Source organism: Eretmochelys imbricata, chromosome 1, assembly GCF_965152235.1.
Source record: "Eretmochelys imbricata isolate rEreImb1 chromosome 1, rEreImb1.hap1, whole genome shotgun sequence".
In the NCBI taxonomy this organism is placed as follows: Eukaryota; Metazoa; Chordata; order Testudines; family Cheloniidae; genus Eretmochelys; species Eretmochelys imbricata.
Window position 1 is genome coordinate 182779163 of NC_135572.1, and position 144179 is coordinate 182923341.

Here is a 144179-nt window from a genome sequence, read left to right on the forward strand (position 1 = left end):
TGATTTCTATTCTTTTATTTCAAGTCTCCTCAACAAAAGATCAAAACTTTCCCAGTCTGTCCCTCATCCTGTATGTGTCTCTAGCTATTAGTTCAGAGCCTTTATGATAATATGACTTCCCACAGTCTCCCTTCTGTCCATTTTGTTTTTAGGAGCAGTTCCTCCCAGCAGCAGCTCTAGCCTCTGGCAGATATTGAAGCTTTCTCTCTTTATTTCCTGCTCCTCTTTTTATGAGGATCAGCCTGTTAAGCTGAAGATCTTTTTCCAGGTGCAGTGGGTGGGACTAATCAGTCAGCCAGCTGCTGGCCTTTGCCCCAGGGGAATGGTACCCTTTATACCTTCACACCATCTAATTTGCAGAACAAGTTCATATTCAATAATACCATCAGAAATACATTATTTTTATTGCATTTAGAACAAAACACAATGCTCAGGCAAGTCCACAATTCTGCAGTGTGAGTTCACATATGTATGTATGCATGCAATATTTCATAATATGCAGAAGCAGATAGGAAAAAAAGCAGGGACAGGTAGATGTTGGGGGATAGTAATGGAAATACCAATAAAACACTCCCTGTAGCAATCGCATGAAACACGGTTATAACTGACAGACCACTATCAGTTGTAGAAACATTTAGGCTGTCATTTCGAAGGGACACTATCAACGAGTATACAGCTAGTGAAGCACAATCATGGCATTCTTTGGTGATCTGCAGAGTTGAGAGAAATGATCATTTTTGCAAAAGCAATGTGATATTCCCCTATATAAGCGTGCTCCACTAATTAAAGTATTTCTATATGGGTCTCTTTGACTAGTAAAGAGGTTTTTTTTAAAAAAAAAATCCATATTAATTACAATACAAATAAAGAGAAATAGCAGCAAGAAGGATAAGAACTACTCTTTGAGGGATTTGTTTTTAGGAGAAGGAAACGGAAAGATGAGGTTGTGAATGGATTTCTTGAGCTCAGTTTGGGTTTGAACTCATGCCCATTGTGGTCAATGGCAAAGTTCCCATGGATTTCAGTGGGGCAGGATCAGATAGTTAGAAGCCAACTGGGGTGAAAGTAAGGGAACCAGAATTTGATCCCTTGAAACTGAAGTGATACTAGGAGCAAAATTATCTGAGTAAAACCCAACAGCTTTCCCCAAGTTATTATATACAACCTATTAGTCTCTCACCCTCTATTTAATTAGGAAGCTTTATGGATAATCCAGAGCCAGGAAATTGTGTTGATATACTTAAATCTTTATTTTTCTATGGAGCACAAAAACGACAATGATGCACTCAAGCAAACTCCATTCTGAGCCTGTCTATATCAAGTGAACTATTAATTATGGTGAGTGGCTTAAGGGAAAAGAAAATTTCTATTCTAAAGCGACCAAATATTTTCTGTAAACTCAAAAAATCTCTTCCTTTCTGTCATATGTCGGGTAGAAATTTCAATATTCTTAGGGAATCTGCTAAGATAGAACAGCAAAATGAAGAAAGCATAGTATGACTATAAATTAGTCTGCAATTTCTCATGTGAAAAGGTTGACTCACCGCTGGTGCCTCTTTGTTGTGGGGCATAGCATAGTTGCCCTCGCCTCACTAGCTATCTCCAGCCAACAGCTGCTCCACTTCTGCGGTGACCTGCCTTTTCCTGTGACTTGGCCCTCCAGCCAGGTCACTTTAAAGTTTCTCCCTTTCCAGGGTAGGCCATGAACAAAAAGCAAGGGGAATTAATGCAAATAAACTGAGCTCATAATAAAGCTCCTGCTTTCAGTCAGCCCTTTCCACAGGAGCTGAAAGTCTGTTCTCTTCCATGGTCTGCTCACAAGTGAGCTGCTCTGCTCCTCCTCCATCCTGTGTATGCCTTGCAGGTGTGGTGAGGCTGCCTGAGTCTAGAGCAGCTCCTTGTTATCCAGTGTAGCATTTGTAATCCCCCCGCAGTCATCTATTAGCAGAATTAGAGAAGAGTTCTCATCTGTGTAGTTTTACATCTGATTTGACACAACTATATTGGTAAGATGAATAATTATTATAATAGCTTTTACTATCCTGGATCCCATTCCTGCTTTTTGAGGAGTCAGCAGTAGAAGACCTACTGACAACAAAGGGAGCAGGATCAAGCCCTTATATACAATAGCAAATAGTATCTTTTGTTAATAATGCGCTATGGAAACTGTGTTCCCATAACTAACTTTTTTGTGTGTACACTCAGATCCCGAACCTGCAAAGATTTACATACCTGCTTAGCCTTATGCTCTGTTAGTAGTTCCACTGAAGCCATCAGAGACTTACGATTTTCAGCAAAGCATTGTGCATCATATTTATGGCAGCAGCTTATCTCAGTGACAAATGCGTCACCTTTGATATGTTGCCAACAACTGAGGTAAAGCCTTAGGTCAAACAGGGATAGGGCTCAGCTCTTAAAACAGCTCAGAACTCAGTTTCCCCTTCCCCCCATGCCCATCTTTTGGGGAATTTGCATGCAAATTTTGCAAGATGAGTCTCATTGACCAAGTGGCTAAAATTCCTGTTGAACTTCTCAAATTTAGATCTCATAAGGCAACACTGTGGAATTTGTATTTAGTGGAGGAAGTGATGGTAATAATTTAATGCTAAATGTTTCTCACAGCCTGACCAAAGTAGCTCTACAAACTAAAAATAAAATAGTTATAAAAATGTAGCACAGTAAGAAGTACTCATTAGGACATACAAAAAGCAAGGAACATTATAGGCACTCTATTGAGGGTCATTTTTGTCCCTCATATAACTGTGAAACATTGACTATTAATTAAATAAAATCTTACTCTGCATGCATAGAGACCCACGCAGATAGGCATTTGGGGTACCGCTGTACACACACGATAGTCTTTTATGGGAAAAACACTTGAGCAAAATAAAGGACAAAACTCACAGCATTTGTCTGGTAGCCCTCTCTTATTGGTGCTGGTCAAACTTCAGTATGCTTATCCAGGCTATGCCGATTACAGATGAGCTGAGACTAAAGTTCCCAACTCACCTGGATAACAACAACGAAATATATGAAAATAAAATAATGCCCCCCCCACCCCATAAATGAATAAATCCATGAGCCTTGTACCTGAAAGAGTCAGCTAGCTGCACCTGCTCCCTAGGTTTGGACCAATATATGTTTAATCAGGAGTCAGCAACTGTGCCATGGCTTTAATGAGAACACCACCTACTCAGAGACAAAGAAGTGCACCTGGAAGAGAATATGCTGTTTCTTAACTAACTGAAAAAGAAAGCTGTTTCATATCCTGCAGATTTCTGTGTATGAGATCATTTTTCCTGTGCATTAGAGTAGTGGCTCTCAAATTTTCCAGACTACTGTATCCCTTTCAGGAATCTGATTTGTCTTGAATACCCCAAGTTTCAGCTCACATAAGAACTACTTGTTTACAAAAACAGACATAAAAATACAAAAGTTTCACAGCACACTATTACTGAAAAATCGCTTACTTTCTCATTTTTACCATATAATTATAAAATAAATCAATTGGAACATAAATATTGTACTTACATTTCAGTGTATAGAGCAGTATAAACGAGTCATTGTCAGGATGACATTTTAATTTGTACCGACTTCACTCATGATTTTTATGTTGCCGGTTGTAAAACTAGGCAAATATATAGATGAGTTGATGTACCCCGAGGGGTACATGTACTACTGGTTGAGAACCACTGCTCTTGGGGACTAATCTTGAAGAATTTACCTGTGCAGAAATCCTGCTGAAATAAAAGGGAGCTTGGAAAGAATAAGGTCTACAAAATGACACCCTCTAGGCCTAATTCTTTACTGGCTTTCATCTTGTATAGTCATTTACACCTGTGCAAAGAAAGTAACAAATGGCAGCCGGTCAGAATGCTCCACTCAGTTACAATTACAATGGTGATAGCATTTTACACTCATTTTGTATTGCGGTAAATGACCATTGACAGTGTGGGACAGGGGAGAATCTTTTGACACTTACGATTATACCGTGTACATGGAAAATGGAACAAAACTTCTGGGTATCTTTCCATGAAATGTTTGGAAAGATGTAATAGTATTTTTCTTATTCAGTGGGAAAAAAAGCCAACATTAAATCACTGCCCTGTGCTTTAGTCTACTAAATCACACACTGAGACCCTGAGCCATCTTTAGCTGAATCATTTACCACTGATCAATGTAACTATGGTACCACTAGAAAAATATATAACTTTTTATATTGGCAAATCAAAAGGAGGATTTTGGACTAATGAGTGGGTAAAAGAATAATCCCCAAGAACACTGCAGCATAAGGAGCATCTCTTAAGAGATGTGTTCATGGTTGTTTTTAATACTGATAAAGAAAAACCTTTCCCCAACAACTGCATTTTACATTAATATAGAGCGAAACTTGTGGAAAGAAAGTCTACACAGAGTCCCATTGTGCATAAGAGTGATGATTAGCTGATTGAGGGCAGGACAACACTATTTTTCTTCCAAGATTAAAAAAAAAAAGTTAAAAATAAATGCACAGTTAATACAAGAGCAACAAAGGAAGCAGTCAAGTAGACCAGTCAATGTTATAGAAGTGAGTATAACAGTAATCATAACAAAGAAAGTTAAAAATTAGAGAAAGAAATAGGAAATGCAGTTTTCTTTTTGAAAATGGGTTCGATTTCAAGTACTTATGAAGGAGATGGTCTTTAAACATGAGCTAAAGTCTTGTGTAAACTTTTCCACTCACCTTTCACAACACACAGCATATCATTCTTGCCCTACAGCAAGTGTAAGGCTTACCTTGAGCAGAGGGTATGGTTTTTGATATAGACCACTCAGCACTTAATAGTAACCAGGCTGAGACCATCAAACTCATTTCACTGGTAACCAAAGTAAGTTCTAAAAGTGAATTAAGTGAAGCTTGTTAACATGTCTCCAAATGTGAACACGCTGTACTTGTGTGTGAAAGACCAAAAACAAGGTGGACAGAGAGGAGCACCTGTATATTTCCTATACACATATACATTTGGGAATTTTGTATTTCAGAGTTTCATACATGCAATCATTTAAATTAAGACTTTCCATTTACACTGCGTTAGTAGCTGGCACTATAAGGGAAAGTTTTGCAGCATACTTACCCTAAATAAAAGAGCATTACAAACAGTATACCAATAGTATGAGAACTTTTATAAAGTTGATTCATTGGAAATCTTTGTGTGAGAAAAAATATTCTCCTGAGTTAAGTTTTCAGGAATTGGCCTTTTATTTTAGCTCAGAAAATTGGGTCCAGAGCATGCAAAGGAGCTGGACCCGAGGTGGATCTTCCCAGCTGAGAATTCCCCTAGCTTGGATGTGTCTATAGCTGGTTCTTCTGCCACCACGTTCCCAACTTCAGCATATGGGGGGGGACTAGCACTCTGGCTTTTCTCAGATTGCAGCAGAGAATGTAGGACATTGGTTTTTAGGTGTGCTAGATTTAAAGTATAGAACATCCAGTTTCCACTTTTTTGTAGATATGGAAACAAATCAGAACCTCACATGTGAACATCCTCCATACTGAGATTTAAAATCTGAACCCAGTTCCAGAATCAGATTTTGCCAGTGGTTCCTTTTTTTATAACTGTCCAATCAAACACCTCTATATTCAAACAGTGCTGCACTTTTCAGGGTGTCAATAGGCCTGGGTTATCTAATCATCTGTACATACTATCCTTTTCCTGTACTTATTGATAAGTTGATAAGTCAGGCAATTAGATTCTAGCTCAGCTTTGTTATAAACTCATTATTTAAAAGTGGAATGTTGCTATACTACCCTTCCATCCTGCATTCCACCTTATTCTGCTCCCTGCCTTTTTTTTGCTTCTCAGAAATAAATGTAACATTTGGCAGATTTCAGGTAAAGTACCTAAATGACACTGCTGATCTTTCCTCTCTAACTGAATAATATGTGTTCATGATAAAGAAGAGAATTAACATATCGTTCAATTGCATTTAATACATGATACATTAAACACACTAATAACAGTTCTACTGAACAGGAAGGGGCTAGAGAAGAAAGCTGGTGATATATGGTAGCTGTTGAATAATATGTTCAAATGTAACCAGATTATTTAGGGTTACTTAAGGAAGTATTTATATATCCATGGGAGTGATTATATACAATGCCTGTATCATGTATGTCTGAGAGTATTTTTACCCCTCCAATAATTTATTCTGATTTCAAAGACAATAGCTTTTCCTTGGATATTTCCCCTTTTTCAACATATACCCCTCTCTCCCATTTTCTTTATGTTATCATTGCTCAGTGTCATAATAGGCTGTAACAAGTAGACGGCAATTACATGATTTTATGTTTTGTTAAGGCTTAACAATGATACAGCTCTCCACTCAAAGGTTTCTCACATTATTGTGCAATTATCTATCAAACTTTAATTGAAATATGGGGCAACAATTCATTAAGACACGTTGAGGGATATCTTAACTTCAGGAAATTTATTCTCAAATAGTCAGAGCACTGCACAATAAGTAAGACTAAGTGAGTAGCTACAATATCAAACTCGTACACAGTTCCCAAAGACAATTTTGTTTTCATTCTGATAATTAGGAGTTTTATAAATTAATCACCTTCTGATTAGTTTACCAAAATTTAAAGCAAATAACTTGGCAAGATAGAAAAAAGACCTTGGTACCACTGAACAATAAAGTAGCATTTACATTACCTAGTATAACAATTAGAACATATTAATGTTAAGGGGCCAGACTGCATGAGGGCTACTCACCTGAGTAAGGGACTGAAAGCTCAATCTCCACGCTTTAAGGCATAATATGATCACTAGCTATAATCAGGAAGAATACTCTCTCTCTCTCACACACACACACACACCCCTGGGATAGTACTATACAATCTTGTATGAGCATTATAGAGAATGCTTATTATTTTTGTTTTCCTAATATTTGTTGCAGGCTGCAGCTTGAAATAGTTCACCAGGGCCCCAATTCAGCAGTCCACTCATACTCATCAAAGCACTTAAGTACATGATTGACTTCAATGGGACTTAAGTACATGCTTAAAAATTGTGATGAATAAGGATGAATTTAATCACCTTGCTTTGCTGATTTGAGGTCCAGATTAGACATTAGGGACAAAATTGCATGAGTTAAATTAGCAGTCCCTAGCTCTATCTGATCTGCTATAAAAACAATTCGTACAGCCCTTTGTGAGAGAGAAACAGAATCACATCTCACTATCTGCTAATGAATAAGTGGTATGTGTTTGGTGAAGATTAATCAAACTTTGCTACAGATTTCTTTTATTGTCTATAACCTCAATCTAAATAATGTGCAATCTGATAAGTAATCAAGATCCACCTTGAGTAATGTGACCTCTGGATCAGCGTGTTTTTGTGCAGCTAACTTATTCCTCATTTAATACAAAAAACACCTGAAACTGAATAAAAAATAACCCCTGATTAAACAATGTGCAGTACTTTCTTAGTTATCATGCATATACCTTACTGTACCAAAATAAATTACTTTCATATTTTAAGATATAGACTGTGTTAAAAGGTTCCACACCCTATTTTTTTTACAGCGTACTTGTCATGGTTGTTATAGACTCCTTTACATCGTGGCAAAAGACAATTTTTAGATAGCTTAGCGTCGTTGTCCTGCAGCATTATCACCATTTCTTCCTTTCATAGAATTCCGCTAATCCTTCCTGTCTATTTATCCAAGTTGCTGCTTCTGACAGATCTAATGAATGTCATATCTTGTAGCATGTCAACTGGGTAAAATATTAAAAAAAAAACAAAAGCAAGATTAACTTGGGTCAGTAAAAATAAATAGCTTATCTAGGCTCTGCATCACTTTTCCCCTTATATATTTTGCTTCTCAAAGATATCAATAATGTTCCATTTTCTGAGTCACCATTTAGAATGGTTGAGGATTTAAATGTCATACTTCATTATTGTTTGATGTGATAAAGGTTTAATCCATGGACCATCTTAGTAATGGTAACTGTTTCGCCAATTCCTTTTAGGAAATGCATTAATTTTGTTTCTAAAACCTGTCCTTTATCACAAAGTCTTTTGTTCTCCACTAGATACAGTATTAAATAGATCTTACTTAAAGTTAATCTAGAAATGTATTTTATGAAATATATTATGTGTTTCACATTAAAATTCTACCAGGTAAAGGCTCAATAGCTTTTCCCAATAGGAGAGATGGAGGTTAGGTGACACAGTGAATTAACTTTAAAACATTCAGAGCCATATGCTCCCACAGTCTGCATGTCAAAGAGTGTAGTAAATCACTACAAAAACCTGCCTCCCCAAACCTACCTCCAAATTCAATGCACAAGTTACAAATCCCTACTTGATATTCTACCAGGCCAGAAAACAACCTATATTTTCAGAAGTAAGGAATGGATTTTGGATTCCCAACTTCAGATGCCTTAAAGGGTCTTGATTTTCTGATGATGAGAGCTCAGCACTTTCTGAGAATCAAGCGTCTGTATGGTACCTTAATTTAGCCACCCAAAAATGGAGGGACCCAATACCACTGGCCACTTAAATGTAGGACAACAGCATGACAGCTGCCAATACGCTGGAGGGTAGGGATAGGATACAGAGGGACCAAGACAAATTGGAGGATTGGGCCAAAAGAAATCTGATGAAGTTCAACAAGGACAAGTGCAGAGTCCTGCACTTAGGACGGAAGAATCCCATGCACTGCTACAGACTAGGTATCGAATGGCTCGGCAGCAGTTCTGCAGAAAAGGACCTAGGGGTGACAGTAGATGAGAAGCTGGATATAAGTCAACAGTGTGCCCTAGTTGCCAAGAAGGACAATGGCATTTTGGGATGTATAAGTAGGGGCATTGCAAGCAGATTGAGGGACGTGATCGTTCCCCTCTATTCAACACTGGTGAGGCCTCATCTGGAGTACTGTGTCCAGTTTTGGGCCCCACGCCAGAAGAAGGATGTGGAAAAATTGGAAAGAGTCCAGTGGAGGGCAACAAAAATTATTAGGGCACTGGAACACATGACTTATGAGGAGAGGCTGTGGGAACTGGGATTGTTTAATCTGCGGAAGAGAAGAATGAGGGGGTATTTGATAGCTGCTTTCAACTACCTGAAAGGGGGTTCCAAAGAGAATGGATCTAGACTGTTCTCAGTGGTAGCAGATGGCAGAACAAGGAGTAATGGTCTCAAGTTGCAGTGGAGGAAGTTTAGATTGGATATTAGGAAAAACTTTTTCACTAGGAGGGTGGTGAAACACTGGAATGCGTTACCTAGGGAGGCGATGGAATCTCCTTCCTTTGAAGTTTTTAAGGTCAGGCTTGACAAAGCCTTGGCTGGTATGATTTAATTGGGGATCGGTCCTGCTTTGAGCAAAGGGTTGGACTAGATGACCTCCTGAAGTCCATTCCAACCCTGATATTCTATGATTCTATGAATTCCAGAAAGGGGATGCAGATAGAAGAAACACAGGAAGAATCAGAGCTAACCCAAAATCCTATGTGTTTGATTCTTTTCTTTATACTTTTTAATTTATACTGGTGTAAATCAGGAATATTTCCAATGAAGCCAATTGAGTTACAATGATGTAAGATTTTTGTAAGCAGGAAGAAATCCACATGCTTTCCTACCTCATAAATGAAAGCATTGTACATACCTGCTTAAATCTGTCAGGAATTTAATATTACTCCAATCAGTATTATCTTGATAGAGGCAAAAGTTTGCACTTTACAAATTAGCAGAGTATAAATATTTAAGCGGACACTGATGGAAATCAGGTCACCTGCAAATGGTGAAGATATATCAGCTTTGTTATGGATTGCAAGTGACTTGGAAAAGTTGTCCACATATTTCCACATATCATTGCCCCTTACTACAGAGCTCATATCATACAATGTCTCATATACTCCATACTTGTTTCTGTATTTATCTTACTCTTTGCTTTCATGTTCGTAATCAACAGTGGAATGACATTATAGCTCTTACTGTCCATGCTTTACAGTATTAATTATTACTAATTTAACTCCCCTTTTTCTTACCAACTTACCTTCCTAACAAAAAAGAAAAAAACAATAATATTCCCCAATTCTTTATGGAATTCTAAGGTAATACCATTCTTACCTGGGGACCTTAATTTTCAGAATGCTTTTCAATGTTTTACATAGCTTTTCTGGGATAATTGGCTCCTCTAGCTTAGCCTCTCCTGACTTCATTCAGTTTAAGTTCTCCAAACAGGATCCTCTGCCTTTTCAGTGTTCCTAGACCTTGAGATGTGTATTCTCTCTTAGAATTCCCCCATTTCTGACTTGATGCCTTTTGTTTTTTTTTAACTATTCTGTGTAATCCATTTTGAACTCTTAAGAATATGATTACAGCTGAAGCAGCATTTTGCTTTAACCAATATGCAATACTGTAATTTGCTACCTTTTTTTTTCCTGCATATATTTATAGTTCTCACAACTTAAAAAAAATTGAATAATTTCTTTGATTTTTGCATGAATAAGTAAGGACATTTACATATGTATTCTAGTAAATTCCTCCTGTAAAACTGTTGACAGTTTGCATTAATTGCCCTTCACATTATGCTTCCTTTGTTTATAGGAGATTAGAAAGAGCCTCCAACAGAGGTCCTTCCCAGCTCTCAGCATTGTTCAAGATAGTTTCTAAGCAGCATTATTAGCCTTATGAAGTCTTCCATTTCTGCACTTCTATTTCTATGAAATTTTCATAATGAGGTGTGTGTAATTAAGATTTTCATTAGATTCTCTTAATTCCCCTTGTACCAGTAAAAATGACAGACAAATACCTTGAGACTTTTTAATGCCTTAATTGTTCCCCAAGAGTTAGATTACAGAGTTAGGACCTGATTCATACAAATTTTATGCACCATTTCCCCAGTAATCCTTTTTTTTTAACATTTTGTTCAGAAATTCGATTTTGCTGAGGAAAGTACAAAAAATTCTGATTTACTTTAATCCCTTGAGATGAGTTACCATTTCTTCACTCTGCACCTTATTATGCATTATATGAACTCCAAAGAAGAGGAAAGAATCAGCTAATAATAGCACATGCCATGGCCCAATTAATCAGATATATACAGGGTTTGTTGTTGTTTATTTTAAATAAGGCTAAATTCTGTTCTTGGTTGCAACAGTGCACATATGATATGTTGCAATGAAGGTTATTCTGATTCATGGCAGTGTAACTGAGAACAGATTTTTATTTTGAAACACAAAATGCCATGGCAAGTGATGATCAAGCATCTTCAGACACAGATTTGTCAATCTAGAGATTGGGCTTTAAACTAGGCTCCAAGGGGACAAGTGAAAAAAAGCTCACAGGTAAGTAGGAAAAAAGGTGACCTTGCCAGAGGGCTGGAAGTTTTGGCTTGGGAGGGAATGGAAAATTACAACAGGGTCATAAAATCAACAAGATGGAAATAGTGGGGGAAACTGTGCACATGGCTGGCTCTAGGCTTTTTGCCGCCCCAAGCAAAAAATTTGCCAAGCTCCGAGAATGCAACAGCGCAAGGGAGGAAGTGTTGCACTGTACATCCAGAACCTATACACTTATTCTGAAGTTTAGAAGAAGGTGAAAGGCAGACCAAATCAAAGTTATTTAGTGAATATAAAAGGGGAAAATAATAGAGCAACATCCTGGGATGGATCTGCTATACATCACTAAATCAGGAAGAAGAGGTCGGTCAGGCATTTCTAGCAAACAAACAGGAAAGACACAACAGAAATATCCCAAATAAAAGACCTTGCAATAATGTGGGATTTTTAATGCCCAGACATCTGTTGGGAAAGAAATAGGACAAAACACAAACTCTCTAATAAGTTATTGGAATGTGTTGGGGACAATATCTTATTTCAGATGATGGAGGAAGTAACCAGATGGGGCAGTCGTTTTAGATTTGATTCTGACCCACAGGGACAAATTGGTTGTGACTCTTGAAGGTGGAAGGCAATTTGGGTAAAAACAATCATGAAATGATAGTGTAAAAACAGTGTCTCTGGGGTGCCTTCCTAACTGAGCTGGGCCCCACACCAAACCCATTTCCCACCACAGGTTTGGCCCAGTACAGGCCATAGCCTCTTACTGCTTTCAGTGGGCCCTGCCATTGTGGGCCTGTTTAATTTGTTTATGGGTGGGAGAAAAGCAAAGTTCAGGTTCAACACAAAAGAAGCCCCCCCCTGGAGTCAATCCAAAGGCAAATATGTCCAAGGCACCAGCCTCAAATATGTTTAGGGGTGTTGGACAGCAATTTTGTTGGAGTCCTTAAGGTTGGGTAGCCAGGTTAGTCTGTTCCTATTGGGCTTGCCCCTGGGGTTTCTTGGGCTCCTCACAGAGCTGAGGGATTGCTAGCACAAGGGTCCTTCATGATCTTTCAGAAGACACTCCCTTCTCAGGGCTTTCCCCCTTGCAGGCTGCCGCTTCCTCCTTTTAAAACCATCCTCCCTACTATGCATGACTGACGGGGTTGGAGGCGCAGAGCTACCTTAGCCCACAGAGCCTCCCAAGACCCTTCCCTGTCAGTGAGGGGTTTATACACCCCATCACAGATAGATTTCATTATTCAAAGGAAATGAAGGAGTGAAAGCAGCACAATAAGGATAAAAGACTTCAAAAAAGCAGACTTTAAAAAAATATAGAACTATTAGATTCGTTCCCTGGGAAGAAAATCTATAGGAAAAAGGAGTTCAGGAGAACCTGCACTGTTCAGGAGATCTGGCAGTTTCTCAAAAAAGACAATATTAAACATATAACAGAAAACTATCCTGACATGAAGGAAAGATAGCAAGAATAATATGAGGACAATATGGCTCTATCAGGAGCTCTTTAGTGACCTGAAAATCAAAAAGGAAACCCACCAAAAGTGGAAACATGGACAAATTTCTAAGGATGAGTACAAAAGAATAGCATAAGCATATAAGGACAAAATCAGCAAGGCTAAAGGCACAAACTGAGTTACAGCGATTAAGGGACACAAAAGGCAGTAAGAAGGGGTTCTATAAATACATTAAGAGCAAGAGAAGAGCAAGGAAAAGTGTAAGTCCACTACTTAGCAGGCAGAGAGGACTAATAACACCAATAAGGCTCAAGAGTTTAATTACTATTTTGCTTCAGTCATCACTATGCAGGCTAATTGGGACCAGATGCTTAACACAATTAATATTAATAACAAGGAGGAAGGAATGCAAGCCAGAATAGGGAAATCAAGGTTAAAGAGTAATTAGATAAATCTGTTGCATTCCGGTTGGCAAGGCCCAATGCACTTCACCATAGGGTACTTAAGGAAGTAGCTGAAACAATCTCGTAACCATTAGTGAATAACTTTGAGAACAGATGGAGAAGACTAGAGAAGGACAAACATAGAACCTATCTTTAAAAAGAGGAACAAAGAGGACCCAAGGAATTATAGATCAGTCAGCCTAATTTTAATACCTGGAAAGATAGTGAAACAAATTTTTAAATAATCACCCAGAGGATAATAGAGCAATAAGTAATAGCCAATATGGACTTATCAGAAACAAATCACCCAAACCTAATGAATAGGCACAAAATAGCAGATGTAATATAGCGTGATTTTAGTAAGGATTTTGACACAGGTCCATATGACATTCTCATAAACAACCTAAGGAAATATGTTCTAGATGAAATTAATATAAGGTGGATGTGACGGGTTGGATCACAGAAACCCCCTTGGGGCTGCCACCTGATGTGCCAAGATCACTTCAGCCCCTGCCTTTGTTTCCAGCTTGGGACTCCAGAACCCTGCCTGGCTGTGCCAGACATGCTTGCCGGCCACAAACACAGACCCAGGTCTGAACCACATCCCACAAACTGCAAGCTTAACTGAGAGCAGCTTACAGAAGTGTTCCTGTCTTTAACACTCAGATGCCCAACTCCCAGTGGGGTCCAAACCCCAAATAAATCCATTTTACCTTGTATAAAGCTTATACAGGGTAAAACTTATAAATTGTTCGCCCTCTATAACACTGATAGAGAGATATGCACAGCTGTTTCCCCCACCCCCAGGTATTAATACATACTCTGGGTTAATTAATAAGTAAAAAGTAATTTTATTAAATACAGAAAGTAGGATTTAAGTGGTTCCAAATAGTAACAGACAGAACAAAGTGTATTACCAAGCAAAATAAAGTAAAACATGCAAGTCTAAGTCTAGTACAGTAATAAAACTGAATACAGATAAAATCCTCACGCAGTAAACTTCCTTTTACAGACTAGTCTCCTTCTAGTCTGGGTCCAGCAATCACTCACAACCCCTGTAGTTACTGTCCTTTGTTCCAGTTTCTTTCATGTATCCATGGGGGAGGAGAGACTCTCTCTCTAGCCAGCTGAAGACAAAATGGAGGGTCTCCCACGGGCTTAAATAGACTTTCTCTTGTGAGTGGATACCCCTCCCTCCCCCTATGGATATGCCTCCCTCCCCCTGTGTAGAATCCCAGCTACAATATGGAGTTTTGGAGTCACATGGGCCAGTCACATGTCTCTGCATGACTCCGAACTACAGGTAGCAGCCATGGTTCACATGCTACCTGGAACGTCCTCAAGTAGACTTCCAATGTGGATTGGAGCATTCCAAGATCCATTGTTCCTTAAGCGCTTCTTGACTGGGCACTTAATTTGCATGTTCCTTTCTCAAGAAACTGACCAAATGCTTTACAAAGATTATTGAAAAATCAAGCCAGTACACAGCCAATATTCATAACTTTGAATACAAAAATGATACATGCATACAAATAGGATTAATAGATTCAGTAGATCCTAACCTTTACTTAGATAGGTTACTTGGCATATGTAGCATAAAACATATTCCAGTTCTGTTATATATATTCATAAGCCTATTTCCATAACACCTTATGGGGGGCACCGTCACAGTGGATACACAACTGGTTGAAATACTGTATTCAAAGAGTAGCTATCTATGTTTTGCTGTGAAACTGGAAGGATGTATCGGGTGGGGTCCCACAGTAGTGTATCCTGGGTCTGCTACTATTCAATATTTTAATTTTGACTACTTGGATAATGGAGTGGAGAGTGTGCTTATAAAATATGCAAAAGTACCAAGTTGGGAGGGGTTTCAAGCACTTTGGAGGACAGGATTAGAAATCCAAATGACCTTGATAAGTGGGGGAATTGGTCGGAAAGCAATAAGATGAAATTCAAAAAAGATAAAGTGCAAGTATTGCACTTAAAAAGGAAAAATCTAATGAACAAATACAAAATGGGGAATAACTGGCAAGGCAGTAGTACTATAAAAAAAGGATTGGGGGTCAGAGTGGATCACAAATTGAATATGACCCAAGCATGTGATAAAGTTGTGAAATAGGCTAATATCATTTTGTGAAGTATTAACAGTAGTATCATATATAAGACATGGGACTTGGGAGGTAATTGTTACATTGTATTTGGCACAGGCAAGGTGCTATTATTGAAAAAAAGTGTGGATAAATTGGAAAGAGTCCAGAGGAAAGCAATAAAAATGATAAAAGGTTTAAAGAACTTGATTGATGAGGAAAGGTTTAAAAAAGGGGCATATTGAGTCTTGAGAAAAGAAGACTGAGAAGGGACCTGATTACAGTCATCAAATATGTTAAGGGCTGTTTCAGAAATGACAATTGTTGTCTATTTCCGCTGACACTAAGAGAAGTAGTCGTGTGTTTAATCTGCAGCAAGGATGAATTGATTTAGATATCAGTACAAGGATAATAAAGTACTGGAATACATTACCAAGGGAGGTTAGACATACACCAGTCAAAGATGGCCTAGATTACTTGGTCCAGACTCAGCATGGGGGGATGAACTAGATCAGTGTTTCTAAACCAGAAGTATGCATACCTCTGGGCATATCCAGAGGTCTTCCAGATGGTATGGCAACTCATTTTTGCCTAAATATTTGCCTAGTTTTACAACAGGCTACAACCCCTCCCCACGCACCAAAAGAAACAAAGAACAACAAACCTCTCCCTCCAGACCCTAGTAAAGTCAGTACAAACTAAAATTTCATACAGACAGTGACTTGCTTGTACTGCTCTATATACTATAAATCAGGGGTTCTCAACCCCTAGGGTGATCGCAAGGGCAGGACTGCCATTAGGTGTGGAAATCAGGGCAATTGCCTAGGGCTCTGCACCGCAGGGAGCCCTGTGAAGTTTAGTTACATGCTTCAGCCCCGCCACCCATGTAGGTCTCAGCTTTTGTATCTAGAGGGATTCACATCCTTGCCCATAGATAGTCTATGATTTCATACATTATTGCAGTAAATTCAACTCTCTCTCTCTCCATAGGTTAAATAAAGCTCTTTCATGTGGCAGATAACTTCAGAAGTTGCTTCTTTAACATTTATGGCTGGGCTTTCACTATGCCCATGCAGCCCTCGGCATTTCATGTGTGTTTAACCAGACTTTTCAGAAGAGATGGAATTCCTGCCACCTACTCTTCTAAGAATCTCTTTATTTCTTGCCTGTATTCTCACTGATTGAAGTAGGAGAGGGAGAAAAAGTGTAAGCTGCCTCTTGTGGTGGTGTTCAAGAGGCTGGTATTTAGGATTTGAAGAAATCTACCATTTTCTCCTTCAGTCAGATGCACACTCAGAAGTAAACTGCTTGATACATATATGCATATATTAGAATTTTTGCCACAGCATTCAGAACTTTTCTAACATGTGTCTTGCATAGCATTACTCCTTATGCAGATGTCTCTAATCTACTAGTAAGTGTGGAAAAGAGGACAGATTAATATTACCTGGAGACAGTTGCAAGTATTTATAATTGTGATTATAACAGTTACATGGGAATCTTCTGCAATAATTAACCTACTTCTCAAAATCAGGCAATTAAATCCTTCTCTCCCTCCTCTACACACACACACACACACACAGAGACAGTCACATATATGCTACTTTTTTCAAACCAATACTTCACGAAGATCAACTAAATAATTTATTCAGGGAAACATTATGTTTCCTGTCTTCATTTTCAAAGGGAGGTAGGGAAGTGTTGAACAGGGTGGAGGGGAAGATCTGAGTCCCTCAGCCACATGAACCCGTTGCAAAATCAGGATGAAAAACCTTACCATGATAAAGCAAACTCTTCTATATGGGGATACCTTGGCAGCCACACAGGGTATCTACACTACAATGTAAGCCCAGGGTTCAAACGCATCTTCAAGCCTAACCCCTCTTCCATCTACACACAAATCATGCTAATCCAAGGCAGGGTCCCAGGACCACATGAATATTGAGGGTCTGAGATTGAGTCAATCTGGGACCAGGGTTAAATCCCTATTGCTTCGTAATGTAGATGCAGTCCCACTGGACTAGTGCTCGAGCACAGTGGTTCTCAAAGCCGGTCCACCACTTGTTCAGGGAAAGCCCCTGGCGGGCCGGACCGGTTTGTTTACCTGCCGCGTCCGCAGGTTCGGCCAATCACGGCTCCCACTGGCCATGGTTCGCCGCTCCCTTGGCCCATGCCGCTTCCCGCAGCCCCCATTGCCCTGGAGCGGCGAACCGCGGCCAGTGGGAGCTGCGATTGGCCGAACCTGTGGATGTGACAGGTAAACAAACCGGTCCGGCCCACCAGGGGCTTTCCCTGAACAAGCGGCGGACCGGCTTTGAGAACCACTGCTCTAGCAGTCCACCAAAAGTATTTCACAATCTCACAGGCTGACTTTCTTCCTCCTCCAGCCAGTCAAAAGTTTGCTGGATGGTCAAGTTTTCTCACATGGCACCATGAATAAAGGGCCATACTTTGGGAGGGAGCTAGGAAGTCTGGGATATGGATGCTTAGACTTGGGCCTGTATGATACAGTGTAGATACTGGAGACCCAGTATTCAACAATTCCTAACCTGGGTTTACGGATGAGTATAGATTCCTAGGTTTCAAGTCCTAGGTTAACAAATCCAGGGTCTGCTAACTTGAGTTCTACTAACTCAATTACTTCAGTTGGGTTCTGTGCAGGTACAGAGATCCTGTGCAGAGTGAGCAACTTGCAAGATCAGAGACTGTGTCTTTTCCTTTTCCCCATCAGTCACCTGTATCTTTCCCTGGTGAGAAATTCTTAATGCAAATCAAATAATATTTTCTTCACTTAAAAAAACCTACACTTTTTAACAGCTCTCTTGAAAAATATAACTGTTAGTTTATTTGATTGTGCATATACCATCAGTCTCATCGTGCCACTGATTTTTACATAGGACAACCCATTGTCTTAGCTTCCTGTGAATTTAGGCATCAAAACCCACAGTCTTTGAATACATAACCTACATATTCATCTCTCTCTTTTGGTGGTCAAGGTAGAGCCTCTTTACCCCTCCTCCATTTCACTTTTTATGGTTCTGTGAGTCAAGAAGAAAGATAGAACTATAAGGTTTATATTCTAAATTCATAATTAATCCAGAACCTAATAAAGGGGGAAGGGTTTTTAAACATTTGCTTATATAGTCTCTGTTCATTTTGATGTTGACGTTAAAGTATTGAGCCTAGATTTTCAAGACTGACTAAGATGTCTCCAACTGGGTTCTTGAAATCACTAAAGTAGCCTGATTTTCAGAGAATGGGAGCTCAACATTTTCTAAAAAAACAGGGTCCCATTAGGTGTTTCTAATTGAGTTCCTAAAAATGGAGGTACTTTTGAAAATGTAGGCCTTTCTAAAGGCCTCCTCTTCCTAAACTAGACAGTCTTTTTGGTTATGCTTTCTACAGAAATTCAAGATCATGTATCTGTTCTATATTACATTAAAGAGTGTCCAGTATCCTTAAGAAAATTAGTCAGCTTGAATGTGTTAATTAAACAATGGGGTTCACATGGGAAACGACGGGTATGGAAGTTTTAAAGTAGCTACTTATTCACCATGGCTGCAGTACTCAAATGAGTGTAAGGGAGTTTGACACCCAACTCCCACTGATTCTGAATAGGATTCAGGTGCCCAATTCTTCTAAGTTCCTTTGAAAATTTCAGTCTATATGGTATTTTCCCCTCCAAACTCCCCCAGATTGCTATCTGTGGTTAGAATTAAGCAAGACTTTAATGGTTGTAGAATGTATCTTTTCTGTCCCATTGAATTGAATCATGGGGCCAGATAAACAGTGTCACAATTTTACCCTTTTGCTTGAATGTCCTGTAGTTTTGATTCACTGCCAAAATGTTGGTATTTGTGAGCAACTGCTTCTCTGCCTCAAAGACCTTCTCATGATGCATTGGAGCCTAGGACTGGGCCATACACCTTCTATTTTCAACAAGTGCACAACTTGTGGACTTTATTAGATCTTGGTGGGCCAGGCTGGGTCTGCTGCCAATGATACGCTCTTCCTCCCACACCTGGCAAGCTGAGGACAACTTTGTCTCTTTGATGTGGATTGTGCCACGCTAAAACATGACAGCATCACCTTGAGAATTGATTAATGGTACTGTGCTTCACTTCGAGCAACATATTGAGATGATATAGAAACTAAAACTTATCTCATGCTAGCAGCACACTGCACCAGTGCTCCAAAATCAGCATTGCCTGGTACATTTCTGGATGGAAGTTGAAGTAACTGGTTTTAAGCTAAGAGTCCTAAATGTATGGTACATGATTACCTGAGAAATCACCTCTCCCTCTGTGTCTTGCGCCTCAGTAGAGATCAGCAGAGGGATTTGGGCTGGAGCCTTACTATAGTGAGTTGCTTGAGGATCTAGATTTGTTTACCTTCCAGGCATGCTGTAGAGGTCCAACTATTTCCCTAGGCATCTGGGGAAGAGGTGGGTTCTGAGGTGCAAGAGCTTAATTATTAGAACTGTGTATGGTGAAAAGTATCTTATTTTCTCAGGTCTGGTGTACATTTAGGCTTGGCAGATTTTTAGGTGTTAATTTCAATGATTAATACTGATTTTATTTTTAAGATTTGTCATTTCTAACTATTTTAATTTGCACAGTTGTAAAAAATTACGGGGCGTATGGTTGGGGCTAGGGCTGGAGAAGTGATGACAGCAGGGCTGCAGGGGGGTCCCAGCATGGACCAGTAAAACACTCTCTCTGCAGGCCCAAGATGTGGGGAAGGTTGTGGTACGGGTGTGGCAGAGCAGAGAACCCCAGCCAAGGCCACAAGGAATAGGTTTAGCCTCTGGCCACTTGGGAGTCCATCCTGCTGCTGGATATCTCCTTTCTGGGGCTGGCTCCCCATACTTCCAGCCAGGAGTGAGTAAGTGGGGCTGTGACAGTGGGGCTGCAAGGGGCTCCCTGCACAACTGTGGGGCAGTAACAATGGATCCCTAAAGGCTCAAGGTGTGAGGGGAAAGCAGTGCCTGCTGACTTAGCAATGGATATAGAAATATAGAGAAATATAGCCTAGACTAACCTTTTATAAGGTGCGTGCACAACTAGCTAGAACTGCATACTCAGAGAATAGTTATCAAAGGTTCACAATTGACGTGGAATGGCATATCAAGTGGGGTCCTTCAGGGATCAGTTCTGAGTCTGGTTCTAGTCAATAGCTTCATCAATTATTTGGATAATGACAGAGAATACAGGTATAAAGTTTGTGGATGATACCAGCCAGGAAGGGGCTGCAAGTGCTTTGGAGGTTGGGATTAGAATTAAAAATTATCTTGACAAACTGGAGAAATGGTCTGAAATAAATATGATGAAATTCAATATAAGCAAATGTAAAGTACTGCATTTGGGAAGGAATAATCAATTGCAAAAATACAAAATGGGACATGACTGCCCAGGAAGGAGTATTGCAGAAAAGGATCTGGGGGGTTATAATGGATCACAATGTAATACTGTTGCAAAAAAAAAAAAAAAAAAAAAGCGCAAACCTCATATATTAGAAGGAGTATTGTAAACAAGACAGGAGAATTAATTCTTCCACTCTATTCAGCACTGATAATGCCTCTGCTGGAGTATGGTGTCCAGTTCTGGGCACCAAAATTTGGGAAAGATGGGGACAAATTAGAGAAAGTCCAGAGGAGCACAACAAAAATGATTAAAGGTCTAGAAGACATGCCCCACAAGGAAAGATTGAAAATATTGGGGATTTTGTAGTCTTGAGAAGAGAAGACCAAGGGGGGACATGATAGCAGTTTTCAAGTACATAAATGGTTGTTATAAAGAGGCGGGTGATGAATTGTTATTATTAACCACCAAGGACTGGACAATAATTAATTGCAGCAAGCGAGATATAGGTTAGAAAAAGGAAAACTTCCTACCTGTGAGGGTAGTTAAGCACTGAAACAAATTGCTTAGATAGGTTGTGGAATCTCCATCACTGGAGGTTTTTAACAACAGGCTAGACAGACACCTGTCAGGGATGGTCCAAACAATACTTAGTCTTGACTCAGTCCAGGGCATTGGACTAGATGACCTATCTAGGTCCATTCCAGTCCTACATTTCTATGATTCTCACATTTTTTTCTCATCAATTTCCATGTCAGGTGAAATCAACATTTACCAGCAACTAACAATTTACTTAGAATTCTGCCAAACCTATGTATATTCATTTGTTAGAATAGGAGCAGCAGTCCTTTTGGACATTGTTGTGGAGATTAATTATATAAGGGCAACCAGAGCATGAGATGGATGTGATTCTATATTTTATTCATCTAAATGAATACTAACCACTTTCTGTTACACCAGATAATTAACTTTTTCCTCAGCCACCTGACCAGAATATCTCAGTATATTCAGACTTCTTGGAGCCCACTTTTAAATGTCCAAAGCACCGTTTTGATATGTGACCTCTGACTCCAGAGAAACACCACAGTAGGATTCTAGGCAACAGTTACATAAAGAAATACTTATCTGATTAACAACATCATCAAAAATTCATTTTGCAAGAGATTCTTTAGAGTTCATATTTAACTTAAGATTCTTTAGATGACTTTCCTTTCTTCAGCTAGCTGTGCTAATGTTCTTGGATTTCTTTGAATGTTGGAAAGGTTTATTTTCCCCTCCCACTTTTAATTAAAAATGAGCTTTTAATTCAAAGCTCACTTTACTAACAAACCATCTTTTTCCTCTTTCAGGTCCACATTGTTCACAATCTTTAACATCCAACTACTTCTAATATATTACTTAATACAACATGGATGTGAAGTACAGTTGTGCGTGCACACATACACACACACACAATTTGTGCTATGAGGAATCAGCCAGTTTACCTCTAGTTAATAGAATATAGAATGTGTTCACAACTACAGTAAGTACATTGGTACTTTGGTAGGCTGAATATCAACTTAAATTAAAGAACTTGAAAAACTCCTTTTCTTCTTTCTCAAAATTAGACCCTCTGCTAATTTCCAATTTGACAGCACAGAGTTGATCCAAAGCCTTCACAAAACTGGGGCAGAATGAAATGGGGCAGAAGGGAAAAGGCCCTATGTTAGGTAAAATTCTCCCCCTGGTACCTTCCCAAACCTGTGTGGTTGAAAGGTCACACTGGAAAGTTAACAGAGGCAGGGAACTGGGGACGACCTCTGGGAATAGGTCCCATTGTGCCACATAGCCCCTGCCTCTGTGATTAAAATCCAGTGTAACAAATCATGATTAGTTCATGGCAATTAGAGCAGCATTATTTAATCCTCCATGATCTCTGAGTTCTGTTACTGGAATCACAGTGTGCAGCCTGTGGCCTGGTAGTGAATGAAACTTGGCATAGGACCAGCTGGACTTCAATTATTGGTACTCAGATGGAAGGGAGCAGAATGGAGAGACGACAAAGTCCCAATAAGATGCTGACTGAAATCCAAGGAGTTGGGATCTTGGTTTCCTGTGGATCCCAGGCCCTCAGCTACTTATTCATGCCCTGAACTCCCTGCATCATACATGCTATGCCAATACTATCTTCCAGGGTGGTACATGCTCCTGACCCATGAATTCCTTAACAATACTCTGGTCATTTCTGCAATCTTTTCACAGAAGCAGAACACATGTCCTATATGCATTTCTTATCTTAAACCAAAACAAACAAACTATGCAGGCAAAATATAAAAAATTCACTCAAAAAAAATCTCAGTCATAGACAAGGATTTGAACCGAGTAATTGGCTCAGAAAATGTCTTGTCATTTCTCCTCCATTCTAAGAGCAAACCTACCTGATCTAGTATTGGTGCTTGAATTTTTCTCTTGATCATGAATTTTCTGGCAAGAATGAGTTGGAAAAGCAAATGAAGTTGAAAGTCATACGCTGATACACTCGGCATGCTGTTAATAGCAACATGGTAGCTGCAGATCTCCAATGTATGCTGAAACGGCAATGCCTCTTCACAGGTAAAGTGCTCTCTACCCTAGGATGCTGTGATCTGGATGTCTTAGGCCATCAATGAAATATTCTCCTTCAACATAAGTCCTTCTCTATCTTTCTCTTGCCTCATATCTACTGGTTTATCTGCTGGGTACTGTCTGATAAACTATTCATTCTCCACTGCTCATGTTTTTACTGTTCCTCTGTAATAACATTTATTCGCCAAAATGGTTTGCATTAACAGTGTCTTAGGTTCCCCCTCCCAGCTCCCCAAATTTAAAGTTATTTATTCCCACAAAAGTGTTTTTTTTAGATGGTACTGTAATAAGTCTCAAGAGTAATTATATGTATTTTAGTTTTCTTGGGTGACAACACTTTACGTTCTGTATCACTGGAATGTAAGGATCCAGATCCTTTCTTCTGAATCATGTTTCTTCTCCTCTGTGTTATGTCTCCCACTGCCAAATAAGCCTCAAGCACCTTCAATAAATTGAATCAAGTTATTAGGAAGGGGAGTACATGTGAGGAAATATAGTGTCTCTTGACTATTCCCTGGTTGTTGTCACAACTCCCATAGCCTATCCTCAGTGCGTTTCTCAGCAGCAGTTTCATCATGTACTGATGGGTTCTAATTACATTTTAGCTCCATGCTGGAACTTTCTCTCGTTTGAAATGTCAAGAGCATTCAGTATGATTTAGGTGCCTATGTGGATTAAGCCTTTGTGAAAAAGAATTGCCATATAATGAATTATCAGGCGTAATGCAACTTCTGTTGGCAAGTCACTGGGCCAGACTCCTGAAAGAGATAATGGATAGATATATTTCATTTTGATGTTTTAATGAATATATGTCATTCCTACTTGTAAACATTTAAAAGTAACTATTAATAAATAGCTGTAGTGAAAATTAGCAAGTTGTTATGTTTATAGGAAAATGGATCATCAGGAATAACAGATTGTGCTATTATCTACTCATTGTATTTGGTGTTTAAAAATTATATTTATTTTGATTTATAAAAATGGCACCTTCCATATTCCTTAGGTATCCTTGACATAACTTAAAAATGCATCTGAAGTGCAACAAATTAAGATAACCCAGCAAAAATCCCCCCCTTGAACAATCGCTTCCTTCCTTTGCCCATGCTTGGAAGAAAAGATGAGAAAAGATGCAATGCATTTAGTGCCACATTCCTGTGATACAAACTTTTGCTAATTATTACCACCAGTTTTTGTAATTTTGTAAACATTTTATTATTAAATATAGTGGGACAGATGCTTGGCCCTGTTCTAGAAGTGCAAAGTAGCCATACAGGCAGTGGATCCAGTCTCCTGAGGAATCCTCATAGGCAGCAGAAACTTTGAGTGCCAGATACTGGGGGGCAGGGATGGCGGTGCCTTCTGCAGGGATTGGTACTAGGCTCAGAGCTATCCAAAGTTTTAATCAATTATCTGGAAGTAGTATAGAATGACTGAATGAATAGAATTTGCAGATGGTGCAAAGATTGGCAGAGTAATAAATAATGATGTGGACAACGGCAGTCAATCAAATCTGGATCGCTGGGTTAACTGGGCCCATTCAAACTGAATGTATTTTAACTCAGCCACATGAAAAATTATACATCTAGGAGTAAGGAATACAGGCCCTTCCTACACACTGGGGAACTGCATCCTGGAAAGCAGTGACTCTGAAAAGGATCAAGGGGTCATAGTGCACAAGCAAGTGAACATCCCCAATATGATGTTGCAGCAAAAAGGGCTAACACAATCTTTGGATGTATAAAGAGGGCAGTATTGAATACAAGTAGGGAGGTGATTTTACCTCTCTATACTGCAATGGTGTGACTGACATTGGACTACTGTGTCCAGTTCTCGGATTCACATTTTAAAAATAATGTTGAAAAATTGGAGATGGTGCAGAAAAGGGACACGTACACACACTAAAGGGATTCAAGCACTGGAGAAAATACCTAAAAGTGAGAGACTTAAACAGCATAATTTGTGTATCTTATCAAAAAAAGTTTGAGCATTTACTTGATTACAGTGTATAAGTACCGTCATGGGGAGAAAATACCAGGTATTAAAGAACTCTTTAATCTAGCAGAGAAAGACATAACAAGAACCCACGGTTGGAAGCTGAAACCAGACAAATGCATAGAATCACAGAATATCAGGGTTGGAAGGGACCTCAGGTGGTCATCTAGTCCAACCCCTTGCTCAAAGCAGGACCAATCCCCAACTAAATCATCCCAGCAAGGGCTTTGTCAAGCCTGACCTTAAAAACTTCAAAGGAAGGAGATTCCATCACCTCCCTAGGTAACGCATTCCAGTGCCTCACCACCCTTCTAGTGAAAAAAGTTTTTCCTAATATCCAACCTAAACCTCCCCCACTGCAACTTGAGACCATTGCTTCTTGTTCTGTCATCTGCTACCACTGAGAACAGTCTAGATCCATTCTCTTTGGAATCCCCTTTCAGGTAGTTGAAAGCAGCTATCAATTCCCCCCTCATTCTTCTCTTCCGCAGATTAAACAATCCCAGTTCCCTCAGCTTCTCCTCATAAGTCATGTGTTACAGTGCCCTAATCATTTTTGTTGCCCTCCGCTGGACTCTTTCCAATTTTTCCACATCCTTCTTGTAGTGTGGGGCCCAAAACTGGACACAGTACTCCAGATGAGGCCTCACCAATGTCGAATAGAGGGGAACGATCACGTCCCTCGATCTGCTGGCAATGCCCCTACTTATACATCCCAAAATGTCATTGGCCTTCTTGGCAACAAGGGCACACTGTTGACTCATATCCAGCTTCTCGTCTACTGTAACCCCTAGGTTCTTTTCTGCAGAACTGCTGCCAAGCCATTCGGTCCCTAGTCTGTAGCAGTGCATGAGATTCTTCTGTCTTAAGTGCAGGACTCTGCACTTGTCCTTGTTGAACCTCATCAGATTTCTTTTGGCCAATCCTCTAATTTGTCTAGATCCCTCTGTATCCTATCCCTACCCTCCAGAGTATCTACCTCTCCTCCCAGTTTAGCATCATCTGCAAACTTGCTGAGGGTGAAATCCACACCATCCTCCAGATCATTAATGAAGATATTGAACAAAACCGGCCCCAGGACTGACCCTTGGGGCACTCCACTTGATACCGGCTACCAACTAGACATGGAGCCATTGATCACTATCTGTTGGGCCCAACAATCTAGCCAGCTTTCTATCCACCTTATAGTCCATTCATCCAGCCCATACTTCTTTAGCTTGCTGGCAAGAATACTGTGGGAGACCATGTCAAAAGCTTTGCTAAAGTCAAGGAACAACATGTCCACTGCTTTCCTCTCATCCACAGAGCCAGTTTTCTCATCATAGAAGTCAATTAGGCATGACTTGCCCTTGGTGAATCCATGCTGACTGTTCCTGATCATTTTCCTCTCCTCTAAGTGTTTCAGAATTGATTCCTTGAGGACCTGCTCCATGATTTTTCCAGGGACTGAGGTGAGGCTGACTGGCCTGTAGTTCCCAGGATCCTCCTTCTTCCCTTTTTTAAAGATGTGCACTACATTAGCCTTTTTCCAGTTGTCCTGGACCTGAAATTCAAATTAGAAATTAGGCACACATTTTTAACAGTAAGATAATTAAACATTGGGGTGGGGGGGATAGCAAGGGAAGTGGTAGATTCTCCATCTCCTGAGGACTTTAAAATCAAGTCTGGATAAAATCAAGTTCAGGAAGATATGCTGTAGTTAAACACAAGTTATTAGGCTTAATAAAGGGGAAACTGGGTAAAAATACAATGGCTTGTGGTTTACTTAAGGTCAAACTAGAAGACCGAATGGTCTCTTCTGGCTTTAACTCTATGAATAGATGCTATCACAGCACCTACGCCATTCTGCTACTAAACCAGAGGGTATGGTCAAGGGTTGTATGGCCAAGGCATCCTTAAAGCCCTGAGCTCCCCTGCTGCCAAAAATATGACCCTGTGGCTGTTGAAAGCTGGGTATAAATTATTCTTCAGGCTCCTCTAAATCATGCCAAGGACAGTCTGGCTTCCAAATTAGGGAGCTTAAACCTTGGTCTTCTCCCTGATCTTTTGTCAACACAGCTTGGGTGAATGAGGGATCTGGACAAAAATCTGCAGCATGTTTTTGCTTCAAATTGTCAATAAAGAAGGTTGGAAAAAAAGACAAAAACATGTTCATTTGCATCTTTAATAAATTTAGACTATTTTCTTATAGACCAGACACCATAAGGCTATTTTTCCAAACTATTTTTCTGTTCAATAAAAAGCTACAGGACAAGGCAGCTCCTTTAACATTTTGATAAGTATGTATTATCTCCCATTTTGTGAAACAAGATCAGAACTTTAATTTGGGTTGGGTTTTAGCTACAAAGTATGGCTCTGGGTCTAGAATAGTATCTGAATGTCCTCTGAACTTCTAGCAGTTTTTGGACCAGGGTTTTGATTAAGGTCCAAGTGTTTTTTTTAATCTAACTATACATTTAGTCAATCTCAAAACTAGCCATGTGATGTACTGTGACATGTCTAAGAGATACTGGATTTTTTTCATGTTGACTATGCAGGTATGTCTACACTGCAATGTAAGCCTGGGCTTAACCTCAACCCCCCTGCCCCCCTCCCCCCCCCCCGCCATCCCTTCTGTCTACATACAAAATCTCTCAAAATCAAGCTCAGAGCTGGGGTCCTAGGACCCATGGGTATTGAGAGTCCAAGTCAAGCCAGGAACCAGGGTTTGAGCCCTGTTGCTTTGCAGCATAAATATAGCCCCCGCTCCCTAACCCACCTCACAACTTGGGTCCTGAGAGTCCACCAAAAGTATTCCACAGTCCCATGGGACAACTTCCTTTGTCCTCTCTATCCCAAGAACCTCCAATTGACCGCACCAGTGAAAACAGAACCAACCCCGACTTGGTGTAGTGCAGAAACTCAGTCAGTCAGTGTTTAACCCTACTGTTGTCTTCTGACCACCAGTCTGCAAACTCACCAGAGAACATTTTGTGTTTGCAACAGAGACTGATCAGAACAAACCAAGCACATTATTTCATGGTCAGGGGAAGACAGTCAGAATCTGGTTAATCTGTGGTGTGAAGCCAGAAAAACAGTGGACTTTAGTAAGAGTACTGGAATGATCATGAATACGAGCAAATAGCAGAGAAGCTGGCAGCTTTGCAAATATACTGGAGTGGTGACCAGTATGGGGAGTAGATTAAGTGGCTCAAGACTGAGTACAGGAAAACCAGGGATCAGAACTGCACCCTGTTGACATCACGTCAATTTTATGAGGAGTTTGACTGGGTGCTGAGTACTGTGCCCAGCAGAGAGCCAGTAACCTGCTCAGCTGAGATGGCATCCTGCTGGTCCAAGAATCCAGCATGGGGATTGATGGGAGCCACCAGCGGGTGCAGATTACGGCCAGAGAAGGGACTCTGTTGCTGAAACTGATCTCACAGGAGGCTCTGCAGCAGGACCAGCAGCAGCAAATCTTGGGACCATACTCAGAGGAGCTGTTTGATGCCCTGTAAGGGTCAGGGCAGGCAGCAAACAAACATTCAGAAGCTCAGGCCCTCTGGCAGGGATTGAGCAAATAGTTCAATATCAAACCTCAGGCTCCTGGCTTTGAGTGACCAGTGAGAGGGGGAGATTGCCACCCGCAAGGTGGGTGGCAGGGGGGACACAGGCCCGCCCACCAACTCCACTACATCCAAGACCGGAGCCCTAGCAGCAACAGAAGACCAGCTGCTGTGTCAGTGGGGATCCTGGCTGCAACACACTAACATGGGCTCGGTCAGTACATCAACCAGACTAGGCTACTTCCGGACTCCCCCTCATAGGGTACCTGGATGAGGGTGGTGTCCTCAGAGGGTTCCAGCACCATGAGTTCCTCGGGGTAGCTGGTGAGGGGTAGGCTTGGCAGCTCCTCCATGCACTGGTCGGCATTAGCTGGTCCGGCCAGTCCTCGGGTTGGCTGCAGATTGCCGGGGTCTTCCAAGCAGGAGCCAAGCCACAGGCGTCTGGTCTCCTGGTGGCTGCAGCTCTGGGGTTGGGCTTTTATACTTCCTGTTCTGTGCCTTGACCTCTGGGGGGGGGCGGTGCAGGATCCAGTGGCTCCACCCACTTTGGTGTCTGGGGAGGTTCTTCCATCTGTGGGGTAGTGGGGCACCATACCTCCTCACTACACCCCCCACTCCCCAAGTCTAGCTCATGCTCATCGGGGTCAGACCCTTCCAAATCTTCCAGACAAGAAGTCTGCATTTGCGTGGTCCTTACCTGCCCTATGGTAGACAATAAAAGCATAGTGCTGCAGTGCCAGGTACCAGTGCATTAGTCTCATATTATTTTTCATTTTGGCCGACCACTGAACAGTGGTTCCCAGCATGAACGGGGCCCCAAGGAGGTAGTAATGCAATGCGTTACAGGCCCATTTCACTGCCAGGGCCTCCTTCTCTATCACCGAGTAGTTTCTCTCTTGTGGAAACAATTTCCAATTGAGGTATAAGACCAGGTGTTCTTCTCCATCCACCTCTTGGGACAGGATGGCCCCAAGTTCTACCTCCAAGGTGTCCATCTGGAGGATGAACTCCCTGTTAAAGTCAGGAATGTATAGGATGGACTCGTGGCAGAGAGAGTATCTTTGAGTGCCTGGAAGGCATCCTCATGTCCTATATGTTGGGGGCGGTGTTTGGTCAAAAGTCTGGTTAAAGGGGCTGTGATAGATGCGGGCTACTACCTGTGGTTTATTCCTGGTTTCACAAGTCCCAGGAACTGGTGCACTTGACGCTTCATGGTGGGCAGTGGGCAGCCCATCAGGGCCTGAACCTTTCCCAAGAGGGGTCTCACCTGTCCCCTCCCGATAGTATATCCCAGGTAGGTGGTCTTTTGCCATCCAATGCGGCATTTTTTTGGATTGGCAGTTAATCCTGCTGTCCGCAGGGACCTCAGGACTTCAGCTACCTGTTCCAGGTGGTTCTTCCACCGGCAGCTGTAAATAACGACATCATACTCTCAGTGGGGTTGAAGGAGGCAGTCCATCAGCCACTGAAACGTTGCCAGGGCCCAGTGGAGACCGAAGGGCATTCTCGTGAACTGGTATAGGGCCGTGGAGGTGGCAAATGTGGTCCTTTCCCGGGAGGCAGGGTCAAGCGGGATCTGCCAGTATCCTTTGCTCAGATCGAGGGTGGAGAGAAAACAAGCCTCTCCTAAGCAACCCAGCAGTTCGACCTGAGGCATCGGGTATGCGTCGAATTTTGAAATGACATTGACGCATTGGAAGTCGATACAGAAATCGCTGTGTGCCATTGGGTTTGGGTACCAGCACTACCGGGCTGCACCACTCACTTTGTGATGGTTCAATGACCCCCAAATCTAGCATAGCTTGGACTTCTTCCTCGACAACTTGCCGCATGAGGTGTGGCAAGGGCCTATTAGAGTCCCAGATCACCACTCCAGGCTCCGTCCGAATGGTATGGTGAACGAGGGTCGTGTGGTCCAGCTGGGTGGTGAAAGTTCTGGTGAACACCTGCAGGAGGCACTGGGTCTACTTACACTGCTCCTCGGTCAGGGTTTCTCTGAGCAGAGGTACTGCAGAGTCTTTGGTCAGGGTACTCGGGGGCCCAACAACTCAGGCTCCGGGGGGGCAGAGGTTAATTAAAAGGCCCTCTCACTCTCACCAGGGCTTCAGGAGGAGGTTAATATGGTATTGTTGAGTTTTCTTGTGCTGGTCAATCTCATAGGTGACTGGTCCAACCTTTCGGACCACCTCATACGGCCCCTGCCAACGGACCAGTAGTTTTGATATGCTGGAGGGCAGGAGGAGCAGAACCTGATTGCTGGGTTTGAAATTGCAGACCGGGGTCTCCGGCTGAGCTTGCTGAGCGGCCTTCAAGTTCTCCTGAGCTAGAGCTCCCGTCTGAGTAAAGCATTCCTGAAGCTGGAGGATATACTTCAGAAGGCCCTGGGTTGGTGATGGGGCTTGCTCCCATGTCTCCCTCATGAGGTCCAGTAGCCCCCTTGGGCAACGTCCATATAATAGCTTAAAAGGGGAAAATTTTCTGGAGGATTGGGGTACCTCACGGACGGCCAGAAGCAAAGGTAGCAGCAGCTGATCCCATCGGCATAGGTCCTCTGGGGAAAATTTGCGCAGCATGTCATTTAGGTACGATTGAACCATTCCACCAAGCTGTCGGTTTGTGGGTGGTAGATGGAGGTGCCATCCCTTCGGTACCAGTAGCTGCTAAATCCCCAGGAGGTTGAACACCTGCTGCAGCAGTCAGGAGGTGAAGTTGGTGCCCTGGTCAGTAAGGAGTTCCCGGGGTAAGCCCATGCAGGCAAAGACCTTCATGAGCTCATCAGTGATGGTTCTGGTGGTGGTGCTCCATAGCGGGATGGCTTCAGGGAAATGGGTGGTGTAATTCACGATGACCAACACGTACTGAAACCCAGCCATACTTTTCCGGAGGGGGCCCAGCAAGTCCATGGCCACTCGCTCAAATGGTGTTTCTACAATGGGTATGGGAATCAGTGGGGCCTTGGGCATCTGTGGGGGAGCAGCCAGCTGACATTCTGGACAGGAACTACAATAGTTCCTCACCTCCTGGTGCACACCGGGCCAGAAGAATCATGTCAAAATTTGGGCGAGGGTCTTTTCATGGCCCAAGTGCCCTGCAGCTGGGATGTCATGGGTGAGTTTCATTACCAAGGCACAAGCAGACGGGTCTGGACCTCTCCAGTGTGGGGATCTCGTTCTACCCAGTAGAGACGGTCATGGCATAACTCAAAATGGGGCCACACCTTTTCCCGGCACAGAACGGTCAGGGTCCTAGCAATGGCTGCCAGCTGCTCATACGCTCGACTAAGGGTAGGGTCCTCCCTTCGGTACCAGCAGAAGTCGATGCTAACTCTAGGTTCATCGGCAGACATTGGTGGAGGGTCCTTGGGCTCTCCTCTGTCCATTGGGGTCCCTTTCCTCCCCCTCCTCTGCGTGGGTCTCAAGGCAGCCTCCTTCCAGTGCTGGGGTGATCTGGGGGCCTTCATCAGTGTTCCAATGAAGGACCCCTGGGAAATCTGGCCAGTCACATTCGAGGATCACGGGGTAGGCTAGTCGTGGATCCAGGCCAACCATCATCAGCCACATGACCCCATCCACTCGGAGCCAGATTCGGGCACTGGCATAGGGCTGTACATCGCCATGGATACACTGCAACAGGGTGGCCCCCAGGTTGGGGTCCGCCGGGAGGCCTAAGCTTTGGTGGATTAGGGTCTGACCGCAGCCTGAGTCAATCAGGGCCAGGGTCAAGTGATCCCCAACAACTTCTGGCACTGTAAGCTTGGTGGTCTCCGGCCGTTGGGAACGGTTTCCCCCACGTGCAAATGTGACTGAAACTGCTGTCCATCTCAGTGCAATCCCATCGCAAGTGTCCAAATTTGCCACAGGAGAAACAGGGCCCGAGCTCTGGTCATCTGGGCCAGGCAGGTGCTCCCCGGGGCCCCTTGGGGGGCTTGGATTGGTTTTTCTGATCCCCATCTCAGGGTCACGAGGGACTTGCCGAACTGGCCCCTCGGGACGTCTATACCGGAGCTCCTGGCCCCACAAAGGGTTTTGCAGCTCAATCTGGGTGCTCCCCTTCCTCTCTGGGGTAGGGCGCTCGGGCCCTGGTGGGTGGGCTCAAATAGCCGGTCCCACTGGGGCTTCAGCCGCAAGGAAATCTTTCATTAGAGCGATGGTGGTGGCTAGCGTCACAGGCCGATGGCGGAGGACCCAGGTCCTTCCTTATGGCAGGAGGATGTGGATGAACTGTTCCAGGATGACTTGCTAAGTGAGCTCATCTGGGATTCGCCTCTTGGGCTCTAGCCACCACTTGCACTCCTCCCCTTAGCTTTTGGGCCACCAACCGGGGTCGGGCACCTGTGGGGTAGGTCTGACTCCGGAACTGCCACTGGAAGGTTTCCAAACTGACATCTAAGGCAACTAGAATCGCCGCCTTTACCTGGGTATAGTCCTGCACATCCTCCGTGTACCCCAGTACACAGTTCGGGCAGTCACAGTCAGATAAGGGGCCAGGAGGGTGGCCCACTGGTCAGGTGCTCACCCTGTGACCTGTGCACCCTTTCAAAAGTCACCAAAAAAGCTTCGGGGTCATCCTCTGTTAGAGATCTTATTCCTTCACTCTCCCACTTCCCTGGTCCTTCTCGCATGAACAGAGAGCAACAATATGTGAAGTCCAAAGGTGCAAATAATTCGATGTTTAGTGGGGTGAACTTCCAGCAGCTTAAATCTAAGTTCCTTTTCCCTCATTTTCGAATCCCAACTTACTTCCTGTTTGCCCCTAATTTATATAGTAATATTCTTAGTTATACCTTAACCAATCATTCTACTGAAATTTACCTATCCAATCCTAACATATTGTAACATGATTAGCTAACCAATTATATCCCACCACCTTAATTAGTTTACACCCGGCAAAATTAATTATACAGCAGACAGAAACAATCACAGAACCAGAGACCATGCAAATAAACAATAGCAAAGTGGGAACTATAATGACAAAACAATACAGAAGTGAGGATTTCACAACTACATCTATAAAGACATAAGGGTTTCCCAGCTGTGTCTATTGATAAGTGAGTTCTTACCAGATAGAAAACTATCAACCTAAATTTCCTTTTACATCTTCTAGGCTCTTCCCTTTCTCTGGAGGTGATAGATTGGATCACCTTCCTAACAGCCCCATATTGACTAGTTTGGAATGTGAGGATGTGACCGTTCGCTTCCCAGCTTATGGCTGCCTCTGCTGCTTAGCCAAAGGCATTGGCCTAAGAACAGGGCCTCAGACTGTCACAGTGAGAGAAGGCCCTTACACACATACTTTCTTGTATACCTCTATTACTAGCTAAATGATAAACATATACCTACATTCTTAAAGTATAGGCCTTTACAGGCAGGCCTGTATATCTATATCCTAACATCCTCCAGTCCCATTTTGGTTAGCCGCACTGGGGCGGGGTGACCCGGCCTCGTCTCCCAGCTAGGGCTTAGGGGGGCGTGGCAGTGTCGTTGTCAGCTGTTGTATGCATTGTCACTGGAACTCCTGGTTCTGAACACCCAGGTCCCAAATCAGCTGCTGCTGCTGGGTCCCCAGCTGTTGGATGAGCTGCTGTTGCTGCCGGAGCTGTGCGGCCTGCTGCTGCTACTGCTGTTGGAGCTGGGCCAATTGCTGTTGCTCCTGGCTCTCTGCCAGGAGCTTAAAAAATTTGGACATATCCATGACTCCTTTGGGGGACGTTCCCCCCCCCGACCCCTTCTCACAGGGGTCAAGGGCTTGTGCCCACATTTTCCACCAAGTGTAAGGGGACTCGGCCATCTGCGGAGTGCTGGGGCACCACACCGCCTTGCTACACCCTGTCTGCTGGGTTGGGAAATACCCAGTCTATGGCCCAGACCTTCCGGCAGAGCCCCGCAAGCAGTTCAATAAGCCCAGGCCATGGGTCAGGGCAGGCAGCAAACAAACATTCAGAAGCTCAGGCCCTCTGGCAGGGACTGAGCAAACAGTTCAATATCAAACCTCAAGCTCCTGGCTTTGAGTGACCAGGGAGAGGGGGAGATTGCCACCCGCAAGGTGGGTGGCAGGGGGATGGAGGCCCACCCACTCCACTGCATCCCAGACTGGAGCCCTAGCAGCGGCAGAAGACCCGCCCGCTGCTTTGTCAGTGGGGATCCTGGCCGCAACACACCAACATGGGCTCTGGCAGTGCTGCAGCCAGACTAGGGTCGGCTGCCCCGGGCTACTTCCGGACTTCCCCTTGTAGGGTACCTGGGTCAGGGTGGTGTCCTCTCAGGGATCCAGCACCATGGGTTCCTCTGGGTAGCTGGTGAGGGGTAGACTTGGCAGCTCCTTCACGCACCGGTCAGCATTAGGCATTGGCCGGTGCGGCCAGTCCTCAGGTTGGCTGCAGATTGCCAGGGTCTCCCAAGCAGGAGCCAGACCATAGGCATCTGGCCTCTCTGGTGACTGCAGCCCAAGTGAGCTCAGGGGTTGGACTTCTATACTTCCTGTCCTGCACCTTGACCTCTGGGGGGCGGGCACAGGATCCACTGGCTCCACCCACTTTGGTGTCTGGGCAGGTTCTTCCCTCTGCTGGGTGGTGGAGCACCACACCACCTCACTACATGACCTCCACTGAAAAACAGCCAGCCGTGGAGCCTGCAGTGGACACAGATGGTTCAGAAGCTGCCCCAGAGCCAGGTAGGTTTTTGGTGCCATTATAATATTTAATATAGGAATGGGAATAATTTCCACTCTATGAACCAATGCAAAAGTTATTAGAAGCCTGGCTAGCAGCATCTAGCTACTAATGGTAGATTGTATCCCCACAGCATGTCTCACTCCCCCTCTCCACCCGATTATGCAGAATTCAAAATAGCAGCTGGGAAATGGAAACAGTAAAAACGCCTTGAAAGTGAATTTTTACCAGAAAGGCGAAGGTTTTTGCTAGGGTATTCCTGTTTCTTAACCCTATAACCATTCAATGGTGTAACCAGCTGCCTGGAAACAGTCAACTATGTGCGTGGGGTGGGGGAAGTGGAAATATGCTCCATTCACAAATCTAGTCTATTTCAGTTAAAGGTAGTCCAAATCATTTATCCCAAATTCATCTAGGGTTTGAAAATGCATCCAGAAATGTGTGGGAGTAGGGGAATGGTATAAGGAGGATGGTTGTGGAGTTTTGTGTTTGCATGAAGCTCTAACAGGCTCAGCGATACGTAAGCTAACACATTATCCTGCTGGTTCTCTCATGAATGTTGACCCAATCCCAGGAGTTGATCGATTCAAACATTTTCTGGAGCAGGAACTGCAGAGAGGTCGTCACATTTCAGAAACGGGCATATTTTCCAGGCCCACCTTGGTAGCTGACCAGGCCACTCCACTCATAGATGTGCTGTTCAGTCACTGACTGTTTGAATCGTTTGGCTGCATATGCTGCAGGTTTCCAACCAGCAGCTTGGAATAACATCACCCTTCGCCAATTGGGCACCATGAGCACTGTTATGTCCTCTAAAACAGCCTGAAATGATAGAAAAAGCTTTTGTAGCATTGCCACAGATACCACCTACTCCCCAAAAACCCAAATGGTTCTGCAATTTTTAGAAAACAACAAACAGTTTTGGATTTTTAGCTTACCATTGTCTCTGCATTTCTTTCCCCGTGATTAATCAGGTTGTGTCCAGGGAACTTCTGTTGTCTGAAGCATCCCTCTCACAATATATTCAAGTTCAGTTTGGAAAAGTAACATTTTAGTTCCTTGAAATTGCACAAGAATTTTTCCTGTGCTCCTGCACTGAGCTAGTTGAGACACTAACCCTCTGTGTCTTGTCCTATTCTGGGCCCCTCAACTCTGCTGGCTGCATTACCTCCACAGCTTGCCCACACTGCAGTGCAAGCCCGGCTTGATGCACCTTTACAGACTGCTCCAAAAAGGAGCATTTCCATGATGAACTTAGGGTTGAAGTTCTGGTCAAGGCCAACAAGCAGGTCCAGTACCAAAGCCAGAGAGACTTACCGCTAAACGAAAGGCAGGGTGAGAGGCCAGACGAAAGGCTGAGGCTGACTGCATAGCTTGAGGACAGGGTTTCAGCATGACAGCAGGCACTTGCTTCACAGTTCCTCAAGCAGGAAAAGCAGCTAAGGGAGGACAGAGCTCAGAGAAAAAAAAAACCGTTTGGTCATCTGATATAAATAATGGCCACAAAAGTACTGTCTCCTGCTCTATCGTGTACACCATTTCATGAGTTCTCGGTGTGGTACTCTGTAATGCAGTCCAGAAACAGCTTGTAAGACTCCATGAATTGGGACCCATTCGCAGCGGGGAAGGGCTGTAGGTCTGGGGGAAACAGGGTGGCTTTGTCCTATGTAGCCTTCCATATTGACCCCCACCAATGTAGGTGCCTCCACCCCTTCTTCCCTGGGGTTTCAAGTGTGTGGGAAATGGGAGAAAAAGGGAACAGAGAACAGGGGATCGGGGACATGCAGTGGTAGAGGGTTTCTGTCTGGTACCCGGTTTCACTTTCATGCTTTTTTTAAGGTTCTGTTAGTGATGTTTTGATGTAGTAATGGCAGCTGGCCTGCCTGGCAATGGGTGTGAAATGGGTTGCACTCACCTCTCGTGAGCACCCCTTGGCCAAGTGCATGTGCCTGCACTCTGTGTTTGTGGTGGGTCTTCAGTGACTCAGCCCTTCAGCCAAGTCTCACACAGTCTGTGAAATTAAAGCAGACCAAACCCCTTCTAGGGTACACTATAAACAGTGGCCTGTCTCAGTGTCCTCTGTCTCTCTCAAGTTGTCCCTGCTCCGGTATAGAGCATGTCCCAGGGCCCCCTTCCAAGAGGCAATGTTTTCACCCTCTCAGGGCCTTTCTGGCCGCAGCTCTTCAGCTGGACCACTACAGTTCAGTTCCTCTTCTGGGGTGCCTCAAAGTCCAGGATACTTCCCACTGTGGCAAGCTGGGGGTGGGTGGACCTGGTAGATAGCAGCCATCCACTGTCTCCCTTTATCTAAACTGCACCACTGCTCTAATTCCCTTGGCCACTTCCCCAAATCCCCACATTGCCTTCACCCTTACCTCGGGGCCTTGTCCCAATGAAGTCCCAGCCAGGAGCCCAGAACTACTTCTTGCTCTCCCCAGCTTCTGCAGTACTGCCCTGTCCAAGGTCCTGTAGCTCCCTCACCCAGCCATACACACTTCTCCAGCTCAAATAAGGAACAGAACTTTATTCTGGCGCTGCAGCTCTTCTTATACTGGCCTAATGGGGCCTGACTGGCTATCTAAGGGAAGGATCCACAGGACCTGGAAACCAAATGATTCTGGGGGACAACTAATGAAATAACAGGGACAGGAGTGTAGTCAAAGGGTCAAAGAAGGGAGCCTGACGGGGACACCGAGCAGAGAGCCCCGGACAGCGCACACTGCTCCGCAAAGGCGTCAAGGGAGCCAGTGGATGCTGCTCAGAGGAACTCTGCGTGGATACATGAATGGACAGAGGATCGGAAGCAGGCCCGACAGTCACAGGAGTCTCCATCAGTCAACCTCCTCTCCCTGGTTTTATAGATAACCATTTTACACAGGGCCAGGAGAAGGTTGACCAGGAGGTCCCATGACTTTGTGGGGCCACAGATAGGGAGTGCATAGAGAAGGAGGTGAGGGGAAAAGTGCAGCCAGAAATGTAACAGAATATTTGTGAGGAGCTGGAATAGGGGCTGCAACCTGGAGCACTCTAAGTAAACGTGCGCCAGAGTCTCCCTCACGCTGCAGAGGGGGCAGGTATCCGGGATAGGAATAAACCATGCCAAGTACATGCCTGTGCTCACGACCCCATGAAGGAGCCACCAGCTGATATTGCTGGTGGGCCTCGGGACCAGGGTAGAGTATAGGCTGGTCCACCGGGGCTCCTCACGCTCTAGAGGATGTGGAGCATGACCGTGTATAGATGTTTCCTTGGCGCGGTCTGGAAACAAACGGCCCGGAGGACTTGATGAAAATCCCCCCATCGCTGCAGAGCGAGCTGCACCTTATTCCGGGAGCCATGGACATCTTCTAGAAACTCCCGCAGCTCCTCTCGCAGCCAATGGGGGGGGTCACTGGCCCCTGGTCATCCTCTGGTGGGGCCCCCAGCACAGCCCCGTGCCCACCGAGACGGGCAGGCAAGGGGCGGACCCTCGACGTGGCGCCCGATGGACCGGCACCACATGGCCCACCTCAGACCCCGGCTCAATGGGGGGCAGCAGAGGGAAGATAGCAGCCCCTAGTGGGTCGGGACTGGGAAACACAAAGACCGCTCCCTGGGGGGTCACCCTCCAGGAAAGGGAAGGAGATGACCTCAGGGGCAGCAATGGCATCGTGGGAGGAGGAGGCGATAGGGACGGGGTCGAAAGTAGGGGCAGGGCAGGGATCAGGAGTAGGGTTGGGGAGAGGGGCAGAGGCAGGATCCTGGGCCCCAGTAACTGGGGCACCGGGAGGTGACTCCCCTCGGTCTGGCTCAGGGATCCAAGGGACGGGAAGGGGGTCCCCAGAGATGCTGGGCTCAGACTCAATGGCAGGTGTAACAGCCATGGCATCAGGAGGTGGACAATTTTCAGTGGGGCCCCCCCCTCGGGAAGGACTTCGGTTGCCCCACGCCAATGGGGGATACCCCTTGTAACTCGGGTCCTGGACGCGAGGCACTGGCCGTCGCCTCAACTGGCTCGGCGGCCGTTAGCGGAACACCACCTGCGGCCGGGAACGTTGAAGAGTCCAGGGGACCCTCGGAGGCGGAAGCAGAAGCAGTGGTCATGGGGAGGGGACATGGGGAAAGGGGGGCCAGGGTGAGGTCGCTCAGGTTGAAGCCCGCTGGCAGATGGTCATCCTCCCCCTTTGTGACTGGGGTCAGACCCAGGGCTTTGATCTCCTCATAGATGGAGGGGAGATCACCGCCAGCACCCGGAGCGATGCCCTCTTCAGGGCTCGCAGTGGCTTCGGATGTTAAGGGGGAGGGAGGTGCTCTATCGGAGGCCTCCGTGGGGAGGGATCCCAGCGGAGGGACGACGTTCCCCTCCAGTGCTGCCACATCTTCCCCAGCCAACACCAGTGGATGGAACATGGCCATGGGCGGAAGGCTCGGCAGCGGTGCCCCCCTTCCTGGTTTTCCAGGGGGCCTCTGAATCGGATGGCAGGAGCGGAGTTCGAGCCTTCTGCTTGCCCTGCTTTCCCTGTACTGTGGGATACCCCCACTGTACCCTCCTCTGCGGGCCCCACCAGAGTGCATGCAGCAAAGGCGGGGCTCTCCGGGTCATCTGGGCACACTGGGGGGAGTACCCCTTGGGCCCGAGTGGGAGCAGTGGTGGGCTGACAAGGAGGAGGGGCAGCTCCAGCTGTCAGGAAGACAGGGGCACCAGCAATGACGGGGCCGGCGCCCTGCCAGGGCTCAGGGGTCCTGGGCGCTCCTCTGTGCTGGGCCATGGGGAGTCCCTCCGGACGTGCCCCACTGCCTGGAAGAGGTAGCACCGGGCCTCCCCCGTGGAATAATGCACCTGGTAATGGGCCCCCTGGTAGGGGACCAGGAAAGACTTCGCAAGTGCCTCTCCGCCATGCGCCACCAGCAGCACTTGTATGTACCTGCCCATGGAACGGAAGGACGTGATGGAGGGCGGGGTATTTGCAGCCCAGTGGGAGAGGGCTGATAATAGAGATTGGTTTCCCCAGGGTAGAGAGGGCAGGCAGCAGGGCAGCATTGGGGAGGAAAGGAGGAACAGAGGTCAGGACTATACGGGCACCCAGGTCCTCCAGCGGCTCCAGGGGGACAAACACCCCACCCCCACTGCCAGGCCCTTCTCCACCACCTCCTAGGCAAGGAAGAAGATGACCTTGCCATACAGTCTGGAGGCTGCCACGATGGCCATGGGCCCCACCACCCTCACAAACGCCCGCACATAGGGCATCTCCACGTGGGGGCGAGGCAGGCACCAGGAGGCAACGGATGCCGTAGTTCCTGGTCAAGGTGGGGAAGGGGCCCCGGCTGCTAGGGATGGTAACAGCAGCAGTGGCTGGGAGAGATGATGTAGTAGTTGGCAGGGGGGCAGCCGCCAGCTGGGCATACCCTCTGGGGGACGGAGGGGGGGCGCCCGCAGTGCTGGTGGAGAGAACAGCAGGGAGGGGTGCCGTGGCTGATGGCAGGGCCGCGGCAGTAGGGGCAGCCCCTGCCATGGAAGGCATAGTCTTTTCAGTGGGGCTCTTTCCTTTCTTTTTGCCCCGCCCCTTCCCACCAGCTCGGGGAGCTCCCCCAGAATCGGAGGGGGCAAGAGATGTGGCAGCAGTGGACATCACCCCATTGCCCGCTGCTGCCAGTGCCCCAGCAGGGGCGATAGCCAGTGGTTCGGCAGCGGCGGTTGAAGTAGAGGCTAGTGGGGGCATCAGGAGGGCAGGTGGGGGAGAGGGGACAGGGTCCACCCCAGGGATCCCACCCGTCGTATCTCCCGTCATGATGAGCCCTGAGGGAGGGGAAGGAGGGGAAAAACATGGGAGAAAGGGGTGAGAGGGGAAGCAACCGCTCCTCCCCGCTAGGCTGCAGGCAGGGGAGGGTCAGTCACCGACCTAGGATGGAAGTCCAGTTCCTCTAGCTGCACTAGGGGAGGGAAGGTCACAATAACATCAGGGGGGTGCAGTGATCAACTGAAACGGGAGGGAGGGGCACAAGCACATGGGGGGGGCACGGGCCCATGAAGGGAGGGCCAATCAGGGCAAGGGGGGCCGCAAAGGAAGGGGAGCAACCAGGCTGGGGGTGGGGCAGGGGAACCAAGGAGCTATCTGTAGGGCTTGGGTGGGACAAATAAAACAAACTGCAGAGGGGAAAGGGCGGGGCAGGCAAACAAACTGGGCTTGCAAGGGGCTTAGGCAAAGAAGCTGGGGGGCAAAGGTCTGTAATCGGAAGGGGGGCAGTCCGAAAAAAGGGGGGGGGGGTCACATGCACCCAGCTGTGCTTGTGAAAAGTCAGTGTGTGGTTGGCTGCTGCTGCAGGCCCAAATGGTGGAAATGGGTGTGGCAGGCCAGGCAAGCAGCCGACTCCGAGAGGCAGGACCTTGAGGCAGATGGTATGTGGCCAATCGGGGTGGTGGAGGGGACAGCAATAGTTGTGGGGGTTGGGTGGGGACACAGATGGACCAGGGGGCAGGCTCCACGCCACACTCCTGACTGCCCCACAAACACAGTCAGGACCCCCATCACAAAAGCACAGTTCGAAAGTCGCTCAGTCCTTAATGGCCCCTTCACAGTGGCCTCCAGTGTCTCTGTGCGCCCCTGCAGCAGCCATTGCCCTATCACTGCATCCCTGTGCCGGGTGGCACCCCAGGTATAGTCGCGGCAGAAGAGCCGTGCGTGCACCTTCCCCACATCCCACCACCACCTCACCGAGGGAAAGGCACGCCGCTGCCCCCGCCAAGCCAGCCAGAACTCCCGGAAGGACACCACGAAGCCCACATCCTCCAGTAAGCTGTTATTAAAATGCCAATAGGCCGGCCCTGGCCTCTCCGAACTGAGAGAGGTTGTCACGGTCACCAAGTGGCGATTCAAGAACGGGGCCAGTCGGATGCCGGAGGTGTGGGCTCATGCTAGATGGAAACGCGAAATATAAATGCGGTCCAACCAGGAGTGGCGAGACCGATCCCCCTCCACCGGGACATAAGTAAAGGTAACCGTCATCCAGGTGGTGGTCATGCCAGAAGTCCACCAGGGAGTGATGGTCCACGATCTCCCTGAGGATGCCCGCGACTGCCTGGGATGTCTCGACTCCTGAGCGGTCCCGGTCCTCGAGGGTGGTGTTGAAGTCCCCGCCCAGGACCAGACACTCGTGAGGATCCAGAGTGCCAAGGAAGGCCAACACCTAACGATAGAAATGCACTCATTCCGGGCCCGCATTCAGGGCGTAAACATTGACCAGGTTTAATATCAGCCCCTCCATGTAGGCCCGGACATGCAACAGGCAACCTGGCACGAGCTTGGCTACGCTCAGCACCTCGGGCCATAGCTCAGGGGAGAACAGGGTGGCCACCCCAGCCGAACGGGCACCGAGGGGGCTAAAGTAAACCTCATCCCCTCATTCCAGCCACCAGCTAGCCTCGACGGCTGGAGCCATGTGGGTCTCCTGCAGGAAGATCACAGAGTACCCACCCCCCCGAAGGAAGGAGAGCACCTGGCTCCTGCGGAAACCCATGCTACAGCCCCTCGTGTTCAGTGTAGCAAAGATGGTGTCCTTCATAGGGAGGGCTGGGGCGAAGCCTCACGGGCAGGGAGATCGACGGCCTCCAGCGGGCCCCACAACAACCCATGATCGACCCCAAAGGTCATCAGGGAGTCATGGAACTTACGGGCCTGCTGGTAGGCAGCGAGGCCTTGCCTCCTGGTCCCTCTCCCCTCCCGCAAAAGGCCCTTCATGGCCCAGAGGACGCGGTGGAAGTCCTCCCAGCGCTGGAGGGCGAGCCGCACCTTGCCCTTTGAACCATGAGTGTCCAGCAGGAAATGGTGCAGCTCTTCTCTCAGCGCAGAGGGGGACGCAGCAGCCAACCCGCTGTCACCCTCCGGTAAGGCCCTAAAAGATCTTCGCAGCCTGCAGAGACGGGCAAGCATGGAGTGGAACCCCGGTGCAGTTGCGCCGGGCAGCCTGTCCCCATCCCCGGCACAGGAGGGGGCGGCGGAGGGAATAGTGCAGCCCCCATGATGTTAGGAAGAGGGGACACAAAAACCGCCCCCTGAGAATTGTCCATAGACAGAGGAAACGAGAGAACCTCGGGGGCGGCAATAACATGGGCGGTGGCAGGGAAGAGGGCGAGCGACTCATTGGGGATGGAAATAGAATCAGGGAGCAGGGCAGGGACTGGGCCGGGGTGAGGTCAGAAGAAGGGGTGGGAGCAGGGACAAGAACTGATATTGGGACCGGGGAAGGAGAGGGGCCGGGAGCAGGGGTAGGAACAGGAGCGGGGACACTGATGGAGTCACAGTCCCCGGCAACCGAGCTATCTGGGTGCGGCTCCTCTCGGCCAGGAGCGGGGGACAACGGGACCGGGATTAGAGAGGGGCCTGCACTGACGCCGGGCACAGGAGCTGTGAGGAACACGTCACCTGCAGCCACAGAGTCAGGCACTATGGAAACTTCAGTGGGACCCTCCTGCAGAGAGGAAGACAACCACTCCGTCCGGGCACTAGAGGGCACACCCACAGGCTCAGGGCCTGAGCGCTTGAAATCGGCCGTTGCCTCTGGGGGCTCGGCGGCCTCAGGTGAAGTGCCATCCACGGCTGGACAAATAGGGAGAGCCAGGGGCGCCCCCAGGACCAGAGCGGGGGCTATAGTTGGGAGTGAGGGACAGGGAGAAGGAGGAGGAGGTGGTGGAACTGAGCCACCACCCAGATTGAGGCCCACTGATTGGGGATCGTCCTCCCCCGGGTGACCGGGGTCAGACTCAGGGTCTCGATCTTCTCGAATATGGAGGTAAATCCAGTCCCCGCAGCCCCAGCGTCCTCCCCGTCAGAAGCCAGGGCAGTAATAGCCCCGGTATCGACAAGGGCAGGGGGCGCACATGGCAAAGGGGGCGGGGGAACTCCCACAGAGGCCTCCTTGGGAGGGGACTCAACAAGGGGGGCGGTGACACCTCCGCCTGCTGCCATAGCCGGCGTCCCCTGCTGAGCTCCATCCAGAGGCGCAGCAGAAGATGTAACAACATCAGCCCCCCGAAACATTTTTCGGGGGGCCTCCTCTCCCTCCTTGTCGGAGGGGAGGGATCAAGCCCGCAATTTATGGGCGCCGCACTTCCCCTGGACAAACACCCAGCCCTTCAAAGTGGAGGTGGAGGGCCGGTCAGCAGGGGCAGGGCCAGGGGGCAAGGGCGATTGTTTTGGGGCTCGGGGCGGCAAGGGCGGGACAATGGGAGGAAGGGAAACCTCCCCCGGGGTGGAAACCTCCTCCACGGGAGGAGGGGCAGTGGCAGTGGCAGCCGGGCTGCCAGGGTCACCGACGGTGACAGGGCCAGTGCCCTCCCAGGTCTCGGGGGTCCTGGACTCTCCTCCGGGCTGAGCCAGGGGGCAGTCCCTCCGGACGTGCCCCGTTGCCCGGCAGAGAAAGCACCGGGCCTCCCCTGTCAAATAATGGACCCGGTAATGGGCCCCCTGATAGGGCACCAAGAAGGACCCCTCGAGTGCCACCCCGCCACGTGTTGCCAGCGGCACTTGAATCCGCACCTGCTGGCGGAAGGACAGAACGTGGCAGAGGGCGGGGTCCTTGCAGCCCAGCGGGAGAGGGCTGATGATGGAGATGGGTTTCCCCAGGGTGGAGAGGGCAGGCAACAGGGCAACGTTGGGCAGGAAGGGCAGGACGGAGGTCAATACCACCCGTATGCCCAAGTCCTCCAGGGGTTCTAGGGCAATGAACATGCCTCCCACTGCCATGCCCTTCTCTACTGCCTCCTGAGCGGCGGCCTCCAATGCTAGGAAGAACACAACCTTACCATACATCTTGGAGGCTGCCATGATGGCCGTGGGCCCTACCACCCTAGCCAATGCCCACATGTACGTTTCAACGTGGGGTGAGGCGGATACCAGGAGGCAGCGGATGCCATGCCTCCTGGTCAGCGAGGCGAAGGGGACCCGGCCACCAGGAATGGTACTGGAGGCAGCAGTCGGGACAGATGGCGCGGCGGCATGCGAGTGGGCAGCAGTCACCTCACCTGGGCTTACGCTCTGGGAGCAAGGGATGGAGCGCCCCCAGAGCTGGTGGACGGAACGGCTGGGGAGGAAGGAGCCTACGGCAGATGCCGGGGCGACAGTAGGGAGGGCAGCCCCGCCAACGGGAGGTTTTGTTTTCCGGGCGGGGCCTTTGCCCTTTTTATTCCCCTGGCCCCTTTTGCCGGTGGAAGGGGCAACCATGGCAGCGGCGGAGTCTAGGCTAGTAGTGGCCGAGAGGGTAGCCGCTGGGGCAAGCAAGGGAGGAACTATGGGAGCAGTGGGGACAGGGACAGGGGCAGGGTCCTCCTTCATTGTGGAAAGAGGCAGGGGGAGGCCCTGAATTGGGGGTGGGACAATGGACAACTACTTCTCCCCACTAGACGGCAGGCAGGGGAGGAGGGTCCAGCAAACAGGGTATTGGGAATAGGAAAGGTGGGACAGGGCCAACCACCCCTCCCTGCTCGACTGTATGCAGGAAGGAGGGTACCAGCGTGGGCAGGGGGGAACTATAGAGGGGCACTGGGGGAAGGGAAAAAGCAACCACTCCTCTCCGCTAAGCTGCAGGCAAGGGAGGAGGGTGCTAATAACAGAAGGACACAGGGACAACAAAGGAGAGGGAGACAATCACAGGTGCAGGGCAGAGCGCCGGCTCCTCCGGCTGCACTCAGGTGGGGAAGGACTAGAATTGCATCAGGGGAGGTGCAGTGATCAAGATAAACAACTTAAAATAATGGGGGGGGAACACAAGCTCTCCGAAAGGGGACATGGGCACACCACACTGCGGGTTGGGCAGGGCAGGGGTCAGCAGGAATCGGGGGAACAGCAAACAACTGAGGGTGGGGTGAGTAGAGCACGGGGTGGGGGGGAACCAAACTCCTGGGGAAGGGTGAGGCAGGCAAAGCGACAAACTTGCAAGGGATGGGGCAGGGCAGGCACACAAACGAACCCAGGAACCCAGGATGGGGCCAGGGTGGTACAGGCAAACAATCAAGGAAAAGTCCTCCAGGGAGCTATAGTAGGAAGGGAGGAAAAAACTGGGCTGGGGGGTAATGGGGAGGCCCACCCACCCAAACGCAACTGAGGGAGGGAGGCCAAGTCCAAACAAAAGAAGGGGGGAGGGCACCCACGAGCACCCACAGGGCTCACTCCAGTCCCCGCTCGTTACTATTGCCCCGGATGGTGGTGGGCAAGAAAGCAAGCAGCCCTGCCGAGGGGTGAGCAGCAGGTGCCGGCGGTCAGCTGGGCCAGTGGAGGGGGTGGTGGCAAAAAGGGGTGGTGGTGGTGAAGGAAGATGTGGCGGGGGGCAACAGGACTGGGAGAGGGCTCCACGCCTCTCCCCCGGCCCCCCACAGCAGCAAAAGGCCACCACCACCCCAGGAGCACAGCCGCTAAAGTCACTCAGTCCAGTAACCGACCCCCTCCACAATTCCCCGCAGCGGTCTTCCCACTCCCCTATGAGGCAGCTAGCCCAGGAGCAGCAGCAGAAAGCAGGCAGCGGCCAGCCAGATGAGGACCCAGGCAGAAGAGGTGACAACAGTGGTGGCAGTGGCAGCGGGGTCCTTGCCCCTCCCCGCTCCAGAGGGGTGGGGATGGGGGGGAAGGCCGGCAAGGCCCTCCCTCCCCACAGCAGCAGCGGCGGCTCCCAGAAGGGGTCCCAGCCAGCAGCAGCCCACCAGGGAGGGAGACAGAGAGCTCCAGCCAGGAGCAACAGCCCAGGGAGGGAGCCCCAAACACCAGCAGCCCAGGAAGGGAGAGAGCTCCAGCCAGCAGGGGAGCCCGAGCACACTGACCTCTCCCTCCTGTAGCAGGGTGGTCACCTACTCCTGCTCTGTGGGGCTTGAAGCCAGCCCAGGGGAGGGCTGTAGCTAGGGCAATCAGCCCAGGCTGATTGGGGAAAAAGGCCCAGCTGGGCTCATGCCCCAATCAGGGCCCAGCTGGCCCTTATAAGAGGGCAGTGGGCCAGAAGCATAGAGACACTCTCTCTCACTTTTTGAGAGGGAGGGACCTGGCTGCTGAGCAGGGTACCTAGACTGGATCAGGGCTGGGGGAAGGCCAGAGGAGCTGGGGAGCTCTGGCCTGGAAATGCCCCCAGGCTGCAGGCCTAGTGTAAGGCCAAATAGGTACAGGGGTTGCAGGGGGCAGCCCAAGGGTAGGAGGAGCCAAACCTCCCTTGCCCGTGATGAGTGGCAATTATACTGCAGTCCGCCCCAGTGAACGGGGACTAGATGGTGACTGGCAGTAGCCCTATACTGAGGTGAGGTGGGGTTGGGTGTTCCCCAGGGAGGGGAGACCCAACGAGACTGTGGGGTACTGCAAGGGTGCAGATCCCTGAGGAAAGGGGCACCAGGGTCCGGGGAGACATGGGGGCCAGTGGCAAGCGGGACGTAGGCCTGCAGAGGGTGCTCTGATGGCTGGTGAGCTAATTCCCTAGACGACCAGCAGGAGGCACCTCAGGGGTGAGTCGCCACTCAGCTACACAGGTCCATGAGCCCTAATCAACTGCATCACAGGGTGAATGTTGTGTTCTTCTAATACATTTTTATAAATAAAGCTTTTTTATTTTGTTAAGGAAGTTTGTGGGTGTCACGTCATGCAATGTGTATTTCAAATGATAAAGTTAAACACATGCTCAAGGACAATTCAGAATAAGTATACAAATACTATTCCTCAATGCAGTTGTCAATCCATACTTCAGTCACTTTCTTACATCAATCCATACAGTGAATCAACCCTCCCCGCAACTGGTAAGTGGTCATGTCATTTATAAGTACATTGTATGGCAATCAAGCCAGCCCCCCAAGAAATGAATCCCATACATCCCAAATCAATAAGCTCTGACACCCCCGCCCCTCCATAAGCATATACATAAAGGTACTATTCTCCCTCTTCCATTGAGCCATGTAAACCCATAATATGGGAGCACAAAACATCCCTGACTTCTGTTGCCCAGGTGCATCCAGCTCCAGCTGTAGTGGGTGCTTTTTGTGGCTGAGGGGACTGTTTCTCTCATAGGTCCATTCAGGGGGAAAGGGTTCACCTCTGGCTTCACAAAGGTCATGAGGATTACTGCTAGCCACCGTCATGTGGACACATTGTTGACACTGGCATCCAAATAGATCTGTAGACATCTCCAATGGGATTTCAATCTGCCTAGAGCACATTCAACAACCCTTCTATACAGGCTGAGAGTGTAATTAAACTGTCTTTTGCCAAGGCCTCTTAAATTAGGGTGTGGTTTCACTAAAAGGGGGCAGGCGGGGTCCACTGCCAGAATGATGGGGACAGTAACTATGTTTATGACAATGGCATTTGGTGGCAGTAGTGTCCCAGCTGTCCATGAATGTAGACACCTGATTGGTGAAAAACCTTGGCATCGTTAACTTTCCCAGTGCAACCTATACTGACATTCAGAAATGTCCACAAGAGCCAGCATAACCATTTATGTACTCAGGTGCTCCTTGAAAAGGGCAAACTATGGGCACATGAGTTCCATCAATGGCCCTAATGCAGTTTGAAAACCCCATTCGCCCAAAGCCAGCAATTACCTCAGGAATATCTTTCATGCCAACTACCTTGGCATAAACCACACACCTGATTGCATCAAAAAAGTCCACCATCTCTTTACCGACAGTTGACTTTCCAACTCCAAACTAGTTGGCAATGGACCTGTTTGGGGTAGCCAGTTTCCAGTTGTCTATAACAACCCCCTTCTGGACCCCACAATGGTGCCCTCATGTGTACATCTTTGGAGGGTGGGGGCAAGCTGCTGACAAAGCTCCAGAAATGTAGCTGTCTTCATGTGAAAGTTCTGGGCCCACTTCTAGCCATCCCAAGTGTCCACGATGAGGTGATCCCACCAGCCTGTGCTTGCGGCCCTGCGCCAGATGCACTAGTCTATGTAAAAGGCATCAGCATCTATATCAAGTGTCACGAGTAGCATCAGCCAGTTTGAGTCTGTCAGGCTTGGGTAATTCTCCTCCTCCTTTTCTTTCTCCTCCCGCTGCATCATAAGATCTATCAGGTGCCTTTCGTGGTCAGAAAATGCCACCAAAATGTTCACCAGCATCTCATGGAAGGTCTGCCTGTTTCCCATCAGAGGAGTGAAAGGGCAAACAAGGAATGCATGGAGTGTATTTTCACTCCATGCATCTGAAGAAGTGGGTTTTTTACCCACTAAAGCTTATGTCCAAATAAATCTGTTAGTCTTTAAGGTGCCACCGGACTCCTCGTTGTTTTTGTGGATACAGACTAACATGGCTACCCCTCTGATACTTTGCAAGCTTTTCAAAAGGTGCTTCCTCCATGTTGCTAGTTCTGGTAGCTGGGAGCACAATCAGACCAAAATGAGTGGTCAGCAGGACGTGTTGGCGGGATGTTCAAACCTCCTGTAATGTGAAGAGTGGCCATTCAAGTTTTTCCACAGCGCACCATGGTCAAAGGGCTAGAGAGGCCACAGTTCCTGAGAGTGCTAGGGAGTCTGTAATATGACTGGTTTGACTTGGGTCTGTGTGCTGCATTTGGAGGCCAAAGCCCCAGGTTAGAAAATTCTTAATATAGGGTTATCAGTCAGTGTAGATGTTCAAGTCCTGGGTTCCTTAACCTAGGGTCAGCTGACTTGAATCCCTCTAATCCTGGGCTCATATTGCATTGTAGACATATCCTGAGAAGTTGAAATAAACATACAACTTACATCCAGGGACCCCTCACAAACAAGACTTTTCCTGTCTGAGGTTTTTCCTTCCCTTCCACAAGTTCATAAAAAGACATGCACTCTCCCCAGCTGGGTCTTTTTCAATTCAAAATGCCAGGCTTATCCAAACTCAAATAAACAATGGGGCATTTGCTTTGTCATTCAGGAGAAACTACTCAGCTGTCCTGTGTCTCTCCACCATGACAGAAGACAGGGTTTAGATAGTTATTGCAAAATTCATTAATGCTTTGCACATTAATGTTCCATAGGTGTATAAATATGCAGAATGGAATGCCCTACAGGAAGACCTAACAATACCATGCAGTAACCAGACCCAGAGTTTCAGGTATCATGTTGGTTAAAGCTCCAAGGTTCCTTTGTGTTGCAGAGCAGCTGGGTAAATGTCCTGGCTTACGTTTCCAGGTGATGTTGTCTCAATGGAAGTTCCAGCTCAGTGCTCTGTGCACTTAGAACTCCAGTGTCAGACCCTAGAGAGAATCAGGAGCCTGGGTTTTACTCCCAAACAAAACTGCCATTCTGAGAATGCTTCTGGAACCACACACCCTGCCCCAGAGCTATGACTCTTGAGTAAAAACATGAAACAGAATAGTGCTAGCCCTTGAGGCTTACCTCATCAGGCTTAAAAGGGAAAGCACACTCTGTCTATTAAAATAGAACACATTCGGTTATTTTGAGATAACTTGGAAGTTATTTATGCCACTGTTCCATATGGTCTTTTCCCATACTTGTATTTTTCTTATGTTCAGTAAATGAATGTCTGCCTCACCTGTGTCCTGTTCAGATAACTCTAGATTTCATTTTTCCAGCCCCCACATTCCCTTCCATATTTGAAGTAACTGTACAAAGAACAGCAAAAACAACAATGAAAGTTCTATGTCAAGATTACATAACATCTGCACAATTTTTTTTTGTTCATCAGAGGCTTTCAAAAAGATTACACACTGGCCAAGCTGAAGTAAAAAAATACGTTCCCATCATCTCAAGGGAACATGTCTCCATATGTCTTTTGTCCTTTAGGATCTCATGTAGACTTTTATTACTTTCACAACTATGGTTCAGGTCATTTCTCAAATAGGAATACATCTAGGCTGTTGAATGTGCTGTCAATGTAAATAAGAGGTAGGAAGAATCCTAGTCTGCAGAGTAATGGAGCTATCATATTGACCTCACATTGTAGAGCAGATTGTGCAGAGAGAATATGTCACTGCTTCACCAGAAATTGCCTTGGCAGTGTATTAAATAGAATAAATAGAAAATATTTCCCTATAAATCCATTGCATTCTGCAAACCTTAAAATAACATAGGTTTGCTATGGGGTATGTTTATAATCCTCATATAAGATCAAAGTTGGCTTCACAACGATTTTTGATGAGGGGATGGGGGTGTTCTATTCTACATCTGCATTGTAAAGAATTATAAATCCTCCTGAGTTAGTCTACGATTAGGTTAATCATGTAAAGGATTATTGCTATAAATTAGAATTATCGCTCTTCTTTCTTGAGGGGAGTGAAATTAAAGAAATAAGACCTCTAAGCCCCTACTTACAATATTTTCTTTTCTTCTACAATTCTTAAGTGCTACATCCACCTTAAGCTATTTAACTTACTGACAATTTTATCTTTTTTACTGGAAAGTACAGTATTTATTCATGTAACATGACATACCACAATATTATAATGATTATCCAGTTGCTTTATCTATGGTCATAATACCATCTGGTACAAAGCTAGCCTTCTCATTGCATGCATACCATCTGGAACACCATCAATCTACATTCTAATTATTGTACAGATGAGATTTTTGTTTCTACACAAACACCATATTGGCAGTATCCTTCACTGATTGCTTAATTTAAAAAAAATACAATGTAAAATAGTGTAAAACAGAAACTTGGCATCTAAAATTAGATTTAGCTGCCACATTTTCCCATGTATTTTTTCTAAGAGATTAGACAGAAGAATTCTAATATAAAACATTTACAATTATTTTGCCACACACTTGAATGGGATCACTATCGTGTCTTTCAAATGGGATGACATTTTTAGGTTAAGGTATTCATTTGTTCCATTGTACACTATTTACTGCACTAGAGCTTCTGCATAAATATACTGGGCCAAATTCTGTTTGATTACACAGAGTAAATCTACAATAACTCCATTCACTTCTATTAAATTACCTTGGTTTTACACCACTGAAGCTTTAGAAAACAATTTGGTGCACTCATTTGTGGCTGGTGCGTGGATTTGTCTTTACAGTTATGGACCAAATTCTGGTATTCTTCACATTTGGGCAAAAAAATGTGTGCATATTAGGACCCCAATATTGAGCAGCCTTGTACATGAATAATTTTGCACACTTGAATTTACTATTTACTTCAATGGGACTGCTCAGACATGCAAAGTTATTCACATGCAAGTTTTGTTCACCTCCATGTGTGGCATTCTATGCAAAATATGTAAATGTATAATTTGCATATTTGCAGAGAAGTTGCATATCTCTCTAAATTTCAAATTTGTGAGCAGATTTGGTGCTGATGAAAGGTGTTGGCTTGACCATGCTCTCTATTGACAGGACAAGCTTTCCACACACATTGTTCTCCCAGCCTGACTCAATCTTGACATAAGTGTGGGAGATTTCCTCTAAGGGAAACATGAACACTTCATTCTCCATGACATTAAGTTCTTGGCCTCTCCACTGGTTCTGCCAATTAGTGCAAACCATGGTTGTAAGTTTGAAGTGGGAGCTGGAACTAAGAACAACAACAACAAAAATTCATGTACGGACCACCAATCAGCGGTTAGCTGGGATCAAGTTTTGCTCCCTCTTGAGCTGTGTTGGAGCCAAACCGGTGATCTACAGATAAAAGAGTTGATAGTGCATTCTGGGTATAAGGATTTTGGATTTTATTCCTGGCTCTGGGCGCAGAATATAGTCTTTGCATCAAAGCAGTGGATACATAATGGACACATTCACTTGGAAAAGCAGTGACAAAATAAATAAAACTATTCTGTGTTATATTAGAAGCCCTTGTTTTAATCAGTTAGATAGATGCCTCCCCGTATGGCAAGGATCTGAGACACATGTTTAACAAGCATCATGACATGCAGAGAACTACATAGTATAAGAACTAGGAGTAGAACTCATTTTTTTCTAGCTCCAAGACCAATTCACCTTTCTCTAGGTATGCTGCTTTTTGTGGGGGAAGGGCTTCTTTCAAGGCATGACATTTTACCAGGGATCAGGGCAGCAATGGTAGACCAAATGCACAAGTGTCACAGGAGATGCATGATATTTGGGGAGTCTGTCTTAGTGATGTCTCTAGAATGTCCCTTATGGCTCCATTTACAGAGGACCTGTGGTGGCTGTCAGAGCAGCCACTTCATGAGAGTGTCAAAAATGGGAAAGAACATTTGAGCTCTCTGCTGCCCCCTCTGACGATGAATTTCAAAGCATATTCAGATGTGTAGCAATGAAACGGGATTTAGTCCTAACTGCTGTACGAGGGTTGATACTTCAGACTATTAAGCGTCTATAGCAGATTCTTCTCTCTTTCAGAAACATTATTCTGGTTGTTAGTTCACAGCAACATTATTATAGAAAATCCCCCTAAAAAACTCTAGTGTTTTAATACACCTGTCACCCAGTGTGTCCCAAGGTCAGGGCAGGCTGCAAAAGGGAGAGCAGATACTCCCAAGACTGGTGGGTAACACTGAAGTTAAACTTCCCAACCAGTCACAAACTGTGCTTCTGATCCCCCACACTGATTATCAAGAAGCAAAAAAAGAAATCACACAGCCCCCTTTATTGCATTCCAGTTCTCTGGCTCCCATTAAGCACATAGGTCCAGAACCATGAAAAGTTATTTAAAAACTCTGTTCACATATAGAAAATATTCTTCTGAACCCAAAGGATCAGCCACATTACCAGATCAGTATAGGTTTGGATTTTACCCAAAATACCATGCTGCCAGCCAATCTTTTAGTGTCTAACTAAACTAAAGGTTTATTATAAAGAAAAAAGAAAGAACAAGAAGAGAGATGTTAAATGGTAAAGCAATCACATACATACAAAGATTCAGAGTCCATATATCAAGTTCTTAGTGGTATCGATGAGTTTGCTGGCTTGAAAGTCCCTCTGGAATACATCCACAGCTTGGATGGGTAATTCAGTCCTTTGTTCAGAGCTTCATTTGTAGAAAGGTTACTCCAGAGGTAAGAAGCAGGAAAGAAGACAAAATGGAGACGATGCAGCTTCCTTTTATAGTCTTTTGCCATGCAGCTTGCATTTCCTTTGTTTCAAACACAACCTGCCCAACACATGGCCTGGAAGCCTTAGAGTTCTGTGCATAGGCATGTCCCTGCATGTCTTGCTGAGACGTAAGGTGTAGCTCCTGACCATTTCAATGAGTTCATTGTATAGTTGATGTCCCTTGATGGGTCATCAAGCAGGCTGGGCAGAGCTGATGCCAATCTGTCTGGGGCATAACCCAGATGCACAGCACAAATTTGGAAATACAGATATACCATATATTTAGCATCTCAATCTACAGGTTTCATTTTGCCTAGGAATAATCTTTGTTTTTGAAGAATAATACCATGAACCAATGGTCTAGTGTTCTATATTTTTAATATATGCATCTGATTGAACAGTGCTCAACAAAATAGCTTTTAGAAGGTGATACATTTACAGCATCACAGCAAAACAAATAGCTAATTAGGGATGATATTCAATCTCCCCCCCCCTTTGTGAACTAAAATTTAGGCTAAATTAGAACTTGGATAAAATTAATAAATAACACATTAGTAAAAGTTTATAAAACTGTTTGTTAAATTCAGAAGCTTAAAGAAGCTAGAACTGCCCCTACTGTAGTGCTGCTTGCTTGTAAATGACTCCCCTTTGGCAAGAAATCAATAAAATACAAAATTCTCTTAATTAGTTGAATTTCAGACAAAGTGCCCTTTCTTTTTAGATTTCAAATCATTATGAAGGTGGAATAAAGCCTAGAGAAATTAACTCAGCAGAAAGTGTAATATGCAGATCATATGATGTTATTTAACTCTTAATTAATTTGCAGCCTCTTGGCATCAGTAAAATCTTTTCTCAGACGAAGTGTTCTCCCCAGATTGGACTATGCAAAGAGATTTCAATAAACCCAGTATGCACAGTTCTTTGTGAATGAAATCCCAACTCTTTTGGCTCTATATGGGTGAAGTGCAGAGGTCTGGAGATAGGCAAGCAAAAACTTAGCTCTATTTGTGACCTTAGAGGAACATCTACAATAATTTTAAGGGCTATGACATAATTTTAAAATAAGGCCTACATCAATTCCACTAGGTCAATGCATAGAATACACCCTTCATTAATCAATGTTTCCATTCCCATATGTTTTTTAAAAAAACACACTTGTACTTGTAGCCTGTAAGCTTTCTTATCCCAAGCAAACAATTCCCTAAATTGGGTAGTGCATTTTTTATTCTTTTTCTTTTCTCTTTTCAAGTAAAGACAAGTTATTATATTCACTTTCCCTGGTTCCTCAGTAAGATATGCCAACCACTCACATATGGTACCTGAAACAGAATTTAAAGGGGGTATTGTAACCAGTATCCACCTATTATAAAGATAATACTGGAAAAGTGGACATGGTGGCTGATGATTCAGTAAAATTAAGAAGGAAGTATGGGGGCAATGGGTTAATATTTCAAAAGTGCCTACAGACCACTTGTAAAGATATTTAGGTGCTTATGCAGAGTGGTGCTTACTGGGATTTTCCAAAGTGCCTAGGTGTCTAGCTCCCACGGATAACAATAAGACATCAGCTCCTAAGTGCCCATGTGCCATTTTAAAGATGGGACTTGAGCTCCTGAGTCACTTAGGTGATTTGAAAATCATAACCCATGTTGAACCAGAGCAATGGGTTGTTATTTTCCATTTTGTTGGAGCATAGGAAGAGATGCATGAGAAGGCAGAAGCCAACTGTACCACTTACAAGAAACCAGAGTTAACACCAGAGACAATGTACACCCTGACATCCTCACACAGATAGTTATGAATTAAATCCAGTAGTCAAAGTGTCATCAGAAAGAGATCCAGCAGTGAGGAAGGCAAAGACAGACTTTAGTGGTATGAGATCTGATTTATCTGATCCTCTAATCCTTGATCCTTGAATGTGTATGGAGTCAAAGATACCAGAAAATAGGACCTCGTAAAGCAAATAAAGTCCTCTACTAATTTGCCATTTACACTGATGTTAGGGTAAGAGAAACTCTCCAGTGGTGACCCAAGTATAATGGAGTTGGTAAGAGGACTAATCAACACTACAGACTGTTTTTTCTTTCAAGAGCGTGGAACTGAACTAGGAAGGGACCTTTGGAATTGGATTTGTTTGCAGAGAAGAAGGAAAAACCAGAAATACCTTTACACTGGAACCTCAGAGTTACAAACACCTCAGGAGTGGAGGTTGGTTGTAACTAAGAAATGCTGGTAACTCTGAACAAAATGTTATGCTTGTGGTTTCAAAAGTTTACAACTGAACGTTGACTTCATACAGTTTTGAAACTTTACTATGCAGAAGAAAAATGCTGCTCTTAACTATCTTAATTAGAATGAAACAAGCACAGAAATAGTTTCCTTACCTTGTCACATCTTTTTTTTTTCTTTTAAACTTTCCATTTTTTTGTAGTTTAGGTTTAACACAGTACTGTACTTTATTTGCTTTTTTTTTTTTGCATGTGTCTCTACTGCTGCCTGATTGCATACTTCTGATTCCAAATGAGGTTTTATTTTGACCAGTCAGTTTGTAACTCGGGTATTCGTAACTCTGAGGTTCTACTGTAGAAGGCTCAAGTCTAATAAGTACAATGTACAACCAAGAGAGGTTAGTCAGTTACACTGTATATTGTGCAATTTTGTAATGCATGTGATCAATACATTAATTATTAAAAAGTACCTTATTTTGCTGATCATTTTAAGTTGATGATGTGTTTGTTTACCTCAGTCACTAGGGCTTTGGGACAGCTGCAGGTAACATTAGGGTGTGCAGAGCCCTGTCTCATGCTTTAGATCAGTGGTTCTCAAACTTTCTTTTTCGTGGACCACTTGAAAATTGCTGAGGGTCTTGGTGGACCACTTAATGATCTTTCCAAATGTTGTTTGTACCGTTAGCTAACTATTGTAAAGCGCTTTGGATAAAAGTGCTATATAAAAAAACCTTAATAATAAACAACATTTTTTTGTTCTACAAATAAAAGCACACAACTTATAGTTTAACATCAGTAGTCTTACCTTTCTAATGTGATGAATGTGCCCTCTCTCCCCAGCAGCTCCCAAATTGGGGTTGGGTGTGTGGGGCGTCCTCTCCCTCTCTCCTCCACCACAGCAGCCACGGAGCTGAGGCTGGGAAGGAGGGCCATCTCTCCCTGGCAGCCACAGTCCTGGAGCTGGGGAAAGTTGCCTCTTTCTCTGGCCACCGCAGCCCTGCACATCCCAAATTCCCCCCACCCCCTCTTCTCACCCCACTGCCTCCTCCCACCTACCCCCTATTCCCACCAAGACCACCACCTTACCTTACATGTACATCTTCTCCAGGGTCCAGACACCTGATTAGTGTAGCCACGCCTCGCAACAATGACAGAAAACGCAATAACAGTTGCAGTATGTTCTCCTACAATGCCAGACCTGTTTACCTGTATGTATTTTCCACCAGGCAGTACTTTCCTAAAGTTGTATTGGTGATTCACTATGTGGAGTTATTCCTTCTGGGTCCAGCATTGTATTAATGTACCAGTACTGAATTCAAGTCACAGCATAGTATTGCTGAAGATTCCCTCTTCTGAATGATATACAAAAATGAGGTCTTGACCATTTGGTGTTATCTTATGGCACTTTTTCTAAGATTACATGTGTTAACACAGCTAAGTATTAACATAGCTAAGTTTTGACTTATTTAATCATATTTTGTCTATTTAAATTTGTTCTGTGGTTTCAAGAGCAGACAACGTTCTTTGTTTTTTGCTCTGAACTGCTCACCAGTACATAAGTACCTACACAGGGAGAACATATTTGATACTAAAGAACTCTTAATCTAGTAAACTAAGGCATAACAAGATCCAGTGGCTGGAAACTGAAATCAGAAAAATTCAAACTGGAAATAAGATACACTTTTTTAACAATGTGAATAATTAGCTGCTGGAACGGCTCACAAAGAGTTGAAGAAAATTCTTCATTACTTGAAGCCTTTAAATCAAGACTGGCTGTGCTTCTAAAAGACTTGGTCTATTTCAATCACAAATTAATAGGTTTATTTAAAGAATCGCTGCATGAAATGCCATGGCCTGTGTTATAAAAGAGATCAAATTACTTGTTCATGAAGAACCCTTCTGGCTTTAATACACATACATCTGTGAAACTGTTGTGTGCTCTATTAAACAATCCAGCAATGGGTGGAGGGATATATACATGTCCCTCATATATACTGTACAGGTATTGTGAAGCTTAATTACGGAAATCTCTCTAAAGTCATTTAATATCCTCAGCTGAAGAACACATATATATATATAATACAAAGTATTAGTAATATTTTGATTCTTGCAGATAACATTTCATTTTGCTTCCTGCCCTCAACTCAAAATATATCACTGGCCATTTTTACCCTCTCTCTTCGATAAATGTATAATTATTTTGTCTGGTTCACTCTTTTCTCCCTCCTTCCCAAATACTACATACTAATTACTTCTTGCCTTTCCTTTGTAAAAACTTAGTTCCTATGTATCCAGTGGCTATTCCTTGTTTCTCTCACTTTTTTTCTTGGGTGGTATGGCCCCTTCCTTCTCATTTAACTGGCAATTGGCAAACTATGTATTGTGTGTGCTACATTTCTCAGTGAGAAAAATTATTCACCACCACTTATTCATAGCGCAATATTAACTGTGGACCAATTGACCAAGGACTATTGCTTCCTTTGTACTTAAGGTGAAGAGTTTTCATAGTCTATTAATACTACTGATATAAAGCCATATGGAAAAGGGCTGGAACATTGCATAATCAGATGGTTTGTGGGGCTTTTTAATAATTAGTTTCCTCTTTTTTCCTTTAAAAAAAAACATACTGAACTACAATTGTAGTAGTCTAAACTGGTAAAAAATATGCACCCAGAAAAGATGCTCTTAATTTTTTAAACTATATCAATATTTCTCAGGAGTTGTTTGGCAGATACAATTACTGTAAAATTACAGTCATGACCAGTTCTCTCCTTCCTGTAATTGATAGTGTAAAAACTGCAATGTGAACTCACTATTGCTGACCAAAGAATTGTACAAATAACTCCCTAAATACAGGTGACTAAAAGCTCTGATTATCAGAGGGGTAGCCGTGTTAGTCTGTATCCACAAAAACGATGAGGAGTCTGGTGGCACCTTAAAGATGAACAGATTTATTTGGGCATAAGCTTTCGTGGATATAAAGCCCATTTCTTCAGATCCATGCATCTGAAGAAGTGGTTTTTTTATCCACGAAAGCTTATGCCCAAATAAATCTGTTAGTCTTTAAAGTGCCACTGAAAAGCTCTGATGGTGACTTTGGGTCAAATCCTGCCCTCACACGGATGCAAACCTGTAGTTATCCCCATTAACTTCAGTGTAGTTATTCTGTGTCTACATCACAATCACCTACAATGGAATTTGTCCCTTTATCACAGTAAAGCAAGCAAAATAAATAAATAAACCAACCAACTCAGAAAATCACATCACAGCAATTTATCACTAGGAAAAATTGCTAAGAATTAGTAACAAAGAGACATGAAAGATCAATTCAAACAAATAAAACTACATCAAAACTATATTAAATGCAAAAACCCACATTAGTTTAATATTAAAACCACACAGTCACTACAAATTGAGAAATGAGAAAGGAATGAGTTCGATCCACAATGATGATCCATCTGCACTACATATTCTGTATGTTTTATGTGACACATTTTGTATAAAAAGATAACTTATTAAGCTATACATTTAATGGAAAAATGGAATAAATAAGATGTCTGGAAAGTAGCCAAGATGCCACTGCCATCATAAGATGTTGAAAAGTTACTTTTTGCAGTTCCTGACTTCTAATTACTTTCAGTGTGTGACCTTAACAGTGTATTACGAAAAAGCCAACTTCTTAAAGTAGAAAAAAATAAGAACATACTAAAAATGTTAGTATTTGAAGTACAGTTCTACTCTGAAAAGTGATTAATTTAAAAAGTGATATTGTGTCTAACTGATTCAATGTAACATTTAAACATTGTAACATTTAAACATTAGTTTCCTCTTTTACATTTAAAAATATTTTTTTTAAAGTAACCAGACTTAAGACTGACTTATACATACAGTATTTGATTCTGCCATCCTTACTTCTGCTGACATATTTTACTCCATGATTTTCATGGACTATTCACTGAAAGAGATACTAGTCAATGTGATTAAGAGTGACAGAGGCAAGATTTTTAAGTTACTCATCATTCCAGAATGTGTCCAGTAGGTTGAGACAATAAAGTAAATAATATATAAATGGTGACTAACAAAAGCCTATATTAATAAGTAAATGTAGCAGAGCTTACGGGTTTGTACATGTTGTAAGTGTGGTCCTTGTATAAAAAAAAATAAAAAGGGAGCCACGTTTCTATGTATTTCACATAGATATCTTTTTAATATTTGTATTTTTATCCATGGAAAATATAATAAATGGTATATTAAATCATGCTGTAACTGAAATTATGCTAGGAAGTTTCCATGCAGAAGCTAAGGCAACTCAGTTGAGGGAAGCTGGTGCAAAAGAGGATGAAGGAGATCAGTGTTTATGTTATCATAGCTCAATAGAGCAAGTCCTTGAGCACATCTAATCTGCTTACTAATAATATTAGAGCAATAAAATTACATTTGTTCCCCAAAATGATTCGGTATGGGCTATTTCCACTACATCCAATCAGGATCTATAAGGTGGGTAGAAAGCTGGCTAGATTGTCGGGCTCAACGGGTAGTGATCAATGGCTCCATGTCTAGTTGGCAGCCGGTGTCAAGTGGAGTGCCCCAGGGGTCGGTCCTGGGGCCGGTTTTGTTCAATATCTTCATAAATGATCTGGAGGACGGTGTGGATTGCACTCTCAGCAAATTTGCGGATGATACTAAACTGGGAGGAGTGGTAGATATGCTGGAGGGGAGGGATAGGATACAGAAGGACCTAGACAAATTGGAGGATTGGGCCAAAAGAAATCTGATGAGGTTCAATAAGGATAAGTGCAGGGTCCTGCACTTAGGACGGAAGAATCCAATGCACCGCTACAGACTAGGGACCGAATGGCTAGGCAGCAGTTCTGCGGAAAAGGACCTAGGGGTGACAGTGGACGAGAAGCTGGATATGAGTCAGCAGTGTGCCCTTGTTGCCAAGAAGGCCAATGGCATTTTGGGATGTATAAGTAGGGGCATAGCGAGCAGATCGAGGGACATGATCGTCCCCCTCTATTCGACATTGGTGAGGCCTCATCTGGAGTACTGTGTCCAGTTTTGGGCCCCACACTACAAGAAGGATGTGGATAAATTGGAGAGAGTCCAGCGAAGGGCAACAAAAATGATTAGGGGTCTAGAACACATGACTTATGAGGAAAGGCTGAGGGAGCTGGGATTGTTTAGCCTGCAGAAGAGAAGAATGAGGGGGGATTTGATAGCTGCTTTCAACTACCTGAAAGGGGGTTCCAAAGAGGATGGCTCTAGACTGTTCTCAATGGTAGCAGATGACAGAACGAGGAGTAATGGTCTCAAGTTGCAGTGGGGGAGGTTTAGATTGGATATTAGGAAAAACTTGTTCACTAAGAGGGTGGTGAAACACTGGAATGCGTTGCCTAGGGAGGTGGTGGAATCTCCTTCCTTGGAAGTTTTTAAGGTCAGGCTTGACAAAGCCCTGGCTGGGATGATTTAACTGGGAATTGGTCCTGCTTTGAGCAGGGGGTTGGACTAGATGACCTTCAGGGGTCCCTTCCAACCCTGATATTCTATGATTCTATGATTGATCACCAGTTTCAGCGCAACCTCCTTTGGTTGAAATTTGTTCACTCAAAACATCCAACAATTTCAAACAGTGAACAGATTTTTCAAATCTGCCCACTGACAAATCAAAAACAAAGAAAAGGGTTAAAGCCACTTGCATCCAGATTCCAATAATCTGACTCTTGATGCATCATAGAACCTTACTCCTTAAGTAATCCCACTAGATTCAATGGGGCTACCCATGGAGTGAGATACTATCACTTGGATAAAAGTGAAAGCATCTAGCCCTGGATACCTTGCTCGTTGGAAAGTGTTTGCTCAGCTCTAGTGATAAGCATGTGAAAAAAGGAGTAATAATGGTAACCATTCCACAGTCCCTTCATTGGCTCCCTTTTCTCGTATCAAACATAAGCAGCTCATGTTCACTTTCAAGGCCCTTCATGGCCTACCCCCACTTTATCTCTCATTCATTACTGAAATGTTGACTTCTGCCTTCAGTCAGACAATCATGCCAGCCTCCATTGCTCACGTGTTAAATGTTCAAACAAGCACTTTTGTTCACATTACCCCTCACACTTGGGAGAATCTCCCCATAAACATCTGCAAAGCTAACTGTTTGTCCTCTTTCAAATCCCTCCTTTGTGGTGATGCTTACAATTACGTAGATTGTAAATTCTTTGGGGCAGGGTCAATCTTTCTGTTCTGTATTTGTATAGCGCCTAATACAGTGGGGTCCTGGTTCATGAGTAGGGCTGTCATCCCTCAGGTACAAGAAAATTAGGACATCTGGGAGTATCTGAGTGCATAAAACTAGAAAGCTGGCAATATGTACTGAGGAACCTTTCAGACTCCCCAGAACAGGAACCTCAAAAAAGGGGTAATTTTGGGAAAACCTGGACAGGTGGCAACACTATCCATGACTGTTGACCTGGCCTGGGAGGCTGGCTACTGTGGGCAGTGTCAACATACCCATAGATATTTTAAAATGTACTGAAATTAGAATTGAATCAAGCCCACAAAGACAGGATGATAAGTCTCTGAAAAGTTGTGGTTATCCCCAACAGGACCTCAGTCCTGCAACTATTTCTCTGTCAAAGCTCCTACTGACTTCACACAAGGGATTTTGTCCTCAATGAAAAATGCAGCACCAGGCCCTGGGCAATGTTATGGGGCCAGATTCTCAACAGTTGTAAACCAGCATAGCTTAATTGAAGTCAATGAATCTACATTCACTTACACCAGCTGATGATCTGGCCTCAAGTGTCTGTAGGGATGATGGATATGTTGGCACTTTTAGATGGTGGGAAGTGTGTACTGTTATGATTTTGATACCAGACTTGGATAAACTGTATTGCGTCCTGAAACACAATACCTACGCTGCTGCTGCAGTGATAAAAAAGCCAGCTGGTTGGCATTATGCTTCTGGAGGTTGTTGTGATGGATGTCGTTGCTGCCAGTAATATTTTATTAATATTATGTGTCCAACTGTTTGAGTTTTGATGTGTATAATTACAAACAATTAATTCCAGCAGGAGTCAACTGCACATACCCAGGAAAATGGACAAAAGCTTTGGATAGATCCATTTACCAATACTTGAGAGGGCAATGCAGATGTCATTTGCTGTGAAGTTTCACCTCCATTCATGGATGAGGTATAAAATGGAATATAGACCTTCAGTTTCTTTCCTTGAATTTGAGGCTCATATTCCAAAGTCCAGCTATCACAGTAAATGTTCATATTCTGCATGGGGCTCTCTCATACAGTATGGAGATAGTGTACCAGTCAATGAATAAATGTTTTAGTTCCCACCCAAAAACTAGAAAGTGCCAAACAAAATGTGCCATTTACTGCTATTATTTTGGGCAATTACTGCAGGCAGAGCCCAAAAGAAATTTAAAGGGTTACTTTTTAAAAAATAGACACCAAGCAGAATACAAAACTTCATGACTGTGGGCAAAAGTAACTCAATTACCTGTTTGTGGATACAGATACAATTATATATTTAATTAGTTATCTGTGCATGTATGTATGTATCAAGCTAATTACCTATTTTGGGAAAATGCAGCCCGTAATGAGAGTATTTGGTAGTAGTCAAGTTCCTGCATTACTTTTTAACTACATTTATTTAATCAAAAATCCCTGCATTTGCCTCCTAGAATAGCACTAGTACCATGTATGTAGGTTTCCATAGAGAGACACTTTATAGCAATGAAACCTATAAACTAAACACTAAGAACCAGATTTGTTTATAGTTATGTTCATGCTACCCCATTGCCTTCATTAGGTTTGTGTGTGTGTGTGAAAGGAGCAGAATTTACATACAGAAACGGAGAGAATAGAGAGAAGCTGAGAGAATAGCCAACACCTTTGGCATGGTGGATATGACTGCAAAACAAAGCCCACCATTGCACAAACCCCTAGCTAAATGCTATAAAGCATGCATTTCAACTCTTCTGTTGATATTGTGAAAATAATTATGATTGTGAGCTGTCAGAAAGATTCAGTGCACCACTTATGTTCATCACAAACTGACAACCTACCTAGGCAAACCATTTTAAAATACAAGCCTCCTACAACACTAATGAGCTATTAAAGAACAAAATATATAGCTCCCATGAGTAGCAGGCACAGAATCATAGCTTAACATCTCTATAAACACTCAATCTTTATATATGCCTATTGGCAATGATGTGCCACAAATGTCAGTATAAAATCTTGTTCTCCAACTTCATCAATAATACTCCATTACATTTACAGTGTGCAAACTAAATCTACGTATAAATATAAAAGAGTATTTCTTTCATAGAGACTGAGCTTTCACCTGCAGGGAGGAATGAAGGAAGGGGTTCACATTACTGTTAAGAGTCCCCCTGAAGATTTCAGTAGTGTCTCCATGAGAACCTTATCTCTGTTTTCAGTAAAAGATATTAAAAAAATGCAATGCTGACCAAGAAACAGTGCCACAATCTCTGTCATATTGTATTCTGCGACATAGCCATTTGTCACAATGTCATATACACTGCGGGATCTCATTGAGGTGTCATGCCAAGAATGAGACACGATAAAACAGGGGTCTGTGCTACTAAAGAAAAATTGTTTTGTTTGTCAGGAATGTTGAGAATTGTAACTTTACTCAAAAGAGTACTTTCTCCCATATTATCTTAGCACAGTTTGTCAGATGCACAGATAAACCTGGAGAAACAGAGATTTTGGGGGTTTATTTGTATAGCGTTTCAAAGATAATTTCTTTTGACATATTGCTTCCATATGTCCACAATACCTGGGACACACTGTAGCTAATGGCCCTCATGAACCAGTAGTCTAGATAACTGTAAGTGTCAATCACTTGGCAACCAAATTGGAGTACAGTGCCATAAGACAAATCAATTAATGGCATGTGAATATTACTAACTAGTGAGATCTACTAATGTGTTTGTCAGGATCACAGGCAGGGGGTGGGCAGTTGGGTCTAATTGTCAGAGTCATGAGGAGGTCAGGCCTGGAGGTTAGAGCAGAATCAAGCTGGAGTCAAGAATCAGGACCACAGGATGCCTGGGGATGTAGTAGATGGCAGAGTTGATGGTGAGAGCCTGGGATCAGAAGCCAAAAGCAAGCACTGATAGATAAGCCACAGACATGACTGGGAAGCAGAGCTGGATGTCGGAGACCGGAAGCCGAATGCCAGACCAGGGGCTGAGCTGGACATGCAATTGGGAAGCAGAGCAGGGGGTCAGAGTCGGAGATGTGCAAGATGGAGAGGGCAGGAACTGAAGCAGGCACAAGAACACATGGGGCAGGAGCAGGCACAGGAAGCAGGACTAAATGCAGTTGTGGGCATGGAACATATTGAGTGGCCAGTGAGCTCCGGCTGCTGCTGGATCAAGTAGTAGCTAGCTCTGGCACTCCAACAATCAGGAAGTTCAATCGATCAAGCATCTTCTGCCAGGATCAGCTGTGTCCAGTGTATTTTGAAGAGACTGACTCTGCTGCATCTCCCTCCCTAACAGTACCTGCCCCTCAAGGGCACCTTCTAGGGGTCTTAGGGCTCAGTTTTTCTGGGTTCTTCTAGTGAAAAGTGGGTACGAGCTCTGGAGCATGGATATTCCCTGCTGGTTCCCAAAGCTGTTCTTCTGGGCCATAACCCTCCCAGTCCACCAGGTAGTAAAGTTGAAATCCTGAGTTCTAAGCAAATCCAAAGTCTTAGGCCTCTTATTCTTTCTGACCCTGAACCTCCAGAGGAGGGAGCGGTGGAGTGAAGTGGCCAGTGAAGGGATTTTCTCTGTAGGTTTTCAGGAAGGACAAGTGAGAAACTGGTGGACTTTCAGGGATTCAGGCACCTGGAGTTGGAATGCTACTGGATTGACTGTGATCTCGAATGGATAGTCTAATTTTGATAGATAGGCATGAGCTTATCACCCAAACTTGGTGTCCAGGCAACTTGGTAGTGTTGGTCTGCATGGCATTTGTATGTTTTCTTGGCTGGTTCAGGATGTTCCATAAGTTCCTGGTGAATTTGTTGAAGGTGGGTGACAAGGTCCATCTCAGCATGAACTTCCAAGTCTGCAGGTGTGACTAGATGGAGAAAAGGATGAAAACTATAACTGGCATAAAATGGACTAAGTCAGGTGGAGGCATGAATGGAGTTATTGTAAGCAAATTCAGCATAAGGCAGGAGGGACCCAGTCATCTTGGTGATTGCAAAGGAAGCATAAAAGGTATTTTTTTGAGGATTTGATTTACCCACTACATCTGTTAGTCTGCAGGTGGGAGGCTGAGAAAGTGAAGAGTTCAATTCCTAGGAGTTTGAAGAGTGCACACCAGAACTGGGAAGTGAGTTGTGAGCCCCATGCAGACACTATTGTTGGCAATCCCTGGAGCCATAAAGCATAGTTTAGGAAAAGGCAGGCTGTTTCCTGAGAGGTGGGGAGAAAGCAAAAAGAAATTAAAAATACCTGTGCCATCTTAATGAAAATATCAATGGCTACCAGGATGTTGGTGCAAGCTTGGAAATGGGGTAGTTCTACAATGAAGTCCAATGGGGCCATAGATCAGGATTTAAGCGTGGTAGGCAGAGGCTGGAGTAGACCAAATGGTTTAGCACGTGGGCTCTTGCTTTGACAGCACAGGTCAGAGGAGCTGACATATTTTTCATACGATTGCTCACTCCTCGCCACTGAAAACTTCATACCATCAAGTCATGATTCTTACTTCAGCCAAAATGACCAGCAACTGTTTTGTCATGGCACACACTTAACACTTTGAGTCTGAGCTGAATGAGATGTCAGAGGTATCAAGTGTCTGACAAATTTTGGACACTCGCAGGTCTTTTGGGAGTAGAGTCAGAAAAAGGTGCATCAAATCCTGGGCTGTTGTTCCACAAATAAAAGTAGATGGCTCTCCCAAATATTGTGCTATAGCCATGTCCAGCTCAGCATATACTTCCTTGTGGGAAAGGGCTTTCCTGTTTCATGTTTAAATAATGATGAAATCAAACCTGGTAAAGAAAAGTGACCAACAGATCTGCTGGTGATAAAGATTATGGGCCTGTTGAAGATATTCTAAGTTCTTGTGATCTGTGAGTACCTGGATAGGGAACCAAGCCCCCTTCAAAAGATGTCTCCATTCTTCAAATTCTTGTTTGATTGTGGCAGTTCCTTGTCCCAGCTAAGACAGTTTTTCCCAGTAGGGGTCAGTTTACATGAATAATATGCACCAGGATGGAGTTGGTTATTGGGGCCTGCATTTTATGAAATTATAGCCCTGATTTCAAAGTTCAAGACATCTGCTTCACAAAGATTTGGCATGGTCTGGATGCAGAAGAAATGGCAATTGAAGTAAAGACTTTCTTTGGTTGATCGAAGGCAGACTGTACTTGTAGTGAGGTGGAGTGGCTTCCCTCTGAGTGGGAGGGCGAGGGTCCACTACACTCCCCTTGGTGGGCGGAGCCTAGAATGCCCCACCCCTCTCACTGGAAGGCCTGGGACAGGGCCGGAAGTGTAAGAGGAAGGCCCTGCAGCCCTGTTGTGGAGGAATCCTCAGAGGAGGATGCTTTGGCCATACTGCTGTGCCCAGGAGAAGAACCTACCCCAGCTGTCCGATAGCCGCCAAAGTGGGAGACCCTGACAAGGAGTGGCCCGGACTACCAGCTGCAGTGTACCTCAAGGAGCCCAACAAGCCCTGGAAGCGAGAGGTACCAAACCCTGGGGAGGCAGGAAGTGGCCCAAGGGCAGCCACGGAGCAGCCAACTGCGGAGCCAGGTGTGGCTCGACGGCATGTTGCGGCTGGATCCGTGCCGACACGGGGCAGCCAATCCTGCTCCTGCCAGGGCCCTGGGCTGGGACACGGTGGAGTATGGTGGGCCTGTGTCCCCCTGCCACTCCACCCGGGGTAGCCAACTCCCTACAGTGTGCAGGGAAGCTCCCTCTCTGAAGAAGGAGCCTCCCTTACCAGCTCTCTTATAGACTGTTGCTTTGCTGGCTGCCTAAGCTGCGCCCAGGGTAAAGCCAGCCTTCAGACAGCTTGTTTACTGGCAGCCTGAGCCTCCTCAAGCCGAGGCCCGAACCAGCTCCAAGGACTGTGATTGCCTTGCTGGTGGCTGGAACCCAGCCTGGCCGAAGCCAGCCCCCTGGAGCTGGTGTTTAGTTGCTGGCAGCTTGAGTCTCCTCAAGCCCAGGCTAAAGTCTGGCTGTGACTGTCTGGTGCCCAGCCCTATTGTGGGGCTGGGAACTAGAAGACCTGGGAGGCCTTGCTTCACCTTTGGTGGAGACAAGGGCCCTAGAATGTTCTGCAGCTTTGTGCTTTGGTCAGCCAAGCCCAAAGGCAACCAGAACAAGTAGCCTCCCTCCATGCAGGAGAGCGAGGTTCCGCTAAAGTACTTTGCTGACCAGACAAAATAAAACTGTTATTGGAGGAGTATAGTTATTGGTGCTACTAGTTGGGAGAATCCTTTAAATAAAACATTGAAAAAAAACAGGCAAATCGAAGAAAATGCAGAACCTCCTTTACTTCCTGTGGTGGGAGACACTTTTCAGGAGTCCATTGTTAGTCCCCTGAGGAAAATAATCTAACCTAGAACTTGACAATGGCTTTGTTGAATTTGCATTTCTCTATTTTGGGCTAAAGGAGAGTCTACCAAAGCCCATCAAGGAGAAGTCGAATGTGTTACTCATGTAGCTTCTGGTTTTCAGAGAATACAAGAATATCATCTAAGTAAACAACAACAAATTTGTCTGGCATGTCCCAAAAAATGCCATTCAAATTCAGTAGAGACAAGTGCAAGGTACTACACTTAGCAAGGAAAAATCAAATGCACAACTATAAAATGGGGAAGAACTGGCTAGGTCATATTACTGCTGAAAGGTATCTGGGGGTTATAGTGGATCACAAATTCAATATGAGCCAACAGTGTGAGGCAGCTGCAGGAAAGAATATCATCATTCTGGGGGGTATCAATTGGAGTGTTGTATGTAAGACACAGGAAATAATTTTCCCACTCTGCTCGGCACAGGTGGAGTATTGTGTCCAATTCTGGATCCCACACTTTATGTAAGGGTGGATAAATTAGAGAGAGTCCAGAGAAGAGCAACAAAAAAAGATAAAAGATTTTAAAAAACTGATCTATAAGGAAAGGTTAAAAAAACTGGGCATGTTTAGTCTTGAAAAAAGAAGACTGAGGAAGGGGGGATCTGATAAGAGTCTTCAAATACGTTAAGAGCTCTTTTAAAGAGGATAGTGATTAGTTGTTCTCCAGGTCCACTGAAGGTAGGACAAGTAGTAATGGGCTTAATCTGCAGCAAAGGAGATTTGTTAGATATTAGAAAAAAAAAACTTTCTAAATATAAAGGTAGTTAAGTTCTGAAATAGGCTTCCAAGGGAGGCTGTGAAATCCCCAATATTTTTAAGAACAGGTTGGAAAAACACCAGTCATGGATGGTCTAGATTTACTTCATCCTGCTTCAGTACAGGGCACTGGACTGGATGACTTCTCAAGGACCCTTCCAGTCCTACATTTCTATGATTTTATAAATTAGAGTAACTCCATTGAAGTCACTTGACTTACATCTGGAAATGGGAGCAGAATTCAGCCAGAATACCTAGCTTTCCAAGATATTTATACTAACAAGAACTTTCAGAGTAACAGCCGTGTTAGTCTGTATTCGCAAAAAGAAAAGGAGTACTTGTGGCACCTTAGAGACTAACCAATTTATTTGAGCATCCGATGAAGTGAGCTGTAGCTCATGAAAGCTCATGCTCAAATAAATTGGTTAGTCTCTAAGGTGCCACAAGTACTCCTTTTCTTTTAACAAGAACTTTGTTACTAGTTTCCCCCAATATTCACCCAGCCCTAATCTTATTAATGGAAGAATTTCAGACATAAACAGTAATCCTACCTTCCCACATCTTCTTTTCTCTGAAATAGTGTGTGCACGAGAGAGTTTCTGTAATTGGAATATTAACATTGTCGAGGGCAGTGTTATATCTATGGAACAGTGGTTGTGTACATTGCCCCTGTAACAGGAGCATCAGTCAGAAGTTTTCATGGTCTCAGTTCCTGTAAATCTGGTTTAAAAATAAATAAATAGAAAATAGAAACAATTGTTCTGATCTCAGCCTTGAGAAAATAATATAATCATGGGGGTTATCTCGGCCATCAGTCCCCAAATGCAATAAAATAAATACAGGGCAACTTCAATGTCCATAGTACAATTGTCCCTGGTCTCCCCCACCCAAAAAAAAAACCCTGGGTAAAAGTTTCATGAATTTTAAGGCCAGAAGGAATCACTATGATAATCTAGTTTGACCTTCTGTATACCACAAGCCACAGAATTTCACCCACCGATTCCTGCATCAAGCCCATAACTTCCGATCGAGATAAAGCACATCTTTTAGAAAGGCATCCAGTCTTGATGTGGACTTTAAGTGACAGAGAATAAGATGTAATGAAAGCCAGTAGGCATATGTGCCTAAGTCACTTACATGCTTTTGAAAATGTTACTATCTTACTGTAGTTGTAGTCTCGTGCAGTAGTATAGCCTTTCTTAGTTCAGGGTAAGAAGCTAATTTCCTTAGTTAGTCCTTGTACACAAAGTATGGGTCAGGAAGAAATTAGACACCTTCTCTCTCCATTCCTAAGAGCCTCCCTCCTGGAAACCTCACCTTCCTTTATAAGGCTTTCCCCCTACTGAAGGGGCACAGCGGTCAGATCTACATCTCAGCAGCTTGATATGCCACAACTGCCATCTCTTCCTGTCAGGTTTGGCATCTCAGGCAGTCTTTAGAAAGGCCTCTTCTTTTCCATCCTTTCTGGGGCACAAAGGGTCAGGACACATGCACCCCATCACAGCCCCCAGCAACGTTGCCATTCCAGTTGCAGAAATCATCCCAGCAAGTCTGACTTATGCCTAGTCATTCTCTCCATCATTTAGTATCTCTTCTACCTTTTATAGCTTGTTTCCCATAATCCTAGTGCAAAATTATGTTCATAGTTTTATTACTATTTATTTATTACTGAAGAAAATCTCCATCATATTTGCTATACGAGGCTGAAGCGTATTTCAGATGCTTGTAGTTCAGCCAAAACTTACCTAGTACCTGACTTTCTGAAGTCGAGTCTGTCTAAACCATATAATAAGCCATACAGTCACTACCAAAGGAATTACTGAGAAGTTACATTTTCAGCATATATTCTCTAGTACTAAGTAGAATGCTCATTGTTTAGATTTCTAGTACTCTAATCTTCATTCTTCAAATCAACTATTTCCTCATTTATAGGAACTTCCTTTCCTATTCAGACCAGTGGTCTATCTAGTCCAGCATCCTTTCTCCCAACAGAAATCAGTAATAAATTCTTCTGAGGAAGATGTAAGAAACCTGCCTGTAAAGAAGATTGTTTCCACCAGCATCAGGAAGTTAATGGTTAACCTATGCCCTGAACAATGGGGGACTTGAGAAAACTGAACTACTGCTCCCATGCAGCACTCTGGTTGGACAACCAAATTAAAAAGTATTTCATTTTTTGGCAAAAATATTTGTCAGGAATTCATCTGTCTTGAGGCATGGTCACCTGGAAACCCAGTGAGCACTCACTAAGTGCTCCCTGATTAGACAGAAGAGCCAGCAGATCATCATTTAAGCTTTAGAGCAACAGCAACAAGGACTTCCATGCCTGCAGCTGTGACAGACTTGTTCCCTGTGCCAGTCCCTGCTCCAATTGTAATCTCTACCTTACTCTGAACCCCGAGACTTCTGGCTCTGACCACTGGCTTGTCTTGTCTTCTGCCCAGGACTCTGATTCTGTTCTGACTCCTGACTCTGAACCTTGGTTTGTCGACCAACTGTGACTCTGGTGCTGCTGTCTGGCTCTGCTCTGATCGCTAGGCCTGGCTTCTGTTCTGACCCCAAGGTCACACCACCTACACCCTGGTGTATGACTATGTTTTGATTTTTTGGGTGTTTTTTTCTTTTCTTTTTTTTTTTTTTTTTTACAAAAAAAAAAGAACATTTTCATAAAGAAAACATTTCACCAAAAAAAAAAATTGTTCTGCAAAAATGCAATTTTCCATTGAAAAACAGTTTTGATGGATTTTTTTAACCAGCACTAATAATGCGTTAAATGCCTACAAATGCATTCAATTTATTAAGTGACAAATTCTCTTCTTATTTACACTGAGATAATTCCAATAGTAAATCCACTGTCATAATTGGAATTACTTCAGATTTACACCACTGAAATTTAAAACAGCACATATCTCTAAATAGCTCTGTGAACACCCCAGCAAGCTTGTAAATTAGTGGGCTAAATTCTACCTTAATTTAAACCCATGAAACTGCAGGGAGCGGAAAAAAATTCCCTGTAAATTTAAAATCCCTCTCCAATGAGAGAAAAGGCCCAATTCTCCCTTCAGATACTCACATAAAACTCTAATTGACTTTAATGGGAATTGCACAGATGCAACTGAGGTCAAAATTACCCCTAAGATTTAGAATAAGCATTTTTTTCCTTTTATATTTAGACTAAAAAGATTTGTTTCAGTCTCATGCTTTTCAATATGTTCTTCATATAATGTGAATACATGAGAAATGACTTTATGAATCTCAGAAACGTGTTTACATGCGGAAAACAAATTCCTCACTGTGGGTGCTCAAAGAACTCAATATCCTTGTGGTGATGTTCTGAGGACTTGTTAGTGGAAATAAAAGTGTTTTATTTCTGCAGCCATGCACCTCTGGCATCAGTTGACAAGTTTCTTGTTAAAATATGCCACTAGTAAAATCAGAGTGGTTTCCAATCTGTAGTGTTTTTTAAAATGTTATTTAATTACTTAAACTATTTATTGTTTCTAATTGTACTTTATGCAGTTGGTTATGGTACCTAATTGATTGCACATCTGTTTCATTTTATATCACATTTGATGAGTTATTGATTGCCCACTGCTTTCAGAACACTCAGGACTCTTCTAGTGAAACACATAAAAGGATAAATACCCTAACCCTGCCACAACAATAACTTGTAGTAGTAAGACTGTTGCAGACTTTTCTATAAAAGATTCCTACCATTGAAGTCCATTGATCTAGTAGTGCGTGCTGCATTTCAATGTTGTAAACTGCTCCTATATTTTTAACTCCAAGGCCACTCTTCAAAAGAAGAAAACACAAAACAGTCTAAGAAGTGACCACTTTTCTTTGGGCATGTAGCGATAGAAATTTGCTACCATTGTGGCTATCGTTACTGATCTTAGACAAAGAGTTCAAATCAAAACTCAGATTTTCAAAAGTAGAAGGATTTGCCACAAGGAGACTAAATGGTAGCCCATAAGTCCTCTTACTGAGCTATGGTGTTTCAGCTCAACAGGCAGCTCAAAAGTTATTTAAAACTACATTCTTTTTGCAATAATTTATTTTTCTTGAAATCATTTCAGGTTTTTCCAAATGAAGGTCAGCATTGCATTGCAGAGACTGCTGTACGAAATTAGATGAAGACATTTATATTGGTTAAACGAGTGAAAGACGACTCTGAAACTGATGTACTCTGAGGATACTTATGCAAGCAGAATTGATGTTTGTTATAAAATTCAGGGAAGTCTTTAACACGAACAAGTTGTGAAAATTGTCTCCATAATACTTCCCCCTTATTTTAGAGGCACTTGCTGGGAAGAAATGGGGGTAAGCATGAAGATTCTGTATTATCCTCCAGCCTTTTCTCACTGTGTGATTCCCCTGGCAAAGGAAAACTCCTCTCTGGCATAAACACCTCCTGTATCAACTGCCATCCCCACTCCTGAATCCAAATGTAGGGGCTGTGCCAGAAGGGGGAAAGTGTGTCTGGGTTGTGGCAGAGTTCTGCTCTGTTTTGCTGTTCCTCCAGTAATAGGGTGACCAGATGTCCCAATTTTTATAGGGACAGTCCTGATTTTGGGGGCTTTTTCTTATATAGGCACCTATTACTCCCCCCACTGCAATCTCGATTTTTTACACTTGCTATCTGGTCACCCTATCCATTAACATAAGATCCCGGGGGCCAGGCTGGCTTAGAGGGCACTGTAACAGGCTCACTGCTACTCTAACCTTCTCCTGCATTGATTGGAGCTCAGATACAGGACAGAATCAAGCCTGGAGCCTTTATTTTGTGTTTATGGAGCTGCTGCTGCAGGTTCAATGGCAGGATACCTCTCAAGTATGGCTTTGACCTAACATCAGACGTTAAGTGTTTAAATCAGACTGCAATTATGGTGGTTTCAGCAAATATAGAGTGAGTGCCCACACTGTATTTATTTTTTAGTCATTTTTTGAATTTTATTCCTATTCGTACAATTTTCTCTTAGAGCTGTGGCCTACAGTATACTCTGTCCTATGAGACATCTCCTCCATACTGCATAGTGAATGAAAGAGGATATTTGCTGTTCATCTATTACAAAATATTAGTGAGTAGACAAAAATGGAATGTGGCTTATTTGGCTCACTGAACACAGGTTTATAAGCATCTTGCAATAAACTGACAGCTGGGCACTGAGATGGCAGGAAATCCCCTCCCACCGTCTGGTTGTAAGCTCGGCTGGGAAGAAGGTGATACGCATTGCAGCCGCAAGAGCTCTGGGTAACTGACTGCTGCTGCAGGGACCCAGCCAGCAGAAAATCAGCTCCGGATTGGGGGACATGCCCAGGGAGCATCCTGAGCATATGGTTCTGTGATCCTGTCACACTGGATATAAGAATCAGCCAGAACCCAAAGGAGAAGGAGATGCCTCTGATCTGGGCCTGTTGGACTAAGGCTAGCACTTGGATTGTCTTGCTAATCAAGGTCACTGTTGCTGATAAAGCCGAGTATATGTTACTCTTAACTGGCCTGGAGTAATTTCTGACTGAACTCCTGTCTCTCTAAAGGCAGTAGCAGTGGGAGTTTGGAACGAATTACTAGCAAAGGTGTAACCCCACCTCATTACCTACTTATTTGTGCGTGTAAAAGCCAATCCAGAATCTCAATGAAGTCAATGGAAATATTCAGATTAGCTCCAATGAGAGTTATTCTGAGAATGCTCTAAGTCTATATACGTAACTAGATAATAGATAAAATGACAGTAGATGTCACTCAAGAATATGTAGCATAGCTCCTAAGTTTTGTAGGACCAATAAAGCTTGTGTGTATTATGAATGGCTGCTTTGATGTTGCTCTTGATAAAGCCCTTGAGGTTGTACATTGCTCTTGGTTTTAGTGCAGAATTCTCTTTCAGAAAAATGCAAAAAAAAAAAAAAAATAGAAGCTAAAATCAACTAATAAATTGTTGGAGGCAAACAACATGAGCAACTCTAGTCTAAATCGAAGGCCTGTTTCCTCAAGATGATGGGCATCTTCAACTCTCATGAATTTACTTCATGCCCAATGTCGGCATACCTCTACCTCTCACTGGCTGCTAGTGTGTGCGGAAAAAGTCCAAATAGTAGATAAGCATTCTTTTTCTGATCTAAGATGGCTGTTTGTGTTCCATGAGGTCACATTCTGAACCCTGCTAAGAGATCAGGCACAGCCACGGGTGGGCCTGGATGGGTTGTGGCTCACCAACTTAGCTTCCAGGCACAAACCCAAGCCCTAGCTCTGTTCTGGCCCCAGCACTTTTCCTGTTCCTCCTACCTGCCCAGCACTCCTGCCAGGGTGTGGGGTCGGGGCTTGGGGGCTTGCGTCACTCTACCTGCCTGGTGTTCCTGCCGGGGCCAGGACAGTGGAGCGGGCCAAGTTCCCGCTTCCCAACCCTGCTCCCAGGCCAGAGCACTGGTGGAGCGGGCAGAGTGGAGGAAGCTCCTGCACTCCCACCCCACTTCCTGGCAGGAGCACCAGGTCGGCAGAACAGGTGGGGGCACAAGAGCGCCCATTTTTCCAGGGCCCTAGGTTGGCCCACGGGCTAATCGGCCACGAGGAGGAGGGTGAGTGAGTGGGCAGCCAGCGGTGGTAGAAGGGAGATCTTCAAAAAAGTTAGGCCTGCCACCTGCAGGAGCTGGGCCCGGTGTAGGGCAGTGGGATCTGGAAGGGAGCAGGGAGCCATGCACACTGAAGAACAACATCTCCTCCTGGGCTGAGTGTGCACCTAAGCCTTGGGGAGCCCCTGACCAGAAGGTCCATCCAACGCCCCCTGTAAGGCCGGCTGCAGGGGTGGGGGGTAAGTGGGCCACACATCCCTCCTGCCCTCCCAGTTCCCACATAGTTGCCTGTCCACCTGAAATTGGGGTCAACCCAAAGATCCCATGCTGGCTATGCCACTGACATCCCTTCAAAGAGCTAAATCTTAACTGCTTTCAAATTCTCAGAGAATCAGTCCAAAATCTGGAATTTCCTTTGTAGCAACCTGCATGGACTTAGAGGGAGGAGCATGAGTTGTAGGAGGAAAGTTTGGAGAAGACACCAGGAAGTCAAGCTATGTAGTTAGTTATGCATATTAAACTGCAGTTGGAATAGTTCTATAAATAGTTGCTTTAATAAGGATAGAGTATTTTCATATTAGCTGGTGAGTGATACATGAAACACTTTTGGTGAAACATTATGGAAACAACATGGTCCTATGATGGAATATTCCATGTTGGTTTTCATATTTTGACACTCAGGAGGATTCACAAAAAACATCACAGCAGCCAAAATGTAAACACCATGCAATGGTGGAGTAAAAACCACAGTTAAAATAACTATGTATGTAATTGGAAATATATAGTTGCGAATTCAAATTGAATCATTCTAGTATCAAATCCTATTATTACTGTTTAGGATTTACTTCATGATTGTGCCCAATAGCCCCAACCAGGGGACCCTATCATGCTGGGTTCTATCATAAACCTCTGATCTAAGGTCATGATTAAGGCTGTGAGTTTGTCACAGAGGTCACGGATTCTGGGACTTTCTGGGACCACTGGGACTTCTGCAGTGGCCAGTGTGGCTGCCCCAGGGGCCACCTGAGCTGCTCAGGTGGCCCCTGGGCCAGCCACACCAGCTGCTGCTAAAGCAGTCTCAGGCCACCGTGTCCCCCTTCCCCAGCAGCAACAGCAGTAGTTTGGGTGTGGGAGGGGGCTCAGGGCTGGGGCATGGGAGGCGGTGAGAGCTCTGGATGGTGCTTACCTTGGGAGCTCCCTGGAAGTGGTGACATGTCCCTCCCTCAGCTCCTAGGCAGAGTCGTAGCCAAACTGCTCCGTGCGCTGCCTCCACTCACAGGCACTGCCCCCGCAGCTCCCATTGGTTGGCAGTTGCAGTCCACCCCCACCCCCAGGATTTAGTCAGGGTGTACAGTACAAGTCATGGACAGGTCACGGGCCCTGAATTTTTGTGTACTGCCCGTGACATGTCCATGACTTTTACTAAAAATACCCATGAATAAAATGTAGCCTTCTTCATTATACTACAGTGTATCACCAACTGTTAAGAGCCAGGGCTCACCATTAAGTCTCTAAAATGAAAGTAACATTTTCAGTACACAGTGCACTTATATTTTTCTGACACTTTTTTTTTCTTTAGTCAATATGGTTACATTTCTGTGGCTATGCGATTACACAACAATCCTGATCTGAAGGAGGAGGAAACAATAAAAATTAAGTATCGGGGGTAGCTGTGGAAAAAGGACAGTAAACTATCTAAACTCCTACATGCCACAAGGGGCTACAACAGTGGTACCCTCAATTCACCTAACAATAGTGTTAATCTATCCAACCACACTGGTTGGATATACTGTATCCTTGAATTAGTAAGAAGAAATTGTTCTGAGTTTATTCTTTGCTGATTGTGTTAACATTTGTTCTTAGAAGGATAGAAGTTGTATGGCTGTAATTGCCTTATTTACTGTTTGGTGTGAGTGAAGAATGTATAGTGATTAACTGAGAAAGGACAACTGGGCTGGATGGTCAAGAAGGGAGTGGAGGAGTCAAGAGGCATCAACTTTATTATCAATCACCCGGATGGCAGATTGACAACCCTAAAGCAAAGGCATACACCCCAAGGATGAGATAAGGAATTGAGCTAAAGGGACAGATAAGAAACAGCTTCAGATCCTCCCATTAACAACTCAAAATAATGCTAATTAAGAGTAACCTTGAATACCTCGTGATTGACAGCTTCGATATGACACAGCAAGGTCCACAGACTTGTATGGGGACTTATCACTATAAAAGAAGGGTGTATTGCCATGGGACTTTGGGTTTGTTCTGCATCTACACCACCAGAGCTTCGAACTCATTCAACAGAGGCCCAGCTCATCTCCCTTGTGTGTAGTTTCAGCTGGCCATTGAAACTGATCGAGCAACACTAAGGACTGGTAACTATAAGATCCAGTTGCAGAACTTTTTGGTGTGTGTGTGTGTGTGTGTGTGTGTGTGTGTGTGTGTGTGTGTGTGTGTGTGTGTGTGTGTGTGTGTGTGTGTGTGTGTGTGTGTGTGTGTGTGTGAGAGAGAGAGAGAGAGTGTGTGTGTGTGTGTGTGTGAGAGAGAGAGAGAGAGAGAGAGAGAGAGAACGGAAACATATGCTGATTTCAATGCTTAAATTGTACTCTCAATAAACGTGGCGTATTGCTTTATCCCCTTTAAAAAGATTCCGTGTGTTCCTTATAAGTATAACAATAAATCAGCATAGTTTCATAGAAATGAATTATTTACAGCTAAGGATCTGGCTTTATTAATTATTATTATTGAGACTGGAGCCCTGTCTCAATAATAATTGTGCTAGGCCCTGTGTACATATGCAGTGAGAGTCCCTGCCCAGCTTGCAGTCTCAATAGACAAGAGAAGGGCAGACAGACATGAAGTCACTTGGGCCAAGGTCGGACAGCAGTTCAGTGACAGAGACAGGAATAGGAGCCAGCTCTCCTGACTCCCAGTCCCGTGCCCTCTCCACTGATCCATGCTGACTCTCTCACACCTTTATCTTTTAAATTATTTTGAAAGGTTGGTAAGGAGTGGAGCCAAGCTTATGAGTGATGAATAACTCTTAACTAAAGGTCATAGGCCAGGAAATAGCAGCCTCATGAACTTATTTTTCAAATTTTGTTTCTCAATACAGAAAAACAACCTATTTTAGTTTTATGAGGAAAGGCTAGGGGAATTTCAGGTTTCATTTGAGATGGTATTACAGCCAGTACAACAGCGATTACATAGAATTGTTTGTATTCTCTGTGTGCATTGTGTATGGATTTTTTATTTCATATATAATTTACAGCTTGCTGAGGTAAATCCACAGAGTTAATGCATATCTTTAACACAAATAAGAGAAAAAAATTAGTTAAAATAAAACTATTTCCTCTTCAGCTGAAGAGCTTATTTCCCACAGACATGCATGCACCTTTTCTATCCAGCTAGCAATCATTTTCACAATGCAAGTCTCAACTATGGGGCAAGCCAGGGGTGGGGGAAAGAGGGGAACATAACTTTATTTTATATTATATTATATATTCTCCTTTTAAATTTTACCCTATTAGGGCCGTCAAGACATAACGGAAACAGATTTCATTTCTACTTCACTATACTACTAATTTCTTTGGTAAGAAATATTCTTAACATATAGTGAAAAAGAATTAAAAAAACTTGTGCATAGGCAATAGTGTTTACAGTATATATGTCATTTGCTTACCATTAAGGCTGCCTCTCCATTATCAATCAATTTTATCCTCACAACATCACGTTGAGGTAGGGAAATATTTGTTCTCTTTAAATGGATTAGGAAGTGAGGCAAAGAGGAGGAAAGATGTCCCTGGGCTGGAGGCCCTAGCCTGGGACACAAGAGACCTGGGTTCATGTCCCTGCTCTACCACAGGGACCTTGGGCAAACCATTTCGGGTAGGATTTTCAAAAACACATAAGTATGTTAGGTGCCTAAATCCGATGCCTAACTCAGTGCTTTTGAAAATCCCACCCTTAGAATCTCTTTGCCTCAAGCCCCCATCTCTGAAAAGGGAATTATAGCATTTCCCTACCACAAAGAGATGATGAGCTGGAAATTGGACCCAAGTCTTTTGCGACCCAATTCAGTAACCTATCTACTTGACCATCCTTTCTAGCCTAGGTTATAATACCTTTACTCACAGAGTAGCGTCTTACTCTGTTACTTAGTCCCACTGAAGTCAGTGTGAGTGAAGCCCCTTAAATAACCTCAGTGGTATATTCCTATACAGGCTGTCACATCTTATGACAAGAGATACCATCGTAGCCTTATTATGACAATGTTGCACATTCTTCCTTTTTGTTTGAGTTAGCCCTCAGGGAAGCCATCTTTCCCTAGACCACTGATAAAAGTTGGAAGTCTGTAACAAAGCTCAGTCTCAAAAAAATGCCAAAGATAGGAAAAAGGTAAAAGCAACTGGAGAAGGCCCAGTGACTCCCATAAGGGTTATACACATATTTTTCCTCTTCTTCTGGCTCAGCAACCCAACCTGTGTGAGAATGGCACGTTACCATTACCACAGTGTTACTGGTCTCTCTAGTGCCATCATGGAAAAACCAGTGCTTCAAGGACAACATAGTATCAATGCTGGCCGCAAGCCCAAGGAAAACAGTTAGAATGCAGCACAGTTTAAGGGCTGGAGAGGGAATGGGAAAGTCAGATTTTAAGCTCAGTCTAGCGGAAGACAGAAAAGTATTGGTTTGTGGATTCTGAAAGTTCTCTGCTCAGGAGAAACTTATTAGCAACAAAACAAGCAGATAAGCCACATCGTAAAGTGACTCCTAAAGGATTCTGCTTGTCAGGCAAGGGCTCTAAGAGGCTCTGAGTTACATGATGTGCAATGCCAAAGAAAGCAGCAGTCAGGCAGGGATGAGCCTGTGAATTATATGCAAGGACAATTTTCACCATCTGCCACCAAAGTGTCAAATGAAAACATAACAATGGCACGATGGGACATTATTGTTGAAACATCATGAACAGAATCACTGATTCAATTTCTTTTATGCAGTAAGACGTGGAAATGGGTTAGCTGAACCCATATGTAGAAGGTAGGGATGTATTATATCTTTGAAACTTGCAGGTTAACTCCCTATTAGTTAAATTTTTATTCATTTATCAGGCACCCATCACACAGAAATGGGGTCTACACATGTGCGCAGAATGGAAACAGTGTTACTGGCAAACACAAAAGAAGAGTGCACATTGATAGTTTAACCTGGAGGTGACAGGGTGGCAAAGATAACATGGATAACAGTTCTGAGAACTACATCAGAGAGTAAAGGTAACAACTTTCTGGTCAGCCAAAGGTAAAAGGCTCTTCATCACATCCAGGAGCCTTATAGATTTAGTAATAGGAGCCCCAAAGATCACAAGCCATTGTGGTGAAGGCGTGCATACCATCTGATTCGAGAGAATAGTCACACCCCCATTGATTCCTTACCTTACTTATCAGCATCAGCTACAGTATGTCTTGTCTGGAATGGTCTAGCTTTCATTCAGAATCCCAGTTCAAACAGTCACTAGGGAAGACAGGAGGGTAAACTGTGAGAGAAAATAGAGCTGAGTATGAAACAGACTGTAATCCAGGTCAAAAAGACTATTTGAACATTAAGGTTTAATAGGATATACAACAATTAATCCAAAGGAAACTACAAGCTAATAGTTAAATTTTCAAATACCTCCAAAATTGCATGTGTACATTTTACATGTGTACGTGCAGGCATCTGAGGGTACATACAATTGTATGTGAAGAATTCACAGGTGCCATTAGGAGCTCTTTAGAAAATGTTTCCATAAGGCTGCAAAGAGCAAGTTTCAGTTGTCTGAACCTCTGCTACCCAGCTCTGACTTAAGCTAGAGCAACTGGAGACTAGTTCTTGCATACACCACTAGCTAAAAGGTACCTTAGGGACCTGCCAATGGCGAACAGGTTTAATGGAACTCCACTCCAGCATAGCCACTCTCACCCCATCCTGCACACCCATAGGCTGAGTACAGGATGTGTCTACATTTGCTATGCCAGCTTCATGATGTGAAACACTCCCCTATGCATGGGGAATTCTCTGCTAGCCATCGCCAGCTAGAATATAGCCACTTACACTGATGAGACTAAAACTTCACACCCTTCATTTCAAGGGAGATCTGAACAAAGCTGAGGGAGACTAGAAAGAAAGACGCAACAGAAAATAAAATTATACTCAATGCTCACAAGCCAAGTAAACTAAAGATAATAGGAAAGAAAGTGCTAAATTCTCTGGGGAAGTGAAAGGTACAACTCCAATAAAATGCTGATGAGAGAAGCTACAAACACTGAAGACTACAGCAAGTCTAAATACATCAGAAAGAGAGCAGATGTTGCAATGATGGGTCAAATAGTACAGCAAATAAAATGAACAATAAGGTTTGTTTTTTTTAAGTATCAAATAAGAAAACATGATCCCTAAAATCATCCAAGTTCCCTTTAAATTTGAGCTGATTTGTTATCTTATTATATAAAGCCCTTCAGTGCCTTTTCAGTGACTCTTTTCCAGCCTGGTACGCTTTTTAATTTGTTTAATTAATTAATTAGCATGCATGCTCTGTAGCATGGAGAAGCAAGAGAGAGAGATTATGCTTTCCCAATGGTGGGAGCAAAATCTAAGTCTGCTTGTTTAGTGGTAACACAGACATTCCAGCCCCTGGAATCCCTGCTGTGAAGTGTGGCAACATGACCCTGGAACTTGAATTCATAAATCTTTTTTCTCTTCTATTTTGATGCTTCAGAAGTTCCCAATAATTTCCTAGGGAGCATCAGAAAGGCTAAAAGAAAACCTTCAAGCATAATGCATCATTACCAGACAAAACATTTGTTATTTTTCTTTGGAAAGTAAGTTTCAAAAAAATAACTTAGACATTCTTCCTGCAGAGGCCATTCAGGGGGTATAATGCAACCTGAATCTAACCGAAAATCGACACCAAATTTCTTTAACTGTCAAATGACAGTTAAAATGTTCTATGACTAAGATTTTAATTCTCTTAATGTCAAAGATCTTCTATTGGGGAGGTTTAAATACAGTTATTTGATATTTACCACATATATTAGAAGGATGGTCTTTCATTAAAAGAAAATATGGAGCTCAGACAGAACTAGTCTACAATTCAGGATGAAAGTCACTTCACCTAATGTGGAAGAGAAAGAATTATTCAAGTGAAAAGTCTTGAAAGATTAGTGGGCTAAGATTAAATTTTATCCTTTGTGTGTGAGAGCCTCCTTAAGTAGCTTTTTCCATACAATATAAATTCAGATTAAGGCATAACACTCCTGTCAGTGTGTTGTAAATGGATATTTTTCTAAAAGAGAAGCTCTAGGAATTATTTTGCTGAAGGAAGTTCTATGGCCTGTGTTACACAGAAGATGATCACAGACATCCCTCCTGGCCTTGGAATCTATGAATTGAGGAGTGAAGGCTATTTACAATGCAGGAAGATAGAACTCAGTGTTGAATTTTATTTTTGTTTCAGATCATTAATAGTACCCATAGCGAGGGATTCCTCTATCTCACAGGTGTTATGACTCACCTTGTATTATATAAAATAAGCTAGATTCTTAGATGGTGTAAATCAGCCTGCCTCTGTGAAAGTCAATGGAATTACACCAAGCTGTACCAGATGAGGATGTAGCGCTCTATATTTTTTCTGTATCAAATATCTCTGTGTGGATAGGCCACTGGAAAAGAGAGAAGAGGGGCACCCAAGATAATTGCTCTGGCCCAGCTCACCTAGTGATTATAATGGGTGTCTTTTGGGAATGTTTCTTCTCTACACACATCTAGGGACTATGCATGCAGACCTCACAGCACCACAAGTTCCAGCTAAGTTGTGAGACCAGAAGGTTATATGTGGAGGTTAAACTGGGTTAGTGGACGGAGATGCCAATGCAATGTTCGGTACAGAGAGAAGGATAACATGAGCTAGCAAGTTGTGCTTTACAGAGCAAAAATACAAGAGATTAGAAAACATGAAGGTGAGATGTCTGAGAAAGAAGAGCAGCAGGAAAGACAGTCCTGAAAATGCAGAGGTAATAGAGGATCAAAAAATTAAACTAGACTAGATTAGATTAATTAAATTAAAAAGGAATTAGACCTGTGTGAAGTAAGAGAAAAATAGGACAAAGGAGGCTATACAGAGGAGGAGGATTTGATAAAGGGGTTTGATGTCAGGCCATGTGTGTTCTGTCTTTTTGAATCTGATCTAGAGATTTCTTTAGACCTATTTACTACAATCTCAATGCCACATTTTGTTCCAGATCTAGTAAATCATAGTAGCAATCACAAACATGAGCCCATGGCTACTTTTTAAATATTTGCTGTTCATATTTCCTCCTCAGGAGATACTCCCATGCCCAAGTTCCTTGGGGATCTCAGAAAGAAGGCACTCTAGAGCAGAAAAGCAATATTATAGGATGTTTTCCTAATCCTATATTATTGTCTTTCTTCTTCCCAGCTTTCCACCCAGATCAACTCAGGAAACAGAATATTTGCCAGCAGATAGTGTAAAGGAGACCAGTGACACAGCAGCAGTAACATTACAATCAGTAGCAGTTGTTGTGTATATTGTGCACCTGAATCAGTTCTGAGGGCACTGCAGGATATGCATAGTATGAGTTTTTTGTCATCAGCTCAGAGCTGAGCAAAACCATTCATGCAACCTAGTCTACCTCTGTTAGAGTGAGAGAAGAGAGTTCTACATGAAGGAAATACCCATAGACTCCCCAGTTTACCAAAGATTCAGAAACTCACTATGCCCTGTTTTAGCAGAAAATAAATAAATAAACCCATGTGTGTCTGAACTTCCCTCCATTCATGTGTGCTCCATTTCTGTACACTCAGAGCATGCTGCAGTGCTGCTGTTCATATTCTTTCAGAAAGATGTTCCCTGTTTAGTGCACCCAGTGTGGACTGTCATTTCTATGCGATTGAATCTGGAAAATGTCACAGATACATCTCAAAAAATAGATTGAAGAGGAAAGAGATATGGTTGAATATGCAGCCAGATAGGCAATATACTTGTACTCTTCTCTTTGCCTGTGACATGCTGAAATTATTCATATTTCCCTCACCCTACAAGAAGAAAAATACTGGCTACACATCTACTTAATATAAGTCTGAAACAACTGTCTACCATGTTAGAAGTTGGTCCAATAAAAGATATTGCCTCACCCACCTTGTCTCTCCACCATATTAGGCAGAGACTACGTATGCCACTGCAGAACCATTCCCACTGGTCAGTGTAAGATGCTGAGAGGGGAATTCTTGAAAGGGACAGGTAGCGACTAATCTTTCTCCCATTACACTGAGTGGGATTTTTGCATCCAGTTTAAATGGGAGCAGGATTAAGTCCTAAAATATGAAGCCTTTATTTTTCTCTACTTCAGTGGTTCCCAAACTTGTTCTGCTGCTTGTGAGGGGAAAGCCCCTGGTGGGCCGGGCCTATTTGTTTACCTGCCGCCTCCGCAGGTTCAGCCGATCGCGGCTCCCAGTGGCCACAGTTCGCTGCTCCAGGCCAATGGGAGCTGCTGGGAGCAGCGTGGGCCAAAGGACGTACTGGCTTCTGCTCCCAGCAGCTCTCATTGGCCTGGAGCAGCGAACTGCGGCCACTGGGAGCCGCGATCGCCCGAACCTGTGGACGCAGCAGATAAACAAACCTGCCCGGCAGGGGCTTTCCCCGCACAAGCAGCGGAACAAGTTTGGGAACCACTGCTTTAATTGATTCATTCTTAACTCCTTGCCATATGCTTAGTTTTTCTTTCTAGTATGGCAATGAGGAGTGATTAAATAAAACTTGATGGAAATGCTGGCAGTCCTTGAGTAATTTCTTTACCTTTCTGTTCGAGTCAAGCTACCTTATTGTCTGCCAGTATTTTAATGTCAATCACTGGAGCCCTTCTAAGTCTGCTGTTTCAGTACCTGCCAATTTCTAGCTCATAATGCCTGCTGGCAAGTTTTAATTTCATTAGAGACACCACTGTAACACATTGCTAAATAAGCACCACCAAAAAGAAGCAGAAGAGTGCAAGAAGTCATTAAATTATTACTCCCAAAGTCTCATGATGATTATTGTTAATAGGGCAATCAAATCCTGCTGTATTGTTCTCCAACTACATGTCTGCTTAGTGGGTGGCATACATTTTCATTAAATAAGACGTATGGTTAGAAGAAGAATGTAATCAACATTAATGACCTGAAAAGTAATTGAAAATACTGTTTTAGTCAGCACTCCACCCAATTATTAAAAAAGACAATCATTCAAAAAATGTAAACCAATTCCAGTTTGTCTGTCTGAATGTTTGTAGACTATCATTTCCCCCACATAGTTATCTCCATTATTGGGTTAAATTAAATTGAATTAGAATAAAATAAATTGTATTTGAAAGTAAAGTTTCAGCATTGACTATTCTTGGTGACAAGTGTTGAATACACGTTGTACATTCAAACCTATAAAATTCAATTTGTGTGCACTAAAGCACTTTTGGTGAAGTTGACTCAATCATACAGTAAAAGTAATTACAACATCCCCCTCCCCACCAGGGTTTCTACCATTTTCATAAATCAGGCCTACAATATGTTGCAATTTTATGCTTAAATAAGATGCTCAAGTAAAGAACCAACTCCATTTCTCTCATACTTATAATATACAATGTTTCTTGCTAGGATTACATGGACTGTAACTTTTAAAAAAATTATGAGAATTCAATATAATTAAATTATCTTTAGACTGCCATAAAAAGCCATAGCTGTCATATTTTAATATAACCATTAGACAGTTGACCAGAGCTTTACATATTTCTCCAAGGTACAATATCAGCAATTTGAAAGATCAATATTTTAAAGTATTTCTAGCTTGAGGGATGATGTTGGACAGCAGGGATTAAAAATACCTGAACATTTCTATCTTAGAAATATCAATTCACTAACCAAATTTAGACTTTTCACATGGTTTAGATGTGGAAAAATGTATTTTCAGGGAGTAGCTGCAACAGAGTTTTTCCTTCCTCTTATCTGTAAAAAGGCAGATATTCCAGAATTAATAGATGTGAATCATTGGCAATTTATTCTTTAGTATAAAATTAAATATATTTTGTAGTGTTAAGCAAAGTATTAAATACAACCTGTAATGTAATTTATGGACTTTTGTAAAACATGGATAGAAAGAGAGACAGGACTTTCAGAATTTCTGTAATTGTGGATTCATCATTTTGTTTGTTTTAATACAAATATCTGTAGCCTAAATTCTTCAACCCCTTGATCTTTTGCTTACAATCTAGCAGCAATTCAAGGAAGTATTGAAGATAAGAATGAAACAGAAGACAGCACAAACAGTCCTCAGTGGACTAAGATATAGGTACATGCAGTTAGCAAAGTATCCCACTAATGATCTTGTCCTACTTCTGAAACACTTAGGGTTTGAACCTCCTTGCAAAACTCTCATTGATTTCAATGATGAGGGATCAAACCCTAAATTCAAACAATATCTGGGGACTAAGTATTGTGTGGGAAGTGAAAAATAGTGCAGTTACATTTTCTCCATATGTCTCCTACATGCTAAACACTCAGATTTTGGAAGAACTCCCGCTTTTACAAATCACTCCTTCCTGCCTGTGACCTGTACATAAGTTCCTTACAGGCTTGGAGCCCGATTCTCTGTTATATTGCACCTTATGTAGTTATTTACACCTATGAAAATTGGGTAAAATGCTACCAACTCAGAGTTCCCCTTCAAGGTAGCAGCTTTTGACACCCACTTTGCCAGGTTTAAATGATCACACAAGGTAAAACAAAAACAAGCAAACAAAACTATGGAGACTCAAGCTTGGTCTCCTAAGCTAACAAAGAGTGCTTCTGAAACTCCCATATGGCATATGTGATATTGAACACAATATTTCTTTAGAAGTAATTATATAATTTAAAAACTGCACACAAATCTCCTTTAATATGAATTGTAAAATGCCACAGATACATGAAAATTTATAAGTGGCATCTGAATGCTGGAAACTTAAATGTCAGTGTCAGTTATACTGTACCCCTATCCTATACCAAATACAATGCTATATTGTTCCATTCCATCATTTACTAAGCAGAGTTGTCTTCTGAAACCAGTGAAGGATTTTGCCTAAGAACAGAATGGCGCAGTACAGCCTACATTTAAGAATTAAAACAAACAATGGATTTTTGCAATTGGATATTTTTAATGTCAAACTTTTGACAAACTATTCTGCAGAAGACGTGTGTTCAAAAAATCCTGTTTTGCTGATTGGTGGCACACATAGTCCCATGACATTCTGTGGGCTGCCAATTCCCATTGTCCCCATCATCAGCAACTTTCAACAACACTCCTTTTCCTCTAATTTCTGCCATCATAGGGTTAGGGCCATTGTCATCAAGGAAATTAAGGCCCTTAACTGTCTCCTGATACTGTGAGTCACAATCCTGTGTAACATGTGGGAAATAGTGTATGGGTTTTTTAGCATGGTGGGACTCACTGGCACAGCGCCTCCTGTCGGTCATCCTGGGAATTAGCTCTTCCACCCAGGAACGCCCTCTGCAGGCCCGTGTCTTGCCTGCCGCTGGCTCCCATGTCCCTCCTGGACCCCAGTGCCCTCCTTGTCAGGGTTCTGCCCCAGCAGTAACCCACAGTCCGAGTGTCTCCACCCAGGGGATCCCCCAACCCTTTACCCCCACTTTGCCTCAGTGGTGACTGCCAGTCACCATCAAGCCCCTGCTCCCTGGGGCAGACTGCAGTCTATGAACTACTCATCATCGGCAAGGGGGGTTGGACCAGCTGCCTCTGCCTATCTCTGGACTGCCCCTCTGCAACCCCAGTACCCTTTCATCGGCCTTTCACTAGGCCTGCAGCCTGGGGCTTTGCTAGGCTGGAGCTCCTGAACACTCTCTGCCCTTCCCCAGCACTGCTCCACCCTAGGTACCCTTCTTAGTTTTCCAGGCAGCCCAGTCAGTCTGTCTGTCTCAGAAACAAGAGAGAGTATCCATCTTTGCTGCTAGCCTTCAGCCCTCTTATAAGGGCCAGCTGGGTCCTGATTGCACTGGCCAAAGCTGTGTCTGCTTTCCCAATCAGCCTGCTGTTCCCATTCACAGCCCTCTCCCGGGTTGCTTTAACCCCTTCAGGGCAGGAGGGGGGTAGTCACCCTGCTACAGTTTGTAGAAATGGAGTTCTTGAAATGTGGTGGGGTGATAGGTAGCCTCATATCTCTTTTCTGGCCTCACCCACTGAGTTCATCAGAAGAAATGGATACTTTTCCATGATTATGCAAGCACTGGCAGACCACTGAGGATGCTTCATTGATATCAATGTGGGATGCCCAGGGAAGGTGCTAGCAGGGGTTCTCAAACTGGGGGGTTGACCCCTCAGGATGTCACAAGATGGCAGCTGACTACCCTGATCTCAATCATGTGTGGGGCTGACGGCCCCAAGCCCCTGTTAAATTAAATTAACCCCCCATTTTTAATTTATAAGGGGTGTCACACTCAGACTTGTGTGAAAGGGGTCACCAATACAAAAAGTATGAGAATCACTGTTAGACACTTGTAGCTTTAGGAATACAGCCACTATCAGAGACATTCATTCCCAACCGGCATATTAACATTGACAATGTTGAAATGCCAATAGCATTTCTGGGGGACTCAGCCTACTCAGCCAAATGCCAGCCACCTTGACAGCACCAAGGAAAGATTCAGCAATCAGCTTTGAAGGTTCAGAAGGGCTATTTAACATGGTTTGGGCAGATTGATGGGTTGATATTTGCTCTCTAGATTGGATTTCAGCAAGGCAAACATCCTTATCATTGTTGCTGTATGTTGTGTACTGCACAATATCTGTAAGGTGAAGGGGGGAAAGCTACCACCAGGATGGAAGAATGAGGTGGAGTGGCTGTCTGCTGAATTTAAATAGCCAGACACTAGGGCTACTAGAAGAACTCATGGTGGAGTTGTATGACTGGGGGCGGCCTTGAAAGACCATTTTAACAGTCAAGTACATTAGCATTGTCTAAAGAGCACTTTACTAAACAGTGTTCAAGGCTGGGCTACTGCATGCTGTTCTGAAACCTGTAATGTTTTGTGTAAACTATTTAATATTGTGGTGGTTATTCTCTGCCACTATTAATTATGTAATGTTTGGTGTTTACTGTGTAACTCAGGGGGCAGGAGGTTATTGCCTCCTGCTGTCATTACTGTAATGCTTGGTGTAAACTTATGAATATGGGTTGTTTATTGCCTACCACTATGAATTCTACAATATTTGCTGTAGTAATAAAGCTACTCATTTTCCAAAAGTAGAATTTCATTGTGTGCAAAAAAAAAATCAATAAAAGTAAAGAGCAAAAAACAAACCAACCCCAACCCCCCAAAAATGGTAAAAAAACATCTTGCAACAGTGTGACAGGGTAAGACATAGTTTGAAACCCCCCCCCCCAACAATCCAAAACAGAACAAAAGTATTGTTGGAATCTGAGGTGTGCACATATCCAGGGATGTGTAGCTAAGGTTCTCCTTGTTTCCCCCAGCACTAGTGGTGCTGGTGCACATCATGATGCTACCTGTTGCGTTGGGGAGAGTAGGCACCGCTGACCATGAAGTTCTCCAATGCTTGTGGCATCGGTAGTCTTTAGGCACGTTGGTTAACAGTGCCCTGCAAGAAACTGTTTTTTTCCTGAGCAGACCCATTTTTCCATGTACTTATCAGTCTTTTCCCCTCCTCTGCAACAGCTGATCCCTTCAGTCTCAGTCCTTCTCAAAGGCCCCTCCAAGCCCTGTGTTCACCCTCTGAGGCCACAAAGGATTGGAGGAACTCGCTGAACATATCCTCCCATGTTCTCACTTTTCTCCTCTTGATCAGGGTCAGATAGTCAACATGTGTGGAAGGGGGACCTCTCAAGTTCACCACACCAAAGGTTCACTACTAATTAAAACAGATAGATACAGCAATAGCTTTACAAGTGACTACGCAAAGGGAAAGATAAATCTGAAAACTCCTTTGCATTATTCCCATAAATACCTTTACTAAGAAATGCTTGTTGTCACTTTCGCTTTAGCCTCATTACATCACCATTCTGCAGTGTACACTAAGTACAGGCTAGCCTCCTGGGGAAGGAGGTGTTCTGTTTCATGGAAGCTTTTAAAAGCTGGGTCTGGGTATAAGGCAAGTGCAGTGAACACTGGGAATATTTGTACAGGTGGTGGTGATCCTGGCTGATATCTCACTTCTGAGGCTGACAAAGGCACAGAGAACTGAGCTCCCAAAGCCACCCAGACCATATGCTGCTAGCCTGTTTACTGCACTAGTCCCAGTGGAACTCATCTCAGAGAGGCTTGGCAAAGTCTCCTACTGCAGCGGAAGAAATAAGGCTGTCATCCCTAGAGAGGTGCAGGAGAGGGTTACAGAAAGTTTAATAGAGATCTCTGAAGAGCACAAAAGGGACATCCCTATTCAGACAAAGTACTCCACATGGCTCTTACTGCCTAGTCCAACAAACAAATGAATTTAAAAGAGGATGCTATCTCCTCTGTTTCTTCTACCTGTACCCAAACATAGTATACTGATCTGATGTGTATTGTATAGTTGGACTGTCATACTATTTTTTGGAATGTAGTCTGAAACATTTTACTATCTAACATGATACCAGTAATCAATCAAAAGTCAATGTCTTTCCTCTCTAATGTTGTGGATGGGATGGGTGCCATTTTTGAACAGTAAAGAAGGGTGGCAATGGGGGAAGGAGGAGAAGAAATGAGGAAGATGAAGTTTTGGACACCAAAAAAAGGGGAAACATTACTATAAAAATAATTTCTATACAAAATTACCCAAGCTTCCTCTCCTTCATCTCTAGGCTCATATGCATTTGCCTGGCAGGATGGACTTGATTCTGGAGGAGTTTCAAACAGCTCCTGGCATGATTTAAGTTCCCTGCCATGTCATGTCAGGCTCGTACGTACTTGCTTGCTCTTTCTCTCACACACACACACCCCTTTCTCGTCCTTGGGGTCTCTGTCTCGGGGTCCTGCAGAGCATCCACAGTCATATGCAGGGTGCTAGTTGGATCCCCGCTGCGTGTGGCATCCAGTTTGTCATAAAAGCCGGTGATCTGTGGGGCAACACCAGATTTCTTATGGCCCTCCCGTATCTTCTGGTGTGCACGGTGTAGTTCTTTGGTTTTATGTGGCACTGCTGCTCATCCCTCTCCCTCTGCAGCATCCCTTGTGCACTCTGCTCATAGAAGATGTTTCCGTGTCTGTTCCTTAGCTGTGTCTGTACAGTCTATTATTCCCACAGACCAAGGAGATCAATACTTCTCACTTGCTCCCGGCAGAAGTGCAACTGGTGGTTCTCTGTGTTTGTGGAACTGCCATGATCAGACACAAACAACAAAGGTGAGCTGTAGGTGTGCTTGCCAAGGTAGACAATCAGGAAGAGGCATAATAAAAATACAGGGGGGACTTCAAGGTGGAGAATTTCTGATATCTGTGATCCCTGGACAGCAGAGTTTCAAATTGTGACCAGAGCAGCCACTATCACTGGGACAGGGGAATTGTGGGACAGCTGCTAGAGGACTGTTAGGGTCGACACAGGTCATGCAGTGTCTACATTCACACTGCATCAACTGAAGCAGGTTTATTGTGTCTCTCTTTCATTGTTGTGCAGGCCAGATCTTAGGATCTGATGCAACTCCCATTGAAATGAATGGAAAGATGCCCACTGAATTCTATAGGACTCAGATCGGGCCCTTGGTAAAGTTAGCATATTGCTTCTAGAAATCAATGAAACAAAATAAACATGGAACCTGACAATGCCATTGTAACAGTCACTTTTTGTGGTGGGAGCATACTTTATGAGTCTGATTATACACTTGCTTTTATGGCTAAGATCAAGTCTATACAGTAAGTTTAATAGGACATGTTCTCTTTCAGTGATTATATCATGTACTCATGGGGGAATGGAATTAACAATAAAATAGATTTTTTCTATCTTCAACTACTACAACCTTAACTAGCATTTATTAGAGATGGTCAGAATTTTTCATTGGAATCTGGCCCTTCCCAAAAAACTTGTTTTTGAAATGTTTCCATTCTGAAAAGGAAAAATTCTATTTTCCAATAAAATTCCATAGGATATTTGAAAAGTGAAAAGCAACACATCATTTTCCCTTTGTTGCCAGGAAATGTTTGAGATATCGGGGGACACTGATGGGGCATATGCTGGAGGTTTAAATTAATACTATATTGTATTTCTGCTGTTGCTACTATTGTGATCTGATTTGGTAAGCTAGAGGCAGTTTACTTAAGTGTATATTTTGAAGAGATAGCCAAAGGGCTCCCGCAGCCTGTGATGGGCATTCTTGTATTGTAGTTATAATATAAATTGAAACAAAACAATACAACAGGATGACAAATGTCTGAATTTGCCAGCATTTCTGTGGACATTTTTATTCAATATTTTTTACCAACTTTACAACGTATTAATGGGAATAACACACTTGCATAAAGAGAAAAGGTGCTTGAATAGCCTTTAAAAGCTATTTGTTGTTTCTTTAACTACATCCTCATACCTCTTTCACAAACTTCTGTTTCTCTCATCTTATTTCTAGTCTAATTCTCTTTATTTTTGCTCATTTCTAAAGCCAGTCAAGAATGCTGACAGTATTTAAATGAGATCTAGCAGAGTTTAAGATGAGAATTTATATTTCTCTGTGAGACATACAAATATAAGGGAGAGAAAGAAAAGATCCTCCTGGGTATCTGCCATAGTAGGATAACTTTTATTACAGTAAATAGTTTAGCCTCTAAATACAAGATGTATTTTATTGTTCATACAGCTGTTCCAACAGATTGTCTTCATGAGTGAAGAAGGAACGAAGTTAAGACCTAAATATTTGTAAGTGAAAACCTAGTTTAATTATTTCTTAATTAAGGGAACGTTGTTCAATTAAACCAAATTACAATGTGATCAAAATGGGATCAACTGGCTAAAAAGATCAAAACACAGCATTAAAAAGGATTTCAAGAAGATATGCCAATAAAGATAAAGTGAATCGAAGGAGATTTAAAGGGGACATGACAGAAGATAAGTTATATCAGGTGGAAAAGTAGTCATTTTGGTTTACTGCTATTCTGACACTAATTATACATGGCAGGTCAGCTGTCAGCCAAGCAATATACTGTCCTAGAGAACGAGAGCGTGTTATCCTTCATCTAGCACCTTGGTCAGAATTTTGCTTTGGAAGATTCCCACACAAAACAGGAATGAGTAAAATTAAAATAGGAGATTTGCATAACCTTCCTCTAAAATGCCAACCAATCAGAACCTGATGTTTTCTGAGGTTCTAGAAGCTTTAACTGCTTTTAAAACATTTTTTGGTCAGAGTGAAAAGTGGAAATATCAAAATACCTCCAGAAAAATTCATTTTTTGGCATTTCTGACATATTCAAAGCCAGGGAATACTGGGAATTTTGTGAGAGAACCTATGATTTCAGCCTGATTTCTACATTAGAAAGTACAAATGAGTTTGGATAAGCATCATGCATTTGTATGCTTTCTGATTTAAACCAGAACTCCAAGATTTGTCTTGTCACAAATGCAAGTTATTTGGAGATAAACATTCTAGTCACTTCAGCTACATTTAGAGGGCTGATGTTTCCCATTGTCTTCAGTGAGCATTGATTACTGTTTCCCAGTCAGTAAGTAGCAAATTGTGCCAGTATTAGATCTGTGCAAAACATGAACCTTGATCTCACTCAAGCCTACATTCAAAGCCTGATGCGTTGGCAAACATAGTTAAGGATATTTGCACAGCTACAAAACATGGAATCGTCTCTTGAAACCTCATAGAGGATCAGCTGACTCTACTATAGAAATTTTAGAGGAACCACTTGCCACCAGGGAAAAGGAGCCAAGGACTTAGCCCCATGAAGTAATCTAAAATATGTCAGGGGCCTCAGGGCTTGTCGGGGTTAAGGGAGTATCTGGTGACGGTAAGGAGGGAGCACAATAGAGATATTTGGGGGTTACCCTTCAAGAACGACGTTCATCAAATTACAACCTACTTGAGCTTGGTTCACTTCTAGTGACCCCAGGGGGACTGAACTGTTGGGTTCATTTCTTGAAACAATCAAAACGGTACCCTGCAGAGTTCCTACAGCTCTAGTTATCATAGTGTGAAGTCTAACACTGAGAATGCAACTGCTCTGATGAAAAGTGCAGAGACATATACTTGGCTCAACTAATTATTTTGCGCATGTTCACACAGACACACATAAAACTCCTATGGCCCTGTCAGCAAAGCTTAAGTGGAAAATAGAAGTGCAGATCACTAGTGTTCAGAAGGGACATTTCAAACTTGATTCTAATGCAGTGTGCTGTGCAATATCTAATAAAATGATATTCTGCTCAAGGCACAGGGGGCAAAGAGAAGAAAACTAACTGTTTCTTATTGTAAGGTTTTGGGAGCTCCCCTCACCCCACCTCTGCTTTTTTCAAAGGGGATAGTAACTGTTGTGTGTGGTGTTTTAAGCAGACTACTCCAAACCTGTCAGGCCTGGAAAGAATCCATATGATCTATGGTTTCACATGTATACAATTCACCTTGAAGAAGTGGAAGAGTCTGAGGGCTAGTTTTTCACTAGGGACACATATTTATGCATGGGTGTGTAACTATGCTCATCAAAAGAAGGCAGATATTATCCCGCTAAAATTAAGTACTCAAAGGACCTGCAAATGCTCCTAGTGTAACCCTGACAGCCTCAGTCATATACATGCCTATGCTCTGCTTGAGTTCCCTCCAAGTTCCCTTTTCAAGTCTTCATAGTGATTATCAGACTGTTAATAGGTATTTCTCTGGAAGATTTTCTTGTAGATACTATGCTGTGGATAATGTTCTCACTTTTTCTTCATATAGATACTAAAAAAAAAAACCCCAAACCTAGTCTCTAAGGTGCCACAAGTACTCCTTTTCTTTTTGCACATTTTAATTGTGACTTGTCACTACTTTTAGCTTTCAGATGATTTGCCCATACTGACTGTTTCACACACAGGGCCTGGGAGACTTAGAGTAGCTTTTTAACATTCCCTGTCTGAGTCATTCCACATGCATATCTTCCAGCTATCCAACTGGAATAGTCATCCCAGCAGTACTTTGAGGAAAATTCTACCTAAGTGCCTGATCCAAAGCCCAAAGGGAATTATGGAAAGACTCCACTGACTTTCCTGGGCTTTCGATCAAGCTTTGGGGGCCAGATTTTCAAAGGTATTTAGGTGCCCAAAGATGCAGATAGGTGCGTAGTGGAATTTTTAGAAGTGCCTAAGAAGGTTATGTGCCTAACTCCCATTAAAATCAATGGGAATAATGTGCTTAAAATCCCATTAGGTATCTATCTGCATTTTAGGAGCCCAAATACTTTTGAAAGTCTGGCCATAGGTGCCTAACTAAACAATGAAGCACCAAGAACACCCATTGCACTTTATATACACAATCTGAAATAAAAAATAGTGTTGGGGCCATTTCCATCTGTTACTGGCAGCAAGAACTACTGGTACTAGGCCACTTAATTTGACATGTAGCCATAGAATTACTGCCTACAGCTCATATGGAGCAATTAAGAAACCAACTTACAATGTGTGAAACTTTCATTTTAAGCTTTAAGAAAAGAACGGCCATGTCAAACTGAGATTCCCACTAAAGTATGCTAAAAGCTGTATGTGAAACAAAAAGTAAACAAGTGGCATAACAGCTCACATTATTTTATATCATCAGTGGGTTATATATTTTTTAATTGCAGTAAATTAACACAGTACTGAAAAACCAAGAATCACCATAATTTTATTTCCTTCCATCTGCAAAATGGCCTTTCACAAAAATGAAATTAGTATAAAACACATATTCATTAGCATTTAAGTTATGTAAACAGTTCATAGCACTGATAATGGCTTTAAAAACAAGCATAAGCCATATTGTTCCCTAGAGGAAAAAGATCCTGCATAGTGAACAGGAAAATCTACAAGTTTCAGCTTGCGGTGTTTCCTTCAGTTCCATTTGGCTGGAGGAGCCCTCCATGCCTGCAGATCTCCAGCTATTCATGGAGTGCTGAGGCATGTTGGGGTACCTTCATGAAGCCACAATCCTAACTAGCCCTCCCCACCACCCATAGCAGAATAGCTACCTAAGTAGCTCTTCTGTGCTGTTGTGGGTTCACCGAGTAGTTGAAAAACATGGAAAAAATGAAGAAAAAAGGATGAGGGATATTGCATTATATCTGCAGGACTGCAGTGGGGTGGCATGAAGAAACAGAGTAGCCATCTACTCTGCCCTTTCTCCCACATTCTTTCCTAACTCTGGGAGGGGTTATACAGCAAAGCATCAGGACAATATTGTAATGGGTCAAATGAGCTTAGATATAACCATATGCTTGCATGTTTGAACTTAATAACAGTACTAACACTATGAGGTGTCAGATAATTGGTTCAACTGGAATTATTTAATCAGACATTACTAGCCAAAGATTAATACAGGATTATACAGAATACAGACAGGAATACATACCAATGTGGAGAGCAGCTAGCAGCATCGGACTATTCCAACTAGCTCCCAGAGTTACATCTCTTAGCCCTGGTCTACACTAGGAGTTGAGGTCGAATTTAGCAGCTTTAAATTGATTTAACCCTGCACCCGTCCACACGCTGAAGCCCTTTTTTTCAACTTAAAGGGCTCTTAAAATCGATTTCCTTACTCCACCCCCGACAAGGGGATTAGCGCTGAAATCGGCCTTGCTGGGTCAAATTTGGGGTACTGTGGACGCAATTAGATGGTATTGGCCTTTGGGAGCTATCCCAGAGTGCTCCATTGTGACCGCTCTGGACAGCACTCTCAACTCAGATGCACTGGTCAGGTAGACAGGAAAAGGCCTGCGAACTTTTGAATTTCAATTTCCTGTTTGCCAGCGTGGCAAGCTGCAGGTGACCATGCAGAGCTCATCAGTAGAGGTGACGATGATGGAGTCCCAGAATCGCAAAAGAGCTCCAGCATGGACCGAACGGGAGGTACGGGATCTGATCGCTGTATGGGGAGAGGAATCCGTGCTATCAGAACACCGTTCCAGTTTTTGAAATGCCAAAACATTTGTCAAAATCTCCCAGGGCAAGAAGGACAGAGGCCATAATAGGGACCCGAAGCAGTGCCACGTGAAACTTAAGGAGCTGAGGCAAGCCTACCAGAAAACCAGAGAGGTGAACGGCCGCTCCGGGTCCAAGCCCCAAACATGCTGCTTCTATGATAAGCTGCATGCCATTTTAGGGGGTTCAGCCACCACTACCCCAGCCGTGTTGTTTAACTCCTTCAATGGAGATGGAGGCAACACAGAAGCAGGTTTTGGGGACAAGGAAGATGATGATGATGAGGTTGTAGACAGCTCACAGCAAGGAAGCGGAGAAACCATTTTTCCCGACAGCCAGGAACTGTTTCTCACCCTGGACCTGGAGCCAGTACCCCCCAAACCCACCCAAGGCTGCCTCCCGGACCCACCAGTGGAGAAGGGACCTCTGGTGAGTGTACCTTTTAAAATACTATACATGGTTTAAAAGCAAGCATGTTTAATGATTAATTTGCCCTGGCATTCGTGGCTCTCCTAGATATACTCCCAAAGCATTTGCAAAAGGTTTCTGGGGAGGACAGCCTTATTCCATCCACCATGGTAGGACACTTTACCACTCCAGGCCAGAAGCACGTACTCGGGAATCATTGTAGAACAAAGCATTGCAGTGTATGTGTTCAAACAACATCCGTTCTCTATCTCTTTGTGTTATCCTCAGGAGAGTGATATCATTCATGGTCACCTCGTTGAAATAGGGTGCTTTTCTTAAGGGCACACTCAGAGGTGCCCGTTCCTGCTGGGCTGTTTGCCTGTGGCTGAACAGAATTGTTCCCCGCTGTTAGCCACAGGGAGGGTGGAGGGGCTAGCCACTTGCTGGGGGGAGGCAAAATGTGACCTTGTAACGAAAGCACGTGTGCTATGTATGTAATGTTAAGAGCAAGGTTTACCATGAAAGAGTGTACCCATTGTTCTATAAAATGTGTCTTTTTAAATACCACTGTCCCTTTTTTTCCCTCCACCAGCTGCATGTGTTTCAAGGATCACAGGATCTTCTCCTTCCCAGAGACTAGCGAAGATTAGAAGGCGAAAAAGAACGCACTCATGATGAAATGTTCTCTGAGTTCATGCTGTCCTCCCACACTGACAAAGCACAGACGAATGCATGGAGGCAGTCAATGTCAGAGTGCAGAAAAGCACAAAATGACCGGGAGGAGAGGTGACGGGCTGAAGAGAGTAAGTGGCAGGCTAAAGAGAGGGCTGAAGCTGAAAGGTGGCAGCAGCGTGATGAGAGGAGGCAGGATTCAATGCTGAGGCTGCTAGAGGATCAAACCAATATGGTCCAGCGTATGGTTGAGCTGCAGGAAAGGCAGCAGGAGCACAGACCTCCGCTACAGCCCCTGTGTAACCAACCACCCTCCTCCCCAAGTTCCATAGCCTCCTCACCCGGCCACCCAGCCACTCCACCCCAGAGGATTGCCCAAGCAACAGAAGGCTGGCATTCAATACATTTTAAAGTTTTAAACTTTTAAAGTGTGGTGTGGCCTTGTCCTTCTCTCCTCCACCACCCCTCCCGGTGCTTCTCTCCTCCACCACCCCTCCTGGGCTACCTTGGTAGTTAACCCCCTATTTGTGTGATGAATGAATAAAGAATGCATGAATGTGAAGCAACAATATCTTTACTGCCTCTGCAAGCGATGATCCAAGGGAGGAGGGGAGTTTGGTTAGCTTACAGGGAAGTAGAGTGAACCAAGGGGCGGGGGGGGTTTCATCAAGGAGAAACAAACAGAACTTTCACACCGTGGCCTGTCCAGTCATGAAACTGGTTTTCAAAGCTTCTCTGATGCACAGAGCGCCCTCCTGTGCTCTTCTAACTGCCCTGGTGTCTGGCTGTGCATAACCAGCAGCCAGGCGATTTGCCTCAACCTCCCTCTCCACCATAAATGTCTCCTCCTTACTCTCAGAGATTGTGGAGCACACAGCAAGCAGTAATAACAGTGGGAATATTGGTTTCGCTGAGGTCTAACCGAGTCAGTAAACTGCGCCAGCGCGCTTTTAAACATCCAAATGCACATTCTACCACCATTCTGTACTTGCTCAGCCTACAGTTGAACAGCTCCTGACTACTGTCCGGGCTGCCTGTGTATGGCTTCATGAGCCATGGCATTAAGGGGTAGGCTGGGTCCCCAAGGATACATATAGGCATTTCAACATTCCCAAAGGTTATTTTCTGGTCTGGGAATAAAGTCCCTTTCTGCAGCTTTTGTAACAGACCAGAGTTCCTGAAGATGCGAGCGTCATGTACCTTTCCCGGCCATCCCACGTTGATGTTGGTGAAATGTCCCTTATGATCCACCAGTGCTTGCAGCACTATGAAAAGTACCCCTTGCAGTTTATGTACTTCGCTGGCTTGGTCCTCCAGTGCCAAGATAGGTAGATGGGTTCCATCTATGGCCCCACCACAGTTAGGGAATCCCATTGCAGCAAAGCCATCCACTATGACCTGCACATTTCCCACGGTCACTACCCTTGATATCAGCGGATCTTTGATTGCGTTGGCTACTTGCATCACAGCAGCCCCCACAGTAGATTTGCCCACTCCAAATTGATTCCCGACTGATGGGTAGCTGTCTGGCGTTGCAAGCTTCCACAGGGCTATTGCTTCTCGCTTCTCAACTGTGAGGGCTGCTTTCATCTTGGTAGTCTTGCGCCTCAGGGCAGGGGAAAGCAAGTCACAAAGTTCCATGAAAGTGCTCTTACGCATGCGAAAGTTTCGCAGCCACTGGGAATCGTCCCAGACCTGCAATACTATGATGTCCCATCAGTCTGTGCTTGTTTCTCGAGCCCAGAATCGGCATTCCACCGCATGAACCTGCCCCATTAACACCATGATGCCCACATTGCCAGGGCCCGTGCTTTGAGAGAAGTCTGTGTCCATGTCCTCATCACTCACGTCACCGTGCTGATGTCGCCTACTCGCACGGTATTGCTTTGCCAGGTTCTGGTGCTGCATATACTGCTGGATAATGCGTGTGGTGTTTAATGTGCTCCTAATTGCCAAAGTGATCTGAGCAGGCTCCATGCTTGCCGTTGTATGGCGTCTGCCAAGAAAAAAGGCGCAGAACGATTGTCTGCCGTTGCCCTGATGGAGGGAGGGGCAACTGAAGACATGGCTTACAGGGTTGGCTTACAGGTAATTAAAATCAACAAAGGGGGTGGCTTTGCAAAAAACAGAATGGCCTCCTCAAGGATAGAACTCAAAATTGGGTTTAGCAGGCCGTTGATTTCACAGAGGGAGGGAGGGAGGGGAAAATGAATACAAAACAAATCTGGTCTATTTCTTGTTTTGAGCCACTTCATCTATCTTTATACATCTTGCTGGCAGCAAACTGTGCAGTGCCATCGTCAACACCTGGGTGCTCGGCAGAAGACGGTGCAGTATGACTACTGGCCATCATCTTCTGCTAGCTTCAGATTAAAAGACAGTGTAGGACTGAATCACCATGAGACGAAACAAGGGAAATGACCTGGCTGAGTCACTCCCATGTTTGCCCAGGCACCCAGTTAAAAGAGCACCCAGGACTACGTCGATGACGGCTACCAGTCATATTACGCTGTCTGCTGCCAAAAGGCAATTAACTGCTGCTGTGTAGCAATGCAGTACCACGTCTGCCAGCACCCAGGAGACATACGGTGACAGTGAGCTGAGCGGGCTCCATGCTTGCCGTGGTATGGCGTCTGCACAGGTAACTCAAGTAAAAAGGCGCAAAATGATTGTCTGCCCTTGCTTTCACGGAGGGAGCGAGGGAACGGGGGCCTGACGATATGTACCCAGAACCACCCCCAACAATGTTTTAGCCCCATCAGGCACTGGGATTTCTACCCAGAATTCAAATGGGTGGCGGAGACTGCGGGAACTGTGAGATAGCTACCCACAGTGCAACGCTCCGGAAGTCAACGGTTGCCTCAGTACTGTGGACACACTCCGCCGACTACATGCACTTAGAGCATTTGTGTGGGGACACACACAATCAACTGTATAAAAACGCTTTCTACAAAACCGACTTCTATAAATTCGACCTAATTTTGTAGTGTAGACATACCCTTATATACTGGTTTAGGTAAAAGAAAATTCCTTTGAGGGGAGGGAAAAACTACTTTCCCACAGCTGATCCCTCAGTGTGTTTTGTTTTCAATTTACCTCATTACTTTATGAAATTTCTTTAACTGTATCTCAGTTTACATTACTGATAAACTAAAGGGATTTCTAATCCAGTTATTATTACTTGCAGCTGTGATAAGAGGCAATGCCTAATGATTTAAAGGCATCTTTCAATGGATCATTATTTTATAAATCACAGAAAACATCTGCAATAACAAATATCTCTTATTGCAGAACATCACTGGATTATAAGTACCCCTTATCAGTTACCCCGTCTTGTTCATGATAAACTTTTGTAGTAACAGGCATCCTCTGTACTGCCAGGAGTGCCTTTCTGGACAACTGGACTAGGTAAATGGGATTACAAGATTACACACATTTAATTATGGTGTACATGCCTTTATTCATTTTGTCATTCACTAAGGTTACACTTAAGTACAAAGAACTTTTCAGTTTAATATGTCTGGAGCACTAAATTTGATAGATACACAACATAAAATGATTGTGGTTAACTAAAACAAAAATTGTAGGGGTTTAAATATCTACTAACAGTATAGTTGAAACATAACATCAATAATTTAGTTTGCAAGCAATTATTTAGAGATAGATTATTATATTTATTTGATAGGGTTGAAATGATGATCTAGTGGATTTGTCAATGGCTGGACTGGGACACAAGGGAGCTGGGTTCAGTTCCAAGTTCAGCCACATATTTCCTGTATCATCTTGGGCAAATCACAGGGGCAGATTTACAACGATACACAGGCACCTAGTGGGATTTTCAACAGAACCAGAACAGATTAGATATCTATGTCCCATTGATGTAAATGGGCTTTAGGCACTGCTGAGAATTCTACAAGGCACCTGCCTGTATCTTTAGGTGACTAAATATCTTGCAACTCTTTCCCTTAATCTATATTGTGTTCTCTATCCACAAAATGCAAATAACATTTCCTTTCCTCAGAGAAGCATTGTGAAGATACAATTAGTGATTGTGACAAGTTCAGCTGTGATGATTATTCAGCATTACAAAACCCTGGCAAAGTAAAAGAACCTAAAAAGTTAAACTGATCAGAAATTGACCATAAACAAAAAATAAAATACTATTCCATTTTCATTGTCCAAACTACATTTTATATTATGGTGAGCCAGTCCCAAGTTCAGAAATGTCTCTACAAACAGCATACATACACTCTACAACATATCATCACACCTCAACCAACAACTCAGCTTGAAATAATTTTAAATATAACAATATTTTTTCTCTCTTTCCTCCATGATATTTTATTTGGTAATATGCAAAGTGCATGACTCATCAGTTCTGTTACCAGTAGTGGGGACAAAAATTTCTTCATTTTGCTCTTCAAACCATCCTAGGCAGTCTTCAAATCTACTTCCCTGACAGTGCTTTCCCCAGTAGCTAAGAGGGAAATGCAGGCCTGCCCTCTATTCTGGGTTCTAGCTCAGGGACCCCGTAATCAGTGGCCAAGGTCTCCGCCACCTTAAACCTTGTTGCCATTTCCCTGAGTCTTTTCCTACACCCCTTCTCAGACTTCACTCCACCACCATTCTGGTAAACCCTTCCTTCAGGACCTGGATTCTGGGGGTTTCAACTCTCCCTCTGGGTTTCCTCCTTTCCCGCTCTAATATCCAGAAAGTGGCTGCATGCTCCCCCATTGTAGCTCCATCCCTTGCTCCCTGACTCCCTGCCTTTCTTCCTCTCTCTCTCTCTTTACTGAGTACACTAAAGAAAAACACTTCATTAGTTCTATTCAGGCCCTGAAATATGTTGTAATCCTCAACCTTAGCACACAATTCAAAAAATGTTTTCCTCTTCTTTCATTAATCCAAATGTTTTGCCATTCCTCTTTTAAATTTTTCTGTACTAGACTTTTGAATTCCTGTTTACTCAAGGGTATTTCTGTGTCAACCCTTCCATTTCTTACAGTGTTTTAGTTGCTTTGTCCATCATGCCATTCCCTTTTATCCCAACATGCACTGGGATCCAAGCTAATGCTATAAGTATCCACATCTGTACCAACTCTCAGACAGCTGCAGCAGCACAGGAGCCAGCAAACAGAGCTGTAAGCAGGGGAGTTTGAGTGGGAGTTCTGTTGCAGGAGTAGGTATTTACTAACAGGACTTAGGTGGGAAGGCTATGACAGACATAGAGGCAGCAGTGAGAGTGACCCAAGTAGTGGAAGACACAATGAAGATGACTGGATGTGGAAGCTGTGGCATGTATATGATCCTGGAGGGGGTACCCGAAAAGGATTTCGTCTGCATGAAGTGCCGCCTGATAGAGCTGATGGAAGAGAAGATCCGAGGATTGGAGATGCAGGTGGAGACTCTGGTTGAGTTTAGAAGGGGGTTCGAGTGGATGAGGGAGCAAAGACATGAGGAGGCTGAAGGGAAAAGCTCAGACTTGCAGATGGAAGCAGGACCAAAGAATTCTGAGGGGATACTGCTGGGTGAGGAAAGTGGACAGTGGAAGCATGTGACTAAGAGAAACAGGCAGAGGAAAAGAAGGGCCAGTGAAGGAGAAATAGAGCTCAGGAACAGGTTTGCAGAGTTGGAAACTGAAGAAGGGGCACAGCAGGTGGTCACTGAAGGTAAGAGGGCAAGGAAGAAGAGAAGAGCAGAGTCCTATAGGAAGAGGGCAAGAGTCAGTGGAGATAACAACACCAAATAGGAGCCCTAGGAGGATATGGGATGGGTTGAAGAGGATTGCAATGGACAATAGGAATTGAGAGGACTTGTAGACAGATGGAACACAGGACAGGAGAATCGCACCATTGCCAGGAAAAGGCAGGTCTACGTGATTGGGGACTCATTACTAAGAAGAATAGACAGGACTGTAACAAGAACTAATCCAGAGAACAGAAGGGTGTGCTGTCTGCCGGGTGCTAGGATACAGGATGTCGACCTGAGGCTGAAGAGGATCCTAATGGGAGTGGGAAAGAATGCATTGATTATCCTTCATGTGGGAACAAATGATACAGCTAGATTCTCGCTGGAAGTATCAAGGGAGACTATGCCAGGCTGGGGAAGACTTTTAAGGAAATCAGGTGATCTTCAGTGGGATTCTGCCTGTTCCTAGAGAAGGGCAACAAAGGTGTAACAAGATTATGATGCTCAACAGATGGCTCAGGCAGTGGTGCTATAAGGAGGGATTTGGGATGTATGGCCACTGGGAAGCATTCATGGACAGAGGACTGTTCTCTCGGGATGGACTTCACCTGAGTAAGGAGGGAAATAGACTTCTAGGATGGAGGATGACACAACTGATTAAGAGAGCTTTAAACCAGGAATTCAGGGGAGATGGTTGGGAGATGTCCAGGTAATCTCCACGCCAGATTTTCTCTTTAAGAGGGAAGAAAATAAGAAAGGATACAGCCGTGGATAGGAGAATGGACTTAAGGTAGAAGGGCAGTGTCCATACCAATCTAATAGGTAATATTGGTGGTAGAATGTCTGTGCCCAATCGGGTAAAGAATGTGCGCAAAGCCAAACAGCAAAAATTAAGATGTTTGTACACTAATATGAGGAGCCTAGGTAACAAAATGGAGGAACTAGAGCTACTGGTGTAGGAAGTGAAACCAGATATTAAAGGGATAACAGAAACATGATGGAATAGTAGTCATGACTGGAGTACAGGTATTGAAGGGTATGTGCTGTTTAGGAAAGACAAAAATAAAGGTAAAGGAGGTGGAGTAGCATTGTATATCAATGATGAGGTAGATGGTAAACAAATAAGAAGTGATGGAATGGATAAGACAGAGTCTGTCAGGGCAAAAATCACATTGGAGAAGAAAGCTATTAGAGCCTCCCCTGGGTTAGCGCTTGGGATGTGCTATAGACCTCCGAGATCCGATTTGGAGATTGATAGAGACCTCTTTAATGTTTTTAAAGAAGTAAATACTAATGAGAATTGTGTGATGATGGGAGACTTTAACTTCCCATATATAGACTGAGGACAAGTGCTAGTAATAATAATAGGGTTCAGATTTTCCTGGATATGATAGATGATGGATTCCTTCACCAAGGAGTTGCTGAACCGACAAGGGGGGGATGCCATTTTAGATTTGGTTTTGGTGAGCAGTGAGGACCTCATGGAAGAAATGGTTGTCGGGGACAACGCTGGTTCAAGCGATCATGAGCTAATTCAGTTCAAACTAAATGGAAGGATAAACAAAAATAGATCTGTGACTAGGGTATTTGATTTCAAAAAGGCTAACTTTAAAAAATTAAGGAAATTAGTTAGGGAAGTGGATTGGACTGAAAAACTTGTGGATCTAAAGGTGGAGGAGCCTGGAATTACTTCAAGTCAAAGTTTCAGAAACTATTAGAAGCCTGCATCCCAAGAAAGGGGAAAAAATTCATAGGTAGGAGTTGTAGACCAAGCTGGATGAGCAAGTATCTCAGAGAGGTGATTAAGAAAAAGCAGAAAGCCTACAAGGAGTGGAAGATAGGTGGGATTAGCAAGGAAAGCTACCTTACTGAGGTCAGAACATCCAGTAGAGATAAGGAGGTGTTAGTACCATTACACAAGGCACTGGTTAGACCTCATCTGGAATATTGTGTGTAGTTCTGGTCTCCCATGTTTAAGAAGGATGAATTCAAACTGGAACAGGTACAGAGAAGGGCTACTAGGATGATCCGAGGAATGGAAAACCTGTCTTATGAAAAGAGACTCGAAGAGCTTGGCTTGTTTAGCTTAACCAAAAGAAGGCTGAGGGGAGATATGATTGCTATCTATAAATATATCAGAGGGACAAATACCACGGAGGGAGAAGAATTATTTAAACTAAGTACCAATGTGGACACAAGAACAAATGGATATAAACTGGCCATCAGGAAGTTTAGACTTGAAATTAGATGAAGGTTTCTAACCAGCAGAGGAGTGAAGTTCTGGAACAGCCTTCCAAGGGAAGCAATGGGGGCAAAAGACCTATCTGGCTTCAAGACTAAACTTGATAAGTTTATGGAGGAGATGATACGATGGGATAGCCTAATTTTGGCAATTAATTGATCTTTGACTATTAGCAGTAGATATGCCCAATGCCCTGTGATGGGATGTTAGATGGGGTGGGATCTGAGTTACTACAGAAAATTCTTTCCTGGGTGTCTGGCTGGTGAGTCTTGCCCACATGCTCAGGGCTTAGCTGATCGCCATATTTGGGGTCGGGAAGGAATTTTCCTCCAGGGCAGATTGGAAGAGGCCCTGGGGGTTTTTCACCTTCTTCTGCAGCATGGGGCACGGGTCACTTGCTGGAGGATTCTCTGCTTCTTGAAGTCTTTAAACCACAATTTGAGGACTTCAATAGCTCAGACATAAGTTAGAGGTTTGTTGCAGGAGTGGGTGGGTGAGATTCTGTGGCCTGCGTTGTGTAGGAGGTCAGACTCGATGATTATAATGGTCCCTTCTGACCCTAAAGTGTATGTTTCTATGATTCTAACTCTGTTATTAGAAATATAATTTTATCGATCAAATTGCTTCTACATATAGAGAAACCCATTTCTATCCCCGTAAAGTCCAAGATTGAATCTGAAAAAAATTACTGTTGCTGCTGGGTGTACATCCCAGATCCAATTTAATGCTACCACTGTTGCTAGGAGTTTAGCTGCCATGAGAGCTACATAATCAGATATTCTTTTACATGTAGTAGTTCACAATTCTGGTATATGATATGCCACTGCAACGCTACCTATTCTTTCTTTTTTTGACCCATCTGTATATATATTTGTGGGGGGGCGGGAGACTAAATTTTTCATCTATATACTAGTACACTTCATTTTTAATACCTAGTGTTGCTTTTTTATCCTTTAAGTTTATAAAATAAAATGTAAATCCATGTTTGGACATGAAACTTTCCATCCATAACTAATGTTCCCATCACTGCAGCTTTTGACTTTGTTCAGCTTTTCCTTCTCTTTCAACTCCTGCCTCCACACTTTAGCTCGAATGTCATGGGGAGTTCTAACATTGTGTGCTATAGTTCGCCTATCAAATTCCCAACAATCCACATCTATTTGTTTGGTACTTTCATGATGGTGGTCCCCATTAGCTTTGGCCCAGAAAGTTAGGTCCAGAAGTTTCATTCATAACTTCTAGCGAAATGCCAGATACACTATTTGTAATGCGCATATAGGTGTTGTAACAAATGCACTGCATGGAATTTGTAGTGCATGGGCTTGTATTAAATCCAAATTTTTAAGTTCTGATTTTGATGCTGACCCAAAAGTTTGACTGCCATAATCAATAACTGATCTGATTAAGGCTTGGTACACCATGAACAGTGTTTTTTATTTACTCCCAATTAGTCCCAGCAAGGCTATTAAACTGGTTAATACTTGTACATTTACATTTAACATAGTTTAGAACATATGGATGGCCATGCTAGGCCAGACAAATGGTCTATCCAGCCCAGTATGTTTTTATGTTCAACTGAAAGGTCACAATCCTGCAGCCTCCTAGCTCTTACAATATCCCCTCTTTAAAAAAAAAAAATCCAGTCAGCTACTTATATAGGGTTAACATCACCTAATTTTATTTCTTTAGCTAGGGATCTTATAGTTATGATATTTTGGTTTGTTTCTTTCCTCAACTGTTCTCCTTTGGTGGTGATATTATCATCTGATTCTACAACTACCCTTTTTTCTCTTACTTTGTATCCATCCTCCCTCTCTAATAGACTCTTCAGTCTCCAGAGTGACTTCATTTGGGGCCAGAAATGTATTCATCTCAAACTAACCGATCACCATCGTCCCCTCCTTTCCACTGCCAGCTTCCTAGCTTTATAATAGTTCTGCCTGTTCCTTCTCAGCTGGCCTCCATCATCATCTGAGATTTCTTAGGCCACCTAATTCCCCTCAGGTTTGGCCTACCCACTTAATTAGGCCCTCTTCAGCTTCATTAACCCTTTCTAGGCTACTGTGGAGCGAACACCCCATCACAATATCCAACAGATCACAACATCAGCCAAGGATCCTCCAACCGTGCCCATGACTTGTCCCATACACCCGAGGTGCTCTCTCTGTGCCCTCTGGAGTTTTCTCAGGTCAGTGAACTCCTCAGCTACCTGGCTGAGTCAGCTCTGTGACCTATTTTTTACAATGGAATGATGCAAAGGGGGCATATTGAGAGCTGGAATCTGGACCTTAAAGTGCACTTCCACATTTGATTTACAGACAACAAATAATTTACTGTCTCTGACTCTGCATCCTAGTTATGGTATCAGGAATTTGACCCTACATTGCTGGAGGGTTTATTATGCACAACATAATAAAATACCTGGGCATTTTTTCTGTATTAAATACCATCTTTTAGAAAGCTATAGTGTATAATATAGCCATCATACCTCACAAATTAAAGCAAAAAGGTAAAAGTTAACTTTTTTGTAGAAACACAGCTACCAGTAGATTTGATTATTATACAGGTGCAGTGCTTTATTAGGGCTATGTTTTCTTTTTCACACTGAGGAATATGTTCAGCCTACGCTTTTGCAGCCACATAGAACTGCACATTTTGCATTTTAATATAATATATGGAACTTAATACTGTTATGCAAAAAATGTGTGCTTAAAGTGCCATGTTTTTTTTCTAGACTGAGAAAGTAAAATGCACCGAATTTGTATAACATTTAACACAGTTAAATTTAAGAGGAGGTATGCATAGTGTAGGTAGGTACACATGGAAAAAAAAACAAATTATTCTCCAAACTTAAATTTATGCATGACTAGGTCACATAGCAGTAGCTGGAATTTTCTGAGAAGTTCTTCCGTACAGCTCTACACTGCTAGCTGTGATTGGATAGGGGAGCTGTTGGAATAAAAATCTCAAAATGAATTGGGAGCAAATGGATGCAGTAGCAAAAGGGGCACTGCCCAGAGAATGTAAATAAAACACTGGTGCCCTTCATGGTGACCTATTACTTGAAGCGTAAAACTTTGAGGAAAAGGAACAATGATTTCCTTGCATGTATAGAACCCAGCACACTGGACATTATATAAACAGACTGAATAATTAACTGGCAGATATAATGTATCTGAACTTTCCAAAAGCCATTGACTAAGGTCTGGTCTACCCCAGGACGGGGGGTGGGGATCGATCTAAGTTATGCAACTTCAGCTATGTGAATAACGTAGCTGAAGTCAACGTACTTAGATCTCCTTACCACGGTGTCTTCACTGTGGTGAGTCGACAGCTGACGCTCCCCCGTTGACTCCGCCTGTGCCTCTCGCTCTGGTGGAGTACCAGAGTCAATGGGAGAGTGCTCTGGGGTCTATTTATCACATCTAGACTAGACACGATAAATCGACCCCCCGCTGGATCGATCGCTGCCCATCAATCCTGCGGGTAATGTAGACAAGCCTTAAAACGTAAGAGGCTATACAGGAAAACAAGTGACTCCACCACTTCCCCTTCTGTATTGCAGCAAGTTTAAAATTATTGACCTCACTTATCTGGCCCTGCTTAACTTTGGTCCTCACTGCTTCACTTACCTTGTCTCTTATTATGTGACTTCCCTGCCCCTCTTCTCTGCCAGCAGTGCCAGCCTTGATGCCATACTTATCCACTTTCATCCTCCCTTATCCATCACTCCTGCAACTAGCAACCATCAGGGCACTGGCCAGACCTGGACCCTGCACTCACTAATGAGATTTTGGCTAGTCCCTGTGCAAAAGAGGGAGTGGAAGCAGTAATAGGTGGAAAGGGAGATGGGTTGAGAGTTGCTTGCAACCTAGCAGATGGCCAAAATTGTTTGTTCTCTCTCCCTCCCCATTTTGAATACAGTTCTCTTCACATTTATTTGGCTATAACATACCTACCAACATATACTGCATGTATATGTTATCAGTAAGGCTGCGTCTCTGTCATGGAGGTCACAGAAGTCACAGATTCCATGATTTTCATAGATTCATAGATACTAAGGTCAGAAGGGACCATTATGATCATCTAGTCCGACCTCCTGCAAAACGCAGGCCACAGACTCTCACCCACCCATTCCTGCAATAAACCTCTCACCTATGTCTGAGCTATTGAAGTCCTCAAATTGTGGTTTAAAGACTTCAAGGAGCAGAGAATCCTCCAGCAAGTGACCCGTGCCCCATGCTACAGAGGAAGGCGAAAAACCTCCAGGGCCTCTGCCAATCTGCCCTGGAGGAAAATTCCTTCCCGACCCCAAATATGGCGATCAGCTAAGCCCTGAGCATATGGGCAAGATTCACCAGCCAGATACCCAGGAAAGAATTTTCTGTTGTAACTCAGATACCACCCCATCTAACATCCCATCCCAGGGCTTTGGGCCTATTTACCATGAATAGTTAAAGATCAATTAATTACCAAAATCATGTTATCCGATCATACCATCTCCTCCATAAACTTATCAAGTTTAATCTTAAAGCCAGATAGGTCTTTTGCCTCCACTGCTTCCCTTGGAAGGCTATTCCAAAACTTCACTCCTTTGATGGTTAGAAACCTTCATCTAATTTCAAGTCTAAACTTCCCAATGACCAGTTTATATCCATTTGTTCCTGTGTCCACACTGGTATCGAGCTTAAATAATTCCTCTCCCTCTCCAGTATTTATCTGGGCCCCCCCGATTTAGTCCCATTAAGCTGTTCGAGTTTCACTTCTACCTCAGATATGGTAATATCTACCTCCATATCCTCATTCCCATTTGTCATGCTACCATTACCCCTAAGATCTGCTTTAGCTTTATTAAAGACTGAGGCAAAGTATTTGTTTAGATATTGGGCCATGCCTAGATTATCCTTGACCTCCACTCCATCCTCAGTGTTTAGCGGTCCCACTTCTTCTTTCTTTGTTTTCTTCTTATTTATATGGCTATAAAACCTTTTACTATTGGTTTTAATGCCCTTTGCAAGGTCCAGCTCTACATGACTTTTAGCCTGTCTCACTTTATCCCTACATGTTCTGACCTCAATAAGGTAGCTTTCCTTGCTGATCCCTCCCATCTTCCACTCCCTGTATGCTTTCTGCTTTTTCTTAATCACCTCTCTGAGATGCTTGCTCATCTAGCTTGGTCTACAACTCCTGCCTATGAATTTTTTCCCCTTTCTTGGGATGTAGGCTTCCGATAGCTTCTGCAGCTTTGATTTAAAGTAATCCCAGGCCTCCTCTGCCTTTACATCCATAAGTTCTTCAGTCCAATCCACTTCCCTAACTAATTTCCTTAATTTTTGAAAGTCAGCCCTTTTTAAATCAAAAACTCTAGTTGCAGATTTATTTTTATTAATCCTTCCATTCAGTTTGAACTGAATTAGCTCATGATTGCTCGAACCAAGATTGTCCCCTACAACCATTTCTTCTATGAGATCCTCACTACTCACCAAAACTAAATCTAAAATGGCATCCCCTCTTGTCGGTTCAGCAACTACAGGATGAAGGAATCCATCAGCTATCGCACCTAGGAAAATCTGTGCCCTATTGTTATTACTAGCACTCGTCCTCCAGTCTATATCTGGGAAGTTAAAGTCTCCCATGATCATTCAGTTTCCATTAGTATTTACTTCATTAAAAACATTAAAGAGGGCTCTATCCATATCCAAATTAGATCCCGGCAGTCTATAGCACACCCCAAGCACTATCCCAGGGGAGGCTCTAATAGTTTTCTTCCCCAATGTAATTTTTCCCAAACAGACTCTGTCTTATCCATTCCATTGCTTCTTATTTGTTTGACAGTCTACCTCATCATTGATATACGATGCTACTCCACCTCCTTTACCTTTATTTTTGTCTTTCCTAAACAGCACATACCCTTCAATACCTGTACTCCAGTCATGACTACTATTCCATCATGTTTCTGTTATCCCTATAATATCTGTTTTCACTTCCTGCACCAGTAGCTCTAGTTCCTCCATTTTGTTACCTTGGCTCCTCGCATTGGTGTACAAACATCTTAATTTTTGCTGTTTGGCCTCACTCACATTCTGTACCCTATTAGGCATGGTCACTGTACAGACAGTATAACCTATTAGACTGGAATCCACACTGCCCTTCCTCCTTATATACATTCTCCTACCCACGGCTGTACCCTTTCTTACTTCGTTTTCTTCCCTCTCAATGCTAAAATCCAGCATGGAGATTACCTGGACATCTCCCAACCATCTCCTCTGAATTCCTAGTTTAAAGCTCTCTTAATCAGTTGTGCCAGTCTCCATCCTAGAAGTCTATTTCCTTCCCTACTCAGATGAAGTCCATTCCGAGAGAACTGTCCTCTGTCCATGAATGCCTTCCAGTGGCCATACATCCCAAAGCCCTCCTTATAGCACCACTGCCTAAGCCATCTGTTGATAGTCATAATCTTGTCACACCTTTGTTGCCCTTCTCTAGGAACAGGCAGAATCCCACTTAAGATCACCTGAGCCTCAATTTCCTTAAGCGTCTTCCCCAGCCTAGCAGTCTCCCTTAATACTTTCCAGTGAGAATCTAGCCGTATCATTTGTTCCCACATTAAGGATAATTAGGGGATTCTTTCCTGCTCTCTTTAGGATCCTTTTCAACCTCAGGTCTACATCCCATATCTTAGCACCTGGAAGACAGCACACCCTTCTATTCTCTGGATCAGTTGTGGTTACAGGCCTGTCTATTCTTCTCAATAAAGAGTCCCCGATCACATAGACCTGCCTTTTCCTGGTGACAGCGCTATTCTCCAGTCTATCCCCTGTTCCCTCTGGCTGCAAGTTCTTTCCATTCCTCTTCTCCCTTGTAATCTTCTTCAACCCATCCTGTATCCTCCTGGGGCTCATATTTGGTGTAGTCTCTATTGACTCTTCCCCTTTTCCTATAAAACTAGCCTCTCTTCTCTTCTACCTTGCCCTTCTACCTTCAGTGACTACCTGCTGAGCCCCTTCTTCATTTTCCAACTCTGCAAACCTGTTCTTAAGCTCTATTTCTCCTTCACTAGCCCATCTTTTCCTCTGCCTGGTTCTTTTAGTCACATGCTTCCAATGACCACTTTCCTCACCCAGTCTCCCCTCAGACTTCCCCAGTCCTGCTTCCATCTGCAAGTCTGAGCTTTTCCCTTCAGATACCTCATGTCTTTGCTCCATCATCTGCTCAAACCCCTTCCTAAACTCAACCAGACTTTCCACCTGCATCTCCAAATCTCGGATCTTTTCCTCCATCCGCTCTATCAGACGGCATTTCATGCACACAAAACTCTTACCAAGTGCCCCCTCCAGGATCATGTACATACCACAGCTTCCACATCCAGTCATCTTCATTGTGTCTTTCACAACATGAGTCACTCCCACTGCTGCCTCTGTATCTGTCACAGCCTTCCCACCTAAATCCTGTTAATCTGGGAGACACAAACCACTCCAGAACACCACCACCCACAGCAAAAAAAAAAAAAAAACCCAAACAAGCACCACAACAAAACTCCCACTCAAACTCCCCTGTTCACAGCTCTGGTTGCTAGCTTCTGTGCCGCTGCAGCTGTCTGTGCCGCTGCCTGACTGGCTGGCTGCCTTTATAGGACTCCTAGTCAGAGAAGCCCCGCCCCCTAATCAGGACTCAGCTTCTCTCCCAGCACAAAGCCCCTACAAGCCTCTACATATACAAATACAAAACCAAATACAAATACCTTCTCCTCCAACAGAACTCCCACTGAAACCCCCCTGTTTACAGCTCTGTTTGCTAGCTCCTGTACCGCTACAGCTGCCCATGGCCTCCATGACTTCTGCAGCAGCAGGTGCTGGCTCAGGGGATGCCTGAGCCAGACAGCCCCTGGTCCAGCAGCAGCAGTTTGGGTGTGAGGGAGGGGGCTCAGGGCTAGGGTCAAATGGTTGGGGTGTGGGGCAGTGCTTATCTTGCGGTAGGGAGCTCCCTGGCTCACATGGGCATGTCCCTGCAACTCCTAGGCAGAGAGGCCAGGGGGCTCTGCGCTATGCCCATACCCGCAGGCCCTGCCCCTGCAGCTCCCATTGGCTGCAGATCTCGGCCAGTGGGAGCAGCACGTGAACAGCCCCTGGCCATCCCTCCTCCTAGGAACATGGAGCCAGATACGGAGGCTTCCAGCCCCACCAACCCTCCTGCCCCCCAGGACCAGCAGGGGTCCCATGCTGTGCACTGCTGCCCCCCCCCCCAAGCACCACCAGGGTCTCGGGCCATCCCTCAGCACCTGCAGTGCCCCCAGACTGCCCCCATGACTACCCACCCAAGTTTTAGTTAGGGGTATATAGTAAAAGTCATGGACAGGTCACAGGCCATGAATTTTTGTTTGCTACCGAGACCTGTCCATGATATTTACTCAAAATACCCATGACTAAAATGTAGCCTTAGTTATCAGTCATTTACACCCACACTAAGGAGGAAAAGTGCAATTCAGATCTGGAAAAAAAACTTACAAACTTATAGCTCAACCGAAACAAAAACAAACCTTTCTGAAAGACCAAATCAGCATCACCCTCAAAAAGTGCAAAGACCTAGCAGTATAGGTAGACTAAGGAAGTGTACTCCATGGTGGGGTCTTAGCAGATCTATGAGATTTCCTCAAGGTGAAAAACATTCAATACACTCTGAAATGAGGAATCCGTGGCACATGTGTGATGACAGCAGCTGGCCTAGTAGTTGCCGTGAGATCTGTTATGATATCAGTGAATCTGGTGAAACTCTGAATCAGCAGAGGGCCTGCTTGAGAAGAGCAGATCTTGGACCTGAACAAGGAAATGGGAAGGATGGGTAATAAGAAACATTAAAAGGGGGGTCAGATAGGAAAAATTGCTTTTGCTGTGTCCAAAACCAAGAAATAATCAGGCACTGACTATCTTCGGCAAGAAAGACAAGAGCGGAGCAAAACAAGGAACTGTCAGAAGTAAGAAATATCTGGTTAGGTTGGGAGAGTAGAGAAGGTCAAAGGCCCTAAATTTCCATTGCCTTGAATCTTGGGTAGTCATTTACACCTGTAGAAAGTTGAATCATTTTCTACCATACTGATTAGGTAGTATTTTATACCCATTTTGCATGGTGCCATTGCAACAGTGGAAAACCAGATATAATGTAGGGAAAAGGAAAAATGGAAGGAGAGAAAACAGACCTAAAACAAAACATGGACATATTTGGATGCACTTTATACTACAGCACCATAGTCTATCTTTAATTTAACAGGGATTACCTCCTAACTTTTTGGAATACGTATATATTTATGTACCTACACTTTGTTATGGATTCTTTGTCTTTATGGAATATCTGCACTGCGATAGTGGTAGGAGTCTGATTAAAATTGATGGGGATTCCCACATTTATGATACATTATGACAACACATTATATCCACACGTTAGACCACATCTGGCAAAACATTAAAAGTACAGACTTATATAGCAAGTGTTCAAAAATACACAGGTTTTTTGGTGTTCTGCCTCCTTTACTTACAATGCACCTCCAACTTGTAACTGTGGCAAAGCAAGAACACAGTTTGTAATGCAAATATTATATATATGGCAACCTGTCCAGACTGAACAAAAGTCATGTTTTTACAATTTTTTTTTACAACTTCTGCTTATTTCATAGCCTCTGGAAATTTTTAACAAAGGAAATGGTATGGTTCATAGTTGCAAAAATGTGTGAAATAATGTTTTTTCACAGCACTTCAGTCTGTACATTTGGACTTTTTCACTCAGCTTTGATATGCACATGGATGGTCCAAACTGTGAATCCACACAGCCATTTTCCACCCTTGATACAGTTCTTATTTTTTATTAATTTTCATAAGTTTAATGTCTTACACTGAGAGACATGATGCACCAATGATTGCAAGTGCAAGAAATTTGAGCAATTATTAATTCTAGCCCCACAGCTTTTGGGTTATTATCTCTCTGGAACCACAAAGGAGTAAATCGAAGGAAGAAAAGTAAATTGTTAAAGCTGTGCAGAGAGATGTAACCTCACTACTGCCATTAACAACAAAGAAGTTTGAAAATTTACCACAAAGTGTCCAGGTAATACTAACAAACTGTAAGATGGCATGCAGAAAATGTGGACTGAAAGAGGTTAAAAGGTAATGGACATGTTGCCTTGTCTAAAACCATGAATTCGTGTTCTGGTAGCTAGAGCTTTGATTTCCAGAATATATTAAGTACAATCTTATTGTGACTGATCCTAGTACTTATTTTATCTCTTTCTTCATCATTAATCAAGACTTCATCTAGGCACAAGCTTTTCTTGGAAGTTTCTTCGACAAAATAGGTCAAGAAGCAGACATTAACTACATCCATCATTTGTTTCTTCAGTGATCACTTGTGTCTACATATGCTCAAAGCCTCTCAAGATTTTCCTAATTACTACTAGGAAAGTTAAACTAATCCAAAGGCATAACTTTGTACTGTAGGTTTTACAAACTTTTAATTATCCATAATGTCATTCTTGTATTTGATCTTGTATTTGGCCGCAGATTTCCAGATACTATAAATTGGCATAGTTCCATTGCAGTCAATGATATTAAAGTCTATAGTTTGAAGTGAAGGGAGCTACTCCAATTCACATCTGATAAGAATCCGGGTCATGACGTGTTTCTTAATGTTCTAATGACTTCATAAAGGATGGCTGAAAATTTTCCATCTTCTCCCTTTTTTTCCAATAGAAACTGGAATTTCAATTAAACAATTTTTTTTTTGAGGAAAGTGTCAATTCAAGTGAAAAGTTTTTGGCTGAAAACCGGCAAACACCCAGAAATGTGCCCAAAGGAAGAAAGCTATTCAGCTTTGGCTTTACATTTTTTGATTTTCAAAAAAATCTTTAATTTCCTGCTTGGAAAAAAATCATTTTTATCAAATTTCTCAAATTTTTGCATGGGGAAACAAATACTGACTAACTCTAGGCTGCACCATTTATGTAGCTGTAGACATGTTTCTAATATAAGGGGGTTGCGCTGCAAAACTTCAGCACAGGGTGAGTGAATTTCAGAAATTCACTCGTCACATGAAGTCTCTGTTAGTGATGGGAAAACCTGCAAAAGTTCAGAGTAGAGTAGAGCAAAATACTTTTTATTTTTTTCTCTTTTAGTCAAAATTAGCCTGTTTTGGAGTTTGTGATGCATTCATGAAATTGGAACAAATTTTGTTTTGTTTTCTTGCTATGAAGATGACTGAAAATGTTTTGGCTATATTTTCTAGTTCTGGGCTGAATTAATCACGGGAAGTTTGGATTTCATTGGTCATGCACCTTAAATAGAATACCAGAACCTGCACTGACTGTCTAAGATGACCCTTGGCATGGGGTAATAGGAGAGCTAGAAAGGTCATTTTGACTCATTTATGCAGAGAGATTGGCTGCATTTTGTGTGCTCTGAGATAGTCAGAAAAAATAAAAAAGCTGTTTATAGCAGCAGAAGCAGTACTGTGCTGTTTCTGCTACAGTGACAGTGATGGGGTGAGGAAGTCCTCTTTATACCCCCAGACCTCAAAAATCATGCTTGATTTAAAGGGGCTGTGAATTTGCCCTTGAAGAAGCTGGCAAGTTGATGGGAGTCTTTCCATTGATATCAGTGGGTTTTGGATCAGGCACTTAGTAAGGTCCTCTAGGTTCAGACAAGCATGCATGCAGTGTTTGAAGTTCTGCAGTCACTAAATGTAGATGTAGTTTGATGCAACTGAGGCTTGTTTAATTTTTTTTAAAATGTTTGGTTTACTGTGTGTCCTTACAAACCTTAGAATGAACATAGATGATCTTCATACAGTGTATACTTTTTCTTCAATTCCCCTTGTAGTCTTAGCATACAGGTCCAAGAAGCTGATAATTCTTTAGCTATGCTGATAGGACCAGGCTGGTTTATTTGCTTCCACACCATAATGAGAACTATTGTGTCCTTATCTTCCCCCTCATTCCTCCTAGCTCTAATTTCTGGTTTAAAGTTGCATGACTCCTTTCCACTTTCCCATGGATCACAGAAAGGAAGGTGCAATAGAGGTGGTCTCTACTTTGATTGCTTCCTTCTCAATGGGGACCACAACCACTAGCATCAACTGCTGGAGGACATAAAGCAGGCCTTTGGCTACACAGGGTCTGGATGGACCTGTGTTTCTTGACCAGCAACCAGAGCTCTGTGTTGCTTAGGACCCACTCACTCTCCTCCAGCATCCAGATGTACTGAGCAAGAACAGGAGAGGGAAGACCACTCTCAACTGGGATTTAGCAGCTGTTGTCTCTGCTTTATCTGACAATCTCTTGGTGCCTGAGATAAGCACGCCACAGTGTGAAAACTTTGGGAGGAGGAAGCTCTGGTAAAGATCCCTAGGCCATGTCTGTAACTAAATCCAAAGTACACATGGCTGGGTCACTTTCATCCTCCCTTGATTGTGTGTGTGTGTGTAGGTAAAGTATGCTATAGATCTGCATGTATTGCTGTAACCCTCTTGTCCCTTCTCAATACCCAAAATATTCCAAAGCTTATTGCCAGGATTATTTTGCATAACATTTTCAGTTGGAAGTAGGTTTCACAAATTGATCAGTGAATAATTTTGTCTTGTCAAAAATTGGTCCCCCGGGTGCAAAATGGCTTCTGAATTGTCTTACTGACTGTATCAAATACTGATCAGGGATAGTGTAGGAGCACTTGCTCTTGCTTCAGTGCAGTGGGATGGACCACATGACTTTTTGACATCCCTTCCAGCCTCACATTTCTATGATTCTGTGATTTCAACGGCTCTAAGATATCAGAACCTGTCATACATTCTAAGATACAAGTTGTAGGGATGATTCAGACTGCAGCTACATTTAGACAAAAATGTTTCCCCCCGGGCTAATTGATCCTGACACCACTAGAAAAGTTACCAAGATATAATGTCAGAAGTGGGGAGAGGGCTGCATAGCCTCACATGGAAGACATGAAACTGCCTGCCTGCTTTCACTGTGATAAATGAGCTGAAGAGTAACTTTAAGAACTTGAAAAAAATCATTTCAACAAAAGATGAAAATATTGAGGCCAGTTGTTCTTTTGCCTGAACTGTTTTGTCTCCCTCTAATGAAAATATGGAATACCAATGAAGATTTAATTAGGAGGGAAAAATAAATTAAAATTAAATACCATTTTTAAATATGGAATTTTTCACTTTCAATCTACTGTTTCCCAATAAACATTCATAAAGATTTTTATTATGTTGACTACGGGGCATACTCATGGCTGCAAAAAAATCCAAGGATATACAAGTACTCATTAAAGCCTATTAAGTCAGAAAGTCTACTTTTGCAAAGGCCCCAAATTTGAATTTACATTCTCTAATTCCTTATTATTTGTAATATGAAGTACCATTTGTTATGCAATTTGGCATGTCTCCACTTATTATTTGTGCAGGTTTTGCACCTGCTGCATGGATTATTTTTTTAGCCACCATTAATAAGTGGCAGGAAAAATAAAGTATAGGGAACAGTTATGGTCTCCCAGGCAAAAGTAGAGATTTTTAAATGGTATGAAATTCAGTTTGGCAATTATAGAATATTCCTTTTAAAGCTGGTGGGGAAAAATAGGAAATTTATACCAGGATAAATTTTGGACAGAATTTCAGACAAAGCTTCTTTTACGGGTCATTCATTGCATCTTCTATAACAATCTGCCGGAATTAAAGGGATATTGCTAACCCTAATGCTCTCCTTTGCTTATACTTGCTGTTAATGCTGTGCCAAGAGTCTCCATGGGATGGTTTAACAAAAGCATGCACAGCTGTTATGTCTGTAGAAAATACTCACGCATTGTCATCAACCTCTAAAAGATCAGTTCAATAACTGCCTATAATATTTTATATTCCTGCCTTTAAAAAAAATACAGATGTTTCCAGGCCAAATTAATCTGAGGTTAAAAACAAAATAGTTTCACAGAAAGTCAAACTTCTGATGCAACACAATTTGAAAAATCTTAAATAAAAAGCAAAGAATTAATACTTTTCAAAGGTTTGCCAATTCTTATCTAAAATAGAGATGAAAAAAGAAGAAGGGGAAGAGTTAAGGATTAAGTGAGGGGGAAAGCTGAAAAGAACGTTGTGTAGCAAAAAAAAAATAAAGCTTGACACACTAAATATGTACAAAGAATAATTTAATTTGGCAAGATAGACATGACTCTTTTGTGGCTTTCAGATTTATCATCTTAGTATGGGGGCATGGGTGAGAGAGGGAATTAACCCCCAAAAGTCCATTTAAAATCACAAGTTCCTTCTCTCCACTCGGATAATTTGGTGCATACTTAAAAGTCTAACTTGAAATAGGCAGATTCAGACATTGGGACACTTTAATGCAGAGGCGAAATGAATAGGGTAGTGCAATTTCAGTCCTGTTTTGATATAGCCTATTGAGGAAATAGTCAGTAGGAAGACAGAGTAGGAGCTATTACCAATTTTAACTAGTGATCTCTCTTTTTAAATATGCTGTTTCTACCATTCATTTCAATAGCTGTTAGTATTTAGGGATTTTCAATCAGATCCTCTTATCTTCCATTTTAAAAGTAATGAAAGAAAAGTACAGTCCTAAGCATGGACTGTGGATTCTCAAAGATGACCTCTATTTGTACTTAATGCGAGTTGTCATTTAGACTTCCTCTACTAGACACTCATCTGGTTTGAACTTCAGTGTTACGGAAGTAGTAATATGGTAACTTTGTGTTGAAAACAGTATAATGGAAAAATGAACTTGCTAAATTAATGCTTGATTACTGCACTGCTTAGACTGTGATTGGGAAGCATTGCAATTTTAATTCTACTACACTACAGATGAGCATTAATAATATACCTATGTAATTGGATGTGTTTCCTTAATCAGAGTAGAGAAAATGGATAGTTCAGTAAATCAGTTTTGTTTTCAGATCTTTTAGAATTGAACATTACTACACATTATTACAGAACTAACTTGACTCAATAGATATTAAAAAAAATAAAAGGAAAACACCATTATTTAATATGTCAGTCACTAAGTGACAGATTTTGATACCCTTATTCCCTGAGTAAGATGTTACTTAGCATGAGAAAGGACGTCAGAATCTAGCCTTGGAAGAGGCTCAGATGACTTCCCTGGGAGTTTTGTAAAAAACTAAATATAGACTACAGAATTGGCCCCTTTGGATTAAGTGACAGATTCAGAACCCTATTAAGTCAATGAAAAGCCTCCTATTAACTTGGATGGCTGTAGAATTTTATGAAGGACATACCTGCAGACTGAACTGGAGTCAAGTGAAGATAAATACGGTGGTACCTACTTATTTCTTTTTATCTGGAAGAGATCATTCTAATACACTGTTGGGTGAACCACAGTGCATTAACATAAATACTAGAGAAGGCAATGGATATTAGTAATGAGCCTGACCTGCCAAAAAATCAGATCCATTAGGTATAGCCTACCTCTTCCCCAGGAAGGGGAGATGAGAGTAAATCAGAGGAGCCCTGACAATGCTTTAACTTTTTTCAGAACTCATGTCTAGACCCAAGATCCAAGAGTGTAAAGGCAGCTTAAAACTGCTTCTTCACCATCTGGTCTTGCACCAAGCATATCCTGGCTGGACCACATGATCTGAGCCCGTGTTTTCACCAGGCAGTTACAAATAATTAACATATTATGAATGATGTTTTCTGAATCACACAATCAGTGCTTTTTTGGAATGTAATCTGTTATATTGCCAAGTCATGTTTTTCACTACTGATTTTTATAGCTCAAAAACATTGCTTGCAGACACTTTTACTGTGATGATCTAAAGGAGGGTTGTGGACAACTCCATTCTGGCTTGGAACGTTTTGTTGTTCTTGATTACACTGAACACATGCTCCCCTGTTGCTCTGGAAATGTGGAAGTACAAAGATCAGCTTTGCAGTCTTGGCCAGATTCTTAAATAACTCTATGCCATCGGCCTAAGTCAGTTTTGCACACGGGAGACCAAGTGACATCCAGTCCAAAAAATCCATAGTCCTACTTATCTTCTTCCCATTCATCTTCAGGAATTTCATCTCCCCCATGCAACTGACAATGGCCACACTCTGCTTGAAGCTCTTCAGAATCACAAGGACTTAGTTCAGAAAAATCCTGAGTATTAAGTATGCAACATTTGAACATCCTACACTTACAGTTTCTCACTTCTTGTTTTCAGCATGTGCCAAATATAGTAATACCAAAGTTACTACAAGGAAAGCTATTTTTGATCTATCTGAAATAAGAAAATCTTATGACATAGGCCCGCAAGACTTCGAGACACTAGTGCCTAAGAATCCCAATCAGAAATCAAAGACCCACTGTTCTACGTAAAAAAGTGAATAAATGGATAAACAAGAGGTCAGAGAGGCATCCGGGGACAAAGTTATAGTAGAGACAGTAATGTGCATAAATTTGTCATAACTGTAGTCACTAGGGGTCACCAGCCTAACTGGTGGATCCAGTGGATCCAAAACTGGATTTTTGCCAGTGGAATTCCAGTGGATCCAAGACTGGATTTTTGCCAGTGGAATTCCAGTGGATCCAAAACTGGATTTTTGTGTGATTTGCTCATCACTAGCACAAAGGAGGCAGTTTTCTCCTAACAAAAATGGCCTCGGGTGCCTAATGTCCCATGTGTGGGAAAAACTGTTTTTATTCTTCTCTGGGTCTCAAAATTATTTGTGAGCTGCCACTCTGATGTTAAAAATCTATTAAGAGAACAGTGTTATAGAAGCTGAGAAAGCATACACCCAAGTATTAAGTACCTCTGCAGAGAGCTAGAAAATGACCCTCTTGCAACATACCCTCACTTTATTAAGTCTCCCATACAACACACACATCTGGCCCTCTCTAGGAAATGAAGAACAGAGAATTCTATGATGCTAACTAAACTCCACAAAGGAGTGTCATGGGGGATGACTAGGAAAATTTCACAAAGCATATTTTGCTCCTCTCATTTTTTTCTGAAATCAAAATTATAAGATAGCTCTTAAATATAACCATGTCTGGCTACCTAATAGAGCTCTTCCTGACTTTTCCACAGTGTGTTGGGGTCAGTAATACTGTGGATTCCATGGATAACTAGCTCAGTATCCTGTTCAGCAATCATTTGTGAAGTAAACAGCATTTCTATGAGTCTAGGAAAATTTTTCACTTGGGAAACTAGGTCACTTTCAAAAATCCATTTAAAATACAGCTATAATTTACATTTGTAAATTATAATTTAATATCAATTGAATATTAAGGACATAATTATTGCGAATAACCCACAATGTAAAAATATGTATTTATTATAAAGTTCTCAATCCTCAATAAATATTTCTAATTACCAGTTAGCATTTAGTGAACATAGAGTAGCTCTCTATTTAGTCTATATTTTAAAGTGTTTTGCATTGAAATATGCAGGAGATGTATTTTATACAGTCTTACCTGATGTCACTTAAAGTTACAAAAAAAAAATAAAAAGAAATGAAATTATGCCTTTGTCCTTTTCAATGGACATCCAGCTTTGGGTTTTTGAGACCCAGAAGAATGTTATTGTGAATGCAGTAGGTACATTTAAAATAAATTTTAGAAGGTGAACATGCTTTATCTATTGGCTAGCTTCACTATCAATTCCCTCAGTGGTTTTCTAACCGTAGCTTGGAAACTAAGTAATTATCTACTGTGTTTGGGAATGAACTGCAGAACACCATGGTTCACCTATTACATGAATTACTACAGCTCAGCACATCTCCAGTTACAGTATTTCTATCTAGAGTATTTTGTTTTATTTCAATGTTTGTTTTAACAAGATTCAAGTTGGTTACCATAATATCTACTTAGATGTTATTGATCCGGAATCCTGCATAACTCTTCTGGAACTGATGGTTTTCACAGCCATTGCCGAGCTTTAAAATGATTCCGCCTTACCCTGAGAATGCGTGTCATTTTTGTGCCAACTCATAATACATACAGCAGTCCATCTGCTTAGCAACAGTTTGTCAAGAACACTTAGTCCCAATTCCCAACGCTCTGCTCTCTGCACTGACTCTCCCACTGAAAATGGAGTGCAGTTCCGGGTCTGTGTCCTGATATTTTAAAGCCTAATGGGATCTGCTGGGTGCGCCTCATTTTTAAAATCAGGTAATTTATTTAAACCCCAAAGGCGTTGGGTAGGCAAGCATATGCATAACTTTAATGAAAGTCCACTCACATGCTTAAAGTTCCACATGTGCTTCAATACCTTGCTGAACGGGACTACTCATGTGCTTAACATTAGCATGTGCTTACGAACTGTGCTGAACCAAGGTCTAAAGGAAATAACTTTTAGGCACCCATTTTTGAAAAACCTTTGCCTGATAGTCCTAGACACTTTCTTTCCAGCTCCTTTGCCCTTTAGAGGTGCCTAGAACAAAAACTGAACATTCCAATAAACCTTTTAGCCTTCAGGGTGGAAATGTCAATATTTTATAAACTCTAAAAATAAATGTAGTGATTAGGGAAAGCTACCTTGGAGCTCTAGAGTCTGAAATCTTCTGTTAATCCACTGAACACACTAGTATTCATCCTCTCCCCCCTTTGTTAGATTTATACAGAGGCAGTGAACCCTGGGTTCAATTCTCCTCACACCAGTGAAATTCTATTTATTTAAATGGAGCTACTGATAATTTATACAATAATGAGGAGAAAATCAGGCCTACTAGATATGATTTCAGGTGTCCTTTTCCACTTCCATACAGGGATCCCTGATCTTGCAAGGGTGGTGTTTTCTGTTATTGGCCCATGATAAGAAGCAGTGTATCAAGCCACTACAAAGCAATTCAATTTCAAACCTGGTGTTGAAGCACATTTGCTGAGGCAGGTAACTGACATTCCTCTCCTTCCAGATTGGGGAATTAGGCTGCAATTGCCTCCTGCCCTTCACTACGATCACCTTAGCAAGTCTGAATTTAGTTCAGCATTTGAGGTCCTGTTATCTTCTAGGGGCTATGACAGGGTTAACCAGGGACGAGCCTGCCTTAATAAAGGAAAGTATTAATTTAAAACAAAAAGCGATACAGAGAAAACATCTCTCAGAAACAATAAACAGCTTATATGCATGCCTGTCTTATCACGTGTCACCCGTCTTCCACATGGAGCCCCTGATATGTTTCAAAGTCCTTCAAATACTTTCTTCAGGTCTATCCCTTTTGGTCACAGTGTCATAACAGTTCTTGGGTATAGTGAGAGCCTTTACATCAGGATGACTACTATATACAATTCTTAGTTCCTTATTTGCTGGGCCTCTTGAACCTGGTCAAAACCAGGACTTGGTACTTCTCCACACAGAATCATAGAAGTGGAAGGGACTTTGGGAGGTCATCTAATCCATGCCCCAGGGCTGAGGCAGGACATATTTACCTATCTAGGGATTTTCCATTAGTCACCCTCCATTGATGTTAGTCCCTAATAGCTCACTCATGCTTAGGTGACTTCCCCTTAATCAGTGCATTGCTCGTCTTGTTTCAAGTAAGGAATTAACCCTTCCCCCCAGTGGACAACATTCATAGTGGGAGGAGAAACTCCGTCTCATACTTTTTCTATAGAAATATATCAGAAGTTTCCCTGTTCTTTCAAGAAAAGTTTAAAAATTACAGCACTACTCCCCCTCTATGAGGACTTTACCAGAAGAAATGGACAATTATGAATCAGACAAAAATATGAAAACAAGGATACTATTCTAAGACACAACAAGTTTAATATCCTGACCAGAGGAAAAGCCCCATCTGAAGCCAATGGATGAGTAGGGCAAGGACAATTTGGCTCTAAAAGGAGAGCATTTTAAAAAGTTCTAGATTCAAGAGGATTTAGTAGAAAAAGCAACTAGAGCCAATACAAAGATACCGATCTTCATTGAAAAGCAATTAGAAATTTACTGACAAAAAAGCAATATATAAAAGTACTATTTTAAGGTAAATGTATTAGTATTAACACTTCCCAACCTACAGCCTAACAATAGCTGCTTGTTTGAGTGTGATAAAGAAACAACGATGGAGAAAGCAGAACAACAACTTACTCTAGATCTCAGCAGAGTTCATGATTTCCCATATGTTTCTTTTGTACAAGTGTCCCACGTAGACATGGCATGAGCCGTCACTTTTTTCCAGCACAGCACATTCATTAATAGTTAAATTATTGCTCACAGCAAACACCTATATAGTCAATACCTGCTCTTGTAATTGGGGTGAGGAGACTGCTTAATCCGCAGCATTCACAGATGCTGACTGGTTAAAAACTGAATGGGTACAATGGCCACAGATGTAATACAAAAGCACTCCCCCTGCCCCTCTTAATAAAAGCTGGGCCAAAGTAGTTAGAGTTGACAGAATAATAATTTAAAATGTAGGATAATATATTAAGAAAATTGGCAGGAAATATCCTGAATTTATTTGATGAACATCGTTTGAACACCTATAGAGCTGGTCAAATCATGGAAAAAGGCAATCTCAAATTTATTTTACAATTGAAAGGAAAAAAATCAGACACATTATTGGTAAACACTCTGAAACCTGCTGTAAAAAACAAATAGCTAACAATTTTCAAATTTAGGTTAGGCTCCCAAATGCCTATTTAGGCTCCTCTATCAAAACAGCCTGATTTTCAGAGGTTCTGAGCAACAATAGCTTCCAGTGGAACCCTGGCTTGGATTTTAGTGAAGCGGGTCTGCTGCTTTCCAAATTCAGCCCACCAGTTTTTAGCTGTGTTCCTCCCATGCAGTTCTACCAGCAGTAAACCCAACACCACAAACCACACAGGGTAGCTCCTCTGTTTCCCCAGAACTTGATATTTTAGTTTCTTGTGAACATAACATAATTCTCTGTCTCTCCCCTTTGAGAGCAAAAGACCTCACTTTAAAGTAGCGAGCCTCATAGCTGCCAAATTTTGCTCTGAGCTATTTGTAACATTTTATATCCTTTACTTCAGCTAATTTGCATATATATACATAATTTCCAGGCAAACAAATTTAGGCTTATGATCAACACAACCTGGCCTCCTCTGTAACAGGAGTGGGCCAGGGAGTAACAGCATACTCGGCAGCTCTAACTAGGGTAGGGGGCATGGGTGTCTCCTGCGTCTGTGGATATTGCTGGGGGGCTGGGGACTGCTGGCAGGCAAGGCATTGCTCAGGGATAGTGATAATAACTGGTGGGATCCTGAGGCAAATGGAAGCCCCAGAGGGGAGCCTGTAGGCTGTGACAAGCCCTTAACTATGTACTGCTGCCCCAGGTGCTTCTTCCTTCAGCAGATGTTCCCATTACCACCTGACCATGTGGGAGTAGGGCTGAACAGAGGCCACACCAGCCTTTAGGGGCTAAAAGGCACAACTGTAGATAAATACCTGCAGTCTTCCTGCAGCTCAGCCAGATTGGTGAAAATCCATCCGAGATACAGGAATGTGTAACAAGACCACCGGATGTGTCACTGTTTCACAAGATGCATTACACTTGGCAGCATTGGAGCCTACAAGGCACAGCTTTACCTAATTAGGTCTCAGCTAGGAGTGTCTCACTAAAGTACCTCTGACTGCTGGCTGGTAATTCACTTCAAAAAGCCCAGAACCTTTTCTGGCTCAGTAGGGTCTCTCTCAGGACCATCAATGGAACAAATTGTTGCAGCTTTCAGGCTCCCCTCCAAGAGGCAGTGTAGCACCTATATACATCATCAGGGGCACTTTTTGCTCAGGATGCTCAAAACACTTTACATACATGTAATGAGATTTAATTAAAATGTGTAAAAATGGTATATACAGCGTACCATTAAACCACATGTAAACCACATGACACAGAGATTAAATAGTGTGTCCATAGTCATACATATAGTTGCAGCATTAGGAAAAGAATGTATGTAAAGTAATTGGGTTCCAAATTCCCTACTTTAACTTCCAGACCATAAAAAATGGAGACCACAAAGTTGCTTTCCTACTTGGCTCAGATCAGTCTTTGTTTGACATCAATACTGATAAATGTAGAAGACAGGAGGCAGTCAGGCCACCAACAATCGTGCTAGAGTAATGAAGAAATGTTTTCACAAATAATTTATGTAATGACCAATGGAAAATGTTTTATAAATTATTCACCAAATATTACTTGATTTGAGAGCTTGACAAATAACTGTCATGAGCAGGATGTGAATGGTCTGATCTAGTGGTCAGAATGGGAGTTAGGAGACAGGCATAGTCAGGTTAACAGAAGATCAGATTCAAGCAATACGAGTAGCTATAGTACAGGGGAGACAGTTCTAAGCAGGGAAAACCCAGTTTCATAGATCATTTTCTGTTCCTGTGCTTGGTTTAAATAGAAGCAGTGAAGCAATCAGGACTCCCAGAGTTCCGCTAATGAGACCCCAGGAGTGGAGTCCTCTGTTAGAGTTGAGCTTCTACTTCTGGTAACTGTTAAGAGATTACACTGGGTGACAAGTTGGAACATGCTGGCTCCTAAGAGGGTTCTAGAAGTCTAGGATTCAAGACCTACAGTTTCTGACAATGGGGGGAAAAAACCATTGCCCAAATAGCTTATTTATAACTATTAATTCAACCAACCAACGAGCAGTAAATCTTGCAATGCAGTTTCTGCAATCTGTTCATCACGGGGGACTTTTTCCCCATCAAACACACAGAGTATTGTGTACGGCTAGCATGGGCTGTTACCAGGTGAAACAGTTATATACCTCTTGTTAAAGATTTACAAGAAAACCTTAGATGCCACGGATTCTGCCAAATCCACTGAGTAGTGACTCCTATAATCTGTACACTTTATAATCACCAATCAGTGATTACTGTACTTTTTTTTTAACCTCAAAAGCTTTGAAAGGCTTAGATTCTGCCATAAATTAATAATTCCAGATGAAACAAATACAGGCCAGATCCTGCAACTGGATCCGTTCAGGTAGACCTTTGCATTAGGTGGTGGCGAAGTCAGTAACAAACATGACAGACAACCCCAGTGCTTCCAACAAAGGAAAATGCTCTGTTAATAATAAATAGGAAGTGACAGTTAGTCAGCAGAGTGGGTCAGAAAAATGCTGATGAATTATTCTTTTATTGGAATTTGCCAATTTGTCAAAATTGAAACATTTGGCAGAGACGGTTCAGTTTCAGCAAAGTTCCAGCTGGATCCTGCCTGTTTGGGAACCTCAGCTCCTAGGCTCCCAGCTCCCCAGTAGTGTGGGTTTCCAGGTTCATGGCTTCTTGGTAGCTCATGTTGTAGGCTGACAGGGAGCTGGGAGCCTGGAAGCCCTGGGAGTCTGGGGTCCCAATCTCCTCAGCTCGCAGCTCCCCAGCAGGCTGGGCTCCCATGGCTTGCAGGTTTCCCATCCCTGCAGCAGCTAGTCATGCAGACTGATCTGGAGTTGGGGACTCCAGGGTTCCTTGGGTCTACCCATTTAGGACAGCACCCCAGATGGACACACACAGAGCTCCATTCCCCTTCGTTGAGGGGTTCAATATTTTTGTGTTTTGTTCCAAATTGGACCAAAATAAAAATTCCAAAATATCAAAATCCTTGAAATGGCACTGCTTTTCTCCATTCATATCTAATTGACAGTACTACTTCTGGCTGTACTAGGTTAACTTTTTCACGGCATACTTTGTACCTTCAGTGACCTACTGATATCAGTGGGGCCACATGCAGGCAGAAGTTTGGGACTTTAGATTCTGACTTTATGCCCAAAGTTTGGCTTAACTTAACATGTTTATTCTGCTGAGTGAATTCTAAACATTTTTATGTATTTGGCAGGAGGAATAAATTGACATACTGAAAAGGAAAGAATTAGTGGGGAAGGAAATGTTATTTTCCAAGCTTCTAAGTGAGTATTACAATCAATGGAAACTAACAATAACTATGTAAAGAGCTTGAGAGTGTCCTTTTAAATCCATAGAAGCAAGAAAATGCAGAGTTCAAGCTCATATTCCAGGCTGGCACTCAGTCCTAACTCACCTGGATGATAGCTAATGTGATGCCCAATTTTTAAAAAGGCTCCAGAAGCCATCCTGGCAATTACAGGCCAGTAAGTATAACTTCTGTACCAGGCAAACTGGTTAAAACTATAATAAAGAACAGAATTATCAGACACCTAGATGAACACGATTTGTTAGGGAAGAGTGAACACAGCTTTTTTTAAAGGGAAATCATGCCTCACCAATCTATTAGAATTCTTTGAAATGGTCAAACAAACGTGCACAAGGGTGATCCTGGTGATAGAGTATATTTGGACTTTCAGAAAGCCTTTGAAAAAGTCCCTCACCAAATGGTCTTAAGCAAAATAAGCAGTCATGGGATAAGAGAGAAGGTCCTCTCAGGGACAAGGAACTGCTTAAAAGGGTTCTTCTCTGGAGTCTGTTTCCACTCCCCTAAGGTCCCTTTACACTGCCAGAATGGGACAAAGGCCCTTTTGTGTAACTGTGAATGGGGCTCTATCAGATTTTGTCAATGTGCTGAGTATTTAGTACTAGTGACTGTTAGTAAAGTATGTAAGATGCATTTCTTCCTAGAGGTGGCTGGAGAAATTCCAACAAAACTTTTTTGTTGAAATTTGCAGATTCAGCAAAGTCACAACTTTTTGTGAGGACAGTTTGATTTTACTGAAGCTTCAATGGAACTTATTTCCTGTTAGCTCATCTACCCATCTCCTCGGCAGCCTACGTGGGGGACTGCCTCTGGGCTGGTGACCTTAGGGCTTCCAACGTCCACAGCTGCAGGGCACCATGCCAGGCAGAGTGCCCCGAGACAGAGCTGCATTCCCTTTCATAGAGAATTTAGAAATTGTTGGTTTTCATTTCACACCAAAACAAATCAATTTTCATAATATCAAAATCTTCTGTGAAACAGAATTACTCTTTCTGCCCTGCTCCCCTTCTCCTCTGTCCTTTTCTCCCTCATTAGCAATTACAGAGATAGAATAAGTGGGAGACTTACAAAAAATCTTATTTTAATTTTGAGTAAACAAACACAATTTTAAGCTGTTCAATAGCATTTATAGCTGATTTTTCCCTATAGTTCTGTCCTCAGAGAATGTTTAAGTCAGAAAAATATGAGAAGCTAAAATAATAGGACTATTTACTGATGCCCCCGTATACAAACAGTAACATCAGCCATTCCTCTAATGGATTCAGCCATCAGCATTCACCTGCTGATAGACATTCCCTTAGGATGTAGGTAATACAATATACAACATGGATGACTGAGTTTGTTGACACCAGTCATTTCTCCATGAAGCTTATCATCACGCAATGAAATATCTTGAAAGGCAGGAACCAAGGTGAGCAGGGGGAAGCTCCCTCCAGATATATGGTGAGAATATGTTACACAATAAATCACTAAGAAGGAGGTAAACAGAAGATATATGATTATTGGGAAATTACATCCTAGCAAGTGACATCCTATCAATTTTCTGGTCAGGATGTTATACTGTAGAGCCACATATTTTCCCTACACGTATTTTCACTTGAATCATGTTTTAAATTATTAGAAGAGGGTACTCCAATACCAAGGCACATGCAGATGTCTTCAAACTACCCCCACCTTACCACCTGCATGCCATTTGTTGTAGGCTGTGTCTGTCCCAAGATATTAGAGAGACAAGGTGGATGAGGTAATATCTTTTATTGGACCAACTTCTGTTGGTGAGAGAGACAAGCTAACTCTGTGTAAGCTCTCTCACCAACAGAAGCTAGTCCAATAAAAGATAGATATTGCCTCATCCACCTTGTCCCCCTTAATGCCTGATGGATTATGTGTGTCCATCACAAGAGGACACACATGTATTCCTGCCAGCTATACTCAGCTGTACTGTGTGTTGCTGATGATTCCTCACTAGAGCACACCTCTTGCCATTTATTTGACATAAATGGCATGGAAGTGGACCCAATAGATGATGAGAATGCACAATACAAAGGAGAAGTGTTTCTGACAGTGCTGTTGAACTCTAACCAGGTAAAAGTAGCCTCAGGTTATTTAACAGGAAATTTCTTTGGTTGTCAAACACCAAGTCCTCACATTTTTGATTTTCAGAAATATAACCTTCACTCAGTCCCAGTGAGGAGATTGGAGATACCAGCAGCAACCAGTAGTTTTCACCAACCTGGAGGGGAAAAAAAAACTTTTATTTTCCCTCAAGAGGAGGCATATTGTGGGAAAAAAAACAAAACAAAACAAAACATGTGTTTGTGTACTGGGCAGGGCAGGGGCATAGTCAGAAGTAGAACCTAAAACATTTATGAAGTGAGACACAAACCACACTGTGTTAAAATGGCACAAATGTTGCAATGCTGATTTCAAATTAAGAGTCTTTGTGAGGTTACTAGTTCAGCACCTCTTATTTGCTGGACTGAGATCAAGGCAGAGCCGTTTGTGAGGTCAGTGGATCACCCACCATCCCCAGCTTGCTAAGCTAATACCAAAGCACAGGCCTCTGTAAGAAATTATGGCTCAGCACCTCTAGCTTACTAGGATGATTTCTGTGATAAATGGGGGGTAAAGAGGGGAGGCAGCTCCTCTTTATGGACACCCAGCCAGCCAGTTAGCTATAAAATCCCTGTTAGTAGCTGTTCTCTACTTGCTTTACCTGTGAAGGGTTAAAAAGTCCATAGGTAAAAGCGAGGGAGTCAGCACCTGACCAAAAGAACCAATGGGAAGGCTAGAACTTTTTAAAATTGGGAAAAAAAACTTCCCTTTTGCCTCTCTCTATTGTTCTCCTGGAGAGAGAGACAGGGCTGGAACTATGCTGTAAGAGCTTAAGCCAGGTATGAAAAATCATGAAATCATACCTAGAAACTACTTATTTGGAACCCCAGATATGTAAGTAGATCAGGAAATGTCTAGGAAGATACAATTAGGTTTATCTCTTTTATTTCTTTATGGCTTGTGGATTCCTCTGTGCTAATCCCAGTGTTTTGTTTTGCTTGTAACCTTTAAGCTGGGCCTCAAGAAGCTATCTTGATGCTTAATCCCTGTAATTGTTTTTTTTTTTAAACCTAGCAAAAGGTTTTCTTTCTAATAAAATTTACCTTTTTTAAGAACAAGATTGGATTTTTGTGTCCCTAAGAGGTTTGTGCAGGTTGTTTAATTAGCTGGTGGCAACAGCTAATTTCCTTTGTTTTCTTTCTCAGATCTTCCCCGGGGCGGGGTTGAAAGGGTACCCCACAGGAAAGAATTCCCAAATGTACCTTCCTGGATTTTTTGCACTTGGGTGGTGGCCGCATCTACCCATCCAAGGTCAGAAAAAAGCTGTAACCTTGGGAGTTTAATACTGGAGTGGCCAGTATTAATTTTTAGAATCCTTGTGTGCCCCCCACTTTTTGCACTCGAAGTCCCAGAGTGGGGAATCAGCCTTGACAATTTCTTACCAAAAAGCTGTGAGGTCAACACCACTAACTCCTCTGAGTGATAGAAATGTCTAGAACTGTTGTGTAGACGCCTTAGTTGTACAAAGTAGCAATAGTCCAGCTCAAACTGTTAAGAAAAAAAAGTACAAAAGGGAGACAGACTGGATTAGTTCAACCAAAAAGGTCTACTGATATCACCCAAGGATTGTGCTGAGGTCATGACCAGTAAACAAAAGGAGAATGAAACCAGAAATTTATGGACCTAAATCAGTCTGCCAAATTAGGCTTAGTTGGTAGACGAAGTAATAGAAGGATGGGCTTTTCAGCCCTTCTCCCACTTTGGGAAGCCCTTTAAAAAAGACCAGCAGGCACTATAAAAATACTAGGGACAGCTTGAATGAAAGGAGCAAGCTTCATCATCATGGATGCCACCTCCACCATCCTCTGGTACCCTGGGATCCATGATGATATTATTAGGCTTTTATCATCCTGATCCTGAGAAATGTCCCAACCAGATTGGGCCAGAGAGAAGAAACTGATGACATCACCCCCTGCAACATCTTCAGATAGATTCTGAAGAACACTGAAAGTGTGAGTTTGGGATTTCTGCTATCATTCCCCCACTCATTATGTCCTTTTCCTTCCCCCACCTCATTTCAATTTATACTCTTATCTCTCTTTAGTGCCTTCAGTTTAATAAGAGCCTGGCCAAGACCACGTCTTTTACAACACTGCTGTAAGCCCATGACCAAAGAGAAAGCTAAAAGCAATGCCCTAAACTGCTCAATCCAGGTACAAGTTTGCCACATCTTGGAGTGGCTGATAAGACCACGTACTGTGCTTGTATATCATCAGCAGTGACATTGCAAGTGAGAGTCAGCATCAGAGACAAAAGGTGCATTTTTTCTCTTTGCTGTTCTTCTCGCCCCCTTTTGTGTGCGTCTGCCTTTAAGGAAATGAGATTGGACGTCAACAACAACAGCTCCAGACCATCTCAACTAATTTTTCCTCTTTTCCCCACAGAGGACAGTTGTTTCCATCTAAAAGACTGTCAAACAGGTTTGTTGTTTATTTTTTTATAAAATACTCTCTCCACCTAAAGGGAATAAGGGATGTTGTTAAAATAAATGCCCTACTTAATACTTTACATTTCCTATTTTTGAACTGTTTTCCCCCTTTTTTTGTACTTTTAATACAAGGTTATGAAGACTTTTAATGAAGAGTTTTGCCACTGAGCTAAGTAGGCCAAGGTCTGTGTACTCAACCCCCCCCCGCCCCCCGCTCCAAAACCACATTTAACTGTTTAGTGTTATAGAGAGAGAGAGAGTCAGAGGTGTTAACGTGACCCTGGGAGCATTTCTTCCACTGAAGCTTACCCAACCAGTCTCTGTCTGAGCAACTCAAACTTGCTTGCCTTGTGTCAAGCTCTTGTGACCACCCTGACCCACAGTCTCTAATGTGCAAAGCCAGTGCTCAGTCAGAGGCTTCAGAAGGTTCATAGGTCAGCTCCTTTAACTAGTTTGGCTGCTGTCAAGACCTCACCCAGCTTAAACTTATCTTCTTTGTGTTCATTTGTCATAGAATATCAGGGTTGGAAGGGACCTCAGGAGGTCAGCTAGTCCAACCCCCTGCTCAAAGCAAGACCAATCCCCAATTTTTGCCCCAGATCCCTAAATGGCCCCCTCAAGGATTGAACTCACAATCCTGGGTTTAGCAGGCTAATGCTCAAACCACTGAGCTATCCCTCCTGTCCTGAAGTGTTAAGAAAAAAATGAAGCAATTGTTGAATATCAGGCAAAGTTGACATCACTTCTGTGATTAAGAACATTAATCTATCAAAAGTGAGGCAAATGGGGGTCACAGCTACTTTGTATAAAGCAGTCTGCTAAGCTGTTCTGAACAGCCTTTTTTGAATGATGTAGCTGGGAAAAATGAAACAAAAAACCAACAGAACTGGAGATCGCAGTTCTTTGGCTGGAGTGAGGTGACAATGCAGAGATTTGGTTGCCCTCATATCAACGTATCAGAATGCCCTGGGGAAGGAGAGAAAGTATCAGCACTTCTGCCTGGTTTTGGACTGGGGACCTTGCACATAAGAGGCGAATGTAACAGTCACTACAGTGCTGGAATTCAGCTGATGCTATCTAATATAAGAACCGAGCAGCATTCAAACTGAAAGATTGTTGCTATCCCATGCCCTTCCTTGATTTCATGCTGTCTCTTTTCCCCTTGAAAAGAAAACAAATGGAGTAAATAGAAAAACCCAAATATTGTACAGTGTTGCGTGTATGGTATTAAACCTCAGATTCTGAAGCAAAGAATCAAGTGCTATTTTTCTAGCTTCCTAATGATGATTCCAAATGCTTCTTTAAATCTGGTGACAGAAAAGGGGTTGTGACCAGTTTACTGTCTCCCTTTATTCGATAGTTATGTCTGAAAACATGTACTGTTGTTTGCTGACAGTCTACTCACAAGCAGAAGGAATTTTCTGGTTGGACCAAAGTCAAACGAAAAAACATTCCATGACAACTCATATACAATCTGGAAATTAAGATTCCCAATCATCATAGAATCATAGAATATCAGGGTTGGAAGGGACCTCAGGAGGTCATCTAGTCCAACCCCGTGCTCAAAGTAGGACCAATCCCCAACTAAATCATCCCAGCCAGGGCTTTGTCAAGCCTGATCTTAAAAACTTCTAAGGAAGGAGATTCCACCATCTCCCTAGGTAACTCATTCCAGTGCTTCACCACCCTCCTAGTGAAAAAGTTTTTCCTAATATCCAACCTAAACCTCCCCCACTGCAACTTAAGACCATTACTCCTCATTCTGTCATCTGCTACCACTGAGAACAGTCTAGATCCATCCTCTTTGGAACCCCCTTTCAGGTAGTTGAAAGCAGCTATCAAATCCCCCCTCATTTTTCTCTTCCACAGACTAAATAATCCCAGTTCCCTCAGCTTTTCCTCATAAGTCATGTGTTCCAGCTCCCTAATCATTTTTGTTGCCTTCCGCTGGATGCTTTCCAATTTTTCCACATCCTTCTTGTAGCGTGGGGCCCAAAACTGGACACAGTACTCCAGATGAGGCCTCACCAATGTCGAATACAGGGGAATGATCACGTCCCTCGATCTGCTGGCAATGCCCCTACTTATACAGCTCAAAATGCCATTAGCCTTCTTGGCAACTAGGGCACACTGTTGACTCATATCCAGCTTCTCATCCACTGTAACCCCTAGGTCCTTTTCTGCAGAACTGCTGCCTAGCCATTCGGTCCCTAGTCTGTAGTGGTGCATGGGATTCTTCAGTCCTAAGTGCAGGACTCTACACTTGTCCTTGTTGAACCTCATCAGATTTCTTTTGGCCCAATCCTCTAATTTGTCTAGGGCCCTCTGTATCCTACCCCTACCCTTCAGAGTATCTACCTCTCCTTCCAGTTTAGTGTCATCTGCAAACTTGCTGAAGGTCCAATCCACACCATCCTCCAGATCATTAATGAAGATATTGAACAAAACTGGCCCCAGGACCGACCCTTGGGGCACTCCGCTTGATACCAGCTGCCAATTAGACATGGAGCCATCGATCACTACCCATTGAGCCTGACAATCTAGCCAGCTTTCTATCCACCGTATAGTCCATTCATCCAGCCCATATTTCTTTAACTTGGTGGCAAGAATACTGTGGGAGACCGTGTCAAAAGCTTTGCTAAAGTCAAGGAATAACACGTTCACTGCTTTCCCCTAACCCACAGAGCCAGTTATCTCGTCATAGAAGGCAATTAGATTAATCAGGCATGACTTGCCCTTGGTGAATCCATGCTGACTGTTCCTGATCACTTTCCTCTCCTCTAAGTGTTTCAGAATTGATTCCTTGAGGACCTGCTCCATGATTTTTACAGGACCGAGGTGAGGCTGACTGGTCTGTAGTTCCACAGATCCTCCTCCTTCTCTTTTTTAAAGATGAGCACTACATTAGCCTTTTTTCAGTCATCCGGGTCCTCCCCCGATCGCCATGAGTTTTCAAAGATAATGGTCAATGGCTCTGCAATCACATCCTCCAACTCCTTTAGCACTCTTGGATGCAGTGCATCCTGCCCCATGGACTTGTGCTTGTCCAGCTTTTCTAAATAGTCCCGAACCACTTCTTTCTTCACAGAGGGCTGGTCACCTCCTCCCCATGCTGTGCTGCCCAGTGCAGCAGTCTGGGAGCTGACTTTGTTCATGAAGACAGAGGCAAAAAAAGCATTGAGTACATTAGCTTTTTCCACATCCTCTGTTACTGGGTTGCCTCCCTCATTCAGTAAGGGGCCCACACTTTCCTTGACTTTCTTCTTGTTGCTAACATACCTGAAGAAAACCTTCTTGTTACTCTTAACATCTCTTGCTAGCTGCAACTTCAGGTTTTGGCCTTCCTGATTTCATTCCTGCATGCCTGAGCAATATTTTTATACTCCTCCCTGGTCATTTGTCCAATCCTCCACTTCTTGTAAGCTTCTTTTTTGTGTTTAAGATCAGCAAGGATTTCAAGGGTAAGCCAAGTTGGTCGCTTGCCATATTTACTATTCTTTCTACACATCGGGATGTTTGTCCCAGTAACCTCAATAAGGATTCTTTAAAATACAGCCAGCTCTCCTGGACTCCTTTCCCCCTCATGTTATTCTCCCAGGGGATCCTGCCCATCAGTTCCCTGAGAGATCCTGCCCATCAGTTCCCTGAGGGAGTCAAAGTCTGCTTTTCTGAAGTCCAGGGTCCATATTCTGCTGCTCTCCTTTCCTTCCTCGTGTCTGAATTCTGAACTCAACCATCTCATGGTCACTGCCTCCTGAGTTCCCATCCACTTTTGCTTCCCCTATTAATTCTTCCCGGTTTGTGAGCAGCAGGTCAAGAAGAGCTCTGCCCCTAGTTGGTTCATCCAGCACTTGCACCAGGAAATTGTCCCCTACACTTTCCAAAAACTTCCTGGATCATCATTTAGGTATGCTAGTTTGAACTGTCAGTATTTGTATGACTTTACAATTTCATACAGCATTTTCCCAGATAACATGCAGGTGAGAAGAATCCTTCCTTTACTGAAAAGGAACAAATAAAGAGTAGAGGTTTGCTAAAGCCCAACATTGAACAAGTATGTCATTATATCATCAATCTAATGGTCTTTCTACCAAATAGTATTGGCTGTGGTTAGGGAAGGTTAGGGAAGGTTTGGTTTTCAATGGTTAGTTATTTTCCTTGACATGCTCTTGTTTTCAGAAATAAAAAGGAAAGAGGGAGACAAATAGGAAACAAAAAAGATCCTTGCTAAGTTGTCAAATCACAGGAGTTGTTGCCATGGTCACAGCCTCTGCAAGGGCATTTGATCATCACCCCTAGCTTGCAGGACTGATGCCAAGCCTCAGGCCTCCAGAAATTATTTGCTCAACACCTTTTGCTTCCCAGCTGATTTCAGGTCAAAAGGCTCTATGAGAACAGATTTGCCACCTTTATTTTCCTAGACCTATGTTAAGGTAGATGCCTCTATAAGGTCACTGGAACAATCTCTCTGATTTACAGGGCTGAACCCAAGGCACAGATCCATGTGGGCTTAAAGGCTTTATGCCTCTAGCTTGCTGTGATGTCAAACCACAAGCCTCGGATATTTTTGCTCAGCTTGTCTAGCTTGCTGGGCTTATGTCAAGTCAGAGGCTATGTGACATAGCTGCACACGCACATTTAACCTGCTGATGCCAAAACTCAGCCCTGTGTGAGGTTATTAGATTAACATTTCTAGTTTGCTGAGTTGAGACTAAGCCTTACCCAGCAGAAAAAAAAAAGTCTTAATTTATGTTTATTTCTTTGTCCTGCATGGGGGCGGGGGGAGAGAGAATGAAAAAAAAGAAAAGCTTGCTGAGCAGTAAGATACTTAGACATTACTTCAGGATTAAGAACTCCAGATCTGTCCAGAATGAGGTAACAGCTACACTGCACTGGTCCTCAATGAACAATGAACTCCACTGGTTCATTCTGTGTTGAATGAAGTAGCCAGGGGAAGTGAAACAAGAAAAATCAATGCTGTTCAGAGAACAGCAGTGGTGCTCAGACATTTGCAAGACTGGAAAGAGGGGAAAACTCAGTGCATTAGCTACCCTAATATGAATGTCTTGCCATTCTCTGTACTTCCTTTTCTTAAATATCCCGTGACATTCCACCCACTAGCTCTGCCCCTCTTTCCAACGACCAATAATGCCACCACTTCCCCTCTAGCAAGCACTATGCTGTTGGCATGGAGAAATAAGCATAATGCCTCAGGGAAGCTATGAAGAGTATGGTTAGGAGAGGCATTTACTACACCCAAAGGTCAAACTGAGGAAAAATAGAAGTGGTGGTACCCACTGAAGCTATTGTCATAGATGAAGCCCCATTCATAACCACTTTACACTAACATGCCCACTTTACACTAACACCCCCAAAATTCTGCCCACTTTACACTAACACGCCCAGATACTATGATGATAGACAGATGCCATCATGGTCACAGTCTAAACACACCAAACCTCACAGATGTCAGTGACAGTGCCCTGGGGCTGCTCACTGGGGTTTCAGATCCATATCTGAGGCCATGCTAGTGTGTACAGGGGTATCTGTTACTGTGGTCCCACACTGGCATCTGGGCTGACCTTTGGTCCTCCACTCGGGTCTGGTGTCTGTCACTGGGGTCTCTCATTGGGAGTGCTAAGGTCCCACTATGGTGTTCTGTACTAGGGTTTCTCACTAGTATGTTCCAGGGTCTCTTGCTGAGTTCAGGCATCCTACACTGTATTCTTGAGCTCCCCACTAACTTGTGCCAGGGTGGACTCCCTTTCTTGGCAGCTGCTGCTGCTGCTGCTCCTCCCAGGTGCTGGCAGACAGAAGGTGAGGTTCAGTAACTGCTGCAACACCAACAGCTCCTCCACTTTCTCGTTCAGCTGCCACCCCACAGGGAAGGGGTTGGCAGTGGCTAAAGTGGAGAAGCAGTGCTGTCTCTGCTGGTGGCTGGTTGGGATACAGGTGCCTGATCTGGGCCTCTCCTGTCAGTTACAAGCAACTGCTCTTCTGAACTTTTGTGCACACACAGATACAGATTGAGGGAATATTAGAGGATGTGGCATAATTTTGCCTTTCCCACATGAACCATTGTGATAAGAAGGGTAATTTCCTAACCTGAAGCTCGTAGATTTTCGGGGGACCTGAAATGCTTTTTATTTACTTTATTTCCCAGCTTCTGGATTGTTGTACTTATCACATTGTGACACATTCAGAGTGGATAGATGGAAGAGCCTTAAAGACAGCAAAACAAAGAGTGAGATGGCCAGCAGACCAGCTTCAGGGGAGCAACAATAGGGCCATAAGCAGTAGTGCTTTTTATGAAACAAAGGCTTTGGAAGGCTGGGGTCTGTAAGCAAAAATCTGGAGAATTTACAGATACTAAATAGCATGAAATGCCAAATATAAAGTTACCCAATCTTTGCCATTCCTTCCTTACAAACAGGCCTGGGAACCGAAGATGACGTTTCAGTAGGTACAGTCATCTATTTACAATTTCTTTTTGGAGAGTATATATTGCAGTTACCGAGTGGGGGAGGGAACCAGATGATAAAGTCTAATAGGTCTTTTTCATCTCTCTGACTTTATGATCCTTAAACCCACAACTGACAGAAACTTGAGTCAAATCCCCAAGTTACTTAGAATGTAGCATTTCTTCTTCTTGTGCATGGACATAAGGAGTTGTTTAGAGAGCTACAAGGATTGAAATTGATTTTGTATTTTCTCTTCCTCAGACCCTTAGGAACTGAATGATAAACAAGGAAGAGACTGTGAGTTCTGATGTTTGGAGGGAGGGTAAATAATTAAAACCTGTTCAGCGTACAAGAGGAGTTCTCAAGGTTGCTGTTGCACTGATAACAAAAGCTTGTAATTAATGGAGTTACTTTGTTTTGCAACTTATATAGAAATATGGCTTGTTTGTGGTGTTTAAAACATTTAGTTGTTCCATTTTGAAGCATAAATTGAAAAAGCAGAGCATTCCCTCTCCCCTCAAGCATTTTGGATGGGGGAGAAGAGGAGGGTTTGGACAGAAAAAAAATGAACTTTAATGGTTACGGGGGGAAAATAAAAACCTGAACAACCCACAGTGGAGCAGAAATCCGGAAAAATAGAAGAATCGTGGGACTAAGCAAGCGGTAGCAAAGCTTGAAAAGGCTTCATTGTAAAAATAAAAAAAACCTCTATAAGAAAGGGAAGATATGGCAACCACAGCAACAACTGCTTCTCCAGCTATATTATCCATTCTTCTGGGCTACATTTTACTTCTTCCAAATAAGTGAGTTTAATCCCTTCCCCTGACTAGTCCTAATGCCAGATAGTAAAGGACAATGTGAAAGAAGAGCAGCAGAATAGCAGTTATAATAGTAACTCTGTGGTGTGCAGAAGATTAAATCCTTGTACATGGGGGAGAAAGTTGTGCAGATGGGAGGTGTCACGTATCTGACACCTGCTTAGTGGAGTCTCATTGTGGAGAGTCTACGTAATTCCTTGAGGGGGTCCTGCCCCACACACACACTTTCTTTTTCATTTTATAATTACATTAACACGTGCAGTTATGACTACAATACGCAATCATTTTAACAAGTGTATCAGTAATCCTGCATGCAGTTAGCAAAGTGCAATAGCAACAGTACAGCACATAATTATGCATTATGGAGCACTGAGATTCTCAGCCAAAGAACTTAAGAAATATCAAAATTTCATAAAACTTTTTTTCTTCTTAGCTCAAAAGCTATATAATCTTGTCAAAACTTCCTTCATCTTACATTTATGTGGAGGATTACAAGTTCAAAATTAACAAGGTTCAGTGTTATATCTTTGATGGTTTCCCTTGGGGCTTTAGAAGAGACCACATACGTAGTGACATGCAACAATACAGCTCGAACCAGTGGTAGCAGGGGGAAACACACTTTCTACTTAGAGAACTTTGAAAGGATTGCTAGTTTTGCAGTGAATTTGATGCACAGCATGTT